Source organism: Populus alba, chromosome 8, assembly GCF_005239225.2.
Source record: "Populus alba chromosome 8, ASM523922v2, whole genome shotgun sequence".
NCBI classification, from domain to species: Eukaryota; Viridiplantae; Streptophyta; class Magnoliopsida; order Malpighiales; family Salicaceae; genus Populus; species Populus alba.
In genome coordinates, this window is record NC_133291.1 from 12,320,635 (window position 1) to 12,459,209 (window position 138,575).

The window sequence follows — 138,575 nt, forward strand, 5'->3', positions numbered from 1 at the left end:
CAACAGCACTAAAATGGAAGGGGTTGAGAAGTAGGAGGCTAAGCAAATGAGGGGCATGTTACTTAAGTGCCAAATATGTAGTCTAAGCCCCTCTAAATAAATGCAACATAGAAACACGCAAGGGGCAATAAACAACTTCTGCTTCTAAACCTGAGAAGGCCATCAAAGACCCCTCACCAAAGCAGAGTCTCAAAAAGAGATCAGATGTGCACAATGTGTGTTTTTGGGTATTGCAATGGAGCTATTTGGAAAAGTGCTTTTTAGATGAAAAAGCACAACACCAAAGGCAACCCAATTGACTGTTACCCCAAAGGATTAACCACTTAGAATTCTAGTGGACCACAAGAATCATCCAAAGAAGAGTTGCATGAAGAGAATCCTGTCTTTAATCGGCTTAAAGTTAATTCCAACTCTTTCAGCTCCAAATCATCATCACAAAATTGGTTTCTAGTCTTTCCTAACTGCTTCCACTTGTTTCTGAATAATAAGCACTAATCATGGAGATATACAAATTTTTCATCTTTAAAGAATTGCATTTTATTTCTGGCTCGCCAACCAGACCAGGTACGCTTAAAATCATAACAAAATCCTCAAAAACAATAAAACCAGTATATAATTCTACGTTCTTTCTCTAATCCAATAATCTCATATTTAAAAAATTAAACACATTCACTCCCCTACCGCCACAAAAAAAAAAAAAAAAAGGCAATCGCAGCAACATGTTGAACTCGGATCACGAGCACAGAGGTAACAAGAACAAACAATTTTATTTCATCACAACCACAAAATACTCAATTCCCAGAAAAAATTACGCCTCAGCTATCTAATTAGAATCTCAAATCAGTGGCCTAAATAGACACATGCATGTTTCTTCCTGCACATTTTGCATAAGAAAATCCACGATATCAAAATAAACTTAATCAATTGCATGAAATCAACCAATCAAAGAATTCAACATACCCGTCGCTTTCCTGCTTCGAGATGCTCCAGTTTCCGTGAGCTCGGCAACACCTGAGCCGACGCCATTTACCCCTCAGAAAATAAAAGCCCCAATGCTCATCCGATTAAGCTAATTATTCACAATTTTTTTTTCTTTTCTAATCAAAGAGTAGCTCTCACCAATCACCATAAAAAAGAAAGAAATTGAAAATTAAATCCAGATAAAAAATAAATAAATAAAATGAAATATGTAATTCCAAAAGTTTAATGGTGAGTGAATCCGGATTTAGAAATTAAATTAATTGTCAGGAACGAGGAAACCCTAGAATCTTGTTTGTGTACGGACCAAAAAAAAAAAAAAGAGGTCCGATTTGATCGGGTGAGAGAGAGGGGAAGAGTGCTGTTTGTTGCGTGCACAAATAAAAGTGCGGGTGCAGCACAGCAAGCAGGTCCAGCAGATCTCCTTTGTTTCCTCTCTCTGTTTTTTTTTTTTTTGGGTGTTTTACGTTACGAGTTTATAATTTGGGGGTTGGGTGCGTGGGACAATATTACATGCCGCTGCGTTTAAAATGACGTCTGTGAGATCTTTTGTTTTGGTTCCATCGGCAAGGTTTTTGTTATTGTATTTTAGAAGTTTATTTAAAAAATTTTAAATTTTTTTATTTTTTTATTTTAAATAAATAAATAAAATATTTTAAAAACTAACTATTATTACATTTTCAAACACTTCTTCTCTTTCTTCTTCTTCTTCTTATTATTATTATTATTATTATTATTATTATTACTACTACTGTAATAGTGGTAAAAATATAAAAATATTAATTTAAATTAATTTTTTAATGCTTTTACATATTTTTAAGTGCTAATTTTAAAAATAAATTTAAAAATATATAAAAATATATCTTAAAAATTAATTATTACTGTAACATCAAACAAGCTATTATTATTTTTTAAAATAAATACTTGAAACGAGTTCTGGGCTTTAAAAAAAAATGGTTTCTGCTGATTTGGTTAGTTCGTGATCGATGATGAATCATTAGGTTGACTTCCCGAGCTGTTCTTATAAAATTGATTAAGGGAAAGAAAGTAAATGGAAAGGAATATAGAAGAAATACAACAGTGTTTCCACACCAAACCGAAATTAATGCAATAGCTGCATCAACCATTATGGAGTATTACAGTAGAAAAACAAGCTCAACTACAAGAGAAAAACCATCCATGGAAACGAAAAGGTGAGACATACATGGATTATTTCGCATCCAAAAGCATAATATAGGCTACTTGTTCGTCATTTTCTCCCTGACACTTTTCATATGGAGGAGCATCTTATCATAGTCGGGAATGTTTTCTTTAATCAGAGGAACTTCAATGAAATTCTGGGCCCAAGCATGCAATCGAGGCAGTGTGCTTGGTTCAAGAACTTTCACACCCGCTGCTTCTTCAATGGCTGCAAACCAATAAGCGAAGAGTCCATATGAGATGTCAACTAGATTTATGCTGTCACCGCCAAAAAACTTCTTGTCCCCGAGACCTTGCTCTTCTAAGACTCTCAACACTTCCGCCACTTCTTTCACTGCCTTCTCTAGCTCCTCTCCACTAGCTCGGAAAAAGGCACCGAAGGCAGCACCCTAAATAATGAAAGAATTGAATTTACATGTCACAGAACAGAGATAAATGAATAGATATTTGAAGGTGTTTAGCCTGAGGAGAGTAAAAATAAAGGAAGGCAAGTTATGAGAAATTTTTAATTATTATTCCAATTTTAAGATCAAGAAGAAGAAAATGTTTTTTGGAATCGATTGTTTTTTTCCAGGACTGCTACCAGATCAAATTAAACATTGTGAGCCTCATGACCAGTTACAAAATACATACAAGAAGATATGGATCTCGTTACCTTGGTGGCTCCATATTGAATCCAAAACCGAGCCATGGCTCTCTCGTAAGGATCTGTCGGTAGCAGTGGATTCTCCGGCCATGTTTCCTCGATGTATTCAAGGATAACAAGAGACTCCGCAATCGGCTTGCCACCATGGACGAGTACAGGGATTTTCTTGTAAACTGGGTTATACTTCAATAGCAGTTCACTTTTATTGGTGAGGTCTTCTTCGATATACTCAAACTCCACGCCCTTTAGTTTCAGAACCCATATAACTCTGTAACTAAAAGGGCTAGCCCAGAAACCATGCAGCTTCACATCTGCCATCGTTGCAATGAGATCAGTATGCAAGGTCTACTGCTGTGCCCAGTCTTCTTATAGCGACTCTTGGCTTGGGCAATAAGTTTTGGATGCAAGAAACATTTTTTTATATTGCAAGTATTGACTTGACTTGGTCCATAACTTTGATTCCGATTTTTTATTTATTTAACTTGCACATCGTAATTTGCAAGTAATCCATACGATGAACTTTTTTTTTTTTTTTTTTTTTTGTCACGGTGTGCAGTTCATTACTTTATTTTCCTTGCAAGAAACACTTACTACTCTGTAGAAAGTTACATTCTTTGAACGTGTTCATGTCTAGCCTTCGGATTAGGCGGTGGAGAGGTAGTTTTTATTTTTATATTTTAAAAGTATTTTTTAAAAAAAAAAATTAAAAATTTTAGTTTTTTTATTAATTTTAAATTAATATATTTTTCAATATTTTCAAATCATTTTAATATGTTGATGTCAAAAATAATAAAAAATTAAAAAAATATTATTAATATTATTTAAAAAACAATTGTAATTACACTCGGTAGTCATGAACCTGTCTGGCTTTTGAACTTTGAAAATGGCATGTTTGTTTCTGTGTTTTAAAAGCGTTTTTGAAAAAATTTGAAATTTTTTTATTTTTTTATTAACTTCAAATTAATATGTTTTTAGTGTTTTCAAATTATTTTTGATGTGTTGATGTCAAAAATAATTTTTAAAAAATTAAAAAACATCATTAACATGTATTTTAATATAAAAAAATTATTTAAAAAACAACTACAACTACATTGCGAAACAAGCTCGAAACCTCATTGCCCATCTCCAAGACCTGACATGCCTACCAATATCAAGATGTTATTGAATTAAGAAAAGCAGAAATAAACTATCCCTGAGTTGACAACCTTTTTCTTTTGTTAACCTCTGCCAAATAATCCATCAACTATCTGAATTCATCACTAATTAACTACAAACTAAAAGTATCAGCTTTTTAATATTGATGGTTGTAATTTAACTTGTAAAATTTTGGATTTGTTTTTTTAAAGTTTATTGCTCTAAATTTTGAGATCACTAGAAATTTATCTTATTAATTTTAAAGTTTCGTGAGATTAGTTGAGGCGCTCGTGGAATATGTTTGACAGTGTAATAACGATTACTTTTCAAATAACTTTTCGTGCCGAAATGCATGCCAATGATGTTTTTTTTATTTTTTAAAAATTATTTTTTATATCAGCACATCAAAAAAATCCAAAATATACAAACCATATTAAATTTTATCAAAAAAAAATTTTAATTTTTTAAACTGACTCAAATACTTGCGATTAACAAAATATATATATATATATATATATATATATATATATCATCTTTCTAATATGCTGAAATTATTTTGCACTTCTTTATATTTATTGGAATTGAAGAAGTGTATTTTTAGTAATTTTTATTTTGATATTTAAATTTTTAATTTGTGCAATTTAATTTTTTTCAAGTACAAATTAACTTTCAATTACATATTTTTTAAAGAAAAAAAAAAAGTTGAATTGAAATATAGCAAACTAAAACAAAAATCTTGGGTGATACAGCGGCAGGTTAAAAATTTCGTTAAAACATTTATTTTAATTCTCCCATGTTTTTTAGATATTAGATGACCAATCTTTTAAATTTAAAGACAATACGGCACCTAACTTTATTTTTCTCTTTTCTAGTTGTTTTCTATTAAGAGGAGAGAGAAAGAGCTGTCGAATTCTATCTTAGATAGAAAAAGTTGTCGCCGTGAAAGATTCTAATAACCAAAATGATTGATTTTTAGGTCAAAATATTTCATATAATGAAAGGGTTATGTTTAGGTGTTTGTTTACCTTGAAAAATCCTCAAACAACAAATTTAAGCTCATGAAGAATTTTATTTTCTTGTGTTTTTAGGTTTTGTGGTGGTTTACTGGGTTTCTGGAGATTATGAATTGGTTTAATAAGATTTTTAGAGTGTTTTCAATATGTTTTCGAGTCAAAAGAAGTTGAAAAGAAGATTTTGGATGAAAAAAAAATAGGACCTCATTTTTCTAGCAATCATAGTGACCGGACTATATGTTTCACAGGTGGCACGTCTTTATATATATTATATATAATTGGAGCGGACAACACGTTGTTTGCCTAGTTAAACTCTTTTTTAAAAATAAAAGCCTGTGTGTGGGCCGTTGCTTTATTAGGCCATGCACTAGGCCTGACCTTATTCTTTTTTAAAAGAAAATTTAATTTTTTAAAAAATAATAAATTATTTGTGTATATTTTTTCAAATAAATTTTGAGTTTATGTTTTAAAAAAGACTGTGATTATTTTAAAATGATATTGGGCGTGTTTAATTTTTAGAGAGATGAGTATGATTCATCCATGATTTTTTCTTAATTTTATATAAATTAAGTTTTTTTTTTTAATATGATTTTTTAATATGATTTTTTTATATGTGTAGCCTTGCATTGTTTTTTTAATTATTATTCAGTAAAATTGATGTGTGTGTCAATTTCTATTATAAAATTTATGTGTTTTTATTTTACAAATTTATTTTGATAAAGGAATTCATTAGATATAATAAGGTAAATTACTCTTATTGCAATGTTGGATATCTTGATTTTTATTTTTATCTTGGTTTTTTTAATTTTATTTTTGTCAATTGTTAATGATTTTTTTTTATTGCTTTACATAATAGTTACTGGATTGTTTAATTAGATGTGTGCTTAGGTTATTTGATTTACAGAGTTTTTTTAGTATAAAAAAAACGTTGAAGAACTCTGTATAAATTTTATTTTTTTCATATTTTTTACGCCAAAACAAAATTGACTGCGGCTTTAGTTTTGGTGTCCAGATAACCCGCTGGCTGAATGGGCTTGGACTCAACCCGAAGAACTTCACATCTACCATACTGATTACTGAACTGTGACTCGTGTTCAGCAAAGGAGGGCTTTATATTATTCATTGCTGACTTTTCTTTTCCTTTTCTCTTTTTATTGCAGACTTTTCTTCTTGGCTGTCCGAATAAATGGAAAATTAGAAGAGGAACAGTCAAAGTTAGGCTGCATGATTTGACGAAGGTTTTTTTCTGCCCCCTCTTATCCATGGCCGCCTCTGTTCAAGCTGAGATTGCCCTTGGAAATCCTTAACTAAGATGCACAAATTGGAAATCTCAATTCCAAGCTCTACGCACTGGTCTTTCCAACAGACAAGGAGAAATTGAAAATCAAATAACAAAGATCACAAGTTTTATGGATCACCAAAATGATCTAACATAACTGGATATTCTAAGCTTGCAGTCTGATTAAAATTTATTGACTCAGGTCTTGCTCAGATAACCCTGGTTAGGAGAAAAATCCATCCAGCGTTCTCTTGGTCCATTCATGGATAACACATTGATCTAGACTTCCAGAGATCATGGCCTCCATCGATGGGTCTAAGAGAAACACCTGCCTTGAGCGAGCTCTTATTAAATTAAATATTTACTATAATGTCAAGCAAGCTCTTATTATTATTTTTTAATAAATACTTAAAACGAGTTCTGGGCTTTTAAAAAAACTTGGTTTCTGCTGATGTGGTTAGTTCATGATCGATGAATCATTAGGTTGACTTCCCGAGCTGTTCTGATAAAATTGATTAAGGAAAAAAATAGTAAATGGAGATGAATATAAAAGAAATACAACAGTGTAGCTGCATCAACCATTATGGAGTATTACAGTAGAAAAACAAGCTCAACTGCAAGAGAAAAACCATCCATGGAAACGAAAAGGTGAGACATACATGGAATATTTCGCATCCAAAAGCATAATATAGGCTACTTGTTCATCATTTTCTCCCTGACACTTTTCATATAGAGGAGCATCTTATCATTGTCAGGAATGTTTTCTTTAATCAGAGGAACTTCAATGAAATTCTGGGCCCAAGCATGCAATCGAGGCAGTGTGCTTGGTTCAAGAACTTTCACACCCACTATATCTTCGATGGCTGCAAGCCAATAAGCGAAGAGTCCATATGAGATGTCAACTAGATTTATGCTGTCACCGCCAAAAAACTTCTTGTCCCCGAGACCTTGCTCTTCTAAGACTCTCAACGCTTCCACCACTTCTTTCACTGCCTTCTCTAGCTCCTCTCCACTAGCTCCGAAAAGGGGAACTAAGGCAGCACTCTAAATAATGAAAGAATTCAATTTACTTGTCACAGAACAGAGATAAATGAATAGATATTTGAAGGTGTTTAGCCTGAGGAGAGTAAAATAAAAGAAGGCAAGTTGTGAGAAATTTTTAATTATTATTCCACTGTAAGAACAACAAGAAGAAAATGTTTTTTGGAATCAATTGTTTTTTTCCAGGACTGCTACCAGATCAAATTAAAAATTGTGGGCCTCATGAGTACAGTTACAAAATATATACAAGAAGATGGATCTCGTTACCTTGGTAACTCCATATTGAATCCAAAACCGAGCCATGGCTCTCTCGTAAGGATCTGTCGGTAGCAGTGGATTCTCCGGCCATGTTTCCTCGATGTATTCAAGGATAACAAGAGACTCCGCAATCGGCTTGCCACCATGAACGAGTACAGGGATTTGCTTGTAAACTGGGTTATACTTCAACAGCAGTTCACTTTTATTGGCGAGGTCTTCTTCAATATACTCAAACTCCACGCCCTTTAGTTTCAGAGCCCATATAACTCTGTAACTAAAAGGGCTAGCCCAGAAACCATGCAGCTTCACATCTGCCATCGTTGCAATGAGATCAGTATGCAACGTCTACTGCTGTGCCGAGTCATCTTATAGCGACTCTTGGCTTGGGCAATAAGTTTTGGATGCAAGAAACATTTTTTTATAAATGATTGATGACTTAATATTTTAATTCTTCCATGTTTTTTTAGATATTAGGTGATTAATCTTTTAGATTAAAAGATAATATATTTTGATACCTAACTTTTTTTTTCTAGTTGTTTTCTATTAAGAATAGAGAAAAAGAGTAATTGAATTCCAACTTAGACAAAGAAAGTTGTCACTGAGAAAGATTCTGACAACAAAAACAATTAATTTTTATATTAAAATATTTTGATATAATCAGGGGGTTATGTTTAGGTGTTTGTGTTGCCTTGAAAACACCTCAAACAACAAATTTAAGCCCATGAAGAATTTTATTTTCTAGTGTTTTTGGGTTTGTGGTGGTTTATTGGGTTTCTGGAGATTATGAATTGGTTTAATAAGGTTTTTAGAGTGTTTTCAATATGTTTTAAGTCAAAATAGATTCAAAATGAGATTTTGGATGAAAAAACAAAGAACCTAATTATGGTTTAATAAGGTTTATTGGGTTTCACAATCTTTTTTTTAAAAAAAAATTAGTTTTTTTTTAAATAATACATTATTCGTGTATATTTTTTCAAATAAATTTTGGTTTTATGTTTTAAAAAAATTATGATTATTTTAAAATGATATTGGGTGTGTTTGATTTTTAGAGAGGCGAGTATGATTTATTTGTGATTTTTTCTTAATTTGATATAGATTAAGTTTTTTTTTAATATGATTTTTTTAATAGTTTTTTATATGTGTAACTTTGCATTGTTTTTTTAATTATTGTTTAGTAAATTTTTATGTGTGTATCAATTTCTATTATAAATTTTATGTGTTTTTCTTTTACAAATTTATTTTGATAAATGAATTCATTAGATATAATTAGGTAAATTACTTTAATTGTAATTTTAGATATCTTGATTTTTATTTTTAGCTTAGTTTTCTCAAATTCATTTTTATCCATTGTTGATGATTTTTTTCCCATTACTTTACACAAATAGTTACTGGATTGTTTAATTAGATGCGTGCATAAATTATTTGATTTATATCTAAGAGTTTTTTTAGTATAAAAAAACACATTGAAGAACTTTGTATATTCAATTTTATTTATGTTTTGATGTTAAAGATTTGATATTTATTCTTATGATTTTTAATTTTTTTCTTTGAATTTTTTATGAAAGTTTCATTATTCAATTCAAGTTTATAATGTATTGTTTTTTTTTTGTTTTTTTTTTTTATCTTTTATCTTTTATTAATGTTTTTATTCTCTTTAATTTAGCTCTCAAAACTAAAATTCGTTGTTGCCTTTTGATTTATTTTTATTGCAATTTTAACACTCATTGTTTTTATTTTTGATTTTTATGTTGTTTTTTTTTAATGATTTTAACTCTCATGATTTTTTCAAGTATAATGTTTTCGGTTTTATAACCCGGATCATGGTTTAAAAAGTTAGAAATAATTAACTTTTTATCTTATTTTTTATATTCATATTTTTTTTCTTTCTATAAAATTATCATATTCTCATCTAATTTTTATTTTGTTAACAAATAAAATCATCAAGTTGTTTTTTGAAAATTGTGAAGATATATTTTTATAATATTAGTAAGTGTTTATCTTTTGCATTAAATCGTTATTTTTTTTGTTTTATTTGTCATCAATATCTTATTTTTTAATAATATTATTAAATTAACAGAGTTTATTAGTCAATTATTTTAATATTATAAGATGTGTTGAAAGGAAATGATTTTAGATATAACCATAAAATTATAATTGTAAAGTTTAGAAGTCGTGAGCCACAATTATGAATATTTTTAAAATTTATTGATGCACGAGAGTTTGAGTAAAAAGATTTATTGTGTAAAAAGAAGATACATCACCACAATATATCATACTTAAAATAAATTATATTGTTGTTTGATAGTTTTTTCAAGGTAAAATTTTTATTTATTGGTTTCATCCAAGCAAAAATATCTTTAAACAACCATCGTTACCACATAATATGGACGTTCATTGTTTTTGTTAAATTATACACTCCTCCCCTGTAAAACAGATTGATTGAACCTTGAGTGAATTTGGAAATAGCTCTAATCTCAGGAGTCAGGATTACTGTCAGTGAATGTTGATGTAAACCAGATGAACCCTTATTATGGTACTTAATTTGGCTAAATGTTTATACGAAATTCACATACAAATTCATGAGCACTGTTATTCTATTCTGGGTGTCCCATTCACAGCAGACCCCTTCCTGTCCAAAATAAAATAAAAAATAAAAAAAATAAAAAAAATGCCCTTCTGGTTCTTCCGGTGACCTTTCTTGGCTGTCAAGAGGCGTGGCAAAGAAGATTAGCATCGATACCGTCATGCATGGCGTCTATCAAAACAGCAACGTCCAGGAGATGATATGTATGGTCAACATTATTAACATTAATAATGCTTATTTAACCCAGAAAAACATGAAGTAAATCGCAAACCGTGAGAAATTGCTGAGAAACTTGTACAGAAAAAGAAAGAACATGCATCGCATTAATTATTGCATTTCTAATCTCCACAGTCAAGTCTTACTTCGACAGAGAATTGAAGTGAATATGATTATGTAAGCAAATATATCAATAATGGAGGAAGAAAAACTCCTTTTTGAGTTATATCCCTTTCATTAACTAAATTATTTTGAATTTGCTGACCCATCACACAAAAGCAAAGGCTAAAGAATATTGATGGTCGGAAGTCTGTTTCTGTTGGATTAAAATAATATTTTTTTAATTTTGAAAAAAATATATTTGACTTTGAATCATCAAAATAATATAAAAATATAAAAAATTAATTTTTTAAAAAATACCGTTTGAAATGCATTCCCATCTGCCCTCAATTGCAAATGTGTATTTCCCATTACCTAAGCAAGAGGGGCGGAGCTGAGATTATTTGATAGGAATGGTCAAAACTGATGTAATAAGATATAATTTTTTACATGTAAACCACACTGATTTATAAAAGCAAAATTAATATATTAAAAAAAAATGATTTATAAAAACAAATCTAACATAAAAAAATGAAATTATTGGTTTCTAAAGAATAAAACTTAAATTGAATTAAAGATGGGCATGTGCTTTTCAAAAAACTTAATTTGACTAGAAAGATTGTGTCTAATTTATATTGGACCTAGTGATAGTAAGGTACATGTGAGGAAAAAAAATTAATAATTTTGACAACTTTGCTAAAAACAAAACATAAAAAAATCTATGTATAATCAAAATAAACCCATAAAATATATCCAATTCATTAGAAAAAACAGCATTCACTATAGCAAGAAATAAAAAAAAATAGGAAGACTAGTAGATCTAGAAAAAAAAAAAAAAATAGCGCACGCGCAGGCGCACACCTCAGCAAATTCTTAACAAACATAAAAAAAACAAAAGATTTTAAATTTGGGTCACTAATTACATTGTTTCGATAAACAATGAATTAATTGATAACTTTGCTTTAACTTTTCCGCATTGCTTTGTATTATTATATTTTTTTGGTTAGGACTCTTGGAGAATGAAAATAGAAAAATAATAAAGAAAGGTAATTAAATTGAAAATTTTATTTATCTGTTTTTTTTCCAACTTATACGAAGAGATAATTTTAAATTTAAGATAACTAATGAAATAATAATTTATTACTAGAAAACTCCTTGTTAAATTTAAATCCTAAATAAAAATAAATTCTAAAATATTATCCTAAACAAAAACAAATTCTAAAATATTTTGAGGGGTGTTTGCAGGGGCCCGAGCCTTGCTTGCCACCCCTTAGTTCCACCTCTGCAAGCAAGACTCTTTCATTAAAAATCAGTACTATTATTATTATTATAAATAACTAAAAGGAATCAGTGTTTTACTGTGGACTGCACAGTGCAGACTACAATAAAACATTGATTCCTTAGGCGTGTTTTTTTTTTTTTTTTTTTTTATCTTAGTTTTTTTAGCTTTTTTTTTTGGCTTTTGGGATTTTTTTTGCTTCTTCCTTTGTTTTTTTTTTTAACAAATTTTTTTTTGTTTAATTTAGTTTATTGATTTTAAATTTTTTATTTAGTTGTCAGACTTTCATGACATGTTTACCGGATTTAACGGGTTAACCTGGTTTGACAAGTTAAAATAGAATATTTATTTTTGCTTTTTATTCTTTTTAATTAATTTTTTTCGTTTAGTTTAGTTTGTTAATGTTAAATTTCTTTCTATTTAGTTATTAGACTTTCATGACACATATCCCGAGTTTCACGGATTACCCTGGTTTTACGGGTGAACCCAGTTAATTCCGGGTTGACCCGTCAATTTTTTTATTTATTTTTATTTTCATAAATTTTTTTGTTTAATTTAGTTTGTTAATGTTAAAAATTTTTATTTAGTTATCAGACTTTCATGACACGGATCCTGGGTTTAATGGGTTAACATGGTTTGACGAATTAACCTGGATTTTTTTTCTTTTTAATTAATTTTTTTTGTTCAGTTCAGTTTGTTAATGTTCAATTTTTTTTTTATTTAGTTACCAGACATTCATAACACGGATCCGGGGTTTAACTGGTTAACTTGGTTTGACGAGTTAACCTGGAATTTTTTTTTTTGCTTTTTTTTTTCTTTTAAATTAATTTTTTTTGTTTAATTTAAATTGTTGATGTTAATTTTTTTTTATTTAATTATCAAACTTTCATGACACAGATTTCGGGTTTGACAGGTTAACATGGTTTGACGAGTTAGCCTAGTTAATTATGGGTTAACCCATTAATTTGTTTTTTCCTTTTTAATTATCAAACTTTCACGATGCGAATTCAAGGTATGACGGGTTAACCTGGTTTGAAGAGTTAACCCAATCAATTCATTTTTTTTCTTTTTCTTCATTAGTTTTTTTCTTCTTGTTGGTTTTTTTTCTTTGTTTTTTTCTTTTTAATTAATTTATTTAATTATCACACTTTTATGACACGACCTTGCAGTCAGACCCACGTCCAATGCTATTGGGTCTGGTATTGCAGTCCAGACACTTTTATGCTAAAGGTTAACCCAAGTTTAATGTTATTATTAATATTATAAATATTACTCTTGGATCAGGCGTTACAACCAAACCTAAAATTCTTGGGTATAACTTTGCAAAAAAACCAAACACTTTTTGATCTTAATTATTTTTTAAATGCAAAAATTAATCGGTTCGCGGCATCGCGCGGGGGATGTAAGTAGTAAATGACTATGGCAGGTAAAGAACAATCACCATGCAAATCCCTTGGTCATGGCGGAGGTAGTGAAGCTGCTTTGAGCATTCTCCAGCCCATTTGTTTTCCGAGTGATATGGGCTCTAAAAATGAAGGGCATTCCATATGAGTTCATAGAAGAAGATGTTACCAACAAAAAGTCCTCTGCTTCTGAAGAATAATCCCAGTGCTTCTCCATGGCGAAAAACCAGTTTGCGAGTCCATGATTATTGTCGAATACATCGATGATATATGGCCCCAAAATCCCTTGCTGCCTAATGACCCTTACGAGAGAACTCTGGCTCGTTTCTGGGTCAAATTTACTGACAACAAGTAAAAGAGTATGGACATCAAAGAATTGACTGTCGAGCCGTATGAGTTAGAAAACTCTCAAGTACTGTTCTAAGAGAAGGAATTTACTCGCCTATTCCAACCGGGGAGAATAGGCCATTCGGCAAGGAGATAAGGGCATGCATCATTTTACATTACATGTAATATTACTATAAAACCGGACTTAAAAATATTTTTAAAAAAATAAATTTTTTCATTTTTTATTTAAAATTAATAATTTTTGATATTTTCTGATTATTTTTAATTTCAAAAATAAATTTTAAAAAATATAAAAGTGTATCTTAAAAATTAATTATTACTATAATCAAACAAGCTCTTATTATTTTTTTTAAATAAATACTTAAACGAATTCTGGGCTTTAAAAAAAAATTGGTTTCTGCTGATTTGGTTAGTTCATGATCAATGATGAATCATTAGGTTGACTTGCCGAGCTGTTGTAATAAAATTGATTAAGGAAAAAAAAAGTAAATGGAAAGGAATATAAAAGAAATACAACAGTGTTTATACACCAATCCGGAATTTAATAAAATAGCAGCATCAACCGACAACCATTATGGAGTGTTACAGTAGAAAAACAAGCTCAACTACAAGAGAAAAAACATCCATGGAAACGAAAAGGTGAGGCATACATGGATTATTTCGCATCCAAAAGCATAATATAGGCTACTCGTTCACCAATTTCTCCCTGAAACCTTTCATAAAGAGTAGCAACTTATCATTATCAGGAATGTTTTCTTTAATCAGAGGAACTTCAAGGAAATTCTGGGCCCAAGCATGCAATCGAGGCAGTGTGCTTGGTTCCAAAACTTTCACACCCATTGCTTCTTCCATGGCTGCAAACCAACAAGTGAAGAGTCCATATGAGATGTCAACTAGATTTATGCTGTCACCGCCAAAAAACTTCTTGTCCCCGAGACCTTGCTCTTCTAAGACTCTCAACACTTCTACCACTTCTTTCACTGCCTTCTCTAGCTCCTCTCCACTAGCTCGGTAAAGGGCAACCAAGGCAGCACCCTAAATAATGAAAGAATTCAATTTACATGTCACAGAACAGAGATAAATGAATAGATATTTGAAGTTGTTTAGCTTGAGGAGAGTACAAATAAAAGAAGGCAAGTTATGAGAAATTTTTAATTATTATTCCACTTTAAGAACAAGAAGAAAATGTTTTTTGGAATCCATTGTCTTTTTCCAGGACTGCTACCAGATCAAATTAAACATTGTGGGCCTCATGAACAGTTACAGAATACATACAAGGAGATATGGATCTCGTTACCTTGGTAACTCCATATTGAATCCAAAACCGAGCCATGGCTCTCTCGTAAGGATCAGTCGGTAGCAATGGATTCTCCGGCCATGTTTCCTCGATGTATTCAAGGATAACAAGAGACTCCGCAATCGGCTTGCCACCATGGACGAGTACAGGGATTTTCTTGTAAACTGGGTTATACTTCAATAGCAGTTCACTTTTATTGGTGAGGTCTTCTTCAATATGCTCAAACTCCACGCCCTTTAGTTTCAGAGCCCATATAACTCTGTAACAAAAAGGGCTAGCCCAGAAACCATGCAGCTTCACATCTGTCATCGTTCCAATGAGATCAGAATGCAAGGTCTCCAGCTGTGCCAAGTCTTCTTATAGCGACTTTTGGCTTGGGCAATAAGTTCCAGTTTGAAAGTTTTGGATGCGAGAAACTTTATTATCAACTATCAATAACTCTAAAACGCGTTTTTCCCCACCTGTTTTTTTTTTTTTTTGTATTATTATTATTATTGGTTTTTTTTTCCCCCAAAATTGACTTCCTATTCTTTTTTTTTTAATTATCTTTACCAATTTTTTTAAATATTAAATTGATTAAGAATTTAGCTATATAATTTTTTTCTTTTAAAATATTGTGTATTGCTAGAATATTTTTCTATATGGTTTTTTTTCTTTCTTTTTATGATTTTTTTTTCAAATTAGCCTTTATCGATTTTTTTTTTTCATATTGAGTTAATTGAGAATTTAGCTTCATGGTTTTTTTTTCAAAACTAACATTGTGGATTGCTACGGTGTTTTCTCCATATGATTTTTGTTTTGCTGTAATGTTTCTCCACGTGTTTTTTTTTTAATTTTCTTTGTTGAATTTATTTTTTTAATATTGAACTAGTTAAGAATTGAGCTTTAGCTTTCACATATGTTTTTTTTTCAAAAATTATCTTCATTTTTTTGGTTTTTTTTTTCAGAATTGTTTATGTCAAATTTTTTTTTTTTACTATTAAGCTAGTTAAGAATTTAGCTTTTTAGTTTTTTCTTTAAAACATTGTTGATTGCTATAGTGTTTCTTCACATGATTTTTTTTTTCAGAATTATCTTTGTCGATATTTTTTTTTCATATTGAATTGATTGAGATTTTAGCTTTGTTGTTCTTTAAAACACCGTGGATTAATTGAGATTTTAGCTTTGTTGATTTTTGTCCTGCTATAGTGTTTCCTCACTTTTTTTTTAATCGATTTTTTTAAAAAAATTATCTTTATCGAATTTATTTTTTTAAATACTAAGTTGGTTGAAATTTAACTTTATAGTTTTTTTTTTTAAAAAAAACACCATTAATTGCTTCAATTTTTCCCAACATGATTTTTTTTGCTATGATTGTTTTCAAAATTATCTTTATCGATTTTATTATTTTTAATATTGAGCTGATTGAAAATTACAACTATAGATTTTCTCATGAAACACTATAGATTGTTACAGTGTTTCCCTGCATGGCTTTTCTTTCCTTATGTTTTTTTTTTTGTGATATTTCTCAAAATTATCTTTGTTGATCTTATTTTTTTAATATTGAGCTGGTTGAGAATTACAATTCTATATTTCCTCATAAAATACTATAGATTGCTACAGTATTTTCCTAATGATTTTAATATTGAGATGGTTGAAAATTTAGCTTTAACTTTCCCCACATGTTTTTTTTTCATTTTTTTATTTATTTTTTCTTTTTTTTTTACAAAATTGTCTTCTTCTTCTTGTTTGAGAACTATTTTTGTCGATTTTATTTTTTAAATATTGAGTTGGTTGAGAATTTAGCTTTGTAGTTTTTTCCTTTAAAACATTGTGAATTACTACAATGTTTCCCCAAATGGTTTTTTTTCCTTTTTTTATGATTTTTTTTCTAGAATTTTCTTTGTCTATTTTATTTTTCTCATATTGAGTTGATTGAGAATTTAGCTTCTTAGTTTTTTTTTTTCTTTAAAAACATTATGGATTACTATAATGTTCCCCCACATGATTTTTTTTTTAAATTATCTTTATCGATTTTATTATTTTTAATATTGAGTTGGTTGAGAGTTGTGTTTCCTTACTTGGTGTTTTTTCCCTTTCATTTTTTTCTGATTTGTTTTTTAGAATTATCTTTGTCAGTTTTATTTTTTTAATATTGAGCTGGTTGAGAACTTAGCTTTATAGTTTTTTTCCTTAAAAATATTTTGGATTGCAACAGTTTTTCTCCATATGATTTTTTTCACAAACCCACAACAACACACAAGCCCGTGGCATCGCATGGGCATGACATCTAGTTTTTATCCATTGCAAGTATTGACTTGACTTTGTGTTTGAGAGGGTGGTTGTTGTTACTTTTCAAAATGTTTTTTACTTTGAAATGCATTAAAATAATATTTTTTTTATTTTTAAAAAATTATTTTTGATATCAGCGCATCAAAATGATCTGAAAACACTAAAAAATATATTAATTTGAAGCAAACAAAAAAATAAAAATTTTAATTTTTTTTTAAAAGCGCATTTGAAACACAAAAACAAACAAGGTTTTGGTCCTTAACTTTGATTCCAATTTTATTTTATTTTTTAAATTAACTTGGACATCGTAATTCTTGAATAATCTCGGATATCCACATTAATAATATACTAAAAGGGCTTAGTGCTTCTGTTATTGTTTACCTAGACACAAAGCACTGTGGATCAGAGCAATGTAATGGCAGCTCAACCCTTGCCACAAAAAGTTGAGAGGGTAGTGGGGGAAGGATGGGGTTGTCTTTTTGCTGGGGTGCATTCGACATTGAAGGGATGCTGAGGGAGAAAATTGCTGACACAAATTTTGATGGGGTTGCAGGTCATGGGAAGCAGGCACCTGGCGCTGCCCACGCAAGGACAACTGGGGCTGAGGCTGCCAGACACGGGGCAAACCAAGCGCCACATGTCTAATGAGCGGCCCTACCCTTGCGTGTGGCAGACCCGAGCACCATCTGGTTCTGGGGTCTTGGGAAAAGACGGATTGGGTATGGAAGCCCTAGCACCACGTGGGGCCTGGAAAAACCTAAGCGCCACCTGGCACTTAGACAACTCCAATGCAAAGGGCAAATCACACGCCATCTGGCGCTGGGGTCTTGGAAAAAGGCCGGATTGGCTATGGAAGCCCCAACACAACGTGGGGCCTGGAAAAGACCCGAGCACCACCTGGAATTTAGGTGGCTCCAATGCAAGGGGCAAATCACAAGCCACCTGGCGCCTAGGTCTTCGTAAAAAGCCTGACTGGCTATGGCAACCCAACCACCACGTGGAGCTTCCCATTATTATTATAATATTATTGCTTATAATAAAAATAGTATTATTCATAACACAACTAATAATATTTTTAGTATCCATACTATTAACTATAAATAAAATAATAATATTCAAAGCATAAATAATACTATTTTTTATAGTAATACTTTTAACTATAGTATAAATTGAAATATTTATAACACAAATAATACTATTTTTAATAGTAATATTTAAAATCCTTCATTAACTCAATAAAATTGGGTCACACCAGACCCATTGAGCTAGGTATATGACGTCGGACCCTATACAATTGAGCCCTTTGTCATGACCCATATGCCACGTGGTACTTGGGCACACTAGAGCGCCACCTCGCGCTTGGACGACTCCAATGTGAAGAGCAGACCAAAGTGCCACCTGGCGCTCGGGTCTTGGCAAACGACCCGATTGGCTATAACAACCCCATTGCCACTTGGCGCTCAGGTTTGGACGTGTTCACGCGCAACCACATGTGTGTTATAAATATTATTTTGTCTCTTATAATTCATACTGTTCATATCAAAAACATTATTATTTGTGTTATAAATATTATTATTATTATTATAATTCAAAGTATTGATATAAAAAATGTCGCACCCCAAAAAAATAATCAGCGCGCGACAATCGGCTGGCGATTTTTCTCGTTGTTGCGTTTGCTTTGAATTCGTTCGTGGGAGTCGCCACCTAGTAATTTATTGAGGGCTACTAGGAAACCTGATGTACTGGTCTTGTCAGAGATCATGGGTAAGGGACTGGTTGTGGTTAGGGAAGGTATTAGCACCCCTAACACACCCTACCTGAGGTAAGCTGCTTCGTGTTCTGATGTGATTTGAAAATTTAAAATATTAATTAAATTCTTAGGCTTGAATAAATCAGTTATTAAATCCCCGAATATATGTAGAAACTTGTCCTCATATTTTCATGGAAAATACAACTTGATTTTATTTGTCCTTGAGATATTTAACCATATTTAAATTATAAATTAAATCTTTTTATCTTTTTTTTATTTTTATAATTCAATAACATAAATAAAAAATACAAACACACACATTCACATTTCACTATTTTTGCTTCTTTTCTTTTCTTTTCTTTTTCTTTTTCTTTTCTCTTTCCTCCACAATACAAATACAAATACAAATACAAACTCAAAACAAATAAATAAAAATTACATTAATTAATTTAAAATTTACAAAAAATGGTCCCTAAAAATCTAGAATTTGCAAGGGAGGACTTCTGGACCCGCAGCAACAGTAGCGGCGCGTTTTCCCACGCGCCTCCGCCACTGGCGGCGCGTGGGTTCACGCGCCGCCGCACAAACCCAGCAGCATGGGGGGGCTGGATCGACTCCCCCTTTTCAGTCTCCCATCGCCGGCGGTGAGGACCGTCGTTACCTGCAATAACAGAAAACGCACAACACAGTCGATTTTAATCTTTGATTTCTTTGTTTTTGAAATCTGCTTCGGTTTTTTCTTTTGTTTCTTCTTGTCCGATCTGGCTTCTCCTTCTCTGTTTCAGGCGGCGGTGGAGTTGTGGGTGTCGCCGCTGCGGTCCAGGCGTTGATGAAGGGGCTCGACCGGTGCTTGGTGAGGAAGAAGACGCTGCTGCTGGCTGGGTCGGTCGAGAAAGGAGAAGGGGTCCGTTGTGGCCCGCGACCGCTGGAGCTGCCGTGGAGGTGGGAGAAGAAATGAGCCGCTGTGGGGGTGTTTTCTGTGTCGGTGGGTGGTGGTTGTCGCTGTTGATGGCTGAGAAAGGAGTCGACTGGAAGAGAGGCGAACTCGTGGGGAAGATGGAGGCCGGTTCGGGAGCTGCGAAGAGCAAAGGGAGCAGCTGAGAGGGAGGATTTGTGGAGGAGGGAGCTGATTTTGTGGCTGAAAGAGGAGAGAACCGGCTGTCTGCTGCTCCGGTTTTTTGTTGGCTGGAAAAGGAGAAGAAAATGGGGCCAGGACTGGAAGAGTGAGGGGGTCGGAGATGGAGAGGGCTGTGTGTGGGGGAGAGAAAAATCAACGTGGGGGGGGGTCGGGCTGTGATTAGGTTTTTTTAGGAAAGGGGAAACGGCGGGGTGAAATGTGGGATCTGAAATGGTGGGGGTCCTTGGCTCTCTGGTTCTGGGAGAGGAAAATCCAAGGACCCCGGTGAACAAAAATTCAAAAAACAGTAGGGGAGGCGCCGCCGGCTGGTTTTTTGAGTGGGGAGAAAGAATGGGGTTTAGGTTAGGGTTTTTTTGTGTTTTTTTTTCTGAATGTGTCAAAAATACCCCCCTTGTAAGTGTTGGAAACCAGTATTTATAGGCAAAAAATATTGCCAAGTTTTCAAAATTGGTCCCTTAACTTTCTTTTTTTGTAAAAGTTGATTTTTCTTGTTTTTTTTGTATTTTTCGAAAACGAGCAATATCAACGTCGACTCGATGAGGAAAATCAATGATTTTAAAAACGACGCGTGAAAAGTCGAACGCGTTTGAAAATCTTTTGAAAAATTAAATTCTTTTTAGACGACGTTGAAAATGCTAAAATGACGAAAATATATTAAAAAACATATTTTTTGGATTTTCTTTGTTTTTCTCTATTTTTGGATTTTTTGAAAATATATAAAAAACATGGGTCAAAAATTGGGTAGCAACAGATGCCCCCTCTTTACAATGCTTACGAAGCGAAAATCCTCAAAATTTTGCATAGTAAGCTTTGTAAAGAAAACAAAAGGAAAATGATTTCATTATCTTGGGTGACCTGCCCACACACTCACACTGATCTATTTTCACGGGCGACTTGCCCACACATACTCACCCTAGTCTATTTTCACGGGCGACCGACCCACACTCTCCCAATAGTCTATTTTCACGGGCGACCTGCCCACACATTGGGTTTACCTGAGATCCCATCTGGCGACCTCATTCAACTGGAACGAAAATATTGCGTAACTCGGTTAACCTGAAATCCTGTCTGGCGATTCCCTTTAACCAAAGCTACATGAGATCCCATCTGGCGACCTCATTTAACCAAAACAAAAGAATGTGTAAAAAATGGTCTCATTGTACGGGTGACGAACCCTAGAAAAAAGCTGGTCTCATTGTACGGGTGACGAACCCTGGTGCTGCTGGTCTCATTGTACGGGTGACGAACCCTAGACAAGTGCTGGTCTCATTGTACGGGTGACGAACCCTAGAAAAATGCTGGTCTCATTGTACGGGTGACGAACCCTAGAAAAATGCTGGTCTCATTGTACGGGTGACGAACCCTAGAAAGATGCTGGTCTCATTGTACGGGTGACGAACCCTAGAAAAATGCTGTGAAGTGCGGTCTCATTGTAATGGGTGACCTACCCACGTGGAAAAAATATGAAGTGTGGTCTCATTGTAATGGGTGACCTACCCAGATAGAAAGAATGTAAGGTGTGGTCTCATTGTAATGGGCGACCTACCCAAAAAAATGGAAAAAATATGAAGTGTGGTCTCATTGTAATGGGTGACCTACCCAGATGGAAAAAATATGATGAAGTGGTCTCGTTGTGATGGACGACCTACCCAAATAGAAAGAATATGAAATGCGGTCTCATTGTAATGGGTGACCTACCCAGATGGAAAAAATGTGGAAAATTGCGGTCTCATTGTCATGGGTGACCTACCCGGATGGAAAAAATATGATGAACGGTCTTATTATGATGGGCGACCTACCCAGATGGAAAAAATGTGATATGACAAGTGTGAAAAATAGGACTTACCTGGCGAAGTCCTGAGGGGATGACAGAAGAAGGGCTGGAAAACTTGGTGCTTCCTGATAAGTCCCGATCATAGGATTTGAAAACTCGGTGTTTCCTGACTGCAAGGGTTGAAAACTCGAGGCTTCCCGATTGCAAGGTTGATCTTTTCATTTCTTTGGGATTTTCCTAATGGTAGGGTTCATCCCATCGTCCTTTTATTCCATGATCAAAACCGATTCTTTATTATCATCACCACCATGCTTCTTTCTTTTTCCACCATCTTGCTGGACCTCTTTAAGGATTTTCCTGTAACAATTCAAAAATATGTGCAAATTTTTTTTTTTTTTTTGAGGTTAGATGATATGCATGCATCCTTACCTGATTTGAAATATAGGTCCCCCCCTCTTTGATGCTCCATCGTCATAGGGTGCCTTTGTTTTCATTCCAAAGCTTTCCTTGCTCTTTCGATGCATTGGCTCATTCATGTGCAAGCCATCCACTCAGCTGTAAATGTAGTGCCCAACCCGGGCTGTCTTCGACAATTACTGCTTCATCGTTCATCAAGCTTGACCCTGCCCCCAAGTGTGGTACTGCTTGATTCATCATGAAGGATTTTCTCCTGGCTTCTTCTGAGAATTATCCTCTGATTGATTGTGTGCATCATGCCAATACCCATCAAAATTGTTAATCAGTCATGAACTTGCCTCTATTTGAAACAGTACTCTTCAAGTACATGTTATCATCAGCCTTCTTGGAACTCATTCAGTCATCCAATCATGCATCTCATAGCTTGCAGTACAAAGGCTCATGGTTGTATGCTCAGTGCTCTTCTCATGGACTCCTTTCAACTCTTCTAATCAGATTGTGAAAAGAAATGCCTCGGCCTCATCAATGATGCTACTTCTATCACCCATACTCATGCGATGAAGTGCTCATCTGGCTTAAAACAAATTGTCCCACACAGTCAGTCTTCGGGGTGGGTGCCTTTCTGACATTCATTCAATGCAGTTGCGTGGTAACGTCTGTCGATAACCATGTTTCAAAGGATGACAATATGAGATTGTCCTTCAAGTGCAGCATTGTTCCACAGTCAGTCTTGGTGGTGTGCATATGTTCGATGTTCATTCAAATGCACTCACCCGATAACATCTGTCAGGAGTCATAGCCATGTTTCAGAGGGTTACCCAAGATGAAGATATGAAAATATCCTTCAAGTGCAGTGTTGCTCATCAATTGCTGCTGAAGTTCACTAAATCATGGATTGTCTTTGAACAACATTGCCCCTAGTTGATCTGAACATGCTCATTCTTCTGTTTACAACCAAATGGCTTTTGTGAATGTCAGGAATGACTTTGATGGACTTTGATGACTCATCATGTGATTCTTTCTTTGCCCCCAGTTGATCTGGATACTGTTTGTTTTCCTTCTTAAGGTCCACTATATTGCCCCCAGCTGCTCAACTTTTCAAGGAGTGTCGAGGACTTCAATGTCATTTCTATCAACGATTTTGCATACTCAATCAATGTTCTTCTGTGTTTGATAATCTTCCTTGTTCTGGAATCAACTCTCATATTTCAAAGATCATGTCTATTCAAAGTCTAGTTTGTTGAAATGAAATCAGAGATGTCCTTTTTTGGAAATCTTTTGAAAATAAAGCTTTTTGATCAAAGACCCAACACACGTTATTCGAAATACACAGTCCTTTGATTGTCTTGTATTTTGAAAACAGAAATCGACCCGTTGTAGGATTAAAATGGCTTTTTCCATGGTTCTTTGTATCAATTTGAATCCTTGATATTGGGTATATCATTTGATGGTCTGTGATGAGGTGACATTTTTATGAATTTCAAAAACAAGATGCTGAGGCTTTATCAAGAAAAGTTGTTTCTTTTCTTAGCATTTATTTTATCAGCATGCATAATAACCAGTAGCTTAATTCATGAAGTCACGACCCTTATGGAAAAGCTCTTTAAGTTTTGAGAGCGCCATTTATCGGTTCAAATTTCTTGCTTGATTAAAAAGGGCTTTTAAAAGCACGTAATGCAGGCTATGGTTCATGGCTATGAAAGAAAGGAATTTCACAGGCTCAAAAGGTGTTTGAGGGTTTCAAAGACCTAGGATCAACATCAACTATTCATCAACTCTTTTCTATTGTTGTCTTTGTAGAGGAAACGACATATAACCTTGTTAACCTCAAAGTTTAGACTTTTCTTAACATAAGTCATAATGCAAATCCACATTTCCTTGATGAATAACCAACCTTAATCATCTGATAACATCAGAGGCTTTATAATGGACACCAAAAAGTCATGTTTATAGCTTAGTCTTTTTTTCTGGTATTGACTTTTGTTGTGCCTTTCCTTGATTGAAATTTCTTTTGCTCTTCATAGACTTGATAGGCGTTCTCCTTCCTTTACCTTTGACTTGTATTTAAGTGAAGGCAATTTCAACTTCCCCTTTTTTTTCGTTCTCCTTTTTTTTTTTTTTTTTTTTTTTAACCTTCCTCAAAACTTTCTTATATGCCCCCAGTCTATGTGTTTACTTTTATCTCTCTCTCAATCATTGGACTTTTGTTCTAAGCCTTCCCCTTTATCCATTAATCATATCAATGTCTCCAACATATCTATCATTTGCCCCAGTGTGGGGTGTGATCCTAGTCAGGGTTTTCATGAAAAGATATTTTATCCAGCTCAAAATGGGACTACAAGGGATATAATCTTTAGAAAGTGAAGGGAATATCAAAGATGGCCTTTTCTCTTTTCAAGCAAGGTCGGTTAGAACCGATAAATTTTGACCTCATCTAGTGTAATGATTGGGACTTGTAAGAATCATGATTCACGAGTCCATAACTACCGAATCCACTACATGTCATTATGCATACTGTTAAAAACTTAGCTATATGATGTGTGGTTCAGTTTCAAGAGGTATGAGTTCAAAATTGTTTAGTCACCTCATGTCATTTTCAAGCATCGAGTCATTTCTGTAATCAAAACACTTTTAATCTTCCAGATTGATTAACCTTTATCGCATGTTGGAGTTTGATCAAAATATTTTGTCAGAATAAAATGTTAAACATCTATTGATTTCAAAACAACAAAAAGATACAAGCAAGGCATGTTTCGTTGAAGGATGAGATGTGATCCCAAAACAAAATGCAGAATTCCAAAACAATATGATTGATTGTTCATCACCATTCTTGAATCAGCTTTTCTGGCAATATTTGCGTTTTGCCAAGCACTTTCGATCAACATGTCATTCTGAAGATGTTCGGGGGACAATATAGCCAATGACACCCTCCTTCACTGACTCCACTTGTCTCTTGCTCACCAACTTTCAGACTCAATTCTTGCAATTCTTGAAACTGTTCACTTGAAATGGTTGAGGACCCCACCATGACATCACATCTCTTGTCTGGATTATACCACCTAGAAATTGGTGGTTGCATGGGATTTGTCGGAGTCAAGCAAAATTTTGGAATCTGGCAGATGCTGGTCGACAAACTTAAGTGGTAGAGGAATGTCAATCTTGGCAAAGACATTTGAGCAATTGATGCTACCGTGAGACCTGGCTAGACCACATAATTAAGGTTTCACACCGTCAAAGTCATCTCCTGATTCACCTCTCATCATTGTTCTGGAATCCATGGCAGATCCTTCAATCTTTCCTCTCTTCATAGCTTGTTCAATTCTTCGGCAAATCCTCACAACATCATTTCAATCTTCTAATGTTGTTGTGGTTGGCTGCGGATTGTTAGAAAACTTTCCAACAGCTTGGTAATCTTGGCAGCGCCCAGAAACTTGTAGTATCGCCACTACCGACGTGTGGAATCATGTCTTATCTCTTTTATGGGAGAAAATGATGGACATGAATCTCCTCTATTTCTTCTTTGATTCCTCTCGAACGGTGCAACAAACAAGCACCAATAGAGGAAGTCCTGCTCTGTTGAAGTTTCAGTATTCTTCATGTTTGTTAGTCTAGGCATGTCTCTTCTCTCTACTTTTGTGTTTTAATACTGACATTGTTGGAGAGAAATCATAGATGATCTGAAACTACTGTATTCCTTCTTGGATTTCCCACTTGCGGATCCACAAACAGATTCTTGCCGAGAGAGCTCTGCTACGTTGAAGTTTGAAGTCTGCTCATATTTTCCAGACCAGGTCTGGCTCTTCAACCTACTAAGATGTCTTCGTGTTGAAACTGATGAGAGAAATATTTGTAGCATATGCAACTTATAAATCCCCTCTTGCATTCCCAATTTGCAGAGCCATAAATGGATTTTTGTAGAGAGAGCTCTGCCACGTAGAAGTTCAGTGTCTAATCATGGTTTTTCAGACCAACATCTTGTGCTGCTGAAATGGAATTGAGCTCATAATTGGGGTAGCTTCAAAGAAGACTAATGCACCATGTACAAGAGGCTAGTAGTCATTTGGTTCCATTAGATGATGTGGAGGCAATGAACACTTAAGAGTGCAACAAAGCAAGAACCAGAGTTGTCATTAGTTGATGACTGAAGGCATTGTTGCTGTTGTTCATGACTGAAAAGGAGAGGCAGCTTCAATTGAACGTGGACAAGCAGTGTTCCCACAGAAGACTGTGCATACATTCTCTTGCCATTTAAATACTCAACACTTGTTTAAGCAAATCTGAGTCTAGCTACTTCATCTTTGATGCTCCCAACCTCAATCTGGTAATGAGCCTCTATCTGACATCTTTCTTTGCTCCCATCATCTTTCTTTAATCACGTGCAGCACAGCTTGTGCGGGGGACCTAACTTTCAACCCGGTACATGCATGATAAATGTATGAATATGTAATCTATATGATGAACTCGCCCTTCGAGGGGTGACAATATAGTCGTAACTCTTGTATGATGGAACAAGAATCGTTATTTTGCCCAGATGCAAACAACGATAGCACATACAACTTAAGGACAAGTTCTATTTATTTTACGTGAGACAGGGTAGGTTTGCTACTTGGTCTCTAAAAGGGTCTCTTGTTGTCCCAGTGATTGCCCTCGTAAAGGCAATATAGGGGCCCAGCAGGTAATTGGTTGGCACGTGTCCAACTATTACCAGTCTAAGCACTCAACGAAGAGTTGGGGTTTACACAAACTTCAACCTTGACTCAAGTCATAAGGTAAGCTGCTAGTCCCCCACCTAACTTAAAGCAGGTGTGTGCTTAAAAAAAAAAAAATTAAAACTTGTGATGCATGAGAGAATTATATACAATGCATGAATAAAACACAAATAAAATAAAACAAAGTACAAAAAAAAACTTAAACACATCAAAACACAAAGCTTAGTCCGATAAAGTTGAAAACAATACCTTCCCCAGTGGAGTCGCCATTCTGTCGCACCCCAAAAAAAATAATCAGCGCGCGACAATCGGCTGGCGATTTTTCTCGTTGTTGCGTTTGCTTTGAATTCGTTCGTGGGAGTCGCCACCTAGTAATTTATTGAGGGCTACTAGGAAACCTGATGTACTGGTCTTGTCAGAGATCATGGGTAAGGGACTGGTTGTGGTTAGGGAAGGTATTAGCACCCCTAACACACCCTACCTGAGGTAAGCTGCTTCGTGTTCTGATGTGATTTGAAAATTTAAAATATTAATTAAATTCTTAGGCTTGAATAAATCAGTTATTAAATCCCCGAATATATGTAGAAACTTGTCCTCATATTTTCATGGAAAATACAACTTGATTTTATTTGTCCTTGAGATATTTAACCATATTTAAATTATAAATTAAATCTTTTTATCTTTTTTTTTTTATTTTTATAATTCAATAACATAAATAAAAAATACAAACACACACATTCACATTTCACTATTTTTGCTTCTTTTCTTTTCTTTTCTTTTTCTTTTTCTTTTCTCTTTCCTCCACAATACAAATACAAATACAAATACAAACTCAAAACAAATAAATAAAAATTACATTAATTAATTTAAAATTTACAAAAAATGGTCCCTAAAAATCTAGAATTTGCAAGGGAGGACTTCTGGACCCGCAGCAACAGTAGCGGCGCGTTTTCCCACGCGCCTCCGCCACTGGCGGCGCGTGGGTTCACGCGCCGCCGCACAAACCCAGCAGCATGGGGGGGGCTGGATCGACTCCCCCTTTTCAGTCTCCCATCGCCGGCGGTGAGGACCGTCGTTACCTGCAATAACAGAAAACGCACAACACAGTCGATTTTAATCTTTGATTTCTTTGTTTTTGAAATCTGCTTCGGTTTTTTCTTTTGTTTCTTCTTGTCCGATCTGGCTTCTCCTTCTCTGTTTCAGGCGGCGGTGGAGTTGTGGGTGTCGCCGCTGCGGTCCAGGCGTTGATGAAGGGGCTCGACCGGTGCTTGGTGAGGAAGAAGACGCTGCTGCTGGCTGGGTCGGTCGAGAAAGGAGAAGGGGTCCGTTGTGGCCCGCGACCGCTGGAGCTGCCGTGGAGGTGGGAGAAGAAATGAGCCGCTGTGGGGGTGTTCTTCTGTGTCGGTGGGTGGTGGTTGTCGCTGTTGATGGCTGAGAAAGGAGTCGACTGGAAGAGAGGCGAACTCGTGGGGAAGATGGAGGCCGGTTCGGGAGCTGCGAAGAGCAAAGGGAGCAGCTGGGAGGGAGGATTTGTGGAGGAGGGAGCTGATTTGTGGCTGAAAGAGGAGAGAACCGGCTGTCTGCTGCTCCGGTTTTGTTGGCTGGAAAAGGAGAAGAAAATGGGGCCAGGACTGGAAGAGTGAGGGGGTCGGAGATGGAGAGGGTTGTGTGTGGGGGAGAGAAAAATCAACGTGGGGGGGGGGGTCGGCGGCTGTGATTAGGTTTTTTAGGAAAGGGGAAACGGCGGGGTGAAATGTGGGATCTGAAATGGTGGGGGTCCTTGGCTCTCTGGTTCTGGGAGAGGAAAATCCAAGGACCCCGGTGAACAAAAATTCAAAAAACAGTAGGGGAGGCGCCGCCGGCTGGTTTTTTGAGTGGGGAGAAAGAATGGGGTTTAGGTTAGGGTTTTTTTGTGTTTTTTTTCTGAATGTGTCAAAAATACCCCCCTTGTAAGTGTTGGAAACCAGTATTTATAGGCAAAAAATATTGCCAAGTTTTCAAAATTGGTCCCTTAACTTTCTTTTTTTGTAAAAGTTGATTTTTCTTGTTTTTTTTGTATTTTTCGAAAACGAGCAATATCAACGTCGACTCGATGAGGAAAATCAATGATTTTAAAAACGACGCGTGAAAAGTCGAACGCGTTTGAAAATCTTTTGAAAAATTAAATTCTTTTTAGACGACGTTGAAAATGCTAAAATGACGAAAATATATTAAAAAACATATTTTTTTGGATTTTCTTTGTTTTTCTCTATTTTTGGATTTTTTTGAAAATATATAAAAAACATGGGTCAAAAATTGGGTAGCAACAAAAAATATTATTATTTGTGTTGTAATCATCCTTAAAATTCTTAATAAAATTATTTATGTTATAAATATTATTATTTTTATTATAATTAATTGAATGAATATTAAAATTAAAATTATTATTATTATTATGATCAAGAGAGCTCGACGCTTTCCCTCTGAAAAAAAAAAAAAAGAGAGAGAGAGCAAGGCTTTTTCCTTCAACACATAATCCCTCGGTCACTTCCTCCCTCGAAAGCTAACAACAGCGGATAAGAGAACTGCTCGTGAAAGAAGACTTGTTCGCAGCTAAAGAGATAGAGGACAAGCTTCTTCTTTGCTGGGTCCTTCTCGCTTTGAGCCTAATCTGGTAAGTAAGGACTTTGCCTGGTGTTGACTGATTGCGATTGCATCTTGTCTGCTATTTTATTTAAACATAGAAAGATTCGACGGCCAGTAGCTTTTCCGTTTTCGGGCATAAGAAACAATAGTTGTTTTTTTTTTTTTTTTTTTATTATAATTAAAAAGTATTAATATTAAAAATAGTTTTTTTTATTAAGAGTATTAATATTATAAATAGAATTATTTGTGTTATAATTTTATTTTATTTTTATGTTTAAGAGTATTAATTTTACAAATAGTATTATGAGTGTTTTAATTCTTGTTGTTTTTTATTATGATTAAGAGTATTAATATTAGAAATAATATTATTTGTGTTTTAATTATTTTTATTTTTATTATCATTAAAAGTATGGGCGCATCTACGCCCAACCCGATGTTGGGCCTGAACGTGGCCATACCCATTTCTAAGTGGGGCTGGACACAACCACATCAAAACCTAAGTTGGATATGGACGCGTTAACATCTACATTCAATTGGGCTGGATGGGTCCACGCCTGACCCCAAGTTGAGTCTAGACACGTCTGCGCCCAACTTGGGGTTGGGGCATGCAGCCACATCCAAACCCAAGTTGGGTTTAGATGCGTCTGCGTCCAACCACATGTGTACATATAATAATGTGTGTTATAAATATTAGTTTTTCTTCTTATAATTCAAAGGGTTTAGATCAAAAATAGTATTATTTGTGTTATAAATATTATTATTTTTATTATAATTAATAAATTTGAAAAAATATTATTATTAATATTAAAAAATATTATTTTTTATATTATAATTTTTTACAGTAAATTTTATAAAAATAAAGAGTGATGCCGCGCGTCGCACGGCATCCAACTAGTAATGATGAAATGAGATTCATCAAACAAACAAAGAAAAGAAACCAGATCCGTTTCAAACAAATTTGAAGATATGTTAAAATCAATGAATATCACAGTCTGATTAGCTTTTCAAAGTTTTTTATTTTTTGTCTTGAAAATATGTTAAAATTGATGAATATCGTTGAAAATTCATACCATGAACTTGTTTTTTTTGTTTTTTTTGTCACGATGTGCAGTTTATTTTCCTTGCAAGAAACATTTGACTAGTCTGCAGAAAGTTACGTTCTTTGAACGTATTCATGCCTAGCCTTGGATTGGCAATCCAGTGTTAATCAACCACGAAAAGTAAGAGGGTCAAAGAACTCAGGGATCTAGATCTTCCTTTACACGGAGAATTAAATTCAACAAACAAACAAAACAATTATGGCAGCCTGTCGGTACTATCTTTATCGGAAAAAAAGAAGAAGCAGCATTTGTCCCTCAAATTTTTGAATAGTTGAAAGTTTACATAATTTTAATTTTAAAAACTGTATAATTAATTGTTAATTTTAAAGCTTTTAAAATTAATTACGATGTCTATAAACTAGCCGGACATTTACTTGAATGTAAAAATAAAAAAGCAGCACCTTTTATTTCTGAAAACAGCGAAATTATTAGTATTATTCCTAATGCCAGAACAAAAAATTTGACCCTGGCATGGGATGCATCAGTTTTTTATTGCAATCTATCAAAGATTTTGAAGGTGATTGTCGGAGTAAACAACTTGCAGGCAGCTGTCTTATCTAATGGTGATGGTGGCAAGCATGAGGTGATTTGACGAACATCTCTCTCCTTCCTTTGAAGTAGTCCAAGATTTGATCATGATTCGGGAGATTGTCTTTAATTACAGGAATTTCCCTAAAATTCTCCATCCACGCATGCAAGAGAGGAAATGTATCAGCTTGAACAAACTTGACGCCAACAATCTCCTCCATTGCTGCTAATGTATGAACGATCCATCCCAAGGCAATATCTGCAAGTCCAATTCTGTCTCCACCAAGAAATTTTTGCTCTCCTAGTTCATGCTCTTCTATGATTCTCAAGGTCTGGAGGTTGTCGTTTATTGCCTTTTCCTGTTGCTCTCCAACATACGTGAAGAAACTCATCATCGGTTTAGTCTACAAGCACCAAAGTGGCCATGTCAATAGAAGTAGGGCTCGAAGCTGGGTTCATCTTCTTTGGAAGCTCATATATTAAAAAAAAAAAAACAGAGGAAGGAAAAACAAAAAGATACAGGCCAAACCGAAACCAGGTTTGATCCTACATGTATGTATGAAGAATTAAAGGGAAACTTTAAAAACAGCTGAGATCATTCTTCTAAATAGATTAGGCCAAGTTCGCTCTTCTTGCAACAATGGCAGGCTTATAAATCATATTCTGAATAATCTAGACGAAATGTACTTACCCTTTCGTCGATGAATTTTGCCCAGAACCTAACCAGGGATCTCTCATGTGGATCCTTCGGCAGCAGTGGATTTTCTGGCCACGTATTATCAATGTACTCAAGAATCACCATGGACTCTGCTATTGGTTTTCCATCATGAACAAGCACTGGGATTTTTTTGAATATTGGGTTGTACTGCAGAAGCAAGTTGCTCTTGTTAGAGAGATCTTCTTCTACATACTCATAGCTAATGCCCTTTAGTTTTAGTGCCCAGACAACCCGCTGGCTGAATGGGCTTGGACTCAACCCGAAGAGCTTCACATCTACCATATTGATAACTGAACTGTGACTTGTGTTCATCAAAGGAGGGCTTTAAATTATTCATTGCAGACTTTTCTTTTCTTTCTCTCTTTTTATTGCAGACTTTTCTTCTTGGCTGTCCAGATAAATGGAAAAGGTAGAAGAGGAAAAATCAAAGTTAGGCTGCATGATTTGACGAAGGTTTTTTTCTGCCCCCTCTTATCCATGGCCAACTCTGTTCAAGTTGAGATTGCCCTTGAAAATCCTAACTAAGATGCACGAATTGGAAAACTCAATTCCACGGCGAGTCTCCTGTTTGCTTAACTGCTTAGCTTGCTTTCATATAGATTACAGAGAATTTACTCCTGGCTCTACGCTCTGGTCTTTCCAACAGACAAGGAGAAATTGAAAAACAAATAACAATGATCACAAGTTTTATGGATATCACCAAAATGATCTAACATCACTGGATAGATATCTAAGCTTGCAGTCTGATTAAAATTTATTGGTTCTCTTGGTCCATACATGTTTATACATGAATTTTGGCTAAGTGTTTATACGAAATCCACATACAAATTCATGAGCACTGTTATTCTATTCTGGGTGTCCCATTCAAAGCAGACCCCTCCCTGTCCAACCAAAACGCCCTTCTGGTTCTTCCGTTGACCTTTCTTGGCTGTCAAGAGGCGTGGCAAAGAAGATTAGCATCGATACCGTCATGCATGGCGTATATCAAAACGGCAACTTCCAGGGGATGATATGTATGGTCAACATTATTAACATTAATAATGCTTATTTAACCCAGAAAAACATGAAGTAAATCGCAAACTGTGAGAAATTGCTGAGAAACTTCTATAGAAAAAGAAAGAACATGCATCGCGTTAATTAATATTGCATTTCTTATCTCCATAGTCAAGTCTTCTTTCGACAGAGAATTGAAGGAAAAAAATAATCGGAGAGAGAGACTCAAACTTCTCTCCCAAGCGTCTAATAACTACTCTGAGCATAGAAAAGTAAAAAATATATATTTAAGTACTATGTTTTAGCCTAGATTATCTCTGATTTTGGTCACTGATAATATCAATATAAAATATATATTTGCTTATGAATATGAATATGCAAGCAAATATATCAATAATGGAGGAAGAAAAACTCCTTTTCGAGGTGCATCCCTTTCATTAACTAGGCTCCGTTTGTTTGCTGGAAAGTAGTTTTTTTGTGAAAAATGAATTCCGGGGAAAGTGAATTCCGAGAAAGTATTTTCCGATATTTTGGTAGTGTAATGGAAAATGAGTTGGAAAACACTTTCTAGTGTTTGGTTATGTCATGGAAAATGAGCTGGAAAATAACTTATTAATATTTTATTTTTCTCAAGTTTATTAAAATAATGAGGAATAAATCTTATAAATTAAAAAGTTGAATGAGAATGAAATTAAAAAAATATATATAATTTCATAAACTATCTCAAATAAAATAAATAATAATCAAAATAATAAAGATCAAATCTAAAAAATTAAAAAAAAATGAAAGATGAAGAAATTAAAATAATAATAATCAACATTTCATAAATTATTTTCAAATAAATAAGTAACAATCAAAAGAATAAGGACCAAATTTGATAAATAAAAAATTTCAATAAAAATATGATAAGGAAAAAGCAAATAACAATTATAAAAATAAGGACCAAAGTTGATATAAAAATAAAATTTTAAGAGATGAAATTGAAAAATAAATATTCAAAAACAAAATATATATAGCAATCAAAAGTTTGAGGATCAAATTTGATATAATCAGCAAATAATGACATTTCTAAATTTTTCAGAAACTTTCGGAAAGTGTTTTCTCCCCAAATTTTTCAGGAAAACACTTTCCTGAAAACCAAGCCAAATTTTTCTTTTACTGGAAAGTGTTTTTCATTTATCAACTTTCCTACTAGCAAACAAACACAAGAAAGTTTGGAAAGTAATTTTCCGGAAACCACTTTCCGGAAAACAAACACAGCTAAAGGGAAAACATTTTCCTGAAAACTAAGTCAAATTTTTCTTTGAATGAAATTAAATGAAAAGTATTTTTCATTGACCGGAAAGTGTTTTTCATTGACCGGAAAGTGTTTTCCGTTGACCAACTTTCCTAATAACAAACAAACACAAGAAAGTTTGAAAAATGATTTTCCACAAACTACTTTTCAAGAAACAAACATGGCCTCAATTATTTTGAATTTGTTGACCCATCACACAAGAGCAAAGGCAAAAGAATATTGATGGTCGGAATTAAGTCTGTTAATATTTTATTAAAATATATTTTTTTAAAAAAAAAAAAATATATTTAAATTTGAATCATCAAAATATAAAAATTAATTTTTTTTTAAAAAAACGTTTGAAATGCATTCCCAGCTGCCCTCGATAGCAAATGTGTACTGCCCATTGCCCAAGCAAGACTCTTTCATTAAATCAGCACTATAAATGACTATGGCAGGTAAAGAACAATCACCATACAAATCCCTTGGTCATGGCGGAGGTAGTGAAGCTGCTCGGAGCATTCTCCAGCCCATTTGTTTTCCGAGTGATATGGGCCCTAAAAATGAAGGGCATTCCATATGAGTACATAGAAGAAGATGTTACCAACAAAAGTCCTCTGCTTCTGAAGAACAACCCTGTTCTTAAGAAGATCCCAGTGCTTCTCCATGGCGAAAAACCAGTCTGCGAGTCCATGATTATTGTCGAATACATCGATGAGATATGGCCCCAAAATCCCTTGTTGCCCAATGACCCTTACGAGAGAGCTCTGGCTCGTTTCTGGGTCAAATTTACCGACGATAAGGTAAAGAGTACAGGCATCATTTTACATTACATCAAATATTACCATGAAACCGGACTTGCCATGCTTAACTTTCTCTACTCCATTAGTTTCTATCAATTAATGACATGATTAATTCTGGCTGCAGTGTTCATCAGTGTGGAAAATCTCTCTCGCTCAAGGTGAAGAACTTGAGAAGAGAGTGAAGGAAACCGTGGATATGTTGCAAACTGTAGAAGAGCACGGGTTAGGGGAGAAGAAATTTTTTGGTGGAGACACCGTAGGGATAGCAGACATAGCTTTTGGTGCAGTTATTCACTGGTTGAAAATCATTGAAGAAATAGTAGGGGTAAAAGTATTTGAAGCACATCAATTTCCTCGCCTGCATGAATGGATTGAAAATTTCAAGCAATTGCCTGCAGTTAAAGAAAACCTTCCGGATTGGGATTGGATTGTCTCCTACTTTAAGAGTTACAGAGAAAAGAGGCTTGCATCCGCCTGATCGCAGTTATACTGGCAATAATAAAATCTGTGTTCTTCAGTGTTCCGGGGTTCTGGTACTGTTTCCGGTCTCTTCTTGCCTTCGTGTCATCTTTGAGCTGTTTGTGGTTTGTTCTTTGTTTGTGTTGGGTCTTGCCCTCCTTTTCCTTTGTGCGGTCGTTTTGTACCTTACATGCGTGAAATAACAAGGAATAGAGGACTCCATAGCTTCTGATTCTTGTTTGTGCTGACGATTAACAAGTCTTCAATCTAGGGGCAGTTTGTTCCAAACGGAGTTTTTCTAAATTAAAAAAAAAAAAAAAATTGTTTAAGATTATTTTTTATATTTTTTATTATTGTGATGTTATGATATTAAAAATTAATTTTAAAGAATAAAAAATATTATTTTAATTTATTTCTAAAAAAAAAACAACTAATATCATATTTCTCAAACAACTCCCTCTCTCAACCAAAATAAAAAATATAAAGTGTTTGATATAATAATCAAAAGGAATAGGAAAATAACATATAGAGTAGAGTATTTGAGAGAGTATTTGTTTTTACATTTCAATTTATTTTTTATTTAAAAAAATATTAAATTAATTTTTCAGATATTTTAAAAGATTTTAATATACTAATTTTATGCACCTTAATATCAAATATTCTCTAAATCCGAATAATTTTAACTTTTTTTATTCTTGTTTTTATTTTTAATCGAGAGTGTTGGCTAATCTATAACACCACTACGTATCCTTTTTTTAGATCTTGACTATATAGCTGATTCGCTCTATTTTGCATACCTATTTAAATTTTCTCAACATGAGAAAATAATATTTAAATGATAATAATTCGATACAAATTAGTTTAAATTTATTAAAGTCCGATTCATAATATAAAATCAAAACATCTCGTAGAAAGAAAAAAAAATAAATCATAAAGTTTAAGACCTAATAACCCGATGTCAATGATTACAAAGAATAAAAATAAAAATATAATGTTGAAGAAGTAAATCTGAGTTAACTCAACCTAACTTAATACATCTATAACCCACGATATGAGATTGTGATTAAAAAAAAAAAATTCAAAAGAAGTACCTAGCAAAAAAAATAGAGTTCAACAAAAAATACTTTTAAAAAACCTGAGCTGAGTCGAGTTAACTTTACCAACTTGATATTGTGATAACCAAACAAAAAGAAAAATAAAAACAATAACAAAGCTCAAGGGCAAATTATTCAATGCAAAATGATAAAATTATATAAAAAAAAATTCAAAAAACAACTTAGTAGGAAAATGCAAGCTAACTCGGGTTAACTTTACTGCATTGCACTAGAGATAACTCATCACGCGCCAACGCATGCATTTGTTTTTAAATAATACTTCACAAAACACACTCAAGGATCAATAATTATATGACAAAGGATAAAATTGAAAAAATATATATTTTTTAAAAAAGCCAACCCATATTAACTCAACTAATTTGAGATATGAGATAGAGATATGAGGCAGGAATAACCTAATAAAAAAGAAAGCAAAACAAATCAAGAAGCTCAAGGCTCTATAATTCAATATCAAATGATGAAAAAAACAAGAAAAAAAAACAAAAGACCTTAAAAAATCAAACTTAAACTGAGTTTATTGTCAAAATTGGTGGACCGGATTATGAGATTAGGAGTACCCTGCAAAAAGATAATGTGAAAAAAACCATAAAAAATTAAAAATTAAAATGAAAACATTGAGGACTAAACAATGCACAAAAATAATTGAAAGAAATTAATCAGTGACTAAATTGAAAAAAAAAAAAATGAAGAAAAGGATAAAAAAAAGCAATAAAAAATAAGTACCAAAATTAGAAACTAAATAAAATTAAATTAAACTCCTAATGATAAAATATAAAAAATTAATAATTAAAAGAATAAAAAAATAGCTATAAAAAAAATAAAGACCAGATTGGATAAAAATAATCTAATAGATTAAATGATAAAGGGCGAAATTAAAAATAAAACAAACTTAAAAAGTATCAAATTTTTTTAAAATAAAAATCAAAAAAATAAAGATTAAGTTCAAAACAAATACAAAGTACAAACTGAATAACATAATTGAATTTACTAAAACTTTACACATATACCAAGACCTAGATGAGAAAAAAGAAAGGAAGTAGAAAAAAAAACCAATCGTCGTCGAAATACCATTCAAATAACAAAATACACTACCCTAAAAAGATATGCCACCACCTTTCTTGTTAGATAAGTAGATTAACTTTTTTTTTGTCATAGTATTTATCCCCACATGTCACTAGAATGGCACGAGGAGCTATGACTTTTTTACACGTGTGTGCACGCGTATGTTTATTTTATTGATTTATTAATATTATAATAATGTAAATTATTAAAAAGACTTAAAGGCATATGAACATTAAAAAAAATAATGCAAGTAAAAAAATACCCTCGCGGATAACTTTTGATTTTTCAAAGACGAGAGATAAACATAAATTTTACTGCACATAAAAATGCAAAAACAAAACAACTTTTTTTTTTTAAGATTAATATTTTTTAGACTCGAAGAGCATAAATATTATTTAATTGTATAAATAAATTTATAAACATGCAAAGCCGCTGGATCAAAGGCTAATATTTAGGAGTAATATAGTATTTTTATTGTACATAAAAAAAACAAGAATAAAAACACATAAAATATGTAAATCACTGAGATTGGGCAGAATGACCAATCTCACAACACGACAACAAAGAAAACATACAAATATGCTAAAAAGAAAAAATGCAAATATGATTCGCATTCCTCCTCCTTTTTCTTCTTCCACTTCGATGGCACAGACCAACAATCAAGAATTACAGGAGAACCAAAGTAAGGATATGGACGAGGGATTGGCTTTAGCAATGGAGACGATGGGAAAGGAACGGGAAAGGAAAAGAAAGAAGATGAGAGAGGAAGGAGGCCTTCCCCTTTGTCAAGACCCATTGGATCTGCTTGGTAGGGACTTGATGTTGAGGGTTTTGAACAACCTCGATGCACGCAGCGTGGCACGATGCCTCGTCGTCTCTCGTAGCTGGAACCGTGTTGCTTCTAGTGATCTTCTCTGGACCTCCAAGGTGTTTTTCTTCTGTCTTTCCTTCTTATTTGATGTTTGTTCCGATACTGTGATGGGTTTGATTATCATTTATTTAATTGGGGAATTTTGAGGTGTTGTAGCTAAGTCTTTAATTAATTATTATTTGTTAGTTTGGTTGCTTTGATCTTTTCGTCAATGATTTATGCTAATAAACAAAAGATTTATGTGTTGTTAAGCTAGAGTGGAAGGTAGAGAGATTGTAAAGTTAAGGTAAGTGGAACGAATAGTATACAGAACGAAGTCGTTGGTGGTGGAGGGGGGGACCTTGAGGTTAGCACCTCGTTGCAGGTTTGAGAAGGCCACCATTTCCAATGAAATTTTGATGGGTCTCGGTGCCTTTTGCTAATCCCGCAAACTGAACATCCTTTCCTTTCTGAGCAAAGAATTTTATTTTGCTATCAGGAAGCTTCCATTCTAGTTCTATGGTCCATGTTACTGTCTGTGTTCATGATGAAAAACTGCTGTATTGTTTGTTGGGAATAATTTTTTGGTCCATTATGAAATTTGACTTCCACTTTTGCTGTCTGTTTTAGTGTGAGGAATTGTGGCATGGGAAGGCACACTTACCGCGCTTGTCTCTTGTCCGGGGAGTTTCTAAGTTAGATGCCTATTCACTATCTGTTATGGACGGTAAACGTGTGAGTATCGAATAACCTGTGTCCCTATTCCCCGCTCTCTATCTCCTTTTCCATTTCATACAGTCCTCACTCAAGCAGAAACTTGTGCATACATGTTTTACATGTGAATGTGCTTGGGAAGAACCGACCAAAGTGATTGTTTTGTTTGTTGTTATGTCAGACTCGAATTGCGAAGGATGATCTGTGTGATCATGTCTGGGATTTTCATTTTACCAAGGTATGCTTCTTCTATACTTTTTGGAAGAGTTAAACCCAAGTCAGGTTGTGAATTTTTTTGCCATCCTAAATTTTCATAGTATAGTGCATTGATGATTCAACAAAGCTAAGCTTGCTGGCCTTAAAAGGTGTTAATTATGGAAGGATTTAATAGTTTACAAAGCCAAAGCTCTTTGCCATTTTGTTTATTGTTTGATTACAAATACCTGCATGCAAAGCAGCCTTGTGATAAAATTCATTCCAATTCTTAGGGATGTCATGTTTCAGTGCACATGTTCTCATGATTAATCCTTGGAATCCTTGCTCAATTGTTTATGTGATAACCTACTTTACTCCATTTTCCTACTTAGTGAAAGCTCTTGGCAATTCAAAGCCTTTTTCTCTGGTGGATTTTCCAATCATTCCAATAATTTCTGCATCTAATGTTGTGAATGACATCTAAACCAATAATTCTCAATTTGGACAATCATCAACCTTTTGACTTTGTTTCTCAAGTTTAGTTCATATCTTGCTTGAGTCTCATTGCTACCCTTTATTTATTAGCCCATTTAGTTTGACAAATATCAATGCGCCCACAGGTGGCTCCAGAATACTGGCGCAATCTTGATCCCTACTGGAAAGGCAATGGCCCTCCAATGCACCGCTACTTTCATCAAGATGGAAGCCAAACTGCAGATCCTGACGACAAGGTCTGGGGTGGTCATGAATGCTGTTATTCCATCGTGACTAGTATGATTGGTGGAGGAAAGGTCAGGGAGCACTATGTTCGGATAAACCGGTGGCTTCCTCTTGCCGTGTCCAGAAAACAGGACTGGAGCTGGGAAATGTCCAATAACTTCTACTGTTACTCCAGTGTTCCAGATGCCTACAAGGAAGGTGGAACAGGTCCCCTATTTTTGGTTATGTAAATATTTCTCCTCGTATATAATTGTTGTTTTTAGTTTCCTCTATTCAGCACCCTGCTTGAAACTGTAACTGAAATTGCAAGCTTTTTTATACAGTTTTATGTGAAAAACATGGTGCTAATAAGTCACGGTATTTCAAATACTCAATCATAGATCTCTGGTCACTCACTCTCGCCAATCTGTATGAATCCCTCCCGGGACTCCCAAAACTCAATTTTCCTTTCTTTTCTTTTCCTGGAAAATACAAATGTCACAGATGGAATTCAAAGTTATGCTTTCAGTTCTTTCCATCATATGTTTAACACAGATAAACTCAAGTTATTTAAAAAAAAATGTTTTTTTTTTAATTTTTCAAGTCAAGTTATATTTTTATCAGTTATCATATATTTTTACCAATTATCATCGTTGATCATATTAAATCAATTTCTGCAAGGTTTTTCTATTAAAAAAAAAATGCTAGTAACACTTGTACGATTTTTTTGCGCGTTTAAAATTTTTTGATTCATCTTTGCCCACCTCTGCATCTTTGCCCACCTCATACAACTTTAAAACAAAATGTTGTAGTTGGAGTGACAGATTATACCCATTAGATTTTGATATGTATCGAAACAACAGGATCGCAAATTAACTTTTGCAACTTAAATGTTGAATAAATACATGAGTGGTCTGAACCAGCATGGCCTGAAACTGAAGGAGGTTAATGCTAAATAAGAAGGCTATAAGAAGGCATGTCTTCAATCCGCAAGACATCATCCATTAGAAGTTCTCTCTCCACCTGAGCTCGAGTAGATTTTAAGATATCCTAATGCATAAACATACAAGGATAATGTCTTAAGGGATTCATGAAATTTGAATTGAAGTGACGACGAAGTATTGGTAAACTGATAAACAGATCTAAACCATGTATCTCTATGAACACAGAAGGAACAAAGTAGATTGTATAGATTCTCACATTGAACTCCATGTATGTAGCATTTCTCTCTAGCCATTGCTTGTCCATGACCACAAACGCCACGCAATAGAGCAGGTCAAATGCCCATTCATTTTCTGAAAACACATGGACTAGTCACTAGGCAGCCATATAAACAAGTGAATTTATATGTCCCTAGGTTACTGACAAAGCTAAGTAGCCAATTCTACTTTCAGCCGCTTTCACCATCACAGGGTTAAATGACTGTCCTTTACACAATGACACCTATTCTTAGCCTTTCTAATGTATCGGAGCTGCATGGGTTTGTTAGGATATATGATTGTATGACCTTAATATTTTACTGGATATAGCTGTTGCTTCTTACCTGATAGCATCTGTAAGAAAACCGATCTGACAAATGTTCTTCTAGTTTTCACTGCAAACAAATAAATTTGCCAAATTAAAACGGGTGTAAAAGATACAGGAGATTAAGGCCAAAATAAAGATGTGTCGGTTCGTGTAGATGTTCTAGGAGCATGAGGCCATGGAAGATCAAGATTTAGGAAGAGATTAAAGGATGAGAATAATCATGATGTTTGTCAAGATGCAGTTGATGTGAAATTCTGAAGAAAAACTATTCATCTCATACTCACAGGCATCGAGATCGAGCATCTGCATAATCATAAATGTGATATTTACACCAGCAACAGCAAATGGATACTCCCAAGCAGATCTTTTTCCTCCTTGCTTTTTTAGCAAATGTTGAAATGATGTCTGTAAGGAAAGAAGAAGAAGAAGAAGATGTTATTGCAAAACACAGTCTGATGTAGCTAAGGGTTCAGCCAATTTATTCAAACATCTCTGGACAGCCAGATAAGTATCTTACTGAAAATGTCTTTGCAAAGAATAGTAGATTCTCCAAAGAAATGAATCCAGCTCCTCTGTTCACCGGGGAAAAATGCTCAGCTAAATAAGTGAAAATAATTACACCAGATATGCCTTATCAGTAGATGACAAGCAGAAAAAACAACCTGAAATCAGTAGATGGATCCCTTCCCTGCCACCCCATTTCTTTCCATTGATCAGATATTAATCCATTTAGTTCCTGATCAGGATACGTGGCAGACCATAGAGCTCTCAAAGCATCCTGTTCTCATGAAACTTCACTTATTAATTGGCCAAGTTTTCTGGCAGAAAATTTTAAAAGCAGGATGCAGTTTTAGGATTTTAGTTTTAACCACTGCATCTAAGTTACCAATTTAATTCTATGAGATATCCCATTCCATAACTCTGGCTTAAGATATGAAACAAAGTTGTCAAGCCAGGAGTTAGGTGCTCCTAAGAAAATTCCAATAATTTAAAAAAGGAAATAAAACCATACCTGGTGATCTGGTCTGGAAGCATCAAAATAAACCTTCATTCTATGCTTCAACCTTTTGAATCTTTCTTCCTGCGGAATTTAAAACTAATCTATCATGGTGGATTTTCATAAACAAAAAACAGAGAGAGAGAGGGAGGGAGGGAGGGAGGGAGAGGGAGAGGAGTGCAACAGATCACAAAACTGGAAAAGCAATAATAATCTTCTATGAAGTCTCAATTTCACGATTGCGGATGAACCAGATTAAAGGTATAGTTTAGGGTAAAATTGAGCCCTATTTCTACACTACCTGTATAATCTAAGGCATTTTAGTGACAATGCAAGCATAGAAAACTCTCTAAGAATAAACAAATGAAATTGGAAATGCACGGCACATATGGCTGACATGGGAGGACAATGAGTAAATCTCAGTGTGTCCTATACTTCTATTTGCCTGCATTTGTGACCGTATATCATTGATCTTGCTTAACTAATTGCAGAGTGAAAGCAACCCCTGACAGAGACAAGAGACTTAAACAACAAGGACTAGGACTCTAGGTTTGCCAAGAAGCATTTCAGTGAAGGACGATTGATCAAACTATTGAAACAAGCTTTATCAAGCTGAACTTCAAGTTTGACAGAGCAGACCAAGTTGGAGCATCACATAGCTCATCAAAGGAAGGCGTTTTTACAGGTAGGAATTGACATAAGCCAGATGTTTAGAGTTTAGTGTTGGAAGAAAAGAAAAATAGTAGCAAAAACAACTGGAAAAACCAACAAAAATCATACTTTTTATTCATTCAATACAAAATGTTTCTTATTAGGTGTTCACTTGCCTGTCGAGGGGTCAAGTTAATGCAAATTCGTTCATATGCTCCCTTTCGCTTGAAGCAAACACAGGTGAGGCCCTTACCGATCCAAGTAGGTGTCCCACAAGTTGCATCATCATCTGCATACAACCATAAAAATCCTTGCTTCAATTATCAAGTACAACAATCACTTCAGCAACCAATGACGATTAGCAAGATATTTCCAGCCATTATTTCAGCCAAAATACAAGAACGAACAAGGAGGAAAAATAAAAAGCTACCAACACGCAGAGCAAGACAATCTTTAGCCACCTGTTTTCACAATCACGCCAGAGCATTTCATATCAGCAATACGGAAAGGCAATGCTCCCAATTCTAAAAAGTTAAGTTTCAGAAGGTGATGAATCCTACATAACACAAGCTTATTACAGCACAAGACAATGAAAAGAAACATATTTCTGGTGATAGGCATGGAGCAGTTCGCTACCTAACCAGTTTTGTCATTGAAATGGCAGTGGGACCTACAAACTAGAGCTGACTTAAGCTATGGGTAACTTTAGCAATGATACAAGATTCACTTGACAAAAAAAGCTGGAAGAGTTTATCAATTATACTTTGTAAAATAAAAATTATCTTTATTTAATAAAAATCCAAATATAAAATTAAGATTGCTCAAAACTCCATTTACAGATATACATGAAAATAATAAAAATAATATTTCTTAAATATTTTTAAAAACTTCTTTTCTGGTTTTGCTCGAGATTCTAGGGAGGTTTGTGCTATGTCCTCGTACAAATACGTGCGTGTATAAATAGTCCAGTGGTATTTTACTATCTTTTTCGTCTCGATGCCTGATGCCAGTCAAACAGTAGAGGGAGTGTGGACACGCGCTGAGCTGGAAATCTGGGACCACGAATCCGACCACATGGGGAACATATGGTATCCATGTAAGCACTCGATCCAACACGCACTAACAATGGAAAGTGCGTCAAGGTGCCCTATTAAAAAAAAAAAAAAACATCCAATCATCTCAAAGCACTGGTTCGCTGTTGTTTTTCCTTTGCGCCTAGTTGCGAACAGAGACAAACCTCCACTCTGCCAACGTTTACGGTGTATTTTTAAAAAAAATAACCTAAGTTAAAAAAAAATAGAAAAGGACCGAACATAAATTTTTTTCCTAAAAAAGGTTGTCATTTGTTTAACGGAAGGTCTATGTTTGGCAATTATAATATACCTGCGCGACCTTTTAGTGGGAAGTACACCCGTCCAATCAAGGACCGTCACTGGCCCGCAAGTGAATGGGCTTCGGTACCCTTTTCGGTGCACTTTGGTCCCCTTCTCCCTCGCTCACAGTTAGTTACTCTGATACTCTCAATTGCGCCGAATCCGGACGGATTCAAATAACTAGTTCATTCGCTGTAATGACCTATCATACTTACATAATAATTATATTTTATTAAAGAGGCATTTGTTTTATAAAACACACTTTTTAAAAAAAAATAACACTTTCCAAACTTTCTCTTTTTCGTAATTATTTAACTTTAAAGAAATTAATTAATAAAAATGGTTTTCAATATAAAAAAAAAACAAGCCTAGGAAAGTGTTTTCCTTCTCGAAACTTGAAAAACACTTTTTGTATCTTAAAAAAATAAACTAAAATGAATAATTAACCTTTAAAATCAACAATTAAATTAAGATTCATATTCACATGAAATAAAAAATAATTTAATATTTTTATAATTTTAAAATAAAAATTTATTATCACATGCATTGGTCACTCTAGCATGTTAGACAAGCCGCAACATTTAGACAACATTTTAAACCTTGTGCAGTATCTAAAGGCAGCCTTCTTTGATATCATTAGAATTTTCTCATCGACTCCTCTATCTTTAAAATTGTGTTTTGAAATGTAATCGTATTATTATTTTTTAAAGTATTTTTCACTTAGAAAAGTATATTAATAATATTTTTTTTATTTTTTAAAAATTATTTTTGAAATCATTACATCAAAATAATTTGAAAACATCAAAAACATATTAATTTAAAATAAAAAAAAATTCAAATTTTATAAAAAGTGCTTTTCAACAACAATGCCAAACACCCTAAATAACATGTATGGTGTATTGATTTTCAGTTTAGCATCAATGAATTTCTTTTCTTTTCTATTTTATTTTCTTCTTGATTTTCAAGTTTTCTCCTTTAAATTCTTAAAACAGCTCTTCAATTTATTTATTTATTTAATTTAATCATATCTTTTTATTACTAATTATTTTATTTGAAAATAATTTATAAAATTATTTTTTTAAAATTTTATTATCCTATGGTGTTTTAAGTTATTAGATTTAGTTCTTGTTTTTTAATTATTATTTATTTTATTTAAAATAATTTTTTAAAAAAAAAAATTTTTTTAATTTCCCTTCCATTCTTTTGAAAAACTTAAAACAAATTAATAAGTGATTTTTTAGCTTGATTTTCAACCAAATAAAAAAAAATATTTTCTAACTAATTTTCTATGAAATAACTCTAACATTAAAAAATAATTACTTTACATGAATTTACTTTACATAAGAACTACTTTCTAAAAAAAAAAAAAAAAGTTTCCGGCAAAGAAACTGGCCTAAATTAAAATATCAAGTGGTTTAGCATGTGTTCGTTTTCCGATGCATGCAATGCATAGATTTATGGTAAAACCGTGTCCACCACTAGTATATTGGAGACTAAATCGCCAGTAATGTTCTCGTAAAACACGGATCTAGATCCAATTACACAAACACTTGGCAGAGAGTTTTCTTTTTATTATTATTATTATTATTATTAACAGAATTCATTGATTACAAATTCGTGAAAGAAAGAAAAAAACAAATCAGATATTGCATTATCAAGGAGGAGAATATTATTTGACAGGGAAGACAATCCAGAGTGTGTGATTGCAATACAAATGAACGGAGAATTAAACACACGCAGAGCTCTGGAAATCGAAAACACTACGAGTCAATTGAAGTTGATACTGCAGTTGATGGCTGTGTGTGCGCGTGTGTGTTTGGGACATGAAGCTATATGGAAACAGAGGAGCTAATCAATGCAAGAGGACCAAATGGTAGAGGTCGCCATGCCAGAGTGAGGAGAGAGAGAATACCTGAAGAAGCAGAACCGTGAGCGCATGATCGGTTGATGGATGTTGAAGGAGAGAGATTCCGGATGGCTACGCAGCTGCCCTCACTCCTAACCACGCTCATCTCAAAACTATTGAAATCCACCAGTTTACTGAATACACCCAGTTCTGCGGAGGAAGAAACAAAACAGGGAGGGAGGGAGCGGTTCCTTCTAGTCCCGACTTTGGTGATTGAGGGGGGATGATAAAGAGATTGTCAAATGCCGAGAACACCCCGGTCCATTCCTCGTCCCGTTTCACATATGGAGACGAATTTACGGATTGCCCAGAGAGAGGTCAGCTTGTCAATACGATGTAACTCAATTGGCATTATTATCTTATTCTTTAAATATTGCTGTTAATCAATTACGAATTCTTATGTTGTCGACAGTTATCTAATATGGCCAGTTTTGGATCGCGGTGAGTTTTTTTTTAAAAATGTTTTTTTTTTTAATATATTGAATTATTTTTTATTTTTTAAATTTTATTTTTGATATTAAAATCTAAAAATATAAAAAAAATGATTTAAAACAAAAAATAATTCATTTTTTTACAAAATACTTTACAACTGCAAAAATAAACTGGGCTTATATGCACGAGGTTGTTTAAATGATTATTAGTTTACAATGTCAAGTACGCGTTGCGATTTGAATAAAAAAAAAATGTAAAAAGAAATATTTAAATCATTAATAATTATTTAATATTGTTATTAAACTCATTAATTAATTTATTAATCAATTTTGAAATCTTTTTATTTAATTTTTTATTTAATTTGAATTTAAAATTAAATTATATATGAGTTAGTTAATATGATTTAATCAATTATGTCAATCCAAATACAACTCAGTTGTTAAAAAACAATTTAAAAATGAAATTAATAAAAATAAACCCCATGACATAACTTTACATTTAGTTTAAGTTTAATATCAAATCACATTAGAGTTATTTGACATAACTCGATAGTTAATACAGGCATGACTTGATCAGTTACTACAAAAAATATCTGAGATTGAAAAAAAAAAAAAAAAAAAAACTTTAAACTCCACAGGCTTTCCCGATCTTTTAGTTGCTTTAGGTAATGGTTTACTCTAATTATATTACACTACGAAGTACGAAGTATCATTCGAAAAAACGGTTATCCAGTTCCATGCACGAGGGAGTATACGGTCCAAGCATCTCAATTACTGCTGTTCGGAGTAACCAGATCTTCACTCGGGTTTGTTATTTTTTGTATTTTTAAAGTATTTTTTTTAAAAAAAAAATTATTTTTTTATTAATTTCAAATTAATATATTTTTGTGTTTTTAAATTATTTTAATGTGTTGATGTTAAAAATAATTTTTTAAAAATAAAAAAATATTATTAATATTATTTTAATACAAAAAATTATTTAAAAAATAATTATAATAATTACACTCTTAAACAAACCGAAAAGAACCAATTAGTTGAACGCTTAATTCTTGAAATCCTTATATGCCTGATGATTTTAGATCCTCCTCCCATCTCGTTTTGTTGCTCCTGTACTTTCATTTTTGGAACTTATCTCGAGCCGAGAAGGAAATCTAAGAGGATATTGCAGAAAATCCGGACGATTCATCATTTGTAGATAACAAAGAAAGGGCAGTACAGACTTTTTAGCTTGTTTGTAGTTTGGCAAACCTACAACTCGGCAGACTTCTGTGGTCATAGTGACAAAAAGTCTAAAGGAAAGTAATTCAGAAAGTCTGAAAAGTCAAAGATTCCACACGGCAAAAGACTGTTTTCGGAACTACTCCGAGTAAAACTTATCAGTGTTATCTCGATACAATCTGGGAATGCCATGCCCAGTCTCGTTCGAGAGAGTGGAAGCCCTTCGCTAAAAGCAGGAAATTCTGAGTTCCTGGCGAGGGGACATTTGGAACTGATTCCAAACGATAATTTCCTATATTTTGAATTATTTATTTCATTTTAAATTACTTTATGTATATACTTTTAAAAAAATAAAATAAAAATTATTTTAATATAATTTTTTTAAAAAAGATATTTTAAAATAATCACTACTACTTTCATATATTCTTAAAAAAAAAATTAGATTAACTTTTACTTTATGATAACAAGTGTGAAAATATTTTTTTTATGCTCCGATCATGTTTTAAAATAAGTAATTGATATTTAAGTTGATATAATTATCATAAATTATTTATTTTAATTTTTTAAGTAATAAATAAAAAATGATAAAATAAAAAACTTATCACTGGTTAATGAGAATATAATATTTTAAGATTTTTAGCAAATTTAGTGTTAGCATAGCTAATAGAGATGTATGTTTTTTTATAAATCCAACATCACAGCAGGACAAAATGGTTCATAGTTCAGTCCTTTTTTCTCTTATATATCAAATAATTGATTTTATTTTAATTTTACTAGGAAGTATATACATGACTTGGTAATTGCATAAGAATATTAAGAGTTAGTTTAGATTTTTTTTTATTTTGAATCATAATTCAAAAGTTATTTTCTTATAAATAAATTACGATGAAAGGCATGTAGAATTTTTTTTATAAATAAATTAAATTACAAGCTATTCATAAATAAATATATTTTAAAGTTTTTTTTTATGAATCTTAAATTTTAAAAAATAACTTGACTCGATTAACAAAATTATGCCAACACCCTCCTTGTTGAGGTAAAAAGTTGCTGCAGCTGTGCGTTCCACGAGCTTGAATAGCGCCTTGGATAAATGGGAATTCGGCCGACTACAAAAAGATGGACACTTACGCTATGTTTTTGGAGTTTGCTGCCTCACACTTTATTGCTTGGTCTTCTAATCGTAGGCTTGATGTAACTGCCACGTGGCAACGGTTCCTAGAGGGCAGAAAAGGCATTTGCAAAGAACTTTTCAGAGGAAGGAACTTTTTGAGACTTGAAAGCATGGCAACAAGCCAACACAGAGAATCATGGATGTCACCCACGCTACCTAACTCCCCACATGGCTATAACAGTAGCTATGCAGCTCGCACTTCCTAGCTCGGAAACTTTCTTCTTCTTCTTTTTTCTATGGATATTAACTATTAATAATATATATAAAAAAAAAACAAGAGATAATATTTATGATTATAATTTTAAAAAATAGGTTTAAAAAAAATTTTAATTGTGGTTTTTTAAAATATTATCTAATGTATATAATATTGTATGTTTTGTTAGTATTTAATTGTATCCATAGTTAGGTAACTCACCAATGGCTAAGAAACTTTTTTTTTTAAGGATATTAATTATTAATAAAAAAAATATTAGTCATTTAGCGTGTACTTTAGTATTGTGTTAATTTTTATTGTTATGGTTAAAAAAAATATTTTTAAAAATAATTTACAGTTACAATTTAAAAATACTAGCTAGAATATACAATATCATGTATCAATGATTTGATTTTATCAAGAATAAACTAATTATAGCAATAAATTAAGTTAAAAAATTTTATTTTCTTATTTGATTTAAATGATTTAATGTAGCGATCACACTGTAGTGACTTTTAAATATTATACTTGCTATAAAAATATATTGGTTATATTTTCAATAATGCGTATCTTGTTGTTTGGAAATAACGCATAGGGAGAGAAGTTTTTAATTTTTGAAAAAAAAAAATAAAGTAAAAGATCTACTTTCTAATAAATTATGAGGCATGGGGATTAAATTGAATTGATTGAAAAAGTACGAGGGGTTGATGTATACAATGGTTTTTTTTTTTTTTTAAAGAAAAGAATAGCGCTAGGGGATTCCTGCCCTTCCCCTGTCTCTTTGGGCTGGAGATAAATTTCACAAAGTCATACTCCGAGTCCCGTACTGGTTTGTCTGAAGCTTTGATTGGTGGATTCCATCAGATAAGAATGGTAATTTTTGAATTTTCGTTCGATGCTGTCCCCTGGTTTCGCTATATAAGAAAGACAAAGACATGCATGTCACGGGTAATTTAGGAGATAAAAAACGCTTTTCACTGCGAGGTAAAAAACTCGAGCTTCAGTGCATTTTTTTTACCCTGGACCGTAGGGGAGCTATAACAAAGTTTACGGGAGTGTGTTTGATTTTGTCGTTTCAAACTTTTTTTAAAAAGGTGTTTTTAAAATTATTTTTAGTTTTAAAAATATACTAGATTTTTTTAAAAAAAAAATTAGGCATTTTTTAATAATTTTAATGTAAGATGTCAAGAATAAAAAAAATAATCTTCAATATATTTTAAATTAAAAAATACTTTAAAAAATATATTGCATCTTAATACTTACACAATCACTTATATGCATAATGCTTCTCATCAATTTAAAGTTTGTTTAGTAATGGATAGTAGACATGAGTCCTAATTGCTTATATAATATAAGAGCATTCTCTCTCCCCACAGTCAAGGCATTTTAAATAACAAAACTTATTATGTTCTCGAACCTATATAATACCTTTTAAGAGCTTATCATGTACGAGTGTAGACACACATTATTATTGTTGTCTTATGTAGAAACGCCAACCATGATGCGCTTGCCCAAGCCCATCGTTTGGGGGATTATAAAGATGTCACAATCTCACATCGGTTGGGAGACTAGGAAGAGTTAGTCATTTATTTAGCATGAAGGATCTCATCTCTCCTCAAAAGACACCTTTTTAAAGACAAAACTCAATACGTGTTTAAACTCATGCTTGGATGGTACATGCTTTTAGGGGGTCAGGTCGTGTGTGAATATGAGCATACATTATCATTGGTGTCGTCATGGAGATATTAGCTATATTGTGCTACCCAAACTCCTTCCCTAAGAGGTCATGATGTTGTCATTGTCTCATATTTGCTAAAAGATGAGAGTCTTAGCCCTCTCCTCAAAAGATGTTTTTTTCAATGATAAAAACCACCATGTAGATGAGCCCATGTCAACTGAGAAAATACTATCTTGGAAACTTACTATGTGTGAATGTGAACACATATCATCATTGATGTTGTATATGGAAACGCCAACCATGATACACCACCCAAGTCTCTTGCTTAAAGAGTTATGGTGATGTCATTATCTCACACTAGCTAAGAGGTAAGGGGCGTTAGACACTTATATAGCAAAAATGGGTCAGCTTCTCTCCTTAAAATAATCATTTTCAATTATAGAATCTAATATGCGGTAGAACCTATGTAAATTACGACAATACCTATTAAAGGGCCACTTTGTGTAGACATGGACACACATCATTATCAATGTTATTTGTTGGAATGCCAGTCATATTGTGCTATTTAAGCCTCTCACTAAAGAGGTCATGATATTGTCACCATCTCATATTGGCTAAGAGATAAGGATCTGGTCGCTTGCATAACATTTACGTCTATTTTAGAAAAAAATAATTAATATTAGAAATAACTAATATATACTAATTTATTAGAAAAAAAAATCAACATGCATACGAAGCACTGTGTGAGAAATTCTCACATGCTTACAATCAGAATGCCCAGGCCTCACTGTAAAGCCTTTGCCCTCTCTGGTAGTGTGGTTGCAAGCTTGCAACATGTAATTTGGGTTTTGGCTCTAAAGGTGAACGAAAGGGAAGCAACTTGCAATTTGCATATCAAGCTTTAAGGAAGGTAGCAGGAGATACCTCCGTTTAGAGTCCATTTACTTATTAAGGCCCAAATAAACTAGACAAGCTTAGCTCCGGCTCAGAAGAAGAAGTAGCCCACCCACCCAAGCGTGAACTGGAGGGAGAGGAGAGGGAGTTCTTTAAATCGACTGGCACTTGAGGCACCGATACAAAACACAGCAGTCAGCATCCACACTCTTCTGAGCTGAAAATTTCAACGCATTCTTCTTCTGCTCTCCCTCCAATATACTATATAATATTTCCCGTTCCAATCTTGGAAATTGAAAAGAAAAAAGAAAAAACAGAGAGACCCAGAAATGGCGTCGAGGCTGAGCTCAAGAGACGTATCTGGATTCAAATTCATCTTCTTTCTAGCGATTATCTACACTATCATATCGCTTCTTGTTCACTCCGTACTTCACATGAAATTCATTACGCCCCTCTCGATCGACGCCCCTCTCGATCGCTTCTCCGAGGCCAGAGCCATCCACCATGTTGCAGTTCTAACCAAAGACGATCGTCAAGTCAGTCCCGCCCTCATTTCTGTGCTTGCATGTCCCTCTTGTTTTGTTACGGAGTTTTCAATTTTCTTATTTATTTATTCATTGGCTTTTAATGCTGATAAATTAAAAGGAAGGGCGTCCTGGATTAAGAAAAGCCGCGGCGTATATTAAAGAGCAGTTAGAAATGCTGAAGGAGAGAGCTGAATCCAATATCAGGTTGTTATTTTCTCTTCAGTAATGCTGGTGGTATGGTTGACATTTTAAGTGATATTTTTTAATTTTAATTATGATTTTGGTTTATTACCTTATTTAATTTTTATTTATTTGCAGGATTGAGGTTGAGGAGACCACTGTTAATGGTTCCTTCAATATGATATTTCTAGGCCACAGCATATCTTTTGCTTATAGAGACCATATAAATATTGTTGCCAGGTAATTTCTTTACTCGCTCAAATGTTATTGCCTGTTCAAGTTTGTGTTCATGTGCTGACGTTCGATTCGTGCTAGAATCATCGAGGAATGGGATGTGTTTTTTCCCTTGCGTACTGGGGCCCCTATTTTTATATGGAACTCCCTTGAAAGCATGATCGGAGATTTCACTTGGAGGTGAGATACATCCTCTAAGAAAGGATGTGTCTTCCATTTTGAAAGGACTGGACTTCGCACCTTTGTCGAGAAATTGTGGCCTCTGGACTTGTTACATATAAGCTATTCAGCACATGAAATTTTAATTGCATTCTGAAGTGTCGTATGAAACTTTATTGTTCACTGCTGGAACAAAAGCTAGGAAGCTGAATCCTGTGAAGGGAAAATGTTGAACCATTTCTTTTTTACCTCAGAAAAAATATTAAGAAAGGTATTACATTACATTTTAGAGGGAAGCTCTAAGTGATGTATAGGAAACGACTAATGAGGAAATGGTGCCTTATTGGGTTAGGAGATCAATGATAGTAGATTGTGTCATATGCTTTGCGTTTTTATCTTGCATGTACAGTATTATAATTGGTGATAATGTATGCCTTATTAGATAATAAAGAGTGTATTTTTATCTTAGATTTTTGGAAAACAACACTTGGACTAACTTCTACTTGATAACAGGATATCATCAGCTGATTTGCAAGAAACTGACCCATCTGTATTAATTAATGGCCATTTTGATAGTCCTCTTGGTTCACCAGGAGCTGGTGATTGTGGTTCATGTGTTGGTGAGTACATTGTATCTCGTAACCACTTGGACTGCCTTAAAGACGTTAGCTAACATGTTTTCATTGTTTTGCAGCATCAATGCTGGAATTAGCTAGAGTTACAGTAGAATCTGGCTGGATCCCCCCCCGGCCAATTATTTTTCTTTTTAATGGCGCAGAGGAACTTTTTATGCTGGTATAGTATATGTTTGTAAGCAATATTATTATTTGAGTATTTTTGTTAAAAAAAAATTTTGTTGTGTTGCCATTTCCATCGTGGACAAGTCATATTTCTGAACATACTGAATGCAGCTTTCTTTTTCCTACTTTGTTGGACAGCCGCAACAAATTCCTTGCATTCAAAACACATTTAGTGGACCATTATTTATCAAGTTATTTTCTATTTTACTTCTCTCACTTTAATCTTAAAAGCGTTTGGGATGTCTCAGGGTTCACATGGCTTCATGACGACACATAAATGGCGTGATTCAGTTGGAGCTTCTATAAATGTGGAAGCATCTGGGACTGCTGGTCCTGGTAGGATATGATCCAATTCCAGTGTTACTTTTTCTCAACCTTTTTAGAATGCATATGGAACATTGACTCAATGATTTGGGGAAAAGGGAACTGGATTTAGAGCAGAAAACAGAAAGCAGCCTGTGATCTGCAGAATATGCAACTTCTTTCCTATATCATGATTGATCCAGGGGGAAGCCTCTTAAAGTTAGCTCAACATACAATCACATTATATCAGAATAAATGTACCATGTTCTCAACATCACTCACTTCCAAAGCTGCCAGATATGAAAATATAAGAAATGAATTAAAATTTTATTTGTTGGTAGTTGGGAACATAAGTTTTTGACTTTTCTTAATGATTCAGAGTTCCGTGTAATGGTCCTGCTGCTCTATGCTAATGTGAATGCTGTTGTATTAACAGATTTAGTCTGCCAATCCGGACCTGGGTCTTGGCCTTCTCAAGTATATGCAGAGTCCGCAGTATATCCCATGGCACATAGTGCTGCTCAGGTTTTCTTTTATTTTTCTTGTTTTTTAAATTTAACTTCAAAACATTCTGATGATTATTTTGTTTTTTGGTTACTTGTAAGGAAACAAAGAAACAAATATTTTTTGCATGATTTTGTTTCATATTCACCTGGGCCACTTTAAAATTCTCCTAACATATATGTGTGGTTTATTCCGATACCCATCTACTGTGCATGTCCTCTCTTTGCATTTAATTATTTCAGTTCTAAATGATCTATTTCTCTATGTAGGACATCTTTCCTGTGATTCCTGGAGATACAGATTACAGAATATTTTCCCAAGATCATGGAAACATTCCAAGCCTTGATATCATCTTTCTTCTTGGTGGTTATTACTACCATACATCCTTTGATACATTGGACAAATTACTGTATGCTTTACATCTGCTATTTTGGTATATATATATATACTTCATTGGAATTCTTTTGTCGCTTTATTCTTAAGTGCATCCTCTGATGCATTTGAATGTACTCATACCAGACCTGGGAGCATTCAAGCTCGTGGAGAAAATTTGCTTAGCATACTCAAAGCCTTCACAAATTCTTCCAAGCTACAAAGTGCTCGAGAAAGAGAATCTAAAGCCACAACCAATGACTACAAGGATGAGAGGGCTGTTTTCTTTGATTACTTATCATGGTTCCTTGTACGCTGCAAAATTTATGACATCTTCTCTATCCGATGTTTCATTATTCTTTCTTAAATTTTAACACATTTATGACTCACTATATGACCTTTTATGACCTTGAGTAATGCATAACAACGTCCTTTTATCTATAATGTTTTTTTTTTTCAGATTTTCTATTCAAGAAGGGTAGCTGTGGTACTCCATAGTATTCCCATCGCCATCTTTTTTGTAATGCCATTCCTTTTGCATTTTTGGGATTCTAGGTCACGTTCTTGTTTTGCAGTCTTCTATGATTTTGTGAAAGGTTGATTCTCAACTGCTGATTTTTATTTGAATTTTTTATTCTGAATCTCCATGTTCTGATACCCCACACCCACCTCCACATTGATAAGTTAATAGACACAAGACATGCATATTGAAGATTTTGTCGATAATACTCAGATCCTGTTTACTTTCCAGGATTGCTTTTCCATGCTGCTGGGATTATACTGGCAATTATTTTCCCGATTATCCTTTCTATTTTGCAACTGTTCTTCTCTAGTCATGCTTTGAGCTGGTGAGTTTGTTCTCTGGTTCTTTTGATTTATTCTCCCTGGTATTTTGAATAGGAAAAGGTTCACAAGGTGTGAGCGTGGTGTCTGCTTTAACTGTGGCTCATGGTTTTTTTCAGTAGTTTCATTGTATTCAACAACAAGATGAACTTCAATTGGATGATGATGTTATAATGATGAACTTCATTGGGTCACCATAGATCTCTTCTGTATCTTAGGAGTAGCTGTAGCTTCAACTGTGAGAGGAGGGGTGTGTGTGTGTGTGTGTGTGTGTGTGTGTGTGAGAGAGAGAGAGAGAGAGAGAGAGAGAGATGATGTTGTAACTGTTGGTCATGGTTCACATTGACATGCAAGATCCAAATGCAGGTTTGCACATCCATACCTGGCATTCTTGATGTTCATCCCCTGCTCACTTGTTGGTTTGCTAATTCCAAGAACTGTTTGGGGTTGTTTCCCTCTCTCTCAAGATGTTTCAGTTATCAAGAAATCAGAGGAGGTACAATTACATAGCATATTTTTTTTTGAGAAATCACTTACTCAGGCCATGCTTTTTACATTTTCTTTAATCACATGGCTAGAAGTGTTCGCAAATCAGGATTTCTTTGAATTTGTACATCCTAGGTAATAATATTCATATGGAACATCTTTGGTTACTGATAATAATGAGTATACTTGCCATTTAATATGGTGTTCAAGTTGTGCTACATTTTACTGACTTCACCAATGAGATGAAATTTCAAAATAATTGATTCAAATGCAAGTCTGCATTAGAATATGAGGAAACAATATAGAAAACCAATTTATTAGAAATTGAAAACCAATAGACAAACATGGTCATAAGACGGGTTGCTTTTATAAATGGGGCAAGATGTCCTCTAGTTGCCAGGGATGACAAACATTTGATATGCATGGCATTTAGTAGAGTTCGGTGACCAATTTTTGGTCACTGTCTTTACTTTGATTACTATATTGTTGAGCTTCTCCTTCAATAGGGCCTCATTGAAAAGTAAAACATTAATTGTAATAGCAGACCTAATTATGATATTTGATAGTTGTGAAAAGTTCTCCAAAAACCAATTGCTGAAAACTATCTTCTTGAATTACGTCAGCTACTTCATATGGATGGTGGACATGTTTCACTTCTCTCTCATAAAAAATTTTCTTCTTTCCTTACTATGTTTACAATATGCTATTGCTTGGCACAATGTAAAGGTAAACCTTTTGGCTTGTGACCTCAAGGTTGCTGTTTTGAGCCTTGAGATCAGCAAGCAACTCCATGCTAAAAGGTAGAAGGGTAAGATTGCCTCCAAATTCTCTTTCGAAGACTTACCTTCAAGGGTCCAAATTGCCAAGATAAACTTTCCATAAAATATGCGATTCCACCACAAATGTTAGTGATTTGATTCATTGGACACTTTGATTTGTGTTGTGTGGCTAATCCTAATTTTTTTCTACATCCTTTTTAAATTGTTTGGTAGCACTATGCCTTTCTTGGAGTTTGATGGAGTTTCGCATGCATCTTCTGGGTGTTTTAAATCTAGTCCAGTTGCATCATCCATCACAGAAGCCAGCAGATATCTGAAATGGAGTATATTTTGCAGGCACTAGCTGAAGAAGCAAGATTTTGGGGAGCATTTGGATTTTATGCTTGCTTAACTTCGGTATGTAATTGCTATTTTTAGTTTACTATTTTAGAAAAAATCAATTTGCCTTCTAGATTTTGATAGTTTCTAAAATTTTCAACGGCTAACTATAGTAAAGACAGGCTTATCTTGTAGCTGGGCTCAGCGGAGGGTTTTTGACCTTTTCTGTGTCTGCATCTATGCTTCCAGCATGGATCTTCTTTTCCCTATCTATCAAGTCCAGTGATCATCAATCACTAAGGTACTGGTTTTGATGGATCACAATCAAATTCCTTCTTGTGAATGTTGGCTGGATTTTTCTTCTCAATTGGTTATTATATTGAAGTTGCATGTGTTGCATTGCTGGTTTGTGATGTTGTGCATGGTGACTTGTATTTTAATGTCTCTTAGAACTGCTTTATAGTGCTATCTTTTCTATAAATAGTTGAAGCATGCTGCAAAATATCAGCCATTCAGTGATTTGTGTCTATTTATATATCCCATATACGTGAGGTGTTATCCCTTGGTGACTTTTTAATGAACTTTAATGCACTGAAGTTCTTGTTGCCTCAAAATATCTACGCTGGCTGATTTTCCACCTTTCAAGCATGCTGGACTTCCATTTTAGTGTTCTTATAGCATCATTTTGGAGCCTTCCTTGAAAGATAGGTGTTGACTTGAATGTCTTTTAGATTTCTTCAAGCCATGTCATGTTGAACTCTGACACAACAGCTGCTATCAAGCTGTCCTTAACTTTTTTAAAAGATTCCTCATTTAATTGAAAGATAACATCGAATTTGCTATTTCTGAATATTTTCAAGAACCACTCCTTGTGATCCTCTTAATAGACTGTTGAAATGCATCATATGTTTTTTTCTACTGCACATGGTTTTGGACTGTTGCTAATTGGATCCAAAGCACAGCTTGTTGTCTTAGCTAATTCTGGAACATTTTGAGAGATCACAATTTTTTTGTGCACTTTCTTATTGTTTTTTTAAGTATTTTCATTCTTTTCTTTTTTCTTCTTGTTTACGAGGAGACTTGAAACAGTCTTGCAGGAGATGGGGGTGATAGCATGCCAAATGGAACATAGATTGTTGTCTCTTTGCTCTTTTTTTCTCGCATTAAAGTCCTTTTTTTTTGCTGCATTTTAGTCACTTTCTAATTGAAGAAAGGTGGCAATTGGTAGCCAAAATAACAGAAGTGGTATGACTGATGCTCTTTCTTTCAGGTCAGCAGTTTTTTATGTAATACCTCTAATTCCATGTCTCGCATACTCGGTATATTTTGGGGGGTTTCTTACCCAATTTTTGATCGAGAAGATGGGCATGATGGGTGCCGTCCCACCTCCCTATGGTTAGTATCCCTGAACTATTTTTTCTGATGCTGTTTATATCAATTGGATTTTTTCTGGTTGTTCTTCTGAATGTGAGACGGGCATCAATATATGTTCATTTCTGCACTTTAACTGGAAAATTGAATTTTGTATAAATAATATTGTCAGCAAGTGTTTTTTTTTTTTTTTACACTGCTGGTTGTTGATAACTTTTGGACAGGTGTAGAGGGAAAAAAAAAGAATTGGACTATCAGATACTTCCAACCGATTCTTATATGAATTATCCTTTCTATTTGTTTTTTTATCTTAGGTGCAAATGTTAAAAATACTTGATGTGATGTTTCATTTTATTGGATCGACTTTATATAGACCGCCTTCATTATGTGTCATATGGTGGTATTTTCAATTTCGACATAGCTAAAAGAGGATGATGTACTTGTATCCCTTTCAAAGTTCTGCTTGCACTCTTCTCTCGATGACTTTCAAGTATGCTGTAGGATGGATATTTATTTCCAGTAGTCAATAATCTACAGAACCATTATGATTGTTTTGTACAGTTATAACTGAGCAATCGATTATATGCTCTGAAGTAAAGTGTGGATTATGATTACCAGATCCCTTCTTGCAGGCTATTATGTTCCTGATGTTGTAGTGGCAGCATCAGTTGGGGTTGTAACTGGTTGGTGTGTGGGCCCACTAATACCTGTTTGTAGTCATTGGTTAGCTCGGTCTTCGATCTTGCAGCTCTTGTCGCATATTAGTGTACTTGCTTTGGCTCTCTCGTCTCAATTTTTTCCATACAGCAATGCTGCACCAAAGAGGGTTGTTTTTCAGCATACACTTGTTACTACAGGTATGAAGAAGAGAGCACTTGATATTTAAAAGCCTTTTAAAACTCTAGCTAGTTATAACTGCCAGATAGATTTTGCATTGATGTGTGAATTATGAACACAGTTCAATTATTAGTTCTGTTACGGGCTTCTTTATTCGTTCTGATTTTAAGCCCCCTTTCTCAGCCATCTTGTCTGAAAACTTCTTTTACTTCTGTGGATTGACAGGTGTAGATAGGATTGTGGACTCCAGCTATGAATTTTCTGTTGTAGATTCCAATTCTTTATTGTTTCTTTTCAAATATGCTCCTGAAGTGGCAAAGGAATTGCATATTGGCCAAGAGTTATCTTTTGAAACTGCTAATATGTCTCACCGAGAGACTTGGATGGTAAGCAAATTTTGCATTTAATATCAGTTGCTAATGCTACGTCAAATCTATGATTTAAAGTGGCTCTTTTGCCTTGTCTAGACATAACAAGTTATAAAACTCACAATCACAACAGATGGCTGGTTTCTCGTGTCAGTATTTGAATCACAAGTACCTGCCCTTTGGCAACATTCCCTTTTTTATTCAAATCTGGAAGCACGTGATAATTTTCTTTCAATTTGTTAATATTTCCTCTCTCCCCAACCTGGGCATTTTCCATAACAGCCTCATTTAAAGAGAGGAGGGAGGGGGGTTGATTTCCTATGGTGTGCCAGGTTTTCTCATCTTTCAATGGAGTGGTAGATTTAGTTTTAGTGCCCATCAAGGGCAAGTTACTTCATCTTGAATTATATGTTCTAAAGTGGTTGCAAATCAATCAATTTCATTGATAAACCTCATTTTGTGTAACTTTCTTTCTGTTTTTTAATATAATTTATTTGGCAGGGAATTTTTCCAGTGCCTTTCTTGTTTTCTCAAAGCTTAAAGTTCCCGGCAAGGAGTGATGGCATTTTGAAACGCTATAGATATTTCCCCCACTTATCTAATTACAAGCCACATACCGTCTCCAGCGACAAATCTCGGAGAGTTTACTTGGAATTTTATTTGGGGTGAGTAGAATGTGCTGTTGATCTTCATGGAAGTGCGCGAAAACTTGTCTTCTGCTTAAAATATATACTTCTTTGAGTTTTTTGCGTCCTCGGTCTGGAGGGATAGGATACAGGAATACTCGGTTCAACTGTCAGCTCATGCAAGAAACTGTTGGAACATTTTCTGACAGTAGCGCACAGTGTTGCTAGGGTAGGAATTCAAACCTGGATTATTCCTGGTGAGGGTGTGCTGTCGAGCTCAGCCACACCCACTTGCCTTGAACCATAGGACGATGTTAGAAGATTGTGGTGTTACTTTAACAAGATTATTGCTCTGTTTAATGAGCAAACTGTCCACACGCTTCTTGCCTGATTAATGATAAATCTATCATTCATATACATATATCGTGGAAAATATGCGTATTCGCTTTTAGAAGTTTGTATTTTCAATGGATAATTGGTAGACGTTCTATAGATCCAAGACACGGCAAGAATTGAAGTAACAGCATCGGGGATTCTATTTGACCGCACAGGAGAGAAACTACTAAGAAAAGCTCAGTTTAAATTTTTAATTTTAATTAGCTTGGAATACTTGTGTGCATATGTTATATCAAAAAACACAGATATCGTTTTAATCTTCATACGCTGTGTCTTTTAGTGACTTGGAGGAGGTTTGGGTGGCAGTCCTTAACATAACCGGTCCTTTATCAAGCTGGTCATTTACAGACAATATGCTTTCAGGTACGAAATTTTAAGATTCCACTTGTCTGTGAGTCTTTTGCTCTGTTGTGTAATTAATCACTCTGGAAATCGGACAGCTCCTGATTCAGTTGATGGTGGCCCACCATCCTACATCCTAAGACTTAGTGGAAACAGCCAACGAAACTGGACTTTCTGGTTAGAGGTAAAGTTCTGTCCTTGATTACCATAGTCTACGAGGATGATTCTTTTCAGACATGGTTCAATTTTGTTAAGAGCTATAAATTCTCTCTGGAAAGTACAGGCTAGCAGTTCTGATGATTTAAGGGTGGAAGTTGCTGTGGTGGACCAAGTTTTAGATGACGAAGCAAGGAGGTTGAAGGGCCTCTTCCCAGAGTGGGCTGATGTCATTGCCTATTCTTCCTTTATGTCCAGCTACATTTTCTGACTGCCAATGCATAAACTTGCCCAAACATTGGCTAGAAAATTATTTAGACCCAGATGACACTCATGGGAAATGTAGTTCAATTTCCATACTTTTTGAAGCTTAATTTAAATTGTTTCATTATTCAGTTTTGGAACTGCAAGGATTACAAAGTGGCATGGCAATAATCCTGAAGCCAGTAAATATATGCACCAACATGAATAGAATCTGCTTCAAGTGGTTTCAGGTTCTGCAATTTGAGCCTCTGCCACTTGGTAAAAATAGAAAATTAAATACCTGGCTCCCAAAAAAGTATGGAAAATCTTACGGTGTTCATAGAGCAAGTAGTGGTATTTTATTAGTAAGAAAAAGAAAAAAACATTGATACAAAAAAGAGAGAGAATAAAATTCCTGACTTATAAAAAATGATAATAATATATTCATTTAATATATTTTTTTTTTTTTACTTGTTTTATTTATTTTTTAAAAAAGTGGGATAGAAAATAACTAGTAGGATGTTACCCGTAATATTATTCACAGGAATTGATTCACTTGATCATTAATAATACTCCCACCATTTTTTTTCTTTTCTTTTCTATATTTATTTATAAAATCATTAATGATTTCATGGTGTTTCATTTTAAGCAGAAAATTTAAAAAAGAATCAATAAGTTCGAATGCTTGGTCCAACATACGTGATTAATTATGATATTAATCAAAGGGTTTGAGCAATTCAAGTTTTAAAATGGGTTGCTAGTTCATAAAAACAATGTTTAACATTGCGTTTGATGAGAAACAATAACACTAATTATTTTGTGGAGGTAATAAATCATGTAACATAACGGTCCATTACATATCTATGTTTGGTTTGGTTATGTAAATTTATTAAATTATAATGCAATGAAGGATTGCAATTGTAATAAAAACGAATTATTATTTATACACATCACATAAAAAAAAAAAAAACTAGGTAATAAAACATTGCATGATTAAGAGTGGCCATGGAAGGACCCAATTAAATAAAATCCCATTGTAAGGACTAAATTGTAACTTTCATAAATTATAATGACCATAAAATTTCAAATAAGGCAATTTGTGAATAAAAGTAAAATATAGGGATTAAAATAAATTAATTTGAAAATTATAACAGCTAAAATAAACTTTATCGAAGTCTTCATTATTTTCCAACCAATGTAATAAATTATCCCATTACATTATTTTTTTTTATTATTATTATATTAATAATTTGATTACGTTATTATATCATATCAAATATATGTAATTATTTTACAATAAAAAGAATGTGAGTTTTTTCTTTTTTTCTTTTACTTTATGACATCAGCATTGATTTCTTGCTTAAACTTGATAATTCTCTCTCTCATTAATTACTATAAAAACTAAAAAAAGTAATATTTTAGAAACAATTTTATTTAATAAAAAAATTAGAGATATTAATTATGAGAGGAAAAAAACAGTTTTCTTGACGAGCAAGTATCAAGTACTCAAAGGCTATATGCCATATCTCCTTCAGAGATTGTCTGCTGAACAAGTGCTAAGCAAGTGATCTGCTCTTGTTTCTATTACTTTAAAATTACATGGTTTATGCAATTTACATGTTGTTTGCTCTTCTTGATATAAAGAGTTAATTATAACTTAATCGCTGTAGTTTATCAAAACTAATCAATCAATTCTTATCATCTCAGAAACAATATATTTATTAGTTTTTATATTATTAAAACCATTTATAATTAATATTGTTTTTGTTCATTTTGTATTTTTCAAACTTTAAAAAAAAAAAATAGAAAAAGAAAACTAGTAAATAATATAGAAAGATTGTTGAACAAATAAGATATTTTCATAATAAAATACCACTGAATTAAGTATGATAAATATTTTTTTAAAAAAATATGTATTTAATTTTACATGCTAGAATATGCAATTGTTCTGATAAATTACCACGACTAAATATTTAATAATAAAAAATATATGCTCCTTAGGGTAGTATTCGGTATGTTGGATACTGATGGTCTGGACAATATAATGTTTTTGTAAAATATGCATATCACTAAAAATACATGCAATTGCATCTTTAGACAACAAAAATCAATTTTTGTTTTATTCAATGTTGTTTTAGTGAATAAATTTTTGTGCCATTGAAAGAGAAAAGATAGGGTAAGTTTGTTCAATTCTCTATACAAGGGTTAACTTAAGTTGATTTGGGTCAACGCAAGGAAAATAATAACTATTTTCATAGTTTTAAACCTGACTAGGGGGTTGATTATGAGCAAAGTCCATGTCTCCATTCAGGTTAACCATTCACCTAGGTCAATATAATAATAAAAATGATTATTATCATAATTTTAAAACTTGACTCGGGAGATGATTTGGAGTAAGGACTAGGTCACGGGTCAAGTTGATCATTGACTAAATCAACATAAAGATAAAAATGATTATTATCATAATTTTTAAAATCAACTCGAGAATTGACTTGGGGCAAAGCCAAAAGTATGAGTCGGGTTGACCATTGACCATGTCAATGTAAGGATCAAAATGATTATTATCATAGTTTTAAAACTCAACTTGAGAGTCAATCTAAGACTAAGCTCGAGTCAGGTTGATCATTAACCCGAACCAACTTAAGGATAAAAATGGTTATTATTAAAGATCTAAAATTCGATTTAGTGGTCGATCTAAGGCCAGGCTCAATTTACAAGTTAGGTTACCCATTGACTCGGGTCAATATAACAATAGAAATAATTATTGTTGTAGTTTTAAAATATAACTCGTGAATTGACTTAGGACAAGGCCTGAGTTATAAATTAGGTTGACCATTGACATGGTCAATATAATGATAAAAATAATTATTATCATAGCTTTAAAATCCAACTTGTGGGCCAATTCGGGGATAGGCCTAGGTTAGGTTGACCATTGACTTGGATCGATATATATAAAAAAATAGTTATTATCATATTTTAAAAACCTGACTCAAGAATCAACCTAGTGCAAAGCTTGGGTTATAGACCGAGTTGACCATTGACCCAAGTCAATATAAAAATAAAAATAGTTATTATCATAGTTTCAAAATACAACTAGATGGTTGACTCGGAGCAAGGCCCCAGTTAAGAGTCGAGATGGTCAACCCGAGTTGAATCGAGACAACATAAGAATAAAAAAGAGTATTGTTATAAATTTAAAACTTAATTCGAAGGTCAACCCGAGGTGAGGTTCAAGTCACGGGTCATAAGGATTATCTCAGGTTGATCCGGTCATAGGTTAAGAGAGTTAACCTGAGTTGACTCAAATAAAAAAAAAATAAAGCAACTTTGTTTTGACATAAAATATAAAAAAAAAGTCAATAAGTTTTTATCTCGTATTTTATATCAGGTCAACCGGTTCACAAGTTTACCCAGGTTTTTTTATAAGGTAATGTCAAATCAACCTTTTATTTTTTTAAAACCTAGACAATTGCAGGTCTCAGGTTGGTCGGGTCTTATCCAGTGTCTACCAAATACAAAATAAAACATATTATCCAGTACAATTCAAAGTATACTAAATACAAAACAAAATAGCTTCTTGTCATGCAGGCTGAATCAATACCGTTCAACATACCAAACACTATCTATTCAACGATTGGGTCATATAAATAAGACCTATCTTGTAGCTTAGTTGGGCTGTAGAGCCCATTAGGCTCTGGCAATGAAAGTTCCCTTCCTGCTTTTCTTTTCTTTTTAATTTTTTGAAAATGAGTCGTGGGCTTCACATGACAAAAGCTGGAACCCAAATAACCCAGCCCAAAGAAAGAGCAGCGTCGAAGGCTGCAGCAAGAATTAGGGTTTCTCTCATTTAGCAACCCTATATATAAACCGCACCCTGCAGTGTCTCATCTTCTCTTATGCCAGAGCCACCGACATCAACGTCTGTAGCTTCAACAAGGCAGAAGGTGCTGCAGCATAAGCCACCATGGTACATCTCCGCTTTTCGCTCCCTATTCTTCCTTTGTTTCTTGCATTAAATCTCTAAATCACACTTTGTCCCTTGCTCTTTCTTTTTTAGGTGAAGTACTCTAGAGAGCCTGATAATCCCACCAAGTGTAAGTGTTCTAATATTTTTCCATTTGGGTTTTCTGTGCATTGGAGGAGATCTTAATTTTATACTGTTGTGTCCATGCTTATGTTGCAGCCTGCAAAGCAAGGGGCGGTGACCTCAGAGTTCATTTTAAGGTATTGTGTTTAGGGTTTTGACGGGTTTCGTTTTTTGTATGACCGTTGCTTGCTATTGATTTTGCTAGTAAAACCTGATGAAAAAAGCAGGGGCCTGTTGCCTATGTGAACAGGTCTCTCGTAAACTTCAGGGAAATCAGTTACATTGTTCTTGGGTGAACCTCTGTTTTATTTTATGTGGCTGAAGGTTCAGTAAATGATGGGACATTTTTGTGCTACGATTTTATTTATATCTAAACGAGGTTTTGTGGATTTCAATAGTAAGAAATGAAGAGAGCATTGGATGATTTTCTTCATCACTTTATCCTTTCGTTTTAACCAACCAAAACTGCTCCACATATTTTCTATTCTAGTTGTTAACCTGATGAAAAAAGCAGGGCCTTGTTGCCTTTTGTGAACATGGCTCTCGTAAACTTCAGGGAAATTAATTGCATTGTTATTGGGTGAACCTCTGTTGTTATTGGTGGCTGAAGGTTCAGTAAATGATGGTACAATTGTTTCCATATCAGTTTCTCTATTTGTTTGTTGTTGAAGTGGTGGTTTTTATGTTTTTCACTTTCAGAGATTTTTTTAGCTTGTTTTGACTTGTGCATCCTTTTTAATGTTTATGCAGAATACAAGGGAGACAGCTTTTGCTTTGAGGAAGTTGCCTTTGGCCAAGGCCAAGAGGTACTTGGAAGATGTCCTGGCTCACAAGCAGGCCATTCCATTCCGACGTTTCTGTGGTGGTGTTGGGCGAACTGCTCAAGCAAAGAACAGGCACTCAAACGGACAAGGACGCTGGCCTGCCAAGTCTGCAAGGTTCATCCTGGACTTGCTCAAGAATGCTGAGAGCAACGCTGAGGTACACATAACTATTATCTGTTTGATGTTCATGTATTTATCATCTTCTGCAATAATTCTGCTGATTTTACGACTTTCTTTTCCAGGTCAAGGGTTTGGATGTGGATGCACTCTACATATCTCACATCCAGGTGAATCAGGCACAGAAGCAGAGGCGTCGTACATATAGGGCACATGGAAGAATTAATCGTACGTTTATTTTATTAGACTATACGAGTTAAACATACACTTCTGTTTGTCTGTATTCATTAGAATCTTTTTTTTCTCTCTCGTCAGCTTACATGTCCAGCCCTTGCCACATTGAGTTGGTTTTGTCTGAGAAGGAAGAGCCAGTTAAGAAAGAGGTAATCTAGACGGCAAAGCATGATGATTTATTGCTTGTGTTTTATTTCTTCTTCACTAATTCTTGTATGCTGACATTACAGCCTGAGACCCAGATAGCAACCAGCAAGTCAAAGAAGTCCCAAGCTTCCTCTTGAGTGGGCAGCTTATTTGTTTATTCTATGAGAAATACTTGGAGAGCTCAGATGAAAGTCTGTTTTCATCAGAGTTTTGTTGTATCATAATTTGACAAAATAGTCCTCGATAATAGCTTGATCGGCCTAACTGATATCTTGTTTACGAACCACGCGTAGCTTTCAGATTATAGATTTTTGAATGAATAATTTTGATTCACCAACTCTGGTTCCACTAAAAAGACATCAACGAAACCTTTGGAATATTGCCTTCTGCTCGGAATGAATTCTAATACTCGTGCAATGTACTCGAAAAAAGATTTCCATGAATGTATGTGAGGAGTAGACAGAAGAGATTTAGAGCCCGTTTGGGGCTGAGGTCGAACCTGCTTTTGAAAAAATTTTGAATTTTTTTTTTTTTTTACTAAAATTAAGTACAGTTTATACATTTTGGATCGGATGGTTTTGATGTGCTGAAATCAAAAATAATTTTTAAAAAATGAAAAAATATTATTGACATGCTTTTTGATACGAAAAGCTATTTGAAAAGCAACAGGGTTAAACGTATCATTTTCAGTTGTAAATGAGAATGTTTCCGTCATCACCAATCAATCAATGAACTTATCGTTGATCAATATTATATTATAATAAAGTAAGCTTGCTGTCCAAATAAATGGAAGTAACCTTACACAACTATTCTTGATTTCTAGCCTGCAAGTGGATCAATTACATAGCAGCGTGAATTTGTAGTGGAGAGGGAGGAAAAAATAAGAAAAATGACCACCGAAGACGTTTCTCTTGACCTTTAATCTCTTCTTTCTTCAGTTGAGAGGGACTTGCTCATCCGCAACAACGGTGATCAGACACTTCTTTTATGCAGTAGTTTATTACTTGGGTTAAAGTCAGCAATTTGGCTGGGAGGATCGTGGGATTCTATTTCTCTGGTGTATGGTACGGGCCATGCGCCGAAGTTTCACCCCATTGTTGATAGAAGTCTATGAATAGCTCTCATCCAAAGGGGACTGTGAATTTGTTTTCATTTCTTCTAACAGAGATGACGAGTCCTTCAATACGTCCTTCTCCAAAATGCCATGTCTTGCCATTCCATTTTCTGATACGGAGACCTGCAAACGTCTCAAGGAAGTGCTCATGGGAAGGTTTCATGTGATGGTGGTGTCAGAACCATCAGGGAACATGGTGTGGATGGATATCCATTCACCCTTGATAGGCTGAATTTCCTCAAGGAGCAAAAGGAGGACGCTAAGAGGAATCAAACCATAAGCTCTGTCTTGGTTTCGAACTCACGTACGTGATTACATGATTTCTAAAGATGGAAGCAAGGTAGACGGTTTATTCAATCAGCTAGTTATGTTATTAAATTGATGATTCCATAATTCACGATTTTTGCTATCTGAAATTACAGATCCCTGTGTTGGACCTTGAAGGAAAATTTTGAGACAATGCATTGGTTGGCTTCGCCATTTAAGAACAGGAGCTGTAAGGAGCTAGCATAGTATTTTGAGCTTAGAACCTTTCCTACTCTAGTCATAATTGGCAGGATGGAAAGACTTTGAACCCAAATGTGGCTGAAGTTATTGAAGACCATGGTCTTGAAGTCTATCCATTTACACCGGAGAAACTCGATGAGTTAGCTGTGATGGACGAGGCAAAACTGGAAGCAGTACATGTATTTGCGATGCCTGTAGGGATATGGGATCTGGGATCTGGGATCTGGTTGGTCTTTCTGTTGCAAACGATGTGAATTTGATCTTCACCCCAAGTGTGCTTTGAAGGAAGATGAAAATACTGGGACTCAAAAGGGAAAGGATGGATTTGCAATGGAGATGAGTGCTGCAAAGCTTAAGCTGACTTAACGGGCTTCCTTTTATAACAAGGATGCAATGTAAGATCGTTGCATGTATGTGAAGATAGTTGACGTCTTTCCTGTTATCTATACTTAACTAGTAGTTGTAAGACTGAGCTGCGGAAGGATTTCCATGTTCTGTATTTCGTTACCAAAAACATATAAGAACATTGGCCACCGGCCAAGTTTATGTGAATCCTTATTTTGGGGACCCAATTGAAACTTAGGGATCCATGGCTGGTGGTTTGTTCTCAATGACTTCCTACGACGTTGTCTTTCCTGAAGGAAAATGCTTATCGGTCCTGTCAAGAAATAGGGAAGATTTGCTATGCAACTGTCGTTGTTTCTATCTGGCCGTACGGAACAATCCGTTTAACCTCTGGATCAAATATTCCAGTAATTGTATTGCTGATGTAAATTTAAAACTGGGCTGATTGTTACTTACCTAGCATGGATCAGATTTAGATTTCTCAGTACTGCGAAGTCCACAGAATCTGAAACATCTAGGAACTTGAACAACAGAAAGCTAAAAGGCCCAAAGACTTGACATTTAAGAAACATAGAATTTGGATAGGATGAATGTTTAATTAGTCGCCGAGGTATCACACCGAAGGTTATTGATCTGCTTAGTTTTATGAACTATTGAACTTTGATCTTCGTTTTCTTTTTTATTTTCATATTTGATGTAAATCTACCTAAAGAGCACTTGTAGCATTCCGTCGTACCTCTCTCGTGCACCTGCTATTATTATCTTGTATCAGGGTGTTGGAGACGACCGTTACTTTCCTAAGTGTCCCACATCGAAGAAATAGAGCTTTGTCAAAGGGAGCGCTGACTATAAACAATGCCTCAACGCTCGCTCAAATTTTATCTTTGCGCTTGGGGCAATGACGCAGCTAGTGAGGTTCTAACCGAGGCGCGTCAATTGCTGGTTGAAAACTATTTCCAAACCCCCTCATTGGCCTGGGTTTGGCTCAGGCCATTGAGAATTTCTGGAAGGGTTCCCCTCGGGGTAAAGCCCAACAATTCTAGTTTCCAAATTTAACGATTACATAATGTAGATCACTGACAAGTCACCAATGGGCAATTATATGGTGCTCAACCGTGTAATATTCTATAATACAGTTTTATTTGTTATCGATTTATATTTTGAAAAGTTTTCAATAAGTATTATTTTTAAGATTTATATAAATTTATACCAACTACTAGTTATTAAATTTTAAAAGATAATTCAAATTAAGATTTTAACTTTCTTATTTCTATTAAAATTCATTTTGTATTATTAAAATCTAAACAAATTAATTTAAGTATGTACACACTACATTATAAAAAGGAGAAAATAATATAGTTTAATAAGAAACGCGTGAATTTTGTGCGTTGAAACTAGTATATAATGATGGGCTATTCTCGAGAAATTTTAGATTGTTGGAATAGTAATTATTAATACTTAATTCATAATAGAGGTAAACATAAATAAATAAATTTATTATTTGATAATTTTCTCGTTTTATCGTGAATTTCTTTTTTTTGGGTTTAGGTATAAAAAATGAATCTAATTATTATTAATTATTAGAATTTTCCGGTTCTTCTCAATGAGTGGCCTAATCTCCGCCGTTAATTATTCAGTTACATCCTCCTCTATGCGTTACGTGTCCCATGAGTCTGATCCCATGGTTTCCAAAACATCTTGACGACTTTAAAGACATTCCAACCGTCAAAAAAGAACGGAATTACATCATACTAATATATAAAATAAAGTCTTCACTTCTATCACTTTTTCGTAATTTTGCAGATCCGATCCTCTTTCAGACATCCTCTCCCTCTCGCTTTCGGGATCACTTCACATCCCCAGTAAGATTCCTCCTCTCTCCCCTTCAGTCGTGCTTCCATCTGATTTGCGTTTTAATTTCTTAGTCATAATCTAGGGTATGAAAAAGTATTATTATATTTAGGTGATTGTTGAATTTTTGGTAATCAGATGGATTGGCAAGGGCAGAAACTAGCGGAGCTATGGATGCAGGTACTGCTGATAGTTTTCGCTGTGGTGGCTTTCGCTACCGGTTATATTACGGGATCGTTTCGAACAATGATGCTAATTTACGCCGGTGGAGTGGTTTTCACCTCACTTGTTACTGTCCCTAATTGGCCTTTCTTCAATCGCCATCCTCTCAAGTGGTTGGACCCAAGCGAAGCCGAGAAGCACCCGAAGCCACAGCCTGCGGCTGTGGCTTCCAAGGACAAGAAGAAATCGTCCAAGAAGTAGGTTTGTTTTATTGATTTTGACTGGTTTTGTAGTCTTAGCATTTGTTTGCTAGGGTTTTTAATTGGTCAAATGAATTGAAGAGATGAAATGTTATGGGATGAATTGGATGATAGAATAACTTTGCATTGCTATTAATTTAGACCTCTTGGACAATTACATTCGAGTTTCGATTAGTTTTTTTTTTTTTTTACTTTTATTTCTGCTTATATTTTTCTTGGTTTATTAGAGTGATAGCAGAGGGTTAATCTGCTCACCAGAATGGATAGACAATGTGAAGAGTACTGCATTTAGTTTTTCTTTATTTCTTGTTTTTTTTCATAGACGAGAATGAGACTGAATTGATTTTACTGTTTTGTACGGAACACAAGTTCCTTTGTGCGCAGATGTTTCTTAGCCATTGGATTCTGAAAATTAATTACTAAAATGTATTAAAAAATGATAGACAATGTTTATCCAATTGCTTTGGAAAGGGGTGTTATACGAGACAGATCCTTAGAGTTATGTATTAAATACATCCTGTTTATGTTTTGGATGAAGTGGGTTTGCTTTTTATGTGGACTTCTTGTTATTGTTGATAAGTAATACTATTGATTTTTAAACATAATTGAGTTCATTATCAAGACAGAATCCTAATGATGAAATTGAGGTATATAATTCGTTTGATTCTAGTTTCTGGATGAGTGAGTTTTCATTCTAGAAAGAAGCAATGCTAAACCTACTGCTATGGCTGAAATGGGTGCGCATTTGATACAAATCTCAGTTAAAGAATCTTAAGAAAAGAGTAAACTGTTGAAGCTATTAACAGAAAACTGAGAAACAAAGTGTTACATTATAACCATCCAAGCAGAGTTGCAAAGATTGGATTCTTGTTAACTTCATATACTGCCTCTTTTGAGCTTCATTTGTGAAGAAAATGTTGATTTTCTTAATAGTAGGATGATGTCATATGCCTTCTGTCTGGTCCAGCAGGGCTATGTAATTTCTCTGAGAAGAATCATGATGCTGCTCTTTCATTTGATTTCCGTTTCTGGTATTGACATCCAACTCGTTTTGATTTATAAATTTAAAATTGCATCATGATTTGTTACATATACACATGGATGTATACTATATACACTACATTGAACCATTTTTGTTCTTTCTCTAGGATTTGTCTTCCAGCATAGTTTTAAGAAATGCTGAAACGGATTGTTCTGTTTGGTTGAAAATGTATGATCATTTACCAGTATAATTTTCTGAAGGGAAAATGATACCAGAATAAGCAACTAAATCCCCCTATATGATTCATTGTTTGGATGACCATGGTTTAATTGATGAAACTAGTGGGTTATACATGGTATGAGAAGTAATGACAGTGGAGAACTGTAGACTGAAACATTGGGTGATATGCGATGAAAATTTGTCTAAAATTGATGTAGGGGATGCTTCCCATTTATTTTTGTCAATCTGTGTTTAACCTTTTGTCCATGTTTTGTACGTGGACCTGCTATATTCTTCCTGGCTTCCAGAGTTTTGTCATCTTTGGCAAATCGCTAGTCGAGCTGAACTTGTCTCTCTTTTTTTCCCCATGAAGCTGATATAGGAGGTTATTAAGAGTTTGTAGTTCAAAGCAGATTAGAAGATTTTTGAACCTCTTTCGGGCTGTAAATTGTTACGTGACCTTAAGGTGAGTAAAGTATGTGCTCCCAGCCAACCACAGGTATTTGGTCCAAAAGGTCACCCATAGAATAGGCACAGACAACAGCTGTAAAAGCTGCCCATTATTAGATGAATGTTTCCGGTGTGGCCTCTGTTCAGCTTTTGCTAGATAAGCTCCAAGTTGCCACAGGAATCATCAAGCCACTGGCTGCCTTTGTTTCAATTCCATATCTTGTCTGTGATTATAGTTTAAGCACCAAAATAGGCGTTTAAAAATTTTGAACATGTAAAACACACTGTGCAAGGTTTCTTTAACCGGTAACTCGCTGCAGTTTGCTGCTTAGGGCAGCGTATATTGTCAAGTGTCAGCTATCTACTCGTTTTATTTTTCCCACCGCTTCAAGGAAAAACAAAAGTATAAAGATGCACATTATTGACCTAGTAGGGTTTTTTGCCTGCTTGTGCCACATACAAGGGTTTTACTTGGCTCTACTCACAAAGGATTATTCATCATCAATATTGACTTATTCTTGATTCTATAACTCGAGTGAAATGTTTGACATATTAATTTATGTTGTTTTTTAATGTTTTTTTTTTAATTATATTTTTTTGTTTTGATGTTATTTTTTAATATTATGTTAATTAAAAATTAAATTTTATAATTTTTTTTATTTGTTGTATATAAAGTTATTATAGTTGTATAATTCAAGTCATGGATTATCCAATAAAAATTTCAGTGGAACATGAGTCTAAAAAGAGCATGATTGACAACTCAACAATACTCGTGAGTCGTGAGTGAGATCTCCAGTTTAGAATGAAAGATTAATGCGTGAATTACTATTTCCATGTTGTAACTTGTAACTACTTTGTGATAGTCACACCACTTGTCCCCATTCTCTTCTACTTTTGTTGTTTTTCAGAAAACTTTTTAATTAAATATTTTTGCAAAAAAAACTTTTTACTGCATTAACAAAAACACACCTAGAGTACAGCATGAACATGCCAGCAAAGAGGTAGAAGAGAATGCTTTGGATCATACAGCTATCTTTCATCGTAATAGAGGGGAAAAAACAGGATATAGAGTAGTTAAGGATTAAGTTTTTGTTTGTGATTGTGATTGTTTTTTATATTGAAATATATTAAAATGATATTTTTTTATTTTTTAAAAAATTATTTTTAAAATTAGCGTATTAAAATGATCCAAAATATATAAAAAAATTAATTTTTTAAAAAAAATTATTTTTTTTAACAATATGGATTTCCTCGCGTTTCCTAATGCAATGTATATTAGTTATTTAGGTGCAGGGTATTTTTTATTTTAATATATATTAAAATATATTTCTATATTTTTTATATTAGAACATTAAAATTATAAAAAAATATTAAAAAAATTATTAATTTTATATTTTTCTAAACTAAATATATTTTTAAAATATATTTAAACACAAAAACAGACCGTCTTAGTTATTAGATTAATATAAGATTTACTCTTAAACAAACTTTTGTATCAATTTTGTTTCGTTCGTTAGCTAAATATGAAAAACTTTTTCCCACTTTGGAATTCGAAGAACGTTTTCAAATACAGATTTTTTTTTCTAAATATTTTTATAAGTTTGAAGTTATATATAGCTAAATAGATAATTTAAATATTTTCCGATGATTTTTTCTAAATGTGTTCATTTAGCTTTTTTCCAATAATTATGATAAAATTCCATAGCAATAAACAATTTAGCATCTTTTCATGTAATTTATTGCCTAGAGCGAGCAACAATTATGGATGATAAATTCCAATAATTGATTGTTTGTGCTGGAGGGCGAGGGTGGCTACGGACCAAAGAAGATAAGCTGATTCGCTTATAACCGGACACCTGTCAATGCAGGAATGGAGGTGGATATTTGGTCCTTGGATCTAGTCAAGTGACGGGGTTTCTTAGATATGTGTGCCACGTATCCATCACGCTTTCCGAGTCGAAACTAACCCACTCAATGCTAGCCTCTTTAATTTATCGAAAATGCAAATAAAAATCTGCCCATATTCAGCGGTGTTTTCCCATTCCCATTCCTCCAGACACCATCTGTGTCCCACCAAGATTCAATTTTGAGCGAGACAGCCACTATTCTAGCCGTCAGCTTTTGCCGGACTCCACAGTATTCTGTCCCCGACATACTTATCATCAGCACCACCACTACTGGGTGCGGCCGTATGGACATTAAACTAATATGAAATTGACTTTTTTAAATTAAGTCAGGTTTTGATTCATTAAACCTGATTATATAAGATTGGAGGTGTTTTTTTATGATTGTTTTTAAAAATATTTTTTATTTAAAATAATATTTTTATATTTTAAAAATTATTTTTAATATGAATATATCAATATAATTTAAAAAAAAAAAAATAAAACAAATAAATTTTTTTTACAAACACTTTTATATTATCCAACTTTTTATTTACTAATTTTTTTAAAATCTACCATGAACTAAATCATGGATTAACTTGCGAATCAAGCTGAGTTTTTTTTATTTTTATTTAAATAAAATAAAAATTTTGGTTTGCGGAGAATATTACTTTTTTAATTAATGATAAGAGTATTTTTATTTATGTAATTTTGTGTTGTGTTTTTTGTTTTTAGAGGTGCATCTCATTATTAAAAACAAAAATACCTCCATAACAACCATGGCCATGAAAAGGTAGCAGCCACATACCTCCATAACAAAACCCACACGATACATCCAACGGCTCACATTGCGGGATTGATCCTTGACCAGACACATCAGTGACGTTGGATAGTGCAGGACATGTAAAGAGGGCAACCTCCATTGGCTCCAAAGTCCAACGGTCCATGGATCTCACCGAAATCGACCGTCTTAGCTAACTAGACCACAAATCCTCCTCGTGGTCCATGACATTTACAACACCATGGCATCTCCTGCCCAGGCCCACCACCAATACTTATCTTCCACATCGTTCTACCAAGTACTATTATATATATATTTTTTAAAATTATTTTAGAATCTTTTGACACAAGCTAGAATTAATAATTAACCTTTACCATAGATTGTATTCGGATATTCAGGACATAATTGACGACGGACAAAATTTTGGTTAGAAAAGGATATAAAATTAATATATTTTTTTATGATATTTTTAGAGTTATGTACTTTTTGGAGTTAAGAGATTAATCAAATATAACGATAAAAAATTCATAAAGTATATATATATGGTGAAGGTATTTTAAGGCGTGTATTAATTGAGAATATATTTGTTAAAACTAGTTTCAATTTCTGGATACATCCGACCATATAAATTAAGGTAGTGTTTGTTTAAAACGTTTGTATCTGTATTTTATTTACAACCTATTTAGTAATGGTAAAAAAAGTAGTTTATTGTTCATGGAATCTCATTAATTTTTGTATTTGAAAACGCTGGGGAAAGGAAAGCAACTCCTTGTTGCTTCTTGTGCACAGTATAGCCATGTTTTTTTTTTTCTGCACTGATAATTAAAATGAACAATGTGTTTTTTTTTTAAAAAAACTAGTGTAATGAATTGATTTTCCTTACGCACTGTTCACATAAATGAAACAATAATATATTTTTTTTTGAAAAACTAGTTTAAAGTGAATTAAATTTACTCACGTTAATTTTTATTCAACTTCAATTTTAATTAAATATATTAAATTACTTTTTTATTCAATTTTAATTTTAACAATAGTTTTATCCAAACATATATAAATATCAAACCAATTAACTAAAAATATTTTTTATAAAATAATTTTTTTCAAATTGTAACCATAAAAGTTACTAACAATACCAAAATATCTTAAATAAAAAATTTCGTTGATCTTTAATTATTTTTATTTTAAAAAAAATATTAAATTAATATATTTTTAGATATTTTTATTATTTTTAATATATTGATATAAAAAATATTATTTTAATATATTTATATTTAATTAATAAATATTTTTTAAAAAACATACTCCATTAAATTACCAAACACAGTACATATGCCATGAATGATGTAATAAAATTTAGCGTTATTTAAGAACCCGTGGTCGCAGGACACAGTTTCACACTCGGTGATACAGTAATAAGAGCAAGTCGTCTCCGTGTCCTTTCTTATTTCTTACCTGTAGTCAGTGTGAGTCCGCATGGCAATCTGATCCTGACGTGGTAGCGCCCTATCGGTTTTTATCTTGAAAACTGACAATGCGGGCGTCTCTCCACATAAAAAACCTCATTTTATGCTTCTTTCTCAAGACCAAATCTATCTGTTCTAACCAGCTCCCTTGTCTACTCCCCACGATATATAATTCCCTTTCCTTCCTTCGCCGGGTAAAAATTCTCCCCTCTTCCAGTCCAACACCTGTTTGTACACTTGCTGCACATCTGGTTCAAATTTTCTTGGCTTAGATTAGCGAGCATTTCCCTCTTTTGATCCTGGATTATCCATCCCGTCATGTTTATCTTTTCCTATCTATCTTCTTTCTCCATTATCGTTGCATGTGCTATCTCACACTAGCTAGCTAGCTTCTCTCATGCTGCTCTAAATTACCAAGCTAAGGTAATAACGTGGTTTTTGTGGCCCCATCTGCCCTCTGCATGTCCTGCTTTTGTCGTCTCTCTGTTTAATTCTTTGCTTTCTATCTATTCATGCTCTGTTATTCATCATCTTCTAGCTATTGATTTTGAGCTGTGATTATTTATGCTTCTGCATTCAAGGATGGATATATATTTATATCTGTTCATACTGCTTAAATGTTTTTCTTGTTTGTTATTTTTTCCTTTCATGATGATTGAAGGGTTTGTTACAGTGATTTTGTTGAAATCAGGGCTGCTTCTGATTGCTGTTTCCCCTCCTGGTATAGATGTTTTACCTTGAACTGTTTTGTCGGCAAGTAATTGGTGGGTTGGTTTGTTAAATGTTAAAGATGAAATTTATGCTTCTAGAAGATACATGGATTCGGATAAGGTCTTTGGATTTATGTTAATTGTTTCTTTTTCAGTTCTCTAGTTTTCCGATTATAGGTGATGAAATATGATGTGTGCATTTAACTGCTGCACCGAATTTGAGAGTAAACTTGCTCTATTTAAGTTTTTTCCACCCTTTAAACTGTGGTGGCGTTTGCATTAAGGAGCTTGCTTCCAGGAGCGGATTATTGTAATCTTTTATTCACTATAATAGTTCATGTTCGCTAATTTTTGAATCAACTAATGCTGTTTATACGTGATCCAGGTAATTAATGATCAAATTCAACAACAGTGGAAGTCACAGCAGACTGAGGCTTCCTAGGTTTTATGGCCTTGACTGGTACGTATAAAAAGATATACACATTCGAATTTTGATTCCATGGATGAGTGCTGTGTTTTTATTATTAATTATTGTTTTTTCTCCTCTTCACCTGCAGGGATTTGTGCAATTTGTGAGAGAAGAGACTATTTTAGAGGCGTACAAAATACTCTGCATAAGAGAACTGAGAGAAACTACTACAAGAGAACTTTTGGTATGGAATCAAACTGGACAAAATACAGGAAACCCTTGGCATTTACCGATCAAGTGATTCGATCTGCAACTTCTTTTATGCCTTGGTCCCTTAAAATCCCTATAAGTGATAGCCGTCATGGATTTCTTTGATCAAGTATTCATTGTTTACAAGGTCCTGATAGATTGTACGGAGATATAATGAATTACAAGAATCGTCTCCATCTCGATTCATTTATAGAAAATGCCTGGTTTTGCTAGTAAGAAGGGATTCTTAGACACAAGCATGTCTTTCTTCACTTTGATGACACAAGATAATCCTCCAGTGCATTCAAAGGGCAACCCTGTAGTAGATTCAAGGGTTGCTCATGATATTGATGGCCTCATTGTACCTGGATTGCCCGATGATGTGGCGAAGTATTGCCTTGCACTTGTTCCTCGCCGCTACCTCCCAGCTATGGGTGCTGTTTGCAAGAAATGGAGGTCATTTCTTAAAAGCCAAGAGTTCATCACTGTGCGAAAATTAGCTGGCTTGCTTGAGGAATGGCTATATGTCTTAACTATGGATTCTGAAGGAAAAGAAAGCCACTGGGTGGTTTTGGACCGTTTGGGACACAAACGCCAGCTTCTTCCACCAATGCCTGGTCCTACAAAGGCTGGGTTTGGGGTTGTTGTTCTAAACGGAAAGCTTCTTGTTATGGCTGGTCATTCATTGATTGATGGGACCGGCACTGCATCAGCAGATGTTTATGAATATGATTGCTGCCTCAACAGGTTTGTTTTCTGTCAATCATGGGTCTCTCTCTCAAAATTATCATCAAATCCATTTGGATTTCTCTGAGACTGATATTTCAGCCTAGTGGATATACTGCTAGTTAGTAGGAAAACCTTTTTGTTCCATAGTTCTAAGATCTTAAATTAGGTGGATTCATGAAATGTTTTGCTCACTAGGAAATTCATTTGAAGTCTATAGTCATTTCTGTGATCTTGAGAACCGGGACCTTCCACACACTCGCACACACAGAGATATCAACAGGGTCAGTGATTTTATTGATATTTGAAGAAACTGCCATTTCAAATCCAACAAAACACTTGTACAATTTACAGAACCCTTTTATGTGGTTGCAAATGAGGTACTTCACTGATTGACTGGCCTCCCTTATCAGGTTGTTCTAATTAAAGTAACTGTAGAGCTAGAACGCAACAAAGAAGTTGATAATTCATGTCAGGGTCAAGGGCCTGGCATACATTAAATTTGATTCCAAACACTGCTACAGGCAAAGAATTTCATGTTTGGGCCACCTCTGCAGACTTAAGTCTGAGATTTACCCGTAAATGTGGGCAGGGTCAGGGCGGTTGGCATGTACCTGGTGGGCCAGATGGCCCGGTACCTTCTTTTGCAGTGTTTTGTCTTTGTCCATACATCATTTTTATAATGCAGTAACTTCCTATAGTTGAATTCTTCATCAGAACACTTTCTTTGTCATTGCAGTTGGAGTCAATTGTCAAGAATGAACGTTGCCCGGTATGATTTTGCCTGTGCAGAGGTTAACGGCAAGGTTTATGCTGCTGGGGGACATGGAATGGATGGAGATAGTCTCTCCAGTGTTGAGATGTATGATCCCGACACCAACACATGGACCATGATAGAGAGTCTTCGCCGCCCAAGATGGGGTTGCTTCGCCTGTGGCTTTGACGGCAAGCTTTATGTCATGGGAGGAAGGTCAACCTTCTGCATAGGCAATTCAAGGTCTGTGGACGTCTACAATCCAGAAAGGCACACCTGGTGTGAGATGAAGAATGGCTGTGTGATGGTTACTGCCCATGCTGTTCTGGGAAAGAAACTCTTCTGTATGGAGTGGAAGAACCAGCGGAAACTAGCAATATTCAATCCAGAGGATAGTTCTTGGAGAACGGTAGCTGTTCCATTGACAGGGAGCACAAGTATTGGTTTCCGTTTTGGAATCCTTGATGGGAAACTTCTGTTGTTCTCTCTACAGGAAGAGCCAGGCTATCGAACTCTGCTGTATGATCCTAATGCTTCTCCAGGTTCCGAATGGTGTTCTTCTGAGATAAAGCCTTCTGGATGCTGCTTGTGCAGCGTCACCATCAAGGCATGAAGATGATGCTCTTACAAGGATCGATCTTTAAGTTTATAGTCTTTCTTGTATATGCCTCATGTTTCTCCGTTTTAGTTACACAAGCAGTGTTGTGGAGTTGCTAGCCCTCCACGGCCACACCCAGTTCAAATCTTGACTGCCCAGGGCAACCAAGCAGCCTGTACGCTTCAGTTCAGAAATTAAGAGTAGATAATAATATTAATATCGATGTTTTATTCACTATCTATTAAATTGAAAAAAATTAATTATATATATATTTACACGTATATATCAACCAAAAATATATATAAAACTTGGATTTTTCAATAAAACACTAATCACAAATTATTAAATAAAAAGATTTCGATATCCAATGATCGAGCTACAAGTACTAGAGGGCGCCATCCATTTAAAATTCACAAAATCAATAAAAAACTACTTCTCTCCAACAACAACTACAGTGACAATGTTCGGCACTCCATCTTCCACCCCCGCCTTCGGCACGCCGTCTTCCACCCCGCCATTCGGAACCCCCTCTTCTACTCCCTTATTCGGCACTCCTTCAACGCCAGCTTTCGCTACTGGAGGATTCGGTTCTTCTTTATTCTCTACTCCGCTTGCTTCTCAAACTCAGCAGCAGCAACAAACCTCGCTTTTTCAGCAACCGTCAACTACTGGTTTCGGATTTCAACAGCAACAGAATCTGTTCGCTACGCCGCTTCAAACGACACCGTTCCCTTCTCCTCTTCCTCCTCTTCAATTGAGTACTCAGATGGCACTCGTTGCTCCTCTTCCTTTCTCTCTCGCCGATCGCGACATTCAGGTTTGTTTCCCCCATTTTCTTGGCCTGAACCCTAATCAAGATCATTTTTTATTTAATATGTAGATAAAACTCGGAGTCTTGATTGCAGGCGATTGTGGATGCTTATAAAGAGGACCCTGGGAACCTTAAGTATGCTTTCAAGGTTCTTTTTATTGCCTTGCTTTTCGTTTTCTCTTCCTTTTTAAATGTTTTTTTGACGGCTGTGTGTGTTTGGCTGCATAAAAAGATAAGGAAATAAAATTGTTTCTTATGTGTAGAATTCTGTGGTGTTTTGTTTTCTTGAATTTGAGTTGATAATTTACTTGATTTTTCTTGCTGTTTCAAAATGGTTTGATTAATGAATTAGGGTTTTGGAGCTGACATTGCTGTTGTGTCGGTTATTTTTGTTTGACAGTATTTGTTGTTAAGTGTAACTGACCCGCAGCATAGAGGGAAGCTTGCTGGTGTATCAGACGTGAGTCTACCACTTCTCTTTTAGTTTACTTTTATTGCTACTTTGTTATCTGTTTTTGTTTGTGATTGTCTTTGAGTTTGTGTTTGGCTAATTTTGGTGAATAGTCTGCTTTTGCTAGATCATGTGGGCGGAATCCATGACGAAGCTAGAGGGTATGGAAGGTACAGATAGAGAACGCCTCTGGCCTCAGCTTGTTCAAGGTTTCAAAGATCTTTCACACCGCCTCAAGGTAGTTGTTCTGATTTGAGGCACTGGTGTATGATATGAATTGGATTTGCTATTTAGCAGTCTGTCTTGTGAGTGATTAACAGCTGGCCATCCACTTCTTTAAGATTTATAAGCATCAAAATTGAAGGAGTTTTGCAAGTTAGAGGTTAGAGGGTCATGTCTTTTAGATTTTTTTTTTTACCTTCCTTAACGTGGTTAGTGATAGTTATAATTTGATATGGTCTACCAAGATTTTCCTATCAAGAATATGATCTGTATTTCATGGAGCTCCTTTGTCCTTTGTGACTTGAAGAGGATTTTGAGTTCAAATAATTTAAAAGTTGGTTTAAGGTTCTGTGATTGGTTTCTACCTACCAATATCAATCAATGATTGTATACCTATTTATACGCTGGATAATGCAGAAAAATTAGGTAAACAGATGTTGAAACACAAATTTCCTGTAGAAAAGGCTAAAGTAGCTCAAGAGATGTTTCTGTGAAGGAGAACTGACATGGACCATCATTTTAATGACTGTTAGTGCGAGGTCATGCATTTATATATCAAGAATGTGTAGTCTAATTCATGCTGGATTAGGTGGCCTACATTTCCCCACTGCAGATTGCAATTCCTTGTAAAAGGCAAATGCAACTGAAAACATTTAAGGTTTTATCTTGGAAGGTTTTGTGCTTTGTGCACTTTTCCTTGCAATCAGATTTTTCTGCTAATGGACTGTGCTAACTGAATTTTCTGACATTGTAATGCTTTTTGCTAATTTGATGCAGCTCCAAGATGAAGTAATTGTTTCAGATGCAGAGAGATTGCGAATGACCCAAAGCAACATAAAAATGGTACTGTCTGCCTGCTTTCCACTTTACACATCATGTTTTCTGGATACTGTTTTGACGTGCAAGTATTCTTTTCAGCTTCAAAGGCATTTTCAAGCTGTGGCTCTTCCAAGGATTGAAAGAATGAGACAGAAAGAGCAAAGTCTCCAGAGGCATCTTTTAAGGGTGAGAACAATTGCTTTCTCTCCACCCTCTGAATCACAAAATTAAATTTATTTTTTCCATGTGGTTTGTATGGTTGTCATTTTCTGAATAGTCGTTATCATAGACAGTGCACAGTTGTGAGATAAGCTTTCAGAATTTGAAATTCCATTTTAGCTTTTACATTTATTTTACATTCAATGGGAGAATGCATTTTGGTATCTTTTCACTATTTTCATTTCAACCCTGAGTTCTGTGCATAAAATAGTTGCATGACACCTGTATATCAAAGTCAGTATGCACTAGACAGGACAAATTTAGGAAAGATTAAGGTTTTTTTCTTTCCCTAGATTCATTGGAGCAGGCTGTTTGGTGAACTTTTTTTTTTTTTTTTTGCATTAGACACTATTTGTTTTCCTGGAACTGCCCTTTTATCCATAATCTTCTTAAGAAATCCTATTGATTTGGATGCACAACTCCATGCCACTGTTCTGCTCACAAGTTTTATGTGAATTGGTAGACGATTAACATTGCATCAATAGTTGCTACAAGATTTAAAATGTCAAGTGAATTGTAACTTAGTCCATGTAGTTTAATGAAATTAAATAATTGGTCCTTGAGGTTTCAAAAAGTATTGTTTGATCCTTTTGTTTTTAAATCCATAAATAACTTAGTCCTCAGTCAATTCAACCTTCTTCTTTTTTCTGTAAAATTTCATTTTTTTCCCTTTTTTTTGAAAAATAGAAAAAAGAATATAGATGAGATTATAAAATTTGATTGGAAAAGAGTGTATGTTGGAACAAAAAAACTACTAAAAAGACGATGCTCAACTTTGGTCATTTTTTATACTGAAGGGAATTGGTTCCAATAAACTTCAGGGACTAAGTTATATTTAATTCAAAATTGTTCAAATTGAAAAGACAAGGTCAAAAGTGATATTTTAATCCAACTGTGGAGTTCATAATGCCTGTTTCTGCTCCAGAGCATTACCGTATAGGAAATTTATGCATTCAATTCGTGATAACTTGTTCTAACATCTACTTTCTCCTATCATATGCCTTAAGGTGATGAGAATAATGGAGGCATTGGAGGGTAAGGGTTTCCGATTGCCCTTAACAAAAGCGGAAGCTGAGTTGGCTGAGAAGTTAGATGCAATAATTAGACAGGTATGTGTTTCCTGTCCTCTCTCATCTGTACACTATTCATTATCACTTAACCTGCATCAGGGGATGATATTAACGAGTAGATGCCATTTCAGCTAAAAGGATCTGGTGCAGAACTTTCTAGGAGGGTTCAAAACCTCCTCACTGTATCTCGTGTTCAAGAAAATGGAATCGGTGCCGGAGGTTCTCTTTATCTTCCAGGATCAACCAAAATACATGAACAAAGTCTTGCTGATATGCAGGAGGTAAGAGGGGGACAAGTGAGAATTCATGTGGGGATATAGACGTTACTTTATTAGTTATGGTTCTTCTTGCAAAGCTCGCTGTTTCTTTCTCTTTACCCAGTGATGCGTCAACAACATGACATTGTAACATTTAGTGCCTGTTTGTTTTAGGTTGCACATCTAAAAGCATTTTACGTTTCAACCTCATTGCCAGACCAACCCTTAGCTGGAGGGAAAATATTAATTACCAGCCTTCAAAAAGTACTAATTGTTAATAACAATAAAAATAAAGAAGGAATGGATCTGCAGTGATACTGTTTTTTAATGCGGAGAAGAGTATTATTTTTCTAATTTGATGAATTATATGGCCCTATAAAGTTTGCAATTACAATTATAATACTCCTGGTTTGATCCTCATAGTATTTTTACATGTAATAGATAACAAGTGACTGGTTTTGTGGGCAGGTTTTACAACAGCAGACTGAAGCTATTGCAAGGCTTGGCAATGTGTTGAAGCGAGACATCAGGGATATGGAAATTATGATGGCCGAGGGCACAGAAATGACAGAACAATTGAGCTAGAGATACGAGGAGCCCTGCTGATTAATCCCTTGACAAGCTGCAATTTTGTCACTGGTTCAGGTAGCAAGTGATCTGTGATTAATACAGTTCAACTCTGACCAGAGTTGTCATAAACCATCCTCAAATTCTCTCCCTCCATCTTCACTATCCCCTCCTCATCAATCCTTGATGGCTTAAATTTGCTAGGGGGACTGTTTGTGAGATCATCATCAGGAGTGATGGTGTCATCACCAAATGGATCATGTCAACTGCCACTCAATCCTCCAGGGGGAATCCCAACGCCTGCTTATGCCCGCAAAAACATGTTTGGTTAGCCTGACAACAGCACATATAGTAACTCCATAATCTAACTGGAAATTAGACCTGACCAGATCGACAGTTGATGAAAACCTTCATCCCATCGAAAAAACAGTTAGATGAATTGTGAATGCAGAAAAACATCACTTTAACAAGATAAGAGTAGAAGATAGAGAGCTCCTAGCATCTAATGAACTGATATAGATAATGCTCGCTCATTATTTGCCATTTCTTTCTTATTATCCGTCCACACACAACAGGAACATGCAATCCTTACTGCAAAGACATGAAATAATTTGAAGGGAGACATCCTAGAAGAGATAGCTAATCTCACATACTTGGGTACTTCGAATTTATCACGGAATCAATTGACTGGAAAGATTCCTGACAAGATTGGAAGCCTACATCTGTTAGAAACTGATGATCTCTCAAACAATCATCTTTCAGGCCTTATTCCTCCGAGCTTGTCTTCCATGACTTTCTTGAATCACCTGAATCAGTCCTCCAATAACTTATCAGGACCAATTCCAAACCTTCGATGATCCATCTATATATATGACTTTGCGGGTCTCCATTACCAACCAAATGTTCAACACCTGGTAATGAAGCACCAGAAATCAAGAATGATGAGGTCAAGGAAGAAGATGATTGTGAAATGCCGTGGGGTTTCGGGTTGTTTATGGGACATTATATCCAGTTCATAGACGAAATGAAAGAAAAAAATCAATGTGGCCATTCCTTGATCGCTGAACAACATATATCCTGGTGTCAACTTCATTACCTACTCATAATGCAAGTCCAATAACTCTTGCTCCCTTTTCTATTTGATAATAACCTGAGCTTTGGCTCCATATCAATGCATTCTTGAAGGCCTCGGTCAACTCCAGGACCACCACGGTAGATCAATCCTTCTTTCAGTCGTCATACCTTTGCCAAGAAATTAAATTGGATCGGTAGCTAGTCGAATAGTACTGTGTATAAAAAAAATGTTATTAATTCTGTACCATGAACTCAACATGGTGTTTGTCCAAACCATCAAGCAAATGAGAATCTGCAGAAATTATAGCAAATTCAGAGGACTAGGGTAGGAAGATTCCCTTTGCTTTCATAAAGTCCAAACCACCAAGCAAATGAGAATCTGCAAAAATGGTAGCAAATTCAGAGGACTAGGGCAGGGAAGGTTCACTTTGCTTCCATGTAGTCTAGACTAGACAGATTTAAAAAGACATCATCATAAAACCCATGTCACCTAATTCCTTGATGATGTTCACTGAAAGTTCAATTGTCATTTGTTATATTCACTCTAGTTTTTTCGTTTGCTGAAATCAAAGATTAGACAACCTATTTTTATCTTCTCTACAGCTATTTAAATGATTTATTTTCTTTTTTCCCTGACCTTTTGTTTTCTTTTTTCTTTTTCTAGATGCATTTGTTCTTTTCAAAACCATTCTTTAGGTTTAGCATATCAAAGATGCCTGGTAGATTGCTGTGATTAATCAAAGATTACAAGTAAACTGTAGATAATTGAATATACAATAAGAAGAACAGAGAAGATGTGTGGTTGAAAGATTCAAGTGCACTTGAGCGAAAAGAATGAGCACGAAGTCCCACTTGTTTCCATCTTAAATAGAATCAGGACCTCCAAATCTGAAAAACAATTTACTTTCTGGACCAATTCCCATGAACATTGGCCACGAGATGTCATTGTCGGAAAAACAAGATATTTCTCAAAACTTCTTGAACGGCAGCATTCCGCCATCCATGAGTAGAATGGCAAATTTAAGTTTTCTTCACCTGTCAAGCAATCATCTATCTGGAGCACTACCTACCAACTGGCAGGCTTTGCAAGGTCTGACGGTGATAGATCTATCCTGTAACAATCTATCTGGCAGGATTCCTAGCTCCATGTGGCTATCATCGTCTCTAATCTGGCTAGAGTTGAGAAATAACAATCTTTATGGTGAGCTTTCCTCAACCTTACAGAATTGCACAGGCCTGTTTGCACTTGATCTTGGAGGAAATAAATTCTTTGGGGCCATACCAAATCTGTTCGCTAAAAACCCTATATTTAAGAGCCAATATGTTGGTTGGAAATATTCCTGAAACTGTGTGTTACCTCTCCAGTGTACACATTTTGGACCTTGCACTTAATAATTTATCAGGGCCCATCCCCAAATGTCTTCGCAATTTAACTGTCTTGAAATTGCCAGGATTACTTTTCAAATTTCTACTATCAACCCTGCATGTGCCATGCTCTAGTCATGCAGAATTGAATGTGGAAGGTAGGCTCGTTGAATATACAAGCATAATTTATCTGGTAAATAACATAGACCTGTCATGCAACAATCTGTCGGGAGTGATACCAGAGGAGATAACAAATCTATCAACTTTGGTGACCCTGAATTTGTCCTGGAACCAGCTAACGGGTATGATACCAGAGAATATTGGAAGCATGAAGCAGATAGAAGATCCTGACCTCTCATCTAACCATCATTCTGGCCTTATTCCTCCAAGCATGACTTCATTGACTTTTTTGAAAAACTTGAATCTGTCGTTCAACAATTTGTCTGGACAATTCCATCCACCAACAAGTTCCATACCTTCAATGATCCATCAATTTACGAGGGCAACCCTTATCTTTGTGGACCTCCATTGTCAGTCATGTGTGACATCACCAACAATGGGAAAGCTGGATTGATTCAAAAGTTACAAAGAGAAAGGAGAAGATGATCCTGAAAATCTATGGTTTTACATGGGCATGGGATCAGGATTTATGTTGGGATTTTGGGCTGTTTGTGGAAGCTTGGCCATCAAGAAATCTTGGAGGCATGCCTATTTCAAGTTTCTTGATGGAGTGGAAGATAAGCTATTTACGTTCATTACGCACAGCTCACTGGCAATTAAAATGAAGATGGCAAGAAACTAAAAGGCAAAGGTAGATAATAAATGACCCTCTTCTTCTCCTTGTCTTTCTTCTTTTTCATTGTATTTTGATAGTTATAACTATGTTAATGTTTTGGCTACTGCAGAACCATAGAGAACGCGAGTCATATGGATGATCAAGGTTGAGAGGAAAGAACGTGAACTAAAAGGAAGGCAAATCATTCCTCGTTAGGTTGTTTGTGTGTGGGTGTGTGTACTTCCGGCGATATTTCTATTGGTTGTATTTTGTCTTACCGGCCATGATGTTGAGTGCAAATTGTTCGAGGGGGTGGAACTGTGATGGAAGAGTCATGAATAAACTGGAGCATTTCGCTGCATTTGTGCTACTATGTATACACAAAATTGCTGTAGTGGGAGCTGATGCAAATCTGTAATATATGTAACCTTTTCTTGTTCCTGTTTCTTGTGTTTTTCTCTCATTGAACATTACAGTGACCGACTTTATTTGCCAGGGAGGATAAGACTTAAATCAAACTGGAAAAATGTTGGACATTTTAGTGATGCCTGTCCTGCTTCTTTCTATTGGTAATTATAGCTGTTCAGTGATTTGTTTTCCCTTTATAACAATACAAACACAGGAAAACAAGAGGAAAAGCTCAATAAGCTCTTGCACAATGTATTAATATATAGAACCAAGTTCACGAATTGCTCTCTTCAAAAGAAATCAAAGTATAGTTGTGAAATAATCTTAGACTTCTGTTCCTCACAGTTGCATCGATACAGTGCTGATTGTAAGAAGAACATAAGAAGTTTGACAGTGGATAAGCTTATTACCGTTAACCACAATGGGAAGGGCTAAGTCTCTTCCTCCTCTCACTAAAGCTCAGGCTCCGCACAATATTTGGAAGGCAGCAATGTGCAAAATGAGTTGGTTTATCTTTTCCAGATTTGGAACCTCTGTGTGGAGTTGTTTCATTGCTGCGGACAGAGCTTTCTGCATATTGATATGGACTTCCATTTGTATATTTTGAAGGTAGGTAAACAGCAATAGGCTTGCCGTTGACCGTGTCTTGGAAACTTTGGTTGTCATCAGCCAGATCGTCGTTGATGTTCTCTCGAAAGAGCTCGATTAGTTGCTTCTTCCTATCAGCTGGAGAAGGTTCAGGTATTGACCTGGCTGAACTACTACTACAGAGAGACTCTTCACATGGAAGAGGAATTTCTATATAGCTGCCTTGGTGAATAGGAGTAGTGCCACATGATGGAGTAAAATCTACATAAATGAAGTAACCTAATCTTAAACCAAAGATGTAGGCATAGAAATGCTAACGATGATTTATGTTAAAACACATAAGTTTCTTGGAAGAAACTAAGCCACAGAAAGAAATACAAGGAAACCTCACCACCATCGACGCTGAGGTAATCTTCACAATCAGACTCTATCCAGGGATGAGAATCAAAAAACATATCCTCTCGGTTACCTGAATAAGCAAGAGACACGCGAAGCAGGTTAGGAGAGCAGGTCAAGAGGAACAGCAACACAAGTACAGACGCGGTGTGAAACAGGATACAAAAACTGCAGGAGTTAGCACACGGTGTGAGAACCTTAAAGAATATGATCTTAATTGATGCCAAGTTGCATCTTGATGAGTAAACATGTAAAATTTTCAATTTTATATGCTAATGGAAAATGGGTAATCAGTGTTTCATGTTCAAGACAAAAATAGGGCACAGATCAATAGAAGATCGTCAGGTTGTTCATATTAACCAGAGAGCTTTGTAAGGACAATGTCCTTGGGATACCTTGGCCTCGAACGAACATCTTCAAGCATGAAGTTCTATAATTTCTAGGAGGTTTTATCTAATTAACTGATTATGCATTTCAACATTTCTTCAGAGTAAATCATAAGTTTAAACTGCAGTTTGCTGAATGCGTTGCAGACATTATGGAGATTTCGGAAAGACTACCTAGCATATATTCAGACTTTTAAAATGTAGTCCTCGTACGAGCAAACTGCAGAACCCCACTATTATCATGGAAGGAAATTCATACATTTCCCGTATAGGAAAGAAGTAGTCTGCAGCTGAAACGTTCCTCTTCATTTTCATCATCGGATAGATGAAAAGAGGTAAATCAACGAATCACATGACTGACAAGGATTCCATCACTAACAATAAACAAGATGCAACCAGCTGCAGCCACCAAAATTAAGATCGCAGCCAAATGAGGGACATCTATTGCATTCCATTTCAACATTTATAGGATCAGCATCTATCTCAACATTTCATACTTACAAACCACTCAATTGGAAAGCAAAACAGGAAAAAAAAAAAGAGGATATGTAAGGGAAAGGGGTGAGAATGTCAAGAGAGGATATTGGTATACACGAAAGATGAAAATTTACATGATAAAATAAACTTAAAATCTTACTCGAGTCATTAACACTGGCTTGATAAGGCACTGGCGACAAGGACTGGGGCTTGGGATTGAGTTGTTCAGTCATGGAGTGATCACCATTCACTGTGCTGCTGTCCTTCACAGGTGATTCAATATGGATACAGTTTCCTTGAGAATCAATGGTGCATTTGAGTTTCAAAGCAGGGCCTGTTTTCTTTTGAACTGAAGCACAATTGCCCATGTCTGTAACAATACTCTGTAAATCCATTACCGAACTTGCATTATTTGGACTTAATGTTGTTGGGAAAAGGGTAGTCACTTTCCAACTAAAGTCTGAGATAAAAGTTGATTGGTCTTGAAAGCCAAGTATGGCGTTTGCAGAGGGACCCCACCCTTTCCTGTAATTTCCTTTTCTAGTTCTACTGTGTATCACCACCACCACTATTTGTTAGTGGCAGCGGCAAGACAAGGAAAGAAAAGCTGCTTTTTGGTGGTTCCCATGATCTTAACTTTGCTACTATTGATCTTTTTTGGTGTTATATTATTGAACGCTTATTGACTTGAAATTCATCTGGATTTGGAAATGACAATCATGAGCTAGCTGAACTTAAAAAAAATGAACAGAGCATTCAGAAATCCCGAGATCACGCCGTAGTTTTCCTGTTATGAGGCTCCAAATAATCATTTTCTTAGTGGGATCTCTTATTGGCTTGTCGGCTGCCATTTCTAAATACAGACCTAACTATCTTGCTAATGGTGATGACTGCGTCCGCAAGAGATCCACATCTTAACTGTTTAAGAATTGAGCATAGAAAAATATTAAGGGATATAACTTAATTGGTCAGGTTTTAAATTTGTTTTTAAAAGTTATTAGTTTAAGTTTCACAAATCTTAAGACCATTAGAGACTTTTTAAGACTTACATGGTTATTAACTGCAGGGCTCGTGAAATTATTCGAGGTGCACACAAGCTGACCTAGACACTCACATTAATAATAATAATAATAATAATAAAAGAATTAAGCAATGAAAATCTCGAGAGATAACTCAACTAATTATGTATTAGGTTTGCTTCTCAGACGTCACCAGTTCAAGTGCCATAAATTTAGAATCACTAGAAACTTGCATAATTATTAATTTTAAAATAAGATTAGTTGAGATGCATTTAAACTAGCCCGATGCTATTATTAAAAAATAAAAACAAAAAACAAAAAAAACAAAACAAAACGCAACCATGTCTTTCACGACAATGTAAATTGTGATGAAGGATGAATTAATATATGGGATAGATTAATCCTAACTTCACCTGGTCTCCAAATTAAACCCTGAATGGTGGTGATGAAATTTAAGAACACGCAACAAAGTGATTATGCCATTCCTTTCTGGTGGAAAAGATAACTTCAAATATATATGTGAGATGAAAATGATGTTTGCTGTCCTCCTTTTCTGTCGTTAGCCAATTTTGGTCCCCATACTGTTCTTTCCCTTTCGTCTTCTGGGCTTGCTTTGGAAAGGAAGGAGGTTTGGTGCATAAAGCATGCGGCGTGTTGACATATTTTGAGTTAAAAGCTAACCAACAATGATTGAAGTTTTCAGATATCATATGACATCTTGATACCAACGGATATCTAATGCGGTTCCAGACCCAAAATCCCGAATCTTAGGAGTCCATTTCTCTGGCTTGCTCTTGAATCTTGAGGGAAACAATAATTTTTCAGATTCAGTCTCATTATTTTTATTTTTTTAATTTCACGAACCCTGCTGAGCTAGTCTAGATTGAGCATAAAGATCCACAACATGAACATAAAATACTGATTGACTGCATAAATATTCAACAAGGAATCATGATACTAAGATTTTCAATCAATGCTCAATGCTCCATCCAAACTAATCTATCAAAACAATTGAGTTTTTTTATTTTACTAATTCGCCTTCACCTGTGTTCCTATGCATAGCTTCGGAATGGAAGTTTATTTGGATCTGGATTCCTGTAGACTGTATCATCAAACTCTCTGTTTCGATGTTTTGTCTTCTATGGATCTCTTTGCCTTAAAGGCACAGCCATATAAAAGACGGAAGTAATGTCACAGTAAGAATTGCTGAAAAGTGCAGATAAGCTAACTTTAATGATTCCTACGGTTCTGATAGGATACCAACACACTTCTACACGTTCTGATAGGATAACTTGCCACTTGTGGCTGTGTGCCTTCTTTAGTTTAGAAAAGCACCTTACCTAATTTTAAATGGGTTTCTGTGTGAACCTAAACAACCCAAAATTTGATTTAGAGCATGCAGATTAAGACCATCATTTTTACACTATAAAATAGTAAATTGTTACCTAAAACGCCACTTGGTTTAACCTGCGCTCTATATTTCATGGATGGAAACATGACTCTCTAAGCTTTTGTGGGGAGAAAAAGGGGAACACACTCAGCGGAAAATTCCCTCGCAGACAAAAACTGAAGAAATAAATTAGTCGTTGATATGGCGTGCAGCTGTGTACAGTGAAGCAAGTAAGCAGCATGCAGGTCCTAGGATGTCACCAGCACTTGTGCAAGTAAAATCTACCGATCAAGAAATTTAGAGTGGACAGAAAACCAAAATACGAGAGCCATTGAACATTTTTAAACAACTATCAATGCTGAAATTGTGATTGAAGAGAGTTTATTCACATGAACCATATAAAACGCCAAATACATTCACCATCATTTTCAACAATGGAACTATCAATTCTTACTCTTTAATCTATACTAAGAATCTCCGAGGATCGTCCTGTCCTCTTCTGATATCTCTATCCCTCTCCTCCAACCACAATTTCCCAACTATTTCCTTAACACAATCCCACAAAAGTCACCATTGTTCAGAAATCAAACTTGTAAGTATGGATTACAAAGATATAGCTGAGATTAGGATAAGGGCAAGGAGCTTCCTCTACGAAGAATACAATAACAGAAGGGTGTTCTTGAAGAGCTATCCTCTTCATTGTGGAGATGAGGAGCAGAACACGAGACAGCCATTGAAGAGATGGTCAGCACCACTAACAAGAGGGTAATCCTAACAGTATTTCACTGGAGTGCAGTGAAGGGTAGGTTCTGTTATAGAGGAGAGCATGAGCTCCAGAATTTATATCATGGCTTGTATCCAAGTCAGCGTCAATGCCCATATGGCCCTAATTCAGCTGAAATTCCACCTTTACTGCCTCCACTTGGCAATTGTCAGACAGGCACCCAGTGGTGGAAGTTCGGTGCTTTATTCTGATACTAGGACTCATTATCATGCAAAAACTTGACTTGTGACCCATAAAATCATCTTGCTAAATTATCACAATTGCACGACATGAAAAACATTCTACAGGCTAAATATCAGACAGTTAGGCATGAGTCAGTGTAGCAGAAATCATGATTTTTAGCATCCTAAAGCAGACACTAATTTCTAGGGCAAGTTATGCATGAGTTCCAAGTTATGCATCTTCTTGTCATGTTACTAGTAGCTTTCACTACAGAATATCCATGTTAATATAAAGAGATGGGGCAGAGAGTATGGTTTGCAACCCAGCTACTCTGAACCCACCCTCTCCATTTTTTTTATCATCACAGAGCTTAAAAATCTTCCCTAACCAAGTCCTAATTCAATGAAGACGACAACAGCACCAAGCCTGGTATGGGAAACACAAAATCCACTGGTACACAAGAAATGAAATCAAGCCTAAACTATGAAAAGAATTAACTTTTAAACCACACACATATTCTCTTATTAGAGCCTTAATATGCATGGCAATGCACAAACATGATGGAAAGCTGCCAAAGAAGCAGTCATTCAAGTTCATATAGAAGCAACATGCAACCAAATTGAATCCAACACAAACTAACACAAACAAATCAATGACACAAACAATCAGAAACAGAGAAAGAGTAAACGAGATAATCAAAAAGCAAGACCTTTTGCTTCCATGCTATCTCATAAAATCAAAAAATAATTTAATACCATACATTATATTGATGCTACTATCTATATATATTTCATTCATAGTTCATGGATGCGATATAAAAAACAGCAAATAAGAATGCATTCATCACGTTATAAAAAAAAAATCATCACCTACTAACATAACAATAAATTGGAAATTAGGAGGAAAAAAAATCACTTGTACTCAAAAGTTGGCACAGGTGGTGCATCAAAACTCTCCAAAACCTCCGTCTTACTACTAGCCGCCGTCGATTCCTTCTTCTTCTTCTCTCCACCGAACCACCCACCCAACCACGAACCCGACTCACCCTCTTGGGCCTGGCCCATGGGGAACCCTCCTGGCCCACCACCAGCCATAGCAGGGATAGGATCTTCATCAATCATGATAGGCATGCTCTGCTGATCACCCAGAACCTTGTTTAAGGCATAATCCCAGCTCCTTTCTATCAGACCCAAACAGAAACGCCACCAAATACAGCTGACCGAGCGGAGGCGCCAAGCCCTTGCCGCATGGAGAGAAAGCCTCCCGTGGCGGCGCCGGCGATGATTGAGTTCCAAGGATCCTCCTTCTGGCGGAGGTAAACCATCGAACAGTCAAAGGCGGAGAAGAGGCCTCCCCACACGGCGAAACTGCCTCCAACAAAAGAAGCGCGGCGCATTCATTCGAACGGCTTGTGTACCGCCCATAAGACGTGCACCGCTGGGAGAATTGTGGACGCCTTTTAGGAAGTGGAAAGCCGAGCCGCCAACAGCTCCCATTCCAAAAGCGCCGCCGATGTCGTCCAGAATCCGGTCTGGACACGGCTCTCTAGAAGTCTCAGGCGTCCCCATCGATCGAAATTGCCCACCGACTTAGGGGTTCTTTTATTAAAAAATTAATTCCGGATCGTGAAAGAGAGGGAGCTACCTTGCTAGGGCTCCTTTCTTTCTGCCTTTCCAAGTCCCTTAGGTTCATTTTGACCTTACGCCCCAGCGCTTTAGTTTTGGACTTTGGTGCCAAACTAAAAAAATAGATCCAGTAGGAGATCTATTATTATTATTATTAATTAATTAATTAAAGGATTTTCGGGGTGGATTATTAATATTTATTATATTATGACTTATGGATATTTCAAAATTCCTTTTTAAAAAAAAAAATTTTCATCAAATTCGATATTGGAGCCGATCCTTAAACCCAAATTAGTTTGAAGATCTTATAAGAAAAACACCCTATTAATGCATATGATTAAAATAAACAGGAGGGACAGGTAAAATTAATTTAGTTTTTGCAAGCACCGTTGAAGGGTGTGTTTTAGAAAGTTTAGTTGTTGAGTTGAGACCATGTATATATTAGAACTTAGCTAAAAGTAATTTATTCATCGTCTATGTAAAGGTAGGTGTAACTTCAAACAACAAAAATAAAAATGTAATAATTTTTGTAAATATCTATAAATTTAAACAGAAACATGAGCCCGTAAGTTGTTGTATTTTATTATAGAAATTGTATTAGAAATAATAAATAAAACATGTTTTTATCCCAAGTTGGGTCCACACTTGAGTTTAATTTTAAAACTACAATAATAATTAATTATTATTGTTATTCTTTATACTAATTTAGAATCAATCCAACCGCATAATTTAAGTTTTTACTTTAGATCATTTTTATTCTTACATGTTTTAATTTAAATAATTTTTGTAAATTGAGTTTTTTATATTGGTATTCTAGAAATAAAAAAATAATAAATATTTATCTAAAGATATATCTCCTTTATATCTTCTGTTTTTGAGAATACATATATTATATTTTTCTGGTTTTTTTTTGAAAATATATAAATTTATTTTAAAACTATTCAGAAATAAATTTATTTTTATATTTTATTCTCTTCAACCATGCAACAAAAAATTTCATTTCACAACTACAAAATTAAGACGATCATTTAAATTATTAAAGGCATAATACTTCGTTTACAGATGAAGTTTCAGTTAAATTTGATTTTTTTTTTATATAAATATTATTTTTTTAATATTTCTAAATTATTTTAATTTATTGATATCTTAAAAATAATATTTTAAAAATGTAAAAATATATATTATTCTATCAATGACAATAAATCTCTCATTTAAAGAAAAAAAACAATCTTCCACGAAAATACTCTCATATCCGTTGGAATCTCCCATTCTCAACATCCACTTCGCCTATTTTTCTTGTGATTAAAATAACTTCCGCCAACTTCCACCCCACCGGAAAAAACAAGAGTGATTCGCCTTATACTTTTGTTCAAGAGTTCAATTAGGCCAGTCTTATATCTATCAACACACTTTTCAGATATTATATTAATATCTGGTCAATAATATACAAGGGAGCAAAGAAAAGTAAATTAAAGAAATAATTAAAGAGTTGTTCTAATGTCATTTCTGCCTTGCATGATGACAAGAAACTTGAAGGCAGGCATGATCAGGCATGTCCTGCACCGCGCGCCTGGAAGGACTCCTAGGATGTCGGCGACACGGAAAGCCTGTCGATAAAGACATTCAGAGTGGACGCTGTACCAAAAATCTGCGTAACGGAAATCCCGCCAAATATCGATGACGAGATAACGTATGAATGAGAGACTAGCCATATTGGAGGAAGCCAGAAACAAACAATCCACCATCATTTTCACAGCTAGAATTGAATTAATCAATCGGACTCCCATGTCTCGACCCTAGAATCATCCTGTCCTCTATTGGACATTTCACACTCCCTCTCCCCCCATTCACCCTGCTCTCATGAAAACCCTATAAAAGCCACCTTTGCCGCCATTAACATCACAAGCATGGATTGCAGAGATATGGAGGAAAATGGGACGAACACAAGAGGAAGCCTTCGTTTTGAAGACTACAACAAATAGAAGGTGTTCTTGAGAAGCTATCCTCTTCATTTTTGGAGGCAGGAGATGAGAAAAAACAATGAAAGGGAAGGTCAAGCTCCACAAACAAGGATACTGAGAAGAAACCCATCAGGAGGATGTTCTCAGCAGTAATTCACTGGGGTGAAGGAAAGGTTCTAATATTGAGGAAATTTAAGGACAAGCTCCAGGTGACGAAAACAAGGAGCCTTCGTTTTGAAGACAACAACAATAGAAGGGTGTTTTTGAGAAGCTATCCTCTTCCTTTTGGAGCAGAAGATGAGAAAACTAATGACGAGAAGGTCAGCGCCACAAACAAGGATACTGAAAAGAAACCCATCAGGAGGATGTTCTTAGCAGTAATTCACTGGGGTGAAGGAAAGGTTCTAATATTGAGGAAATTTAAGCATAAGCTCCAGGTTTATATGCATAGCTTGTATGCCTATCAGCTTCAAGCCCCCTAAAGACACTAATTTCTATTTAACTCCCAGGCATTTTCTGTTTTGTCTTCTTCAAAACTGTACTGCTCGCATAAAATATATAAGATGCATGCAACAAGTTACATATATCAATATAGAAATTTCTAAATTTCTCAAAAAAAAGGCAGAAAAACAGGGTTCCTCTATTCATTACCAGCAGACTCTCTCTCAATCGTTGATGTATAGATGAAAAGAAAACTGGAAAAGAAAGAAAATCCACACATCAACATGGTTCAGTGAGAGAAAATCTCAGAATACGTTTGGCTAACAATCATGAGCTATCATATACCTCTAATAGCATCAGAAGATAAAATTTTCAGGTGAAGTCACTTTCTCCAATCCCCTCCTACTGCTCAAGGCAAGGCATAATGTCGACAAAACAAAAGAAAGAGCCCGAGGTGATATTCTGGGCCATACCCAACACTGATGCTTTTCTATTGCTAATTCCAGCAGAAAATCCTTTGGAATCTGGTGATCAATCAGGTCATGAAAGAGAATGCACCATCTATAAACATGTTTGCCAAAAAATGCCTTGAAAACAAGTTCATAAAATGATGCCAGACAGTGTTATCAATTCAATTTTTATGACACAAACCATTTCATCACATGGGTGACATATTTACCCACAGGAAAGAATGATGGAGCTTACTTCCACATACAGAGACAACAAATTTCTATCTCAGAAAAAAATTATCGACATGCCCATTGTGAAGCATCCTACGGCAACCCAGGGGCTCAAGCGTTCACCTATTTCAGCAATCAAATGAGAAAGCACCAGAATGTCAGATAGTTGATCACATCTTAAATTACCAAAGATCTATAATGAAATGTTTTCCATTCTAATTTTCTTCTTCATGGTTTATGTGTGTTAGTTTGACAGCAACACCAAATAAAAGTGGAATTATTTTGTCATATTCCTTCATTCTTTTTTAAATGTACAACTCCACAGTAACTAACTTCAAAGTTAAAACCTTTAAATTTGACATTTAATTTTAATCCCACACCAAATGCTTTTAACGTGATAAATTTTAACAACCATGTTTAAAAACCTGCTTCAATTGACACAAACTTCTAAGAGATCCAATTATCAGGAATCCCCTTTTACTCTTTTTTGGTCCAAGACTCCTTGGTCACCCCACCACAATCTTACAAGTGTCTGTCTCTCTTTCTCTCCTCATTACCAGTCCTAACCCTACTCACACCCATGACCCAACTGTTACCAGGAAAACCAATACCCGGAGACTGTCACCCTCCGCAAAAATTAACTTTCCTTTCTTATTATTGCAAAAATAAAAATCTTTCGATTATTTTCATTTTTCTTGAACTTAATTAATTAAAAAAATGCTGATAGGGCACTTTGTTTTCACATCTAAAGTCCAATATGCACATGATGCAGGTTACAGTTCATCTTTGGTAGAATAAAGTAATAACGGTAATTTCTTTATGGCCTTAGTTATATATGTATGTGTGTGCTCTGGAACTTCTCTTGACAAATTAAGTCCACACTGTTAACTAATTTCAAAGGGAGGAAAATAAAAAGAATTAGATGATATGCCCAAAGGAAGCTAAATGAGTTGTGTTGATGGCAAAGAATGTCGGTAAGAAAGCCTACCAATTCTGGCTGCTTTCCAAAAGAAACCACGAAATCTGTCAAAAGGCATATGACAACAGTTAGTTCCATAATCATCAATACATATCAGTCACACACCAACAATAGTCCTGTTTATATTAATATCTCTTGTTAATAGTAACTCACAAGTCATGCCAAACAAGGAAAAAATTATAATTTTTGTCTAACCAAGTGTATATTGGGTGGAAATAGCACAAATGATGACCTGGAAGGATTATAGATAACTGGTTTCACAAAGTTATACATTTAGCTAAACAATGAGATAAAGAAGATCGTTTTTTTCCCAGTGGTGTGCCTAAATTCTGGTGTGTGTGTGTGTGTTGGGGGGGGGGGGGGGTTGGCGGGTTTTAAATTTTCCAAAGCCAAGCATGGATAACTATGACTTAACTTTAAACAAGAGTAATCATTCATTCCCATGACACATGCCTGATTATGCGGTTCCAAATGCTTTGATCACTATGTTGTTGATAATGACAGAAAATTGGAAGCCAATCACATAAAATATGTTCTTTGGCTGTTGCTTTGTTTACAGTAGCAATCCTCTAATCTCGTCACAGATTTGATAATAACCAGACCATCTTTAGTGGTGGTATATGATTGGTTGATGTTGTCATAAGTTTTATTTATTTATTTTGTTCTTTACTGTGGTCATTGGTAGACTTTTAATCAGGGGGGACAAGGTGTTATACCCGTTTTCATACAACGCTATACATGAATGAACTTGAACAGCACATATTAGTGCACAGTGTTTTAAAAAAGAAATGTCTTTTCCTACTTCACCTCTTGTTTTGATTCACAGCAAGGATGCGAGAGCCACCTCTGACCATTCACAACATGTGAACAAACCCACTTATTTTTTCATGTTCTATGGACAGGTGGAAAGGAAGTAACTAATGGGGCTTCCATTCACTGAAACTTACCCTACCGAAGAGAAGATTTAAAGTGTTCCACGCAAGAGCTGATAATCAGCAGGTTGACCAATGCTACTAAACATGTTTCACTGAGGAACATAGCACAACTTGAAAAATAACACTGGGAAGGCCTTACATTTTCAAAGTGATGGCACAGATATAAATTCTTTGTGGATCTTAGAACCTAGAAGTCTCTTAGGCAGTGACCTCATAGAATTGGTATCTCCAAGGTTCAACAGTGATGTTGTGCATGCAAACATGACAAGCCATCGTGTTTGGCATTTCAGGAGGTGTAGTTTTAGGTGATTTAAAAGTCCTCTTCAAACCTTGTTATTTTTGTTGGAGTGCCAGCCCAGCATGATTATTGTGAGCTTAGATGACCATGTAAAACCTAATAGCAGCACAAGAGTATACAGCGGCAAGATGGGGATGGTTAGATTGTAAAGCCGGTAACATCATTGAGTTTGGAAGATCTAGCGGGCTATCAATGGTTTGGGTCTTGCTAAAACTACAGAAAAGATTGGTGCAGCTAAATTTCTCCAAATCCTATCGTATGCTAAATGAAAAGGTTTAGCACAAAAGAGCATCCAAAGCTTAGAGAATCTCACCTATGTGTGCATCTATTTTATACGGCACAAAATGAGTGGTGGAAACCTGGTATTATTTCATAAACATTGAAATCAAACAATTTTATGCCATTGATGAGGACAATTCATAGAATTCAGGATGTTAATGCCACCCACTTGAGACTAATTAGCAAAAATAGAAATGCTCATTACCATAAAAAAAAAAAAAAAAAACATGCATAAACCTGGATTTCTAAAAAATGGGAAAAAGAAAGGGAAACGCTAAGTTTTCTTAACTATAACATAGAAAACCAACGTTGTGGTACAGTGAAACTATTGTTTAACTGTTATAAGCAATCAGCAATGCCCTCTTCAAAGTCCAATCATCTGCTACACATATGGATCCACAGAAAAAAATTAAGGGAAGAAATGCACATACCCGTTTCTCTGTTCAAGGATTGCTGGAAATTGCATCTTCACAAAAGTGCATGTACAAATCCCCAGCAGCACAACTGTCAGAAACGAATGGAAATTGAACAGTGCCGACTGAAAAAAGCAAATGAAAAAAAAAAAACCCACGTCAAGAAAACAAACAATCACAGATTGATAAGAACAGAATTTGATTTAATGTTTACCATTTCTTGCTTCTTCTGATGAAGATGGCTTCTCTTCCTTCGAATCTACAAGTCACAATGCACCTGCCTAGCAAACTAAATCAATGAACAAGAGCATAAGGAAATCGAATCAATCCTTCGACAGATTAGGTTTTCGTCAGAAAGAGAAAGTAGAGTTAAAATTACCTTGCAAGTTTTCCAGATTTTGGGTCTTCAGGATTCGCAAATGAAAAATCGCCAAGAACCGCTTTTCTTGCTTTGATTCGAGCCAAGATTGTTGGCTCTGCACTAAAGCAGAAAAATATTAGTAAATAGTCCATGCTAAGAAACGGAAAAGGAGATTTTGGTCCGTGACGTTACATGCTTATTCTATTCTAGTCCCTATACTTTATTCTTAAACTCTTCTTTTGAATTTTGATTTTTTTTTTTTAAGAAAAAAAAAAAGATGGTAGTAATATTTGAACCAGCCTTCTACGGCCTATTTAACAATGTAATTGTGGTTATTTTTTAAAATAATTTTCACTTAGAAATATATCAAAATAATATTTTTTTTAAATTATTTTTGAAATCAGTGCATTAAAATAATCTAAAAACACCAAAAAAATATTAATTTGAATCAAAAAAATAATAAAAAAATTTCAAATTTTTTCAAAAAATATTTTTAAAATACAAAAAAAACATGACTGATATCTGCTGCTCTCGAAGAAACTTGTGTTTTTTGTTTTATTAATTTAAATGTGTGGAATCAATTCATTATAATTGATAAATTATAAGAAACAAAATTACAATAAATTAGTTTTATCTCAAAATAACAACTTGGTCCATGATCTTCTTAATTTTGATAACGGATCCTTGAACTCTTTTTTTCACATGCTAATTTTTGTTTAATTGGATCGATTAATATATATGAATTTTTTTATAATTGTGGTTAATGTTATTGGGTTCGAAAGGTAGATTGATCGGCTCATGTATTGTGGAAGAGTAAGTTTATAGACTTGATTTTGTGAAGATTAAGTAGGTTAATAATTAATGAACTGTTTTACTTGGATTTTATTTTTTTTATTATCATATATCAATTATTTTTATCTAGATTTTTATGACAATTTAATTTTTTTTTTTAATTTTTATCTTGATTTTTTTATGTTTGAATTAAGGAATAAATTAAAAAGATATAAGCAGACACTAAATATATGATACTACGGGAAGAAATATTTATGTTTTTAAAATATTTATATTTATTTGAATGTTTGTTTTTGTGTTTAAAAATACTATTTTTGAAAAATTTTAATTTTTTATTTTAAATTAATTTTTTTATAATTTTAAATAGTTAGATGTACTAATATCAAAATAAATTTTAAAAAATCTAAAAATTATTATTTTAATAAATTTTAAAACAGAAAATACTTTCAAAAACAGATTTAATACAGCACAGCCTCTGGTATTGAAGGCTTGCATGGATTGATTTTTTTCTCGGTGCTTATTACATAACCCAACGCTGACACCAAACGAATCAACTATCACTACTAAATTCTCTTGATCTCAACCAAGCAAGGAACCCAGAAAAGAAGAAAAGCTGTGAAAAGTAGAGAGAGATCTCCCATGGAAACTGGAAATAGAAATTTGAGCTACAAACGAAGCTACTTCCGTACCTCCCACAAAAGAAAAGAAATTGTATTCTCATTCCAGCTATGCCATGAAAACTTGCTGGACCTGTCCAAAAGTTTTAGGCTAGGTTTCGGAGCCAGTGAGTCTGATCCGAAGCAATCTTTGAGCCACCTGACCTTTTAAAAATTCAACCATGGCCAAAAATGGAGTGCCTGTTGAGAAATCAACTGTTTTCCCAGAAGAATGTGGCAACTAGTTGCCGGAAAAGCCAGCATTCCTCCTATGTTCCAATCCTTTCAAGATTTTCAGATACAGTTTTCATCCTTGGACGGACCTCAGGGTCAGCTTCAGCGCAAGCAAGGGCAACATGAAAAGCAGCTATTACCTCTTTTTTGGCATGCACTTCTTGGAGCAACAATGGATCTACCATGTCTGATAAAGGGTTTTCTTCTTCAAAACCCTTCCTCACCCATTTCACCAAGTCTGGAACTTCTATCGAAGTGGACGCGTTTGGTGAAAGCTCTGGAGATTTTCCAGTAAGCAATTCAAGCAAAACAACTCCAAATGAATACACATCCCATTTTTGGGTTGGTCTGCTACCAGAAACACGGGCCTCAGGAGGACGGTAGTTGTTTGGTCGCTCTGTTTGAACTGATTTTAAGTAAGGGAGTGCTCCACCTATAAAGCCACCTGAAGAGGAGGGATTATTGCCGGTGATGTTGATCAGTCGGTTCAGGCCAAAATCAGAAATGTAAGGTTGGAATTTGTTGTCGAGGAGAATATTAGATGGCTTGACGTCTCCATGGACAAATTTTCTTGGGCTGCATTCGTGAAGGTAGGCTAAGCCCCTGGCTGTTCCCTTGGCGATTCTCAGCCTGGTTGACCATGAAAGACTTGATGGCTGTCCATTTCTCCCTGTAAGCAAATGCTGTTTATTAGTGGCTATACCTTCATGGTTAAATGGTAAGGATTCAGAAAATGATCGATACTAAGAAACAGAGAGAAATTTACAGTAAAGGGGTCTTCTATCAGCTTTTTGGAGAAAAGACAAGAAAAGATTATAAAGCTCACTCTTTTTGGTTAAAACTTTAACATCCAGATGAAAGTGAACGAGAACTGAGGGAAAAAGTCGAAACATGCACCTACGAACGAAGCTTGAGGCATCAAGATTGATTTCCCTAAACAAACACGCTTATGTTTCGAACAGAAAAGATCCTACAGGGCACAGGGGGGTCAAAAGCAAGGACATCCTGTAGTTTTACCTGCAGCTAGCATTTATTGACTCATCTCAATGAATGCTCACCTAAGAGAAGAATTCGTGGGGACAAACTGTACTAATGCATCTCATTGTGATTGGAGATCCAGGAATTACAAGACCTTCCATCATCATCACAATTCACCATGCACCGGTCCAGGTAATGGGTGGCCAATGATGAGGGAGGGACCTACCAATTCATTGCATCTTGTTCGGAAGCTACAGTGTCAACCTAACCTAAGCTTTCGAGAGTAATATAAAACCATTATTGAAGCATTACCCAATAATTTAAGTTTTTGAATTAAAATAATTATCTGACAGACCAAGCAGCTAGTAATTCGAGTCTGACTTTGGACACTCAAGATAAATAAAAATACTTTGTATGAAGACAATCATATCCTACTAATACAAGTACTAAATGTAGTAGTATGCAGTCCAATCATTTCCAAGCTCAATGCACGAAGTCAATTATGGAGTAGTTTTTTAAATTCAGATCCAAGATCTATGATTTCCCCTACTCCATTGACTGCTGAAAAATGTACCTGAATAGAGAACGAAAAAAAAACCTGCAACCCCTCTTTTTTAACCTAAATAAATTATTCTTCCAATTATAAATCCAGCAAGTCGGGGCCTGGCTTGGTATAGCAATGAAACGAAATTCCCCCTTTTATTTGTGAAAGGAAAGGAAAGACCAGGCATTGCATTAACAAGGGAAAGGGACTGGTGAGTGAGAGGTACTGACTACATAAAGCATGGTCTAGAAAAAGCACCACAATTGGGACCTGGCTATGGTTGACTGAGTGAGTGGCATGCATCATAACAGGTAGGTCACATGACCCAATAATGTCCAGAGTCATAATGACCATTCCCACGTCAATTAACTAAGCCCGTTTATGACATCTAATTGAAATTCCCACAAGAGAAAGGAACAATAACTATTGGCTAAGACAACAGTTAGCCTTAAGGTTAGCCCTCAAGCACATCGTGTTCAAAGACAAACGTATCGAGTTAGCGTTCGAACCGGATTCGCAATCATGGGTCGAACTTAGACAGGATAATTCAACTTGAACCGAACGTTACAACATTCGGTTTGAACAAAAAAACTTTGGTGTTAATACAAGGTCAATGGCTTTTCATGGAGGGTAAAAGATTCAGCAGAAGAACATAGGAACAAAGAGAAAGGGAAGCATACCTCGAAGAGCATTAGCCAAGTTGCCATTGGAGATGAAATCACTGATTAAAAGCTTCTCATCTGGAGCCCAATAATAAGCTCTCAACTTGACAACATTTGGATGCTTGACCTTTCCAATAGCCTGCGCCTCCGCTACAAACTCTTTATACCTCTGCTCTCCTCCTTCGCCAAGCCTCCTCACAGCCACAGGGCTGCCATTGTCAAGCACTACTTTATACACTATCCCCAACCCACTCTTCCCCAACACATAAGCAGATGCTTTTAGCAATTCATCAAGCTCAAAGGTGAAACCTTTATCGATTGCCACAAGCTCTCCTTCTGGTTTCCCTCTTTCCACCTTTTCCTGATCTTCCAAATCAGACTCCTCAATTCGAAGACCATTAACACCATAACATAGCGAGCACAAGCGTGATTTCTCATAGCCACCAAATTTGCTTTTTCCAGTGCAGCTACAACCATTAGAATCATCCTTCTTTTTCCAGTAAATGTATACTATTACTAGACCAAGAAGCGCTACACCAGCCGCGTTAGCTACTGAGATTAATATTATCAAACCGGGACTTAATCCCTTTTTAGGATTATTATCAGAAACCGGAGATGAATTCTGATTTCCCGTTGAGCTCTTTGCAGAGTCCTTGCAAGATTTATGAAGCGGAAACCCGCAAAGCAAAGGGTTGTTAAGGAAAGCAGTCGGTCCTTGGTTTGCAAAAGACCCTGTTTGAGGTATCTCACCACTGAAATTGTTGCTTCGCAGATCAAAACTGACAGTAATAGGTAAATTTCCCAGTGATTTCGGAATCCTACCCGATAAATGATTGAAAGAAAGATTTAAAGTGTTGGACAAAGACTTAAGCTCACCAACATCATTAGGAATGGATCCATTGAAAGCATTATCAGAGAGATCAAGCTGCAATAAATTATCCAATTCAGGCCAAATCCCAGCTGGAATTGGACCAGAGAATTTATTCTTCGCAAGGATCAATCTCTGCAACTGCTTGCAGCTATTCAAGTTTTGAGGCAAAGAACCAGACAGCGAGTTGTTGGAAAGATCAAGATTCTGGAGACGAGGGAGGTTACAGATTGAAGGAGGGAGAGAACCAGAGAGATTGTTACCGTAGAGAAAGAGACCGTGAAGTGAAGTAGCGTTAAACAACTGGTCAGGTATTGGACCGTAGAAGTTGTTGTTGTGCAGATTAAGTCTTCGAAGATAAATTAAGTTCCCAAGCTCTGATGGAATATAGCCGCGGAGATTCTTACCGGAGATTGCAATGCCTACAACATGAGGGTCTGGCAATCCGGTTATGTTCATGCAGGAAATTCCGGTCCAGAGACATGGAGTGGTGTCATCTTCGTTCCAGTCAGAGAAAGCAGAGCCAGCTGCTGTTTGATCAACGGCTGATTTTAAGGATAGGAGGGAGAGTCCATCAGGCGTGAGGGAGTGGCTTAGTTCGGTGTTAGTAAGGATGTGGAAGAAGAGAAAGGCTAGCGTTAATAAGAGGTTTTTCTTCATTGTGCTTGTTCTTGTTTTGGAGAGTAGAAATGGGGGGGGGGGGGGATTTACAGGAGGAGAGAAAAGAGGAAGGAAGGAAAGAAAAGTGGTGGTGGAAGGTGTGGGGTGGTTGGGAGTGCGAGATTTATGAGGGGAAAGAGACTTGAGAAAGACGAGATTTTGATCAGAATGGGCTCCACCTCCCGCCAACAGAGAGAGAGAGAGAGAGAGGAAAAGGGAGTTTCTATAAGGGAGAAAGGGAGGGGAGTAGAAGCAAAGCAATTGCAAGTGATTCGGAGAGTTTGGACTTATGCATGATGTTGACGTTTCTTTTTACGCTGAAATGTCTTTCCTTTTGTCTATATAACCTCGGCAACGTTAGAAACTTCCCTTTCTTCCTGGATAATCTATAACTGGACTCTAGTGTGTTTGTTTTTCTATTAAAAATTGTTTTTGTATATTTTTTTTTTTATAATTTTTTTAATATATTTGTGTTAAAAATAAATTTTTAAAAATAAAAAATATTATTTTAATATATTTAAAAACAAAAAATATTTTTTAAAATAGCCGTTATTATAATACAAACCAACAACCTAACTGATTATAGAGTTGCTCCGATGATGGCTTGTGCTCGAGAGACTTGGCCTCCGTTAGAATTCATCCAGAAAAAAACCTCGAAGGTGATTATTAAGAGACTACGGATGTGATTAATTCTTGATGACCAGCTGCTGTTTTTGATTGCTTGATCGCCAATTAGTTTGACCATTAATTGTTTTAACTGGAGCAAAAAAATATATTTTTTTATGAGAATTGAGGGAGGATTAAGGTTTCTCATATTTAAGTTTATTAGCAACATGTAAAAGATTTATGGAATTTTTCTTCTATCATCTCCTAACAAAAAAAAAAAAAAGGGAGAGTGGATACATGTTCTCATTTTAAAAAATATAAAAATTTACTTTAAATTATCTCACATTTATTTCTTTAATACATCTTTAATAAAAACATGTTTTTTTTTATTATTTATATTTAGAGAAAATAACCAAATGCAAGCTTATAAAATCATTAGTTATTTGGTAGTATGGTTGCGGGTACTTTTTAAATAACTTTTCAAGTTAAAATGCATAATAATAATATTTTTTTTATTTTTTAAAATTATTTTTGATATCAGCACATTAAAATAATTTTAAAAATACTAAAAATCTATTAATTTGAAATTAATAAAAAAATAAAAAAAAATTAAATTCTTTTAAAAATATTTTTAAAACACCAAAATAAAACGACAAATATAAAAGAACAGAACCTGATGACTCCTCTATCTGCACTATGAGGTCGCTTGAAGTACTGGTCTCCATTATTCCTGTAATAGGCCGAAGCAAGTACTGTTGCTGGGGTTTGCAAGAATTTTGGAGTCTTCTTTGAATGAGGAAAATGGCATTGCATCAGGTTTCCGTGTCTGTGTGTATATTTCCTGACAAAGACCTTCTCTGCTCTCCCATCCTTGTCAAGAAGAGAAGAGATACGACTCAACAAGCGACTAAATCTACAAGGAACACGAATTTTCGTTAAGGTACAGATACTTCACGCAGATGAATGTGAATCGATCATATCCATCCATCGCCTGGGGATCTCATCGACTCATACTCCTAATAGATGGACAAGATCAGTTCATGAGCAAGATAAGTCAATATTCAGACCTTGAGAGGTAATGTGTGTCATTAAGTTATTAAGATTGATCTTAACGAACACAATTACTATAGCCAGATGTTCATCTGATTTGACTGGTGGATGGTTGGCCTCGCCTATCATCAAACAGATGCATTTAGTGAGGGACACTAATCAAGGTATAATCCTTAATCCGTCCAATAATTAACCAAAACTTCCCACCTCTGCATTCCTTCTCAGATCAATCAATCTCTTTCATGTAACCAACGCCACTCCCGAGCATTAACATATAGTAGCATAGTAATAATAATAATTACTTGTCTGACACTTCTGCTTCATGTTTTCATGTACTCGTCCAATTAATTAACTTGTAGTGGAGGCTGAGTGGTTTTAATTATTAATATTATTTCGCAGTTCTTTTGTGAGAAAGTGAAGAGTGACTACACCTCACCCCCAATCATGAAAACATGCTTAGAAGCTAACAAAGAGAGAGACAGATGCTCTTTCCAGCTCCCATTGTTGTTTGCTTATCAATGTTTCCTTCTGGCTTGTTTCAAAGAATCAGAGAGATAGAGCTTCATTTTGAATACAATTGCAATATAATTTGTTGCGTGTCAAGTGAAGGCCAGGTACTATTGTCAGAAATATAAAAAAATATGTGGGCTGTTGACTATTACCAACTGGTCCCTTTATACACACGACATGTAGAGGAGAGATGACAAATTAATAGTAAGAAATCACTTACCTTTTGAATCGGGAAGGAGAAACGCTTTGTTTCAGCCTAGGAACGCAATTTCCGACCTGAAGCAACAGAGAGGGAGAGAGGATCACACAGTCCTTTGCTTTGTATTGAAGGAAGGCAATTGATGTTGCATGATGTCAAATCTTGCCCATATGAGCATTTGGTTTTTATTCAATGTGATCATGAAAAAAACATCGGTGCCATTTAAACCCCGATATAGGTTCGGTTCAACAGAAGTCACACATACCAAACTAGGAACATAGAAGAACAGCCCTCGTAAGACCCCATTGCATATGGTTTTAACCTCCTATCTCCACGTTTCGAGCCCCTGCATTCTAAGCAGGAATTACACTAGTTACTTGTAACAGTATAAAAGGCATATCTACAATCACATTCCTCAAGTACCAAATCCAATATATTTCATCTTCAAGGTTTTAAGCACAAGAGAATTTAGAAATTCTAAAGCCTCCATAAGGAGAGTTTAATTAGTAATTTGAAATGTCATCAGCAAAAAACAATGCTGAAAGAAACAGAGCTACATTTGGAAAGATGAGCACCAAGGCCCTCCTTTATGCTTCAACCATTCGGTCCGGTTCTGAAGCTTCAGTTGACACAACTGGATAATAATTGTAGTGGAGCTCTGAGACATCATCACCAGATAATTTCTTCCATCCATCAGGTCCCACATAATAAACTGTTTACAGAGCACGAATTGAAACCACAAATTAGCTCATGAAAGCATGCATGTACACAGACATGCACTAGCAAACAAACGTAGTGGGGAAAGGGAAGGAGGTGGGGAGAGTACCGCTTGCTACTCCACCACTAGCTCCATCACGGAATGTTGCATGATAAATAGCTCTTCTGCCCAACTCTGCAGCTTCCTCAATTGACATATCAAATCGATACCTGGCATAAGTGTAAAAATATGTTTAACATAAACTGTGCACTATATTTTGTAGCAAAGCAATGCAAGTGAAACGGTATAAAACTTCAGAAAAATGTGTCGGGCCATAGACAATCCACTTCCCAATCATTGTTTTTCAAGATTGAATTGCCCGCGACAAACAAGCATGCTTCTTATGCTCTCAACAGCACTATCCTAATATCTCATCTTCTCAATTCTTGAGCATCTTTATAAATTTTTCTTTCTTATAGAAAATACATGAATTCTGCAGATGTATCAACATCATCTAAGCAATTATTTCACTATTTGCCTGTGCTTCTTTGCTCTTTCTTTCTTCTTCATTGTCATATTTTCCAAGTGTTTCCATGAGATGTTTCAAACAAAGACAGACTCGAGCAACAGGCTAGTTTCTTATCTAATTCACAAATGTAAGGAAAAATTATTAAAAAGAAAGTGCACTCACCCACTATCTAGTACACCATATGCATATGGAGAACCAGATCCAACAGAGAATCTTGTTCCTTTCAGCCTTCCACCTTCACTGTCCACGTAATATAGTCCAGGACCCTGCCAACATAGAAAAGATAAACACAGGTTATGCAATTTATTAAAGGAAAACATGGAAAGGTAACATTCACAAGTATTTACCGTTTCATCCCATCCAGCAATCATGGTCCCAACAGACAAGCCCATTCCACGGTAAGAGAACAGAATGTTTGCCAGAAGCTTTGATGCCCCTGTGACTGATATTCTACGCTTGTTTGCCAATTCATGCAGTCGGCACTGAATTAGACCAAAATACTTCCATTAGCACTGAGCATTATGCACACAATTACAAATGAGCATCAAAGAATTTACATGGTTAATCCCAGAATCAATGTCAGGCAGAAAATAATACCCAGGCACAGAGACCCAAACTAATTTTCCACAACTTGATGAGTATGCAATCGTACTTCATTAGACTTAACCACTCAATGAGTATTCTGAAAGGATATGCCTATGCCTGGCCTAACAAATCAATGCCCTAAGGTCTTGCAATAGATAATTTACTTGAATATGGAATACTCAGTTCAGTGAAAAACATATATCCTTGTCATACAACTTCACTTCGTCTAGCATAACATAGTTGCATTTGCATTAGACATTGAAAACATTGTATTGGGCATTGATTAAAAATTTCAGCAATTGAATTGACAATATTATCAGATCAACAAATAAGAGTTTCCACTGACTTCCCTCTTTTCCTGACATATAGATTGCCTAGTTGCGGAGAACATCTAGCTGCAATGTTATTATTTCACACTTTATTTCAGAAGATATTTTGAATTAGTTTTACAGTCTTGTCAGTCCTTGGGTGACTGAGGAAAAATAATTTAATAACAAAAGGTAAGACCATCGAATGAGCAAACAAGAGAAAATACGTCAGTGCAAATGTCACATAAATTAAACAGCCCTGATGAGGTCAAGACTAGACCCAGTGAAGCATGAACCACCACTACCTGACTTCGCCAAGCAATCTAGCAAGCTGTACACAATGCATCTAATAGGGAGAAAGGGAGAGATGGTTTGGCCATTAGGGCCTGATTATTCTCTGGTACCTAAGATTTAAAATAAAATACCACATATGCTGTTTCCTACCTGGTCAGTGTAAACTTAATTCCAAATTCTTTATAAAGGGGAACACTTTGCCTAAGAAATCTTCATGCCCATAGGTTTTGCATTGCCCACAAGAATTATCTAATATTAGTTAATAATTCTAGCATTGCAGGGAAAACAGTAAAGAGACCAACATAAGCATATTACCTTAATGCCCAGATTTCTGTGCCAAAACTGACAATCAGCAGCTCCTCCAGCCATCGTACCAAGCATGTAGGGATTGATTTCAATGATTTTTTTAACTGACTGTGATGCTGAAAAAATTTGAGGAAAGGTTAAAAAAGTAGAGCTGGATACACCATGGAAAACAGCAATATTAATGCTCGAGACATCTATTAATAACAATGCAAGTGATGAAGATGGCTGCACAGCATAACTTGATACAAACCATGACAAGGACCAACACTAAGTGAAACGCATATCCAGCCTACAACAAAAATTGCAACATGTCCAGTCCTGTAACTCAAGCCTGTTGATCTGATTGAGCACTTTACACCAGCAGCATTTAATATGAAAAATAACATACGATGTCATACACATCGACACACACATATATTTAACAAAACAATAAGCCACAAATTTACCCAAAAATGAATCAAATAAACATACAAACATAGCCTCCCAAACATATACCACGTAACAAAACAATAAACCAAAAACTTATCCAGCAACCAAAATAAATAAATAAACATACAAATATAGCCTCCCATGCTAGCACGAGAATCAGCCGCAACAATGACACCATCCTTAAAGATAAAAGCAAGCGTAGTTGTCCCCTTGGCCGGCTTCACCATCTGTACAGCTTCCTTCTGGAAGCCATCAAACTGAAACCAAAACGCAAAATCAAACTCAACCCATAAACAATTCTGACTTTCTCCCTCCCACACAAATCGCAAAGCATAACAAACAAAACTAAAACTCACATCTGTAGTAGTGGGGAGCTCAAAAGCTGGAGCAGCAGAAAACCCATCAACAAGCTGACTGCCGGCCGTTCCAAAGACCGAAGCAGTGGACTCGAGACCGCTTGTATCAAACTTCATTATCTAAAAAACCAAGGACCACGACAATTCAATAATTTATTTAACAGCAGTGAAAAGAAGAAAACTTAGCCCTAATTTCGGTTTTGAAAAATCAATCCGTAAAAAGTAACCGCATAATTTATGAGACATGAGATCACAAACCTTAACCTCTTATATCTGATAGATTTTCTCAAGTCAAAACCATATAAAGCTAAGAATTATCGAACTGAACGTTGCTAAAATGTGATTAGGAGTGCAAAGACCAAAAAAATTGATGTAATGTACCTTAGGAAGAGAGCGATTGCGAGAGAGAAGAATTTGTGCAGAGATCGAGTAAGATTACTGGCTACTGGATTTCAAGCTTAAGAATTGGATTGCTGGGTTTTATTAAAGCTATATTCTTTTCTTGTTCAACAGGCAAGGCAAGAGCAGGGACTCCGCGCCAGGTTTTTATTTGGGCCTTTTGAGATGTAGTAGCATGGGCTTGTGGGCTGAGTCTGAACTGAATTGGATTTTGATTTAAAACAAATCTAGGCTTTCTAGTTTGTTTTTTTTTTTTTTTTCTTATTGGTTTGTCATTCCTGGGCCAGTTGAATAATTCTATATAATTCTTCGAAAATAAAATAAAATAATTATTGACAAATTATAAAATATTTCGTTATTTCGTTGGGTGCTAAACTAAGTAACGACAAACGAGACTAGACATGTAATATATATAAAACAAATAAAAATCAATTTTATGCATGCAAGAGGCGCTTGGTTGCGTGTTAAAGTGAGTATTTAGAAATATGATAAATATTATTTTTTAAATTATTTTTTATTTAAAAATATATTAAAATAATATTAATTTTTTATTTTTTTAAATTTATTTTAGATATTAGTACTTTAAAATAATAAAAAATCAATTTAAAACTAAAAAATTTATATTTAAAAAAAATATACCAACTACAATCCAAAACACCAACAACAACATAATAACTTTCATCATTCACATTCTACTGTAAAGTTATTTCCTGTATTAATTATTACCTACCCCTTAGGCTCCAAAAGACCGTATATGAATTTTAATAAAAAAAAAATTATATTTGATTTCAGCACATTAAAATTTTAAAAAATATATATTTAAATAAAAAATATACCTAAAAATAAAAACGGAATTTATTCCGGACACCCCTACCATTACCAAGACTCACCCCCACGTGCATCAGGTGACTGTCCTTAATTAATATTGTGGTGGTACATTTATTTCACAACCCCACCACTTATGCCCCACTCGTACAGACTTGTGGTGCTTTGAGGGGAAAGAGAGTCAAGCTTCCTCAACCCCAAAAATAAATTACTTATTTTTGAATGATTAATGAAGAGAATATTGTTTTTATATAAATAATTCGTAACAAAAACGAGTTAACTTAGACTAATATTTAATAAAATTACTCTAAGTAATTATTATTCTTAGTTTAACAAAGTAACCTGTTTAAAAGTTAATAAAAGTGAAGAATTGAAAACAAAAGGTGGATAAAAGCAGGATTTTAAATTTGTCTTTATTTAAGTTAAGAGTATTTTCAAAGATTAAAATACATCTTAAATTAACATATAAAAATCATATCCAACAAATCCGGAATTAACACGAGATTTTACAAATTCTACCATTGAGGGTCATGTATGCTCTTATAACCATAAAGTTGGTGAAAATTAATTTTTTTTAATTATATTTAAAAGTTTACTAAACCCTAACTAATTTAGTTAAGCTGGGATGGATCATTAAAGAATAAAGCTTTTTCAATAATAGTATATTTTATTTATAAAACTTAAACTCAAGAACTTATTTAAAAAAAATATATCAAAATACTTAAACCAACCATCATTATTGAATTAAAGTTGGTGAAAACTAATTTGAAGCAACATAATGAATACAGAAATACGAGCAGAAGTTAAAGCCTGGTGCGAGCTCTTGCCAGGTACAATGAAGAGATTTGAATCGAGGAATGTTGGTTTATCGTGTGTGCGTGTGTGTGTGTGTGTGTGTAGAGAGAGAGAGAGAGAGAGAGAGAGTGACGAAGCTGAAGAAGAAGAATTTAATCAGACGTGCACATGTTTTCTAGTTTCGTAGAGTTTATTTAAAAATATGAAAAAATTTATTTTTTAAAATATTTTTTATTTTAAAATAAATTAAAATAATTTTTTTATTTTAAAAAAATTATTTTTGACATCAGCACATCAAAATAATATAAAAATATAAAAAATATATTAATTTAAAACAAAAAAAAAAAATAAAACTTTTAAAAACACTTTCAAAATATAATACTAAACACGTTCTTATTTCATGCTATTGCCGTGGTGTAATAAATATTCGAGAAGAAAACCCTCTTGGTGTGTCCTTCAGAATAAAAAGATGCCCTCTTTGTCGTTTAAATTTTCTAATATTATGCCTAAAATCTCCATGATTGCTTAAATAGCTACAAAACCCACTTTTTCATTTTTTTTTTATTTTTCTCTAATAAATTCTTATTAGGACAAATTGAAACCATTAATCATTGATTGAAGATTCACATCTGGTTTGTAACTGATATATAATTTATATATGTATAGTGTATTTGGAAAGATCACTACTAGAAAATTAGAGGGGGGGGGCAATGAAAATATCAACAGAAAATATTTTGTTTTATTTATCAATAAATAAAAAATATGATGGAAAATTTTTATTTATAGTTTCTAAATAAAACAGCAACAAAATAAAATCAAAATTCACTAGCAATTTTGTAGATATTTCAAATGTATCAAATTGATGAAAGAATGACAGAATGACAGAATTTCTAAAAGATTTTTTGTCAAAATTTTAAAAGGAGATAAAATCAAACCCCTCCTCCTCCTCCTCCTCCTCCTCCTCCTCCTAAAACCTGACCATCCACCTCGCCGACACCAACATAGCAATCCTCTCTCGATTTTATTTCTTAATAAGTTTCACTCCACCAAGTAATGAAACTCATTTATTTTTGTTGCAACTCCCATTTATCTTTAATGTTAGTTTAATAAAATGTATTTATAGAATTTTTAGTTTGTATGTATATTTAAGTGTTTTACGTGTTTCATGATGATAATTTTATTGTTTTAATATATGATTTGTATTTTAGAATTTGTTTGTGATTTGGAGGAAGTAAATTTATTTTTTTAAGTGTGTGGTAGTGTGTGGTAGAATTAAAAAATAATGATAAGTGATTTAATGGTACTAATTATTTGTTGTTAATATATTTTATGGTTATGTTGGAAATTTTATGGTGTGAACAAGGGCGAAAAGAACCTTCATTGCTTATGATCACAGTGAAGTGGGGAACTAGTGGCGCTACGCGGAAGGGAGGCTAGAAAATTGTATTTTCATGAATGAGCTGGTGTATCAAAAAAAAAAATTATTTTTATTATTTTCATTTTGATAGTTTAGGATTTTTATTTAAAAGAACTAGAGGGGGATGATAATCTAATATATTCATGCCAAGCTAAATGTTAAGCTTGAATATATGTGGATCTTATAAATTATTAGATAAGATATTCTTGGGCTCAGCCCTTAGCTACAAGTGTTTGATGAATTGTCAAACTTGATATCATTGGATTTGATCAAGCTTTGAGCCAATACACATATAAAGATATTTTTCATCTTATAAAGTCATAGATATTTTATTTCTAATGAAGTCAAGGATATTTTTTCTTCAATAAAGTCCGAAATATTTTTCTCTTTAAAAAAAAGTTAAATGCTATTGGAGAAAGAAGATTTTTTATAAAGTCATAGATATTTTCATGAATGAGCTGATGTATCAAAAAATTTTATTTTTATTATTTTCATTTTGATAGTTTAGGATTTTTATTTAAAAGAACTAGAGGGTGGATGATAATCTAATATATTCATGCCTAGCTAAATGTTAAGCTTGAATATATGTGGATCTTATAAATTATTAGATAAGATATTCTTGGGCTCAGCCCTTAGCTACAAGTGTTTGATGAACTGTCAAACTTGATATCATTGGATTTGATCAAGCTTTGAGCCAATACACATATAAAGATATTTTTCATCTTATAAAGTCATAAATATTTTATTTCTAATGAAGTAAGGATATTTTTTCTTCAATAAAGTCCGAAATATTTTTCTTTTTAAAAAAAAGTTAAATGCTATTGGAGAAAGAAGATTTTTTAATCAACCCTCTATAAAAAGTAAGAAGAATGGGTTATTAAGGCTAATAATTTTTATTCTCGACTACATATTTATTTAAGGCTAATAATTTTTATTCTCGACTACATATTTATTTTCTTATGTGAATATCAAAAAGTCTCTAAATTCACTAGAAGAAACCTTTTGCAGATATAAGTCATTGGCCACTTCAACTATTCCTGGTTAAACCATATGGCTTAGGGTTCGAAGAAGATTAGTTCAATAGCCAAAGCGGACCAGAGAAGGTTAGTTTAGTGACCCAAACCAAAGAAAAGTTGTTTGGGGCAGTGTGTTTTGTCGTGTGGATGGTGTTTTAAATCAGAAATGGATAGATTTTTATCGTTGCCTGTTTAATAAGTTATTCTCTTTAAAATCTGTGAAATGGCACAAGATTTTTCAAAATCAATGGATTAAATTATCAAAATCAAAAAATTAACTAATTATTCAATATATAAACTCTATATCGGAGTTACTTGGATTCTATAAAATATCGGAAGAAGTGATTGCTTTTAAATGATAAATATAAAACACAATCGATTGTTAACCCAAAACCCTTTCTTTTATCGCGCTAGACAGTGTATTTTTACAAATCCCCCCTCGAAACATATGGAGCTCCATGCATAAAACTAGACAATATAAAACACTAAGCATGTTTGGGTGTGCATGATTTGAGGCCGGAGAAGATTACAATGGAGAAAGCATTGGAGCTCCGAAAATGCAGAATTTATTAAAAGAAAAAAAAAACATTATTAGAAATACTGACAAAATATTTCATTAGTAATTTCATTGATATTATTCAATGTCAACAGAATTTCCAGCAAATTAAAAAATCTCAACGAATAAATTTTCAATGACAATACCATTCTGTCGTCTATTCCATTAATATTAAAAAATACCGATGAAATCTTCTTCACTATATTGAAGAAATATTCTGTTGATATCTTCTAATTTTCCAAGTGGAAAGGAGAATTAAAATTAGTAAACCATACAGATTAATAACGACAAATTAAAAAGTATCAACTTTTTTTAAAATAATAAAGAATTTTAATTTAATATTTTTTTAAAACAAACAAATTCTTAAGGCACAATTGAAATCGCGATACAGACATGCTTTTAATTAGGTTTGGGGACGAGAAAAAGTGGGAGCAGACAAGTTTACATGTAAAAGAACCCCTCGTTTCAACTTTAAAATTAAAGCAGTCAACGCACCTCCTAACCCTATTAACGATGTCGGACGAGGAAGGAGGCATCTGCATGAGCACCATGCATCCCTTAAAATGATACGTCTCTTTTATCATTTAATTCCCCTTTTCCTCTCTAATTAACTCCCTCATCATTACCGGTTGGTGGTGGTTCTTGATCGCCGACTAAAAAGGTTTTTCACATGTCCTTGTGCTCCCGACTCAATATATATATATATATATATATATATATATATATATATATATATAGAGGGTTAACAATAAATTAACAAAAAATGACTTGATATCCTAATTAGTGGCATCATCAAAATCAAGATAAATCCCCAAACAACATAATTAAAAAAAATCTTCAAAGTGTTAAGAAAAAAAAAAGATATCGGGAATTTATCAAAATGTATCCGGGGTTGGTAAGTTTGAATTTGCATCGCTTGATAATACACACAGATCTGTATTATTCTGCAGGAAGAATTTATAAGATACATGCTCTTGACACCATACTCCCTTTCTCGAAGAACAATTAATTGCACTAGAAAAAAACTGCATATTGCCATTAGCTTTTAGGTCAAAAATTGCATTCCTTCTCTGGTATACATGTAACTGGGGTCAGCTTTGATTAAGATATTTATTCCGTAAATCAAATGGTAATATATGTAATTGGTGTTTTTATGTGTATAAAACTATAAACATGAAAAAGTATAATCAGTAACGAACATGATCTCAACATTGAAATAATAATAAAATATTAGAAAGTACATGCTTATAAAACAAGAAATTCTATTAGCACGCACAATAATACTAAAATAAATTATATGTGTTTAAATTAAAATAAAAATGATACTAACTTATTAAAATGCTTTAAAATAAAAAAAAAATCTTTTATTGTTATCAGGTATGAATCATTTATATTTTATTAAAGTTTTATTGCTCATAATTTATACAATTAGAATGTTTATAATATATATCTCAGGATTCTAACGTCATTACCTTGGTTTAGATGTATTTCTAAATAAAACATTTGGATCAAAAATTATATAACTCAAATATTTCTCAGTAAGATGAATTTAAATTCTAGATTAAAGATGAAATTAAACAAGCATAAAAAGAACAAGAAAAAAACTAAAATAAGGTGAGAAAAAAAATATAAAATCTAAAAAATTAAAGTTAGAAACTCTTTTTTCACCCCTTTTTTTTTAGTGAAGTTTCGAAAAATTTAAAGTTTGTAAAATTAATAAAAATTATTTCTACCATTATTTATTTTTAACTAGACATTATAAATCAAGAATTAAATTTATAAAAAAATAAGGATACTTTAACTAGAAAACTGATTTAATCAAAACAAATTTCCAGCACATGCCTCCCTCGAATGAACATGAAATTAGTCGCGAGGAACATAGTTAATTAATCAGATCATAAGCATAATTTCAAGATCATGAGTGTGGATGCCATTGATTGCTTTAAAATATGAATTAAGAACTTTGCTAAACGAGAGAGTGGTTCGAAAGTGTAGGGCCAGCATCATGTACATGACCGAAAGCTGAGACCATGTCTTGGTTCCAGGGAGCATGGATACCAAATGCATTAGTCTTCGAATCAAAATTGAATTTGCGTCCTTAAGTATGTAATTAACGTGCGGCTCCATAATTCCACGCACGATGCTTGGAGAGGCACAAAACCATTGACCAAATAAAGCACATAATTTGCGTCGAGAAGGGGAAGACTCGCTCATTATTAGCCATGGTTCAATCATTTCATTTTCTAATTAAGCTCGAGATACGAAGTTTTTGGAAAGGGAGATAGGTAAATATAATACCATAATAGCTCCTTCTCCTTGAAGCTTAGCTCGTATGATGGAAATGCTTTCCACATATCATTTTAGATTCGAGTATAATGATAAATTAAATTGTGAAAAAGTTTATCAGTATAAATAACCTAGCCAAGATCAAATCGAATGAAGATTTATATATCCTTGCGTTAAATTAAGAAGAAGAAAAACTACTAACCCCTGGTTGTTTCTTTCTTCTGGTTGCGTGATATATATATAGCTTGAGAAAAAGGTCTTAAATGTTCTCATAGTTTTGTCAATCTAATTTATTTTTTTAGTCAATGTAGCTGGTGGTTATATTTGTAAAAAAAAAAAAAAAATTGGTGAACTTGGAGGCTCTCTAATATTTAAATAAATATATTTTTGAGAGAAAAATATAATGATATTTTAGAGAGATTATAAAAATAAATATGCGATGAGGAATAAAGATTGAGAATCTCTTTTTTAAAGATTCCAATGGGTTTTTATAACTCATCCTTTTTTTTGTAAAAGAGAACAAATATACATGATGACTTGATCAAAGAAAAAATATATTTGACCTAATCAAAAGGGAAAACATATATATATTTAGGCTCAACGCATAGTTAAATCCAGAAAAGTTAGGTTTTGCAAATCACCAGGCTCCTACATGATTGGGCTCAACGCTTGGCTGAGCCCAGGAAAGTTGGGTTTCACAAATCATTAAACCTATGCATAACTAGGCTCAACACTTGGTAGAGTTCAAGAAAACTAGGTCTAGCATATCACACGATACTCATTCATGCTTGGACCCAACGCTTACCTTAACCCATAAGAGTTGGCTTTGGCAAGTTGCCAGACTCATTAATATTCGGGCTTGATGCTTCGCTGAGCTAAATGATGTTGGGTTATCACCCGGTCTCTGGTTCCTCTTAATAAAAATAAAGATAAATTATGTTGATGCATCATATGTGTGTGTACATTAGTTATGTGACTTGTGTTCTACTGTGGGTTATATATTTTAATTTTCTATAAAATATATATATATATATATATATATATATATATATATATATATATTCATGTTTTTCAACACATTTCTATAATTTAAGAAATTTTAGTGCAAATCAAAAAGTTCATACATATATGAAATCAAATAAACCGAAAATTATGTGTACTAATTTATAAATAAAAATTCATTTACAATACTTAAAAATAAAACTTAAAAAATCAAGAGACAGTTATAGACCAAGATATTTAATCTTGTAATATGGGATATTTAACCGGTTATGCTTGCTAAATTTTGTTTATTACAATATTTTTTTTGCTCAATCAAACAATAATAAAAATAGACAAATACGTTAAATTGATTGCATAAAAAAATATTATGCAATGCTACATGTATTAGAAATATTATCTGAAAATAAACATTTTTTATTTTAAAAAATATAGTTCATCTAAACAAAAAATTAAAAAAAAATTATTAATGAATCAGAAAAATTTCTTTAGAAATTAAATGCATAACAGAAAATATTTTTCATTTAAACGAGGATGTCCAAACAAAACAAAAGAGAAAATGACTAATAATATGCATATAAATATATTGTTTTGAAGAAATATAAAAAGAACCATTCATTGAAAAAAAAAATAGAAAACAAAAGGAAAACAAAAAAGATAGGTGTTATTGGATTTAGCAAGCCATACCAACCCTCTTGGCCCCTTTTGTTAGGGCCCGCACAACTGGACCCTTTTCTATGTTGCACCTGGGGCAAACGACATGTTGTCCGCCCCAATTCTTTCTGAAAAAAAACATCAAACGATGCGTCACCTACTAAGGCAGATAACACGTTGTCTAATTTTGCTCAAATTCAACCATTGTGGTAGCCAGAAAATTGAGGCTCAAGTTTTTTTACCTAAAAACTTTTTTTAACCCATTTTGACTCAAAATACTTTTAAAACCATGATAAATCTATTAATAGCCTAAAAAAACCAAAAAAAAAATCTCAAAAACCAAAATCAATCCAAAATAAAAAAAAAAATCTACCCAAGCTCGCATATGTTTTGTCATGAACTTTAAAGGTAATAAACACATGCTATGAACTTCCCTCGTAAAAGAAACAATTTGACACAAGTATCATCTGTTTTGGTAGCTTAAATTGATGTCAACAATATGTTTCTTTCTCTACCGTTGAAAGTTAGTGACCTTTCTTTCTCCTCTTTTAAACAGGGACTAAAAATATAAAAAAATAAACTCTTATACCAAAATTAATTTTGAAAAATATTTAGGTACCAAAATTGTATAATCTGTGTTATTTTTTTAAGTTCAATGATCAAAATAAATCTTTCTCAAAACTTAAGGCACGTCATCCATGTTCAATGTCGTTTTCATTTAGGTCCGTCTTCTTCCAGTCTCAAACTTTCATAAGAGATCAAAATTAAGGGTGTGTTTGGTATCCGATAGCTATTGTGGTTGTGGTTTGAAAAAAATTATTTTATAAAAAGTACTTTTAGTTAAGGTTTATTTGGATTCAAGCTTGTTTGGTAGTGTGGTTGCGGTTGCTTTTCAAATAACTTTTCGTGCCAAAATGCATGCCAATGATTTTTTTTATTTTTTAAAAATTATTTTTGACATTAACACGTCAAAATAATTTGAAAACACTAAAAACATATTAATTTGAAGTTAGTAAAAAAAAATTTCAAATTTTTTCAAGAGCGCTTTTGAAACAAAGAAACAATTAATATATGTTTGGTTAAAACTATGATTGAAATTGAGGTTGAACAAAAAGTAGTTTAATGTGTTTGGTTAAAAATACTTTTGGAATTGATGTTATAAAATAATTTTAAAAATATATATATTAATATTGATAGTTTTTAATTTAAATATTGTAGATTTAACTATTGCTATTACATCATGAAATAAATAATACTTTATATAAAATATATTTTATTGTTCTATTAAACTATCTACAATTCCATCACGTATGAAATACATCTGACAAATACTACAGTTTTTGCAAATTTCTTAAGAGCGCAACAACATCAGGTAAAATATAATCAGGAATAAAATTGGGATTGCGATCAAATTCTGCAAATACTACGTCATCAAGCAATCTCCGTCTAGTTTATGTAGTGTTTTTGAATAATATTTAACACTAGTTTTTCGAATAAAACACAATTAAAAATAATAAATATTTTTTTTTTATTTTGTCAGGTCGAACCCCGTTCAATGTATTTTTAGCTTTGGACCGGACCCGGTCCGGCCAGAACAGTGGAGAATATCTCCACTGTTCAGTGAATCCTCCCCACGAGAAGCAGAAAATTATGCTTCTACAAGACCTACGGCACAACCATATTGTTTGTGGGTCCTACCATGATTGCACCTGCGTTTTTTTCTTAACAAAACGGTAATATCTGTGGTTGTGGGTGAACTTTATCTGCAACCACACTATCAAACGGTCTCTAAATAATTTTTAATTAGGATTAAATTAAAAAAAAATTAAAGATTAAATTGAAAATAAAAATTACATGATACAAAAATATATAAAAGGATGAATAGCTTTTATATATATAAGCTAGAGCTAGAAACGGAGGGATAGCTAGAGGGTTATCTGGTGTTGTGTAGCGTTAATGAGTTTTGGTATTAGCTATTTAAAAACAGTGATTAATGGAGAGCAAAAGAAATCTAATTTGTATCCTCCAAATCCTTTTTTTCAATTTAGTAACATGTTAACCTCTAACGTTCCTCCGCCATGGATATACGCAAGATCTGATGGCCCCTCCATGATTTTCTTTTTTGAAGGCGAAATGAGTGCTCGAGGCAATGGCATGAGTCAAAGTTTGTGGGCTGTAGTGTTGACTCGGGCCCGTCTGTTCTTGCTGGGTGGCCGTGATTTTTTAGATTTTTTTTTATTGATTTGATGTTTTGATATAAAAATAAATTAAAAAATATTATTATAATATATTTTTAAAAAATCTCCAACAGCATCAAAGACTTCCTGAAAGCGGCACGTCGTTGTGTAGACAAGAGTGGCGAGAATGGATCCACTTCTTTACCGGAAAAAAAGGTATAAATGAATTTCTTTTGGTAGAAATACACTCCCATTTTTGTCAAACAGTCCCTACCTAATAATTGGAGTGTGCCCTGATAGTTTTTATTTTATTTTATTTAAATGGTGTTGAGAATAATAATAATAATTTTTTAAAGTGTTTTTTATTTGAAAAATATATTAAAATAATAATATTTTATTTACAAAAAATTATTTTGGATATCAACCCATTAAAATAATATAAAAAACATAAAAAATTAATTTAAATATAAAAAATATAAAATCAAAAATTTTAAAAACATTTCAAAACACAAAGCAAACTTACCGTTCCCATTACTCGTTAATCGGGACAAAAAAATCTTCCCGTCAACGACAGATGTCGTGCTCCAAGAGAGCCAGGCATTCAATTTTTCCCCTGATCATGCTGAATTAAGCGGGTGTGGAGTATAAAATCAATTGATTGCCGTTTGTAGTCAAAAGGAGTGACGTGAAGTAGACCCGATGTAAGCGAGGCCACTGATCCTCAGCCTGCAGAAGACTTTTTTTTGTTTATTATTATTATTATTAATATAAATATCCGAAATAATTTATTTGTAGCTTAATTAATTTTATAATTTTTAAAATTAATAATTATATAAATCTTTAATAATTTTAAAATTTATAATAATCTGATGATCTTTAAAAATCAAATATAAAATCTAACCAATTAAACAACACCTCAAATTAAACCTTATTTAAAATCACAGGTCTTGCGTGAAAGGTAAAGATGCAAAAGCCTGCCACTCGATTGGTTGTTAGATGCCTGGCTTCGGAGGTAAGATGGAACAAAAATCTATCCCTTATCCAGGTGACTGGATTATGACTTGATGATAAGAAGTTGCTTAAGAAAAAAGAATCACAATTCTTGGCGGTAATTGTTTTAAAAATGTTTGCTGATTGTATTTAGAATAGCGAGGAGGGTGTTTAGTTTATTTAATATAGATTTAAATTTATGAACATTAAAGATTAAAATTTATAACAAATATATTTTCAACATAAATATAATAATAAAATCTTAGCGTGTATGTTTTTGTGTGTATTTTAAATTTATAGTTGATATCAATATAAATTTTCAATGTATATACTAATAATAAAAATATTTAAGTTTAAATTAAATAAAAAAATACAACTGAAGCATTAAAAAAAAAACATTAAAAATGAGGGGAGTAAAAGCGTGTAAACATAAATATAAAAAAAAATGGAAAACTCTTTATTCCTTTATTTTTATAATTAATTTTAAAAGTTAGAAGGTTAAATAATTAATTATGATAATAACAAAAATTAATTTATATTATTATTAATTTTTAATTAAATAACAAATGAAGAATTAAATATGAAATCGGTCATGAATATGAATTTTTGAGCTAAAAAAATTATATTTATTAGCTGAGCTAAACAAAATAATGGATTATAATAAATAGTTTTTCTTAAACAAAATCCAAGTCTAGATTTTAGTTTGTAAAGAATAATGTTTTGGAATTAGGGATCATTGTAATTATAATCATGAGTTTTTTTTTTTTTTTCATTTACGTAAATTATGTTATCGAATTAGAAGACGCCGGGAGCCAAGACAGCCATCCTGGAGCGAAATCTTTTTTTTTTTTTTTTTTTTGGAAAAAAAAATATAATAATCTAGATCGTTTATTGAAATCAAGAAAAAAGACAAGTCACTTATTATGAGTTTACGCAAATTTTGTGCTAAAAAACAAATAAAACAAATTGTCAGCGGGGATCATGCAATTAGATAACAAATTCTCAGTTGAATATCCTTTTATATATGGTAAAAGTTTTGAGCTTTTCAAATCTTGATTTTAAAATAATTATAATTTATAAGTTTTTTAAAATATATTTTTTAAAACTACAATATCAAAAACTATCACAAAATTAAATACACGCTTGCTCTTGTTTTTATACCCTCTATAACATCATTTAGAGTTTCAACCATATAAAATAATTATTTTTTTTATAATTATTTTAACGAGAGCTAAATTCATAAAAAATATAGTTTGTTTAGATAAATATTAGTTTGTATGTTTGCACTGTGCTGCATGGGACATAAATTATTTTAAATATAAAAAAAATATACAAATCTTGTCAAATACAGTTGTTTTGAGTCTTTTTCAATGAAAAATAAATTTTTGTATTAGTGTATCATCAATTTATCTTAATCAATACAATGGTTTTACCTAGAATTATTTTTTATGTTTCTTAGAAAATATAATTATTAAAACAAGTTAATATTTTGTGCGATAGAAAGTTTTAAAAAAAATTAAAAATATAATAAAATTATATTCGGAATATATTTTAAAAAATTAATAATAAACACTCATTTCAACTGAATTTTCATGAACAATTTTTTTTGTTATTATTATTGTTACTTTCAGATCATATACATAATAATTGCAAAAAACATTACTAAAAATAAAAAAAAAAAAACTACAATGGCATCTAAAAACCATATAAAAGCTGACGAGTAAGTAAATCTATTAAATATTCTTTTGGTGTGTGAAAAAACAAAGGAAAAAAAAACAGAGAAAAGAAGCGCAAAGGGTCCAGCCTCGGGCACGATTCACTTTTAGCAAACCACTAGACACATGACCCGCGCGATGCCGCGGTCAGGGTTTTTTTGTAAGACTATACCCAAGAATCTTGGGTTCGGCTGCAACGCCTGACCTAAAAGTAATATTAATAATAAAATTAAACTTGCATGATTTGAGTTTAAGTGAGCCTGACTGCAACACCGGACTCAAGAATATTGGATGTGGGTTTGACTATAAAGTCGTGTCATAAAAATGTGATAATTAAATAAACTAATTAAAAAAAACAAAAAAAAATCAACAGGAAGGAAAAAATTAATGAAGAAAAAGAAAAAAATGAATTAATTGGGTCAACCCTTCAAACCAGGTTATCTCGTAAAACCTGAGATTCGTGTCATGAAAGTTTGATAACTAACTAAAAAAAAAATGACGGTTTACCCATAATTATCTGGGTTAATCCATCAAACCAAGTTAACCTGTCAAGCTCAAGATACGTGTCGTAAAGGTATGAAAGTCTGATAATTAAATAGAAAGAAAATTAACTTTAACAAACTAAACTAAATGAAAAAAATAACTCGTCAAATCAGGTCAACCCATCAAACCCGAGATCCGTATCATGAAAATCTGATAACAAAATAAAAAAAAAATATATTAACAAACTAAATCAAACAAAAAAAAAATTCATTAAAAAAAATTAAAAAGAAAAAAACAACTAATATTGTAGTAATCCATATATATATATATATATATATATATATATATATATTTTTTTTTTTTCAAAAAAGCTACAAAGCTAAGTTTTCAACCAGATCAATATAAAAAAAACGATAAAGATTATTATTTTTTAAAAAAATTCAATTTTGGGTAAAATAAATGAAAAAAAAAATGTAAAAAAAAGGAAACAAAAGTGGAAAAAAAAACACGTAGGGGAAAGCTACAGTGTTTTAAAGAAATAAACAAAAAAAACAAATTTTCAACCAGCTCAATAGTAAAAAAATAAAATCAACAAAAATAATTCTGAAAAAAAATGTAAAAATTAAAAATTTTGAAAAAAAGAAAAAAAAAAAAAAAAAAAAAAAACATGCGGGGAAAGCTGAAGTTAGATTATCATTTAGCTCAATATTAAAAAAATAAATTCGATAAATATAATTTTTTAAAAAAATATGTGGGGAAACACTAGAGCAAGACAAAAACTATGTAGGGAAACATTGTAGCAATCCATATTATTTTTTTAAAAAAAACTATAAAGCTAAATTCTCAACCAACTTAATATAAAAAAAAAATAAAGTCTACAAAGATCATTTTGAAAAAAAAAAAAAAAATCATAAAAAAAATGTATGATAATATTATAGCAATCCACAATGTTTTAAAGAAAAAAACTACATAGTTAAATTTTCAACCAGCTCAATATTTTAAAAAAATTAGTAAAAAAAATTTTGAAAAAAAAATTAAAAAAAAGAAAAAAACAAAGACAAAGAAGTCAATTTTGGATTAAAAAAAAGAAACAAAAGCAAAAAAAAAAAATGCTATAGTGAAAAAAAACTGCTACAGGGAAAAAAAGGAAAAAAAAAAACCAAAGCTACTACAGTGCCGCGGGTCATTTTTTTTGTATAAAAAATAATATCTAACAGTGTTAGATCTTTCTGCAAAGCTATACCCAAGAATCTTGAGTTTGGCTGGAACACCTGACCTAAGAGTAATATTTATAATATTAATAATAACATTAAACTTGGATAACCCAAGTTTAAGTGGGGGTAGGCTGCAATACCAGATTCAATAGTGGATGTAGGTCTGGCTGTAAGGTCGTGTCATATAAGTGTGATAATAAAATAGATTGATTAAAAAGAAAAAAACCAACAGAAAAAAAAACTAATGAAGAAAAAGAAAAAAAATATGAATTAACTGGATTAACCCGTTAAATCTTGAATTCGCATCATGAAAGTTTGATAACTAAATAAATAAAAAAATTAATGGGTTTACCTAAAGTTAACTGGGTTAACCCACCAAACCAAGTTAACCCGTCAAGCCAGGATACATGTTATGAAAGTCTGATAATTAAATAGAAAAAAATTTAACATTAACAAACTAAATCAAACAAAAAAAATTAATTAAAAAAATAAAAAAAATTAAAAAAAAAAAAATAAGACAGTTAAATAAAATAATATAATATTATAATAATAATATATTAATAATGAGTAAAGTGAGGCGTGAAAGAAAAAAAAAAAACCTTTCATTCACTGATGCATAGGAGGTGTGGGGAAGCTACAGTGCTTTCCCCACGCACTTAAAAATAAACACTTCAAATTGATATTTTTTATATAAAAATAATATATATTTTTTATTTTTTAAAAATTAGTTTTTGGTATTAGCGTATAAAAAAAAATATAAAACACAAAAAATATATTAATTTGAAGCAAATAAAATAAATTTAAAAATTTTTAAAAAGCAAAAATAAATAGAATTGAACCCGCATCATTTATAATTAGTGTAAATAAACTTACAAAATATATGAAGGTGTTTTATTATTCATATAATAAATAAAACACCATATAAGAAACCCAATTATTTTAGGGTTGGACGACAATTTTGTAAGATTTGATTAGATTGGTTTTTTACACACCCCTTGAAGTTCTAGATATACAAAATATGAGTATCTTTATTGAAAGAATTCTGGGTAATTAATTTTGTTTTTTAACGTATAAAAGATCAAGCAGGACATAAAAAAGAGGGAGTCCGTACTAAATGATCTGGCTTTAGAATAGCAAATGGTCAAATCCCACCTCCAATGGCCCCTTTAAAACTAACAACAACAATAACGACACCGTTTTTTTTCAAAGAAATAACAGTGAGGTTAGGTGGTGTGTGTGTTTTGTTTTAAAATATATTAATATATATATATATATATATTTTTTTTTTTAAAAAAAATATATATTTTTAATATTACCATATTAAAACGATATAAAAGCATCAAAAAAATAAATTTAAATTTAAAATAAATAAAATTTCTGAGAACTTAATTGAAACTTGTCCTAAATGAATACGGAGCGTTTTCCAAACGAGACATTTGAGGCTGTGATGGAGGGAATTATATTCCTAATTTCTCGTGGTATTTTCTTTTTCTATTGAAAATGCTTACATCCAGACTAAATATTTTCAGGGGACAAATATTTTGTTGTCTGGTAACCAATTTGGACCCAGAACATGAAATATTTAATTAACGGCTAATCAAAAGTCGGTCTGTTTTTTTTTTTAATTGACCGCCAAGCAAAAAAATTAATTGGCAGACACACATTAATTTAACTAGGTAATTAATTATCTTAACTACATTTATCTAAACGACACGTATTTTTTTTTTCCAAGTATTGTTAATTGAACGTGAAAGGACTAGCTTGATGACTAGGAGATTTACATTTCTTTTTTTATAGTCAATGTTCAGGCCCTTTGGTCAGTTATAAGAATATAATTTTTACAAGTTTTTTTTTTTTTATTAACGTGACAAGCCTTCCAGTCCTTGATAGTGTAACTTTGACTGGTCAAGAGTAAAAGAATGAAGGCTATTCAGCCCTACAGTCATATACTTACGTGTTTAGTTGAATCTCTATTTCTGGAAAATATTAAATTAATATTTTTTATATTATAAAACAAAAAAACACGTGCTTTTCTTGTAGTCAACGTTTACCTGTTTTTTCACGAGGTTGCATGCTCTTTTTTCTCTTAAAAAAAAATTACCATAGATTTTTACTTCGAGAGTTGGATTAACAGTCACTTATTAACTCTGTGGGTCAAACAAAACCAAAGGAAGTTTTGGTGATTTTTTTTTTATTCAGAAATTATCACACTCTTTTAAAAAATAAAATTAATTATGTTTGAGATTTGTAGCTACTTTTTTTTAATAAATATACTTTATGGGGATAAACTTGACATCCGCTTACTAGTCTTGATCACAATTTATGGAAAAATAACATGAGCATATTCGTATTGCCTTACTGTAAATAAATTAAAGTCATCTAAATACTAACTGATTTGTTTTTGGTAATTAAAAATATACTGTTCCATTTATTCAGAATTATAAAAATCCAGGATACAAGTTAAATATTTTTTTCTTGAGAGAGAAACGGAATGAAATTGAATAAATATCCATATCATTTTTTTTTTAACATGCACGCCCATGTCATTAAATACAGCTGTCATTCCATTTATCATTCTTTAGCATGCACGTCCATGTCATTAAATACAGCTCTCATTCCACATGATTTCAAACAAAAAAAAATACAGCCTTTCTCAGAATTCATGATTATTTTTTAAATATTTTTTAATTAAAAATATATTAAAATAATATTTTTTTATTTTAAAAAATTATTTTTAACATCATTACATTAAAATGATTTTTAAAATAATTTAAAAATACCAAAAAAATTAATTTGAAGTAAAGAAAAAAATAAAAATTTTAAATTTTTTAAAAGTATTTTTGAAACATAATTTTTTTTTTAAAAAAAAAAAACAGAATGAGGAGACGAATGCTTCCAAGAAGTAATTTATTTTTTTTCGTGCTATGAGCAGCATTTGTAGTTTCTCTTCGGTATTTTGTTTCTCGGTGCCACTCTTGGATGGCATTTCTAGTAAATTCTTAATTTATAAGTTAAAAGAGTTTTTTTTTAATCTGAAATATCAACATTATTTTTCATAAGTATCTTAATGTCTAATATTAATTGCTGGTATAATACTATCATTTCAAAAAATAAAAGAGGGCAGCTTACATACTAAAGAAGTCAGTGGGAGCGTCGTTAGTAACCAGATGAGTGGCAATAGCAGCGCCCATCGTGAGATATTTTTCACCGTTGATTAGGGAGAAAACTACAAAGAATTCCCTGAAATGCGGGTCTGGGTGGCGAGGAGTTATTGGCTTGTTGGAATCTATGGTGGAAAACATGGCCACGGTGGTGGGCCCGCAATTTTCACAACTTTCTGATTCCGTGCTTCTGTGATGGAGACATCCGCTGACAAGTGCCAATCAAGTTAGAGGATTGTTAATTTGTTATCTACGAGAATACCCCCTCCCTCCTCCTCTTTATTTTCCCTCTCGCAAGCTTAATTGTCCTCGCCGGATTAGGAGGCAAACCGTCGCCTCTCCTCGTGCCAGCACCAAGCTAGGAAACTAGTGGTGGAGGAGGTGAGATTTGAGCGTGTGAACTAGGATCTAGGTGGCCACATTGTTAGAAGACAAAACCAGTCAGATTCGTTGCCTCGGTGGCACAATGGACTCTGTCGTTTACAATTACTGAGTGGTGAAGCGGCCATGGACAATCTGTGTCCATAAAATGAGCATATGCGATTTTTGTAGTTTGGTAACCAGATTCTGTGTTGAAGTCACTTGTCGGTGCTTGAATTTGATAGCTAGGGTTTCATGTGATGTCATGTTTCCCCCCCGTTTTTGTTCGTTTTAGCTAAGGTTGATTCCCTTTCATTAATATAAAAAAATAGTGGATATATACAGCACTTAGGTGGCACTTCCTTAATGTCAGAATAGGATTGAGGGTGATAATAAAGACAAAAGTATATTTAATTAAAGAGACAAATATAAAAATATAAGAATAGATATGTTTTGATAATTTTAAAATGAATTTTTATGTTTTTAAAACAATAGGCACATGGAGACATGTCTCCCTAACCAATATTTTTTTTTTTATCCTTGAAATATTATTGTAAAAAGTTCTTGGTTTCAAAATTCTTCAACCATAATATATAAAAAGAAAAATAATTATCACTATAGTTTTAAAACTTGACTCAATAGTCGATTCGTGGTAAAACATGTGTTCCTAGTTGAGGTTAAGGTCATTGGACGGGTTGACCCGAGTTAGTGTAATAATAAAAATAATTATTGTCGTGGCTTTAAAACTCAGTTTAGGGATTGATCCAATGCAAGGCTCAAGCCACAAGCAGGATTGATTATTGGACCAAATCAATATAAGGATAAAAGTGATTATTATCATACTTTTAAAATCAAACTCGAGGGTTCACTAGGTGCAGGGCACGAATCACATGTCAAGAGGGTCAACATGAAATAGTAACGGCTATTATCATAGTTTTAAAACTTGATTTGAGGATTAACTCGAACAATATACCATGAGGGTCGACTCAAATTAATACGAGTCAATGTAAAGATATAAATAATTGTTATTATAGTTTTAAAACCCGACTCGCGAATCGACTAAAGGAAAGATTCATGTCATGGGCTAGAAAGATTAACCTAACTGACCTGAAAAAAAAAATAATAGCAGCCTAGTTTTAACCTTTTTTTTTTCAAAACAATAGCCAAAGTATTTTTTACTCTTGTTTTATCATTGATTATCTTGATTTTTGATCAAGTCAAGTCAATTTTTACTCTATTGTTTTCTCAAACTCGGGCTAGTTTAGGGCTCGGGTTAACCAATCAAGTAAGCCTGCTTTATAATTAGTATTATTATGATATTATTAATTTTAACACTCAGTATAAATTAATATATATATATATATATATATATATTAAATAATATAAATTTGACAACAATAAATATTAAGAGTAAAATACACTTTTCATATTTTATTATATCTTATCTATCGTAATTAAATAAAACATAAAAAAAAAAATTTTATCTTCGTTTTTTTTTTCTTTTTATTAAAGAGTAGCTTTGCAATTTTTATATAAAAAAGGGCCACAGAGACAATAAATGAGTGGAAAAAGATTAATTAAGTTTAACTTAGTTTCGTTATTGGTTGTCAGTGACGATAAACAATCTCAATAAGACACGTGTTGGCCAATGAAGACAAATAATCAAATACAAGCACAGTACAGGGGAAGACAGCTGTGCCAATGAGACGTGTCTTATTGATTACCACGGCACCAATCATTCAAAACTAAAGTTCACCTTGCAGTGAACAATTTTCTTACCCTTACGAAAGACCGACTTCTCGTTGCAAAATATTTCTGAGCCTCAGGATTTGAAAAGGTAAAAATATAAAATAAGAACTTGATGAATAGTAAACGACAGTCGGTAGCTGCCTGTGGCTGTTGAAGGAGGGAAAGCACCCAAGGGGGAGGGAGTGATGCGTAATTGCATACAATAAATAGTCGTAAAAAAAGAAGAAGGACAATATGGTAATCCGAATCATTTATGACAGATCTGCTAACCGACAAACATGGAGGTCGGCAGTTGTCGGCCGGCGAACGTGGGAGTCGACATAATGAGCGGCGAAAATTCAAACCACACCCCTCCATTTTTCCCTTCCCCAATTTCAAAAACAAAATTAACTAACTTTAATCTATTTTTTCTCACTTAATTATTGTTAATACTGTTAAGCTTTAAGTATTATTTTTCACAGTCACAGACAGTTACTATTTTATTTTATCACATCGCTACGTTATTATTTTTTTCTTTACCATTGACGCCCACTTGGACCAGAATATAAAATAAAAAAATCGTTTCATTTCCTTCGTCTCCCCTTCATAACACAACCGATTTGAGCTCCAACTCTAACGAGATGGGATTGTATAGATCATCATAGAAACTTTACCGATAATCCCCTGTCCCGTTACTTGCTTTTTTTTTTTTTTTTTTCTGTAAATGCTCTTTTATAAAGCCTCCCTGACTCGCCCAGATTCTCCCGGTATGCATCTTCATCTTCTCGTTTTTTAAACCAAACCCTTAGTTTGAGCTGTTTGTTAGTTGTTACTACTTCTCTTCTGGTTTGTGCAAATCGTGTTTCAATAAGTTGTTTTATCGTTGCTACAATTGGTGGGTTTTTTTATTGCCTTTTTTAGAAAATGAAAAAAAGATTATGATGTTCATTCTGTGTCTCTTATCCTGGTAAAGGATCTCAAAGTCATTCTCGACGCCAACCCTTCTTTTCTTTTTAATTTTTTCGGTTCCGATTTCATGTACTTTGGAGGCAACGTTTTTGTTTTCTCCTTTAGCTTCTCTTTGCAATGTCTAAATCAATTTTTTTTGGTTCTTTTTAAATTCTCTTCTTCTGCTTTATAACTCTCCCCCCTGTTTTTGAGGTTTGGTGAAATGTGTTAATCAAATGGCGTTGTTAGATTTTTTTTCCCTTTATAGAATGATGCTAGATGCGTCAATTATTATTATTTGTTTTTTTTTTTTTTTACAAAAATTGAATGATCTCCTCTGTTCATTTTCATAATGCTGTTTTTTCGTGTTTGGTTGCTGAGCGGCGTTGAGATTAGAAGAAAATCTATTCGAATTTTTCAATTAGTTGGCATTTTATTGTCTTCAAGCTAGGTGGTATTTTTTTTTTGGCATTTTTTTCTATCCCAAGAAAATTGTAGCATAAATTTTGGCTTCTTATTCTATTTAATGAAGCTTAATTGAGTTTGTTTGATTTGGAAAATTAGGAGGGTTTGTTTTGTGTTCACTAATGTGTTTTTTCATGTTTCAGTTGATATAAATTTGTACTATAATTTTCCACGGTGGATGTGAATTATGGATATCACCGAGGTTGAAGAAAATTTGTTTGCAGCAAGTGATGCCAAGGTACGAATTTGGTATTCTCTCGTAAGAAAGTATTTTGATTTGGTGTTTTTGTGTACTAAGCTTTAGAAATCCCCAATACCATCTAGGCTAGGCAGCCTATTTAACTGTTTCTTTATTATTATTTTTCGATTCCAATCATTTTCTGATATGCATATGAAAAATGCAATGCCTGTTGCCTGACTGGCTAGTAGACTTGGGTTTGGAGTTGATGTGCTTCTGGTGCTTGCTATTTCTCTCATTTTGCTGAAAGTTATTTTCTTTCATATTTTTTTCACGGTCATTTGGGGTGTCTTTTTTACTACATAAATATTTAAAATGTTCACATTCCTAACTGTTTTTTAGCCCATGAAAGCATGTTTGCTTAAAGGTCTTGAAAGGCCAGCGTATTCATGAACAGTAACTAAATTGATGATATCTCTATCTGTTTTCAGCTTCATGGAGAAATGTGCAAGGAACTCTCCGTAGTTTATTGCAAAATCTCTTCCATTTTCCCATCCTTGGAAGCGGCAAGACCTAGGAGTAAATCTGGCATTCAAGCATTATGTATGTTGCATATAGCCCTTGAGAAAGCCAAGAACGTTCTCAAGCATTGCTCAGAATGCAGTAAACTTTACCTGGTAAGATAGCCCTTTTTTATAGATGCACTGAAATTTGCTTGCCTTTTGCATTTTTTTGTTTTTCTGGTTTTATTTATTGGTTTTTGTGATATCTTTTTTTCTGATGGAATTGATTTTATGATACAGGCTATAACTGGGGATTCCGTCCTTTTAAAATTTGAAAAGGCAAGATCTGCTCTTGTAGATAGTCTTAGGCGTGTTGAAGATATTGTTCCACAATCAATTGGATGCCAGGTAGTAATTTCCTTCTGAAGTCTATTTTTGATAAGCCAATGTGAAAATGATATCAGCAATAATTTGGCCTGTCTAAACAAATTGAAAACAGAAATGAAGAATCAGAAGAGTGATTGCAGAAACTTCTTATATTTGTATCCTTTCTGTATATCAAAAAGAATTCCATCATTTCTATATATTAACATGTCATCTGTAATGATTATATTAACATATCATGGCAATTATATTGAATTAACCAAAATGTAACCTGGCATTATTTTGTGGCCTTTTTCTTCCCTTGTTTCTTGTGCCTGCATAGTTTAGAAGCATTTTTTGATCCCCTTTGTTATTTGAAATCTTGTCAGATTTTGGAGATTGTAAGTGAACTTGAGGGTACTGAATTCTCACTTGATCCATTGGAGAAGCAAGTTGGTGATGAGATAATTGCATTGCTTCAGCAGGGGAGAAAATTTGATGATAGCAATGACAATAACGAGCTAGAGTCATTTCATCAGGCTGCTACTAAACTTGGTATTACCTCTTCTAGAGCAGCTCTTACAGAGAGAAGGGCTCTTAAAAAAATCATAGAAAGAGCTCGTGTGGAGGAAGACAAGCGGAAAGAGTCAATTGTGGCCTATCTCTTACATCTCATGAAAAAATACTCGAAGTTATTTAGAAGTGAACTTACAGATGACAATGATTCACAGGGTTCGTCACCTTGTTCGCCAACTGTTCAGGGTTCTCTTGAAGATGGAGGCCCTGGTGGCAATGGCCATGCCTTTGAGCGACAGCTATCAAAGCTTAGTTCGTTCAATTTCAAACCAACCTATAAGAAATCTGGGCAAATGCCTCTTCCACCTGAAGAATTGAGGTGTCCTATATCATTGCACCTGATGTATGATCCAGTTATCATTGCTTCTGGACAAACGTATGAAAGGATCTGCATTGAGAAATGGTTCAGTGATGGGCATGAAACCTGTCCAAAGACTCAACAAAAGCTTTCTCATCGCTGCTTGACTCCTAATTATTCTGTAAAGGGTCTCGTTGCTAGTTGGTGTGAACAGAATGGAGTCCCAGCACCTGATGGCCCCCCTGAGTCTCTTGACCTCAACTATTGGAGGCTGGCAATGTCCCAGTTTGACTCGTCCAATTCAAGAAGATCAGTGGAGAGTGTCAGATCTGGAAAGTTGAAAGGGGTCAAGGTAGTTCCTCTGGAGGAAAGTGGTCCCATTGAGGAGGCTGAAGAAAAAAATGAAAAATTGTCACCACAACAGGAAGATTCCATGCCAGAAGATGCCTTCGGGGACAATATATTTGAAATATATAAGAATTTCCTGGCCATTTTGAATGGTGATGAAGAGTTGAAGAAGAAGTGCAAGATAGTAGAACAAGTGAGGCTTCTGTTGAAGGATGATGAGGAGGCCAGGATTTTTATGGGGGCCAACGGGTTTGTCGAAGCACTATTGCAGTTTCTAGAGTCAGCTGTGTGTGCCAGGAGTCCAATGGCTGAGGAAGCTGGAGCGATGGCTCTTTTCAACCTTACCGTCAACAATAACAGGTGTGTGGATTCTCTAAATATCAAATTAACATGTAGTAGTAGTGGTAGTGCTATGAAATATTCAATTCATTTAGGTGTTAGAATCATTATTAGAAACAAAAGGTGTTAGAAATTTAGAATGCATATCTTTTATAAAACTGACTGGAATGGAGTCAGGATTTAGAGAGAAAGAGAGTAACACATGCTTTTTCTTCAATGGAACTGTTTTGGATCTTCTTGTTGATGGAGGAAATCCTGCTAGAAATAAGGAGTTAGATTCTTGAATCATTTTGCATAGATCTGTGAAGATGTGCCTAGAACTTTAGCTTAACTGATTTCCTTTTCCACTATTCCATTCCAGAAATAATGAAATGATGTTGGCTGCTGGTGTTATCCCATTATTGGAGGATATGATTTCCAACCCTGACTCTAATGGATCAGCAACAGCCCTCTATCTAAATCTCTCCTGCCTTGATAAAGCGAAGTCCATTATTGGCTCAAGTCAGGCCGTCCCTTTTCTAGTCCGAATCCTTAAAGGTGAAACTGGAGTCCAATGCAAGCTCGATGCCCTTCATGCTCTC

The 138,575-nt window shown here is 34.0% G+C and overlaps 18 protein-coding genes, 3 non-coding genes and 2 pseudogenes across 28 annotated transcripts in view; 12 read left to right on the plus strand and 11 right to left on the minus strand.

Moving 5' to 3' along the window:
* The window catches only part of LOC118057845 (protein BLISTER), an 11,189-nt gene extending 9,664 nt beyond the window's left edge, over nucleotides 1-1,525 (minus strand). Inside the window, exon 1 of one of the 2 annotated variants that reach the window (XM_035070560.2) lies at nucleotides 961-1,516. In XM_035070560.2, coding sequence (XP_034926451.1) covers nucleotides 961-1,026 — 66 coding nt within the window. In that variant the 5' untranslated portion in view covers nucleotides 1,027-1,516. Of the gene's footprint in view, nucleotides 1-960 lie in introns of both variants that reach the window. The other variant, XM_073410957.1, reaches the window with a different exon arrangement.
* A 517-nt stretch (nucleotides 1,526-2,042) lies between these two features.
* LOC118057992 (probable glutathione S-transferase) lies at nucleotides 2,043-3,222 on the minus strand. Its single transcript, XM_035070724.2, has 2 exons — nucleotides 2,834-3,222; nucleotides 2,043-2,567 (listed from the first exon to the last, which is right to left on the minus strand). The coding sequence occupies exons 1-2, from the start codon at nucleotides 3,140-3,142 to the stop codon at nucleotides 2,217-2,219; spliced, it is 660 nt and encodes a 219-aa protein (XP_034926615.1). The 5' UTR covers nucleotides 3,143-3,222; the 3' UTR covers nucleotides 2,043-2,216.
* Nucleotides 3,223-6,797: 3,575 nt separating this feature from the next.
* Nucleotides 6,798-7,949, minus strand: LOC118057982 (glutathione transferase GST 23-like). Its single transcript, XM_035070715.2, has 2 exons — nucleotides 7,559-7,949; nucleotides 6,798-7,294 (listed from the first exon to the last, which is right to left on the minus strand). The coding sequence occupies exons 1-2, from the start codon at nucleotides 7,865-7,867 to the stop codon at nucleotides 6,944-6,946; spliced, it is 660 nt and encodes a 219-aa protein (XP_034926606.1). The 5' UTR covers nucleotides 7,868-7,949; the 3' UTR covers nucleotides 6,798-6,943.
* A 6,031-nt stretch (nucleotides 7,950-13,980) lies between these two features.
* On the minus strand, nucleotides 13,981-15,171 carry LOC118058004 (probable glutathione S-transferase). Its single transcript, XM_035070735.2, has 2 exons — nucleotides 14,776-15,171; nucleotides 13,981-14,513 (listed from the first exon to the last, which is right to left on the minus strand). The coding sequence occupies exons 1-2, from the start codon at nucleotides 15,082-15,084 to the stop codon at nucleotides 14,163-14,165; spliced, it is 660 nt and encodes a 219-aa protein (XP_034926626.1). The 5' UTR covers nucleotides 15,085-15,171; the 3' UTR covers nucleotides 13,981-14,162.
* A 15,769-nt stretch (nucleotides 15,172-30,940) lies between these two features.
* On the minus strand, nucleotides 30,941-33,037 carry LOC118057962 (probable glutathione S-transferase). The gene is made up of 2 exons (XM_035070698.2): nucleotides 31,779-33,037; nucleotides 30,941-31,491 (listed from the first exon to the last, which is right to left on the minus strand). The coding sequence occupies exons 1-2, from the start codon at nucleotides 32,115-32,117 to the stop codon at nucleotides 31,117-31,119; spliced, it is 714 nt and encodes a 237-aa protein (XP_034926589.1). The 5' UTR covers nucleotides 32,118-33,037; the 3' UTR covers nucleotides 30,941-31,116.
* Nucleotides 33,038-34,531: 1,494 nt separating this feature from the next.
* Nucleotides 34,532-35,570, plus strand: LOC118058034 (probable glutathione S-transferase). Its single transcript, XM_035070757.2, has 2 exons — nucleotides 34,532-34,877; nucleotides 35,002-35,570. The coding sequence occupies exons 1-2, from the start codon at nucleotides 34,566-34,568 to the stop codon at nucleotides 35,353-35,355; spliced, it is 666 nt and encodes a 221-aa protein (XP_034926648.1). The 5' UTR covers nucleotides 34,532-34,565; the 3' UTR covers nucleotides 35,356-35,570.
* Nucleotides 35,571-38,036: 2,466 nt separating this feature from the next.
* On the plus strand, nucleotides 38,037-40,366 carry LOC118058042 (uncharacterized). The gene is made up of 4 exons (XM_035070763.2): nucleotides 38,037-38,440; nucleotides 38,994-39,098; nucleotides 39,259-39,315; nucleotides 39,893-40,366. The coding sequence occupies exons 1-4, from the start codon at nucleotides 38,051-38,053 to the stop codon at nucleotides 40,220-40,222; spliced, it is 882 nt and encodes a 293-aa protein (XP_034926654.1). The 5' UTR covers nucleotides 38,037-38,050; the 3' UTR covers nucleotides 40,223-40,366.
* Nucleotides 40,367-40,777: 411 nt separating this feature from the next.
* On the minus strand, nucleotides 40,778-46,576 carry LOC118058052 (uncharacterized). Of its 2 annotated transcripts, XM_035070778.2 has the most exons (10): nucleotides 46,432-46,573; nucleotides 43,608-44,293; nucleotides 43,323-43,435; nucleotides 42,511-42,579; nucleotides 42,161-42,276; nucleotides 42,016-42,070; nucleotides 41,783-41,903; nucleotides 41,515-41,565; nucleotides 41,172-41,266; nucleotides 40,778-41,021 (listed from the first exon to the last, which is right to left on the minus strand). In XM_035070778.2, the coding sequence occupies exons 2-10, from the start codon at nucleotides 43,765-43,767 to the stop codon at nucleotides 40,923-40,925; spliced, it is 879 nt and encodes a 292-aa protein (XP_034926669.1). In that variant the 5' UTR covers nucleotides 43,768-44,293; nucleotides 46,432-46,573; the 3' UTR covers nucleotides 40,778-40,922. The 2 variants fall into 2 exon arrangements, with proteins under 2 accessions (XP_034926669.1, XP_034926665.1); XM_035070774.2 differs by having other exon boundaries at nucleotides 40,778-41,266; nucleotides 46,432-46,576.
* Nucleotides 46,577-52,175: 5,599 nt separating this feature from the next.
* Nucleotides 52,176-62,015, plus strand: LOC118058077 (uncharacterized). The gene is made up of 21 exons (XM_035070790.1): nucleotides 52,176-52,546; nucleotides 52,656-52,741; nucleotides 52,856-52,957; nucleotides 53,624-53,730; nucleotides 53,805-53,905; nucleotides 54,159-54,246; nucleotides 54,650-54,738; nucleotides 54,987-55,126; nucleotides 55,237-55,399; nucleotides 55,550-55,685; nucleotides 55,841-55,937; nucleotides 56,299-56,428; nucleotides 57,534-57,593; nucleotides 57,698-57,816; nucleotides 58,786-58,910; nucleotides 59,519-59,743; nucleotides 59,949-60,109; nucleotides 60,593-60,756; nucleotides 61,394-61,476; nucleotides 61,554-61,639; nucleotides 61,739-62,015. Exons 1-21 carry the CDS (start codon nucleotides 52,340-52,342, stop codon nucleotides 61,880-61,882), a joined length of 2,613 nt encoding a protein of 870 aa, XP_034926681.1. The 5' UTR covers nucleotides 52,176-52,339; the 3' UTR covers nucleotides 61,883-62,015.
* A 3,688-nt stretch (nucleotides 62,016-65,703) lies between these two features.
* On the plus strand, nucleotides 65,704-67,600 carry LOC118058084 (large ribosomal subunit protein uL22y). The gene is made up of 7 exons (XM_035070795.2): nucleotides 65,704-65,821; nucleotides 65,912-65,948; nucleotides 66,038-66,078; nucleotides 66,692-66,922; nucleotides 67,008-67,110; nucleotides 67,198-67,265; nucleotides 67,347-67,600. Exons 1-7 carry the CDS (start codon nucleotides 65,819-65,821, stop codon nucleotides 67,398-67,400), a joined length of 537 nt encoding a protein of 178 aa, XP_034926686.1. The 5' UTR covers nucleotides 65,704-65,818; the 3' UTR covers nucleotides 67,401-67,600.
* Nucleotides 66,159-66,288, plus strand: LOC118058265 (small nucleolar RNA snoR74). The gene has a single exon (XR_004689135.1). It is a non-coding gene; the product is annotated as a small nucleolar RNA snoR74 (small nucleolar RNA).
* Nucleotides 66,446-66,574, plus strand: LOC118058271 (small nucleolar RNA snoR74). The gene has a single exon (XR_004689136.1). It is a non-coding gene; the product is annotated as a small nucleolar RNA snoR74 (small nucleolar RNA).
* A 336-nt stretch (nucleotides 67,601-67,936) lies between the features above and the next one.
* LOC118058100 (probable nucleoredoxin 1) lies at nucleotides 67,937-69,246 on the plus strand (annotated as a pseudogene).
* An 863-nt stretch (nucleotides 69,247-70,109) lies between these two features.
* On the plus strand, nucleotides 70,110-70,260 carry LOC118058254 (U4 spliceosomal RNA). Its single transcript, XR_004689129.1, has one exon. It is a non-coding gene; the product is annotated as a U4 spliceosomal RNA (small nuclear RNA).
* A 672-nt stretch (nucleotides 70,261-70,932) lies between these two features.
* LOC118058108 (signal peptidase complex subunit 1) lies at nucleotides 70,933-71,686 on the plus strand. The gene is made up of 2 exons (XM_035070809.2): nucleotides 70,933-71,091; nucleotides 71,219-71,686. The coding sequence occupies exon 2, from the start codon at nucleotides 71,219-71,221 to the stop codon at nucleotides 71,501-71,503; it is 285 nt and encodes a 94-aa protein (XP_034926700.1). The 5' UTR covers nucleotides 70,933-71,091; the 3' UTR covers nucleotides 71,504-71,686.
* Nucleotides 71,687-77,308: 5,622 nt separating this feature from the next.
* On the plus strand, nucleotides 77,309-80,960 carry LOC118058137 (F-box/kelch-repeat protein At1g67480). 2 transcript variants are annotated; one of them, XM_035070851.2, is made up of 4 exons: nucleotides 77,309-77,703; nucleotides 78,376-78,450; nucleotides 78,548-79,395; nucleotides 80,114-80,960. In XM_035070851.2, the coding sequence occupies exons 3-4, from the start codon at nucleotides 78,866-78,868 to the stop codon at nucleotides 80,739-80,741; spliced, it is 1,158 nt and encodes a 385-aa protein (XP_034926742.1). In that variant the 5' UTR covers nucleotides 77,309-77,703; nucleotides 78,376-78,450; nucleotides 78,548-78,865; the 3' UTR covers nucleotides 80,742-80,960. The 2 variants fall into 2 exon arrangements, with proteins under 2 accessions (XP_034926742.1, XP_034926749.1); XM_035070858.2 differs by having other exon boundaries at nucleotides 77,309-77,474.
* Nucleotides 80,957-85,696, plus strand: LOC118058124 (nuclear pore complex protein NUP54). 3 transcript variants are annotated; one of them, XR_004689103.2, is made up of 10 exons: nucleotides 80,957-81,543; nucleotides 81,632-81,685; nucleotides 81,938-81,997; nucleotides 82,116-82,226; nucleotides 82,988-83,053; nucleotides 83,129-83,215; nucleotides 84,256-84,357; nucleotides 84,450-84,599; nucleotides 85,044-85,220; nucleotides 85,347-85,696. XR_004689103.2 is itself a non-coding variant. In XM_035070827.2 (9 exons), the coding sequence occupies exons 1-9, from the start codon at nucleotides 81,094-81,096 to the stop codon at nucleotides 85,158-85,160; spliced, it is 1,197 nt and encodes a 398-aa protein (XP_034926718.1). In that variant the 5' UTR covers nucleotides 80,957-81,093; the 3' UTR covers nucleotides 85,161-85,696. The 3 variants fall into 3 exon arrangements, 2 of the variants coding, with proteins under 2 accessions (XP_034926718.1, XP_034926730.1); XM_035070827.2 differs by having other exon boundaries at nucleotides 85,044-85,696; XM_035070839.2 differs by lacking the exon at nucleotides 81,938-81,997 and having other exon boundaries at nucleotides 85,044-85,696.
* Nucleotides 85,697-88,991: 3,295 nt separating this feature from the next.
* LOC118058167 (uncharacterized protein At3g27210) lies at nucleotides 88,992-91,661 on the minus strand. Its single transcript, XM_035070875.2, has 3 exons — nucleotides 90,772-91,661; nucleotides 89,744-89,821; nucleotides 88,992-89,613 (listed from the first exon to the last, which is right to left on the minus strand). The coding sequence occupies exons 1-3, from the start codon at nucleotides 91,004-91,006 to the stop codon at nucleotides 89,177-89,179; spliced, it is 750 nt and encodes a 249-aa protein (XP_034926766.1). The 5' UTR covers nucleotides 91,007-91,661; the 3' UTR covers nucleotides 88,992-89,176.
* A 2,997-nt stretch (nucleotides 91,662-94,658) lies between these two features.
* On the minus strand, nucleotides 94,659-95,660 carry LOC118054133 (mitochondrial import inner membrane translocase subunit TIM17-2-like; annotated as a pseudogene).
* Nucleotides 95,661-98,536: 2,876 nt separating this feature from the next.
* On the minus strand, nucleotides 98,537-102,109 carry LOC118053160 (uncharacterized). 3 transcript variants are annotated; one of them, XM_035064327.2, is made up of 5 exons: nucleotides 101,957-102,109; nucleotides 101,792-101,866; nucleotides 101,596-101,702; nucleotides 99,662-99,696; nucleotides 98,537-98,796 (listed from the first exon to the last, which is right to left on the minus strand). In XM_035064327.2, exons 2-5 carry the CDS (start codon nucleotides 101,792-101,794, stop codon nucleotides 98,729-98,731), a joined length of 213 nt encoding a protein of 70 aa, XP_034920218.1. In that variant the 5' UTR covers nucleotides 101,795-101,866; nucleotides 101,957-102,109; the 3' UTR covers nucleotides 98,537-98,728. The 3 variants fall into 3 exon arrangements, with proteins under 3 accessions (XP_034920218.1, XP_034920227.1, XP_034920236.1); XM_035064336.2 differs by having other exon boundaries at nucleotides 101,792-101,858; nucleotides 101,957-102,083; XM_035064345.2 differs by having other exon boundaries at nucleotides 101,792-101,854; nucleotides 101,957-102,061.
* Nucleotides 102,110-103,266: 1,157 nt separating this feature from the next.
* Nucleotides 103,267-107,676, minus strand: LOC118053180 (receptor protein kinase-like protein ZAR1). Its single transcript, XM_035064358.2, has 2 exons — nucleotides 105,823-107,676; nucleotides 103,267-104,290 (listed from the first exon to the last, which is right to left on the minus strand). The coding sequence occupies exons 1-2, from the start codon at nucleotides 107,330-107,332 to the stop codon at nucleotides 103,656-103,658; spliced, it is 2,145 nt and encodes a 714-aa protein (XP_034920249.1). The 5' UTR covers nucleotides 107,333-107,676; the 3' UTR covers nucleotides 103,267-103,655.
* Nucleotides 107,677-110,108: 2,432 nt separating this feature from the next.
* LOC118053191 (proteasome subunit beta type-5-B) lies at nucleotides 110,109-113,740 on the minus strand. Its single transcript, XM_035064370.2, has 8 exons — nucleotides 113,583-113,740; nucleotides 113,202-113,321; nucleotides 112,973-113,102; nucleotides 112,426-112,532; nucleotides 111,271-111,405; nucleotides 111,086-111,189; nucleotides 110,524-110,624; nucleotides 110,109-110,409 (listed from the first exon to the last, which is right to left on the minus strand). Exons 2-8 carry the CDS (start codon nucleotides 113,316-113,318, stop codon nucleotides 110,285-110,287), a joined length of 819 nt encoding a protein of 272 aa, XP_034920261.1. The 5' UTR covers nucleotides 113,319-113,321; nucleotides 113,583-113,740; the 3' UTR covers nucleotides 110,109-110,284.
* A 20,787-nt stretch (nucleotides 113,741-134,527) lies between these two features.
* The window catches only part of LOC118053200 (U-box domain-containing protein 6), a 4,844-nt gene continuing 796 nt past the window's right edge, over nucleotides 134,528-138,575 (plus strand). Inside the window, exons 1-6 of the mRNA XM_035064381.2 lie at nucleotides 134,528-134,743; nucleotides 135,533-135,627; nucleotides 136,059-136,244; nucleotides 136,371-136,478; nucleotides 136,823-138,015; nucleotides 138,356-138,575. The exon at nucleotides 138,356-138,575 is cut by the window's right edge and continues 796 nt beyond it. Of these exons, the coding sequence (XP_034920272.1) occupies nucleotides 135,577-135,627; nucleotides 136,059-136,244; nucleotides 136,371-136,478; nucleotides 136,823-138,015; nucleotides 138,356-138,575 (1,758 nt within the window). The 5' untranslated portion in view covers nucleotides 134,528-134,743; nucleotides 135,533-135,576. The remainder of the gene's footprint in view (nucleotides 134,744-135,532; nucleotides 135,628-136,058; nucleotides 136,245-136,370; nucleotides 136,479-136,822; nucleotides 138,016-138,355) is intronic.

Bases quoted from the DNA above. Each gene is read 5' to 3' on its own strand.
- LOC118057992 (XM_035070724.2), bottom strand. From the start codon at position 3,142: ATGGCAGATGTGAAGCTGCATGGTTTCTGGGCTAGCCCTTTTAGTTAC. The intron at 2,568-2,833 runs GTAACGAGATCC...TTCATTATTTAG, and splicing joins TTCAATATGGAGCCACCAAG to GGTGCTGCCTTCGGTGCCTT.
- LOC118057982 (XM_035070715.2), bottom strand. From the start codon at position 7,867: ATGGCAGATGTGAAGCTGCATGGTTTCTGGGCTAGCCCTTTTAGTTAC. The intron at 7,295-7,558 runs GTAACGAGATCC...TTCATTATTTAG, and splicing joins TTCAATATGGAGTTACCAAG to AGTGCTGCCTTAGTTCCCCT.
- LOC118058004 (XM_035070735.2), bottom strand. From the start codon at position 15,084: ATGACAGATGTGAAGCTGCATGGTTTCTGGGCTAGCCCTTTTTGTTAC. The intron at 14,514-14,775 runs GTAACGAGATCC...TTCATTATTTAG, and splicing joins TTCAATATGGAGTTACCAAG to GGTGCTGCCTTGGTTGCCCT.
- LOC118057962 (XM_035070698.2), bottom strand. From the start codon at position 32,117: ATGAACACAAGTCACAGTTCAGTTATCAATATGGTAGATGTGAAGCTC. The intron at 31,492-31,778 runs GTAAGTACATTT...TGGTGCTTGTAG, and splicing joins CAAAATTCATCGACGAAAGG to ACTAAACCGATGATGAGTTT.
- LOC118058034 (XM_035070757.2), top strand. From the start codon at position 34,566: ATGGCGGAGGTAGTGAAGCTGCTCGGAGCATTCTCCAGCCCATTTGTT. The intron at 34,878-35,001 runs GTAAAGAGTACA...TTCTGGCTGCAG, and splicing joins TCAAATTTACCGACGATAAG to TGTTCATCAGTGTGGAAAAT.
- LOC118058042 (XM_035070763.2), top strand. From the start codon at position 38,051: ATGACCAATCTCACAACACGACAACAAAGAAAACATACAAATATGCTA. The intron at 38,441-38,993 runs GTGTTTTTCTTC...TGTCTGTTTTAG, and splicing joins ATCTTCTCTGGACCTCCAAG to TGTGAGGAATTGTGGCATGG. The intron at 39,099-39,258 runs GTGAGTATCGAA...TTGTTATGTCAG, and splicing joins CTGTTATGGACGGTAAACGT to ACTCGAATTGCGAAGGATGA.
- LOC118058052 (XM_035070774.2), bottom strand. From the start codon at position 43,767: ATGCCTATCACCAGAAATATGTTTCTTTTCATTGTCTTGTGCTGTAAT. The intron at 42,277-42,510 runs GTATGGTTTTAT...TCATGAGAACAG, and splicing joins CTTCCAGACCAGATCACCAG to GATGCTTTGAGAGCTCTATG. The intron at 41,566-41,782 runs GTGAGTATGAGA...ATTTGTTTGCAG, and splicing joins GATGCTCGATCTCGATGCCT to TGAAAACTAGAAGAACATTT.
- LOC118058077 (XM_035070790.1), top strand. From the start codon at position 52,340: ATGGCGTCGAGGCTGAGCTCAAGAGACGTATCTGGATTCAAATTCATC. The intron at 58,911-59,518 runs GTTAGTATCCCT...CCCTTCTTGCAG, and splicing joins TGCCGTCCCACCTCCCTATG to GCTATTATGTTCCTGATGTT. The intron at 61,640-61,738 runs GTAAAGTTCTGT...TGGAAAGTACAG, and splicing joins ACTGGACTTTCTGGTTAGAG to GCTAGCAGTTCTGATGATTT.
- LOC118058084 (XM_035070795.2), top strand. The intron at 66,079-66,691 runs GTATTGTGTTTA...ATGTTTATGCAG, and splicing joins ACCTCAGAGTTCATTTTAAG to AATACAAGGGAGACAGCTTT. The intron at 66,923-67,007 runs GTACACATAACT...TTTCTTTTCCAG, and splicing joins ATGCTGAGAGCAACGCTGAG to GTCAAGGGTTTGGATGTGGA.
- LOC118058108 (XM_035070809.2), top strand. From the start codon at position 71,219: ATGGATTGGCAAGGGCAGAAACTAGCGGAGCTATGGATGCAGGTACTG.
- LOC118058137 (XM_035070851.2), top strand. From the start codon at position 78,866: ATGCCTGGTTTTGCTAGTAAGAAGGGATTCTTAGACACAAGCATGTCT. The intron at 79,396-80,113 runs GTTTGTTTTCTG...TTGTCATTGCAG, and splicing joins TATGATTGCTGCCTCAACAG to TTGGAGTCAATTGTCAAGAA.
- LOC118058124 (XM_035070827.2), top strand. From the start codon at position 81,094: ATGATCGAGCTACAAGTACTAGAGGGCGCCATCCATTTAAAATTCACA. The intron at 83,054-83,128 runs GTACTGTCTGCC...TATTCTTTTCAG, and splicing joins CCCAAAGCAACATAAAAATG to CTTCAAAGGCATTTTCAAGC. The intron at 83,216-84,255 runs GTGAGAACAATT...ATATGCCTTAAG, and splicing joins TCCAGAGGCATCTTTTAAGG to GTGATGAGAATAATGGAGGC.
- LOC118058167 (XM_035070875.2), bottom strand. From the start codon at position 91,006: ATGGATTTACAGAGTATTGTTACAGACATGGGCAATTGTGCTTCAGTT. The intron at 89,822-90,771 runs GTAAGATTTTAA...TTGCTTATTCAG, and splicing joins AGCCAGTGTTAATGACTCGA to GTAACCGAGAGGATATGTTT. The intron at 89,614-89,743 runs GTGAGGTTTCCT...TCATTTATGTAG, and splicing joins TTACCTCAGCGTCGATGGTG to ATTTTACTCCATCATGTGGC.
- LOC118053160 (XM_035064327.2), bottom strand. The intron at 99,697-101,595 runs GTATGTGCATTT...GCCTTTTGACAG, and splicing joins ATCCTTGAACAGAGAAACGG to ATTTCGTGGTTTCTTTTGGA. The intron at 98,797-99,661 runs GTAGGCTTTCTT...TTGCTGAAATAG, and splicing joins TTGGAAAGCAGCCAGAATTG to GTGAACGCTTGAGCCCCTGG.
- LOC118053180 (XM_035064358.2), bottom strand. From the start codon at position 107,332: ATGAAGAAAAACCTCTTATTAACGCTAGCCTTTCTCTTCTTCCACATC. The intron at 104,291-105,822 runs GTATGCTTCCCT...ATTTGCTTACAG, and splicing joins CTTGGCTAATGCTCTTCGAG to GGAGAAATGGACAGCCATCA.
- LOC118053191 (XM_035064370.2), bottom strand. From the start codon at position 113,318: ATGAAGTTTGATACAAGCGGTCTCGAGTCCACTGCTTCGGTCTTTGGA. The intron at 111,406-112,425 runs GTAATATGCTTA...GGTCTAATTCAG, and splicing joins ACAGAAATCTGGGCATTAAG to TGCCGACTGCATGAATTGGC. The intron at 111,190-111,270 runs GTAAATACTTGT...CTATGTTGGCAG, and splicing joins TTGCTGGATGGGATGAAACG to GGTCCTGGACTATATTACGT.